General features: G+C 34.4%; 2 protein-coding genes across 7 annotated transcripts; one reads left to right on the top strand and one right to left on the bottom strand.

The window, feature by feature from the left end:
- The first annotated feature begins 2,406 nt into the window (after nt 1-2,406).
- On the top strand, nt 2,407-69,928 carry LOC126777612 (plectin). Of its 6 annotated transcripts, none has more exons than XM_050500684.1 (20): nt 2,410-3,075; nt 48,370-48,519; nt 48,899-48,995; nt 49,103-49,152; nt 51,422-51,589; nt 51,851-51,997; nt 53,057-53,802; nt 54,478-54,688; nt 55,237-55,389; nt 58,833-59,021; nt 59,434-59,573; nt 59,680-61,849; nt 62,697-62,963; nt 63,087-63,292; nt 63,391-63,454; nt 64,299-64,973; nt 65,359-65,519; nt 66,040-66,187; nt 66,601-66,723; nt 67,958-69,928. In XM_050500684.1, exons 1-20 carry the CDS (start codon nt 2,953-2,955, stop codon nt 67,985-67,987), a joined length of 6,018 nt encoding a protein of 2,005 aa, XP_050356641.1. In that variant the 5' UTR covers nt 2,410-2,952; the 3' UTR covers nt 67,988-69,928. The 6 variants fall into 6 exon arrangements, 5 of the variants coding, with proteins under 5 accessions (XP_050356644.1, XP_050356641.1, XP_050356642.1 ...); XM_050500685.1 differs by having other exon boundaries at nt 2,411-3,075; nt 49,097-49,152; nt 66,601-66,711; XM_050500683.1 differs by having other exon boundaries at nt 2,411-3,075; nt 49,097-49,152.
- A 33,941-nt stretch (nt 69,929-103,869) lies between these two features.
- LOC126777712 (YY1-associated factor 2) lies at nt 103,870-118,609 on the bottom strand. Its single transcript, XM_050500866.1, has 3 exons — nt 118,320-118,609; nt 110,951-111,120; nt 103,870-107,784 (listed from the first exon to the last, which is right to left on the bottom strand). The coding sequence occupies exons 1-3, from the start codon at nt 118,453-118,455 to the stop codon at nt 107,680-107,682; spliced, it is 411 nt and encodes a 136-aa protein (XP_050356823.1). The 5' UTR covers nt 118,456-118,609; the 3' UTR covers nt 103,870-107,679.
- Between the last annotated feature and the right edge of the window lie 3,287 nt (nt 118,610-121,896).

The raw sequence follows: 121,896 nt of genomic DNA, 5'->3' as shown, positions 1-121,896 counted from the left end.
GTGTCTTCAAATCCAGAGTAAATAGGTTTCTTATAGGCAAGCGTGCTATATCTTAGACCGTGTCGATGCTTAACATCAGGCAAGTCAACGGTCAAGCGCTGGCCTATTAATAGTAAAAAAAAAAAAAAATTAGCGCCATTTACAAATACTTACATCTAGCTTTGGAAACACGAGTCATGTTTGGAGGTAAAATCGATTTTTGTTAAAAGCTAAGAAATAATCCAAAACACATGAGTATTTAGCACAATGTTCCGTTGTTATCTTTTCCAATATTACGCATCCTTTACTGGATAAAAAATATACTACCGGATAAGAGTGATATGGAGCAAAATATGTGTAGGTTGAGTTTGATGCATTTGGTGTAGTTTAACAGGCATCGTATGACATGGTAACTTGTTATGTCAAGAGTGCCCAGGTGAAGTTGAAGAACTGAAAATATTATTAAGCGATGAGAACGGGAGACAAAGGATGATCATTTATTATTCCACCATAAATCTTATTTATTTTACTCTTCAATTACACTTAATGATATATGTAGTTGATTTTATGATAGTCCTATTGGTGCTTCAAATTGCAATAATTGCGAGGTACTCGTGATGACGCACTCAGCTCCAGCACCCTTTTAAGGTAATCAACCTGTCTGTTAATTATTTTAGACATTGTTTTTTTTTTCAAAAACATATCAATATTAGACATTTTCATATATTTATATAGGCTTACAAGGCTCCAGGGATGCTTTTGTGTTTGGTATCACGTATTTTTAAAAAGGCAAATGGGAATTTAGATAATATGCTCAACTTACCCCATAAAATTTAAAGAACTTTACCATTACATCGTCAATGAATGATCAACCATGGGACCTAAGGTGTCATTTGAGACTGCAACTACACAAGCTCACTCAACCCCCTAAACAAAGTTATTACAAAGTATTGATTTTTGCGGACGAGCAAATCGGCCACCTGATGGTAAGTGGTCAACAACGCCTGTATAGATTGGCATTGTAAGAAATGTTAACCATCGCTTACATCGCCAATGCGCAACCAAACTTGGGAACTGAGATGTTATGTCCCTTGTAATTACACTGACTCACTCACCCTTAACCCGGAACACAACAATACCAAGCGCTGCTATTTTGCGGTGGAATATCTGGTGAGTGGGTGGTATCTACCCAGACGAACTTGCACAAAGCCCTATCACCAGTAAATTGCCAGCATTAATAAGGCTGTACTTGGATAATACTAAAAAGCCGTTAGAATTTGAATATGGAATGAATTCCTTGAACCTCAACGTAAATTAATACGTGCTATTATTTAAATACTTGTCTCTTACTAATGATAATCATAATCTAACAATTATCATTAGAGCAATGTCAGTAATTATACAATTACATTGGTATATATTTGTTTACGACATCATGAAGTAAAAGTAAGAAGATTGGTCAGAATTTACAGTTAACTATATGCACTCTGACACCTTGATATATACTTGCCAATGTTCTACCAAACATAGGGAGTCATGTTAGGCTCTTCTGGTCTCCGTTTCCGTTTACACTGTAACAGAAAAATTAGGTATTGACAAACTCAATTATAATTAAAGTTATATTTCGTGTATAATAAATAAATTTTTGTATGTAAAAATAATAATTAATATATATTTTTTTATTATACGAATCCTATCGATATCATCACACCACTATTCCCGGTTGCAACCAGGCTGACCGACATACGACAACCTCAAAGATAGAGACGTAAATATGAACTTTTCACGCGCTAGAAAGAGACGAATGTTGTAAGTGGGTCATGGGATAAGAGGAACTTCAAGCAACGTTTCAGATGTAAAGCGCTTTAACCGCTGTATTTCATGAAAATGGGAGGCTGAAAACAGAGCGCTATAAATAGATAGCCTTTGAGGTATGACATAATTAATCGTTTTGGTTATGTTTTTGAATGACTGTAAAGCGCTGAGAAAAATTCGGTACTTGATTTTGATGGATGGTTATAAATTGTTATACTTTGCAGATTCCTAACGAACAGATTTAATTCCCAAAAATGTTGTCGTCGCTTTTTATAGAAAGAAAAATTAGGAAGTAAGTTTCGTATTTCCTTTTTTCTTTATCATACGATAAATATGAATATGAAAAGATGCAATAAAACAATATAGGTACCCCATAGAAATACCAATCCAGTTCTGTACTTAATAAATCGCATATAAAATGATAAGTGTACAGTTCTTAATAAAATTATAATGAGAGTTATATTAATAACTGAGAGAAGAAACAAGATTCTAAAAAAATCACAAAATCTATACGGTCAGACACACCTCTGCTCCAGTTTATTGTACCTACATTTATAGATCACACATCTATCGTCTAGCGTACGACAGATTCGAGCAGCGCTAAATCCGCTAAATTACCCGCCTATCGCGCATGCGTTCCCGGAGTACGATCGATGATCCGAGCGTCCCGTTCAGTGATCGCGCGCTCGTCACCCAGTCCAGTGCACAATGCGTTCGAATTGACGCGGGAAACACGCCAAACTGTATCTCCGCGAGTACGCCGGCGAGGAGGAGCGGCCGCCGTGCCGGGAGGAGTGGCGCCGGCAGGAGTGGTCGGGCACGCGGAGCCGCCTGCCGCAGGTGGACCGTAGCCCGTCCCGCCGGAGTCCGTACCTCGCGCGCGACGATGAGCCCTCCCCGGCCCCTGACGAGCGCGGCCGCTCCGCTTCGGCCGGGGCACATCATCGTGCACGACCGAGGCCCCTCCGGTACCAGTCGCTCGAACGCGACTACGACCGCTCCTACGCGCCGCCGCCGCCCCCCGAGGATGACTATTACCGTCGCGAACCACCCCCCCTCTTCCTCGGCGAGCTTCAGTCCCAAAACTCCGACCTTCAACGGGAGCTGGGCAACCTTAAGAAAGAATTGGAACTGACGAATCAGAAGCTGGGCTCCAGTATGCACAGCATAAAGACCTTTTGGAGCCCAGAGCTGAAGAAGGAGCGGGCGCTGAGGAAGGAAGAAAGCGCCAAGTACAGCCTTATTAATGACCAACTTAAGCTGCTCAACCAAGAAAATCAGGTCAGTAATTTTATATTCTAAATTGTCTTTTTATTGATTTTCATGATCCACATTTTGTCTATGAACATATATGTCTACTTCCTAGTATCCGTTTGTCAATGATATCTTTTTATACAATTTAAAAAATAAGAAACGTAATATCGATCGATTTAAAACTTAGTCTATTTTCTCATAAAAAACGGTAGTTGGACACATATTACAATACTTGGCAATAGAATGTTGGCCCAAAATCTTACATACTTAGCATGGATGAACACCACCCACAAAAAGTTACAATTTCATAGTATTTGTGAGCCATTTCTACGCCTGCCGCTCGCGCTGCGTCATACGCATGCTTGGAGAGAGGAGAGGAGTCTTTTTCATTGATGTTACGCTCATAGGTCAATGGGAGCTCTCGAGATGTGCCACTTATAAATCGTTCTTCACCGCTGCATTGATATAGAAACGAATGACAATATTCGACGAATTTTAAAGCTTTTTATTTTTTTAACAAAAAAAAAAACAAAAAATATTTGAATTTAATACTTATGAACATATAACTATGTTTTAAAATATATTATTCCAAATGACGTCAAAGAAAGAAAATTATATTAGAATTAATGTAGGTTATTATTGAAGTCTTACAATCGCTTTTCAATATTAGACAAGACAAACGCCATTAGTGTCCTTTTACAAAGAAAAATCGAAGAGGGTAATAAAAATATACAAACGATCGTAAAACCTCTTTGGTTTTAATGATACTATTAGTTTCAAATAACGGAGGTAAAGGTCCTCCGTAAATAAATTAAAAGTATTACGTAAGCTGGGAACAGATTAAAGAATTAGGTCACTTAGAATGGGCTTACAAGACTCGAGAATTTAATTGACATGCTCAAACGGCTGATGGATGTCACAATATTAATTTATGGAATAAATCCTTCTTTGCTATAAAAATGAATTAATAATTATAGTCAAGTAAACATGGATGATATAGGGCAACAATAAGTAGAAAAAAAGAAACCTTTTTTTCTTTTTCTTTCGTCGACTGCAAAATATTCTGCCAATCTCACATAAATAATAATGTATGTATGTATGTTTCAAATTTTAATTATGTTGAGAAAAACTGTGCTACATAAAAGTAAAAAATGACTACTTTTCTTCAAAATTAGAAATAATAATAATTACAAAATGCTTATTATAAGTTTTCTTTTTTTAATTTAATATTACTATTTTACTTCTATTTCATAGTAGTTAGTATATAAGTTATAAAATTCTGTAATTATACTATATTTGTAAATCATGTATTAAGCATTCAATTTTATTACAATAAACAGGAAATGCGCTTTACTCGAATACAAAAACACTAATTGGATTAAAATAATACACACACTTATGACTTTTGAATAATAACTGAAGTTCTTTACAAGTCTGCAAGTAACGAGTTACGAACAGATAACAGCAAAATGTAATACAAAAATCGAGAGAGGATAAAACTTTTTTATTATTTTTAACCTTTTGGAGTATCCTTTTTAACGATTGCAAGTGTTACTTCGTTATACAACGCGTATTCAAATTCAGACAGCATGAATTTGTTTATTAAATATATTTTTATAGTAGCTTATTTCTAGGTGAACTGCATTGTAAAAAATATATTTTGCAAGGGTTAGTTATAATGAAGATGAGAAAGAATACGTAAATGTGAGTAATATTGATTGTGTGGACATTTTTTTTCGAAATATGTTTTGTGTTCTATTTACAAAATATTCTGCCAAGATCCCGTAACACAAGATAAAAAAAGTTATATTTCTATCATACATTATATATAAATATTTAAACATATGTACGTTATAATAAAGAAAAACGCTGACAATTAGGTTTTTAAGGTGCTGGGTACCATTAAAAAGCTTAAGTTTTTTGTGATTACCATATTTTAAAAGACTTTTTTTTAATGAGGCCCGCGTTTCTGGAACTCGAGTTCACACGTATTTGCTTTAGTCTTAAGAAGGTCCTTACTTCCTTCAAATCTTCAAGTTTTTCAATTTCATACTTTGGTGTTTACTTTAGTTTTCAGGCAAAGCCATAAAGTATTAGCTGACTTTAGCGCAATGAAGTCAAAAGAGGTTTTATATAATATTTGAAGTCGGATTTTCTCCAAGGGATACAATATATTTATTATTAACATCACGTTTGCTATATTGTATCCTATAAATTTGTATATATAAAATTTGTCCTGATCGTGTGCCCTCATATAATATTCATTAGAAAAAAAGCATGCAAGCAGCAAGCAAGCACATTCCGAACCGGTGGCAGCGTTATATTAAAATTTTGCCTTGATTCGGTTACCTTGTTTTTTATTTAGCTTAAAATTATTACAGAATTTCTACAGAGAAATTAAAAAAAAACACCTAGATATCTCCCGTAGTTAATGATGAAGCCAGTTATGTATGTAGAAGATTTGGGTGGTAGGTAGATATATATGATCTTTGAAGCGAATCGAAGTGATATAATCAAACAATTCAACCTAACCGAGAACAGTTGAATGCGTTCAAACAATTGATTCCTATCATATAATCTTGCGTAACGCATCGACGGGCAAATCGTTTTAGATTTATTAATTACAAAGTAAAACAAACTTTTCTATAATCTTAATTAAATAAGTATTTAATTAAGATCAGCAAAAAATAGGTAAGCGATAAATGTATTCCAAATTTAAATATTAAATTGACATATTGTAAAATCACGATTAAAAAGTATTTATAAAAATTTCTAGAAAAATACATTGCAGTCTTAATAATTATATATAATTTCTTTATGCTGTATGAAACTAGCGATTTACACATGACTTCGTTCGTGTCATAATTTATAAATGCTAAGTAACAATTTCCGTAGATTTTTCTTCAAAAATGAAGGATTTTCATTCAAAGTTTCACCCCCTTTATCGCGAGCTTAGGGGTTAAATTTTCAATAATGTTTCCTTAATCCTACTGTGTAAAAGGAACAAGTATACAAATGTTCACGGTACCAGTACAATACAGTTTTGAGGTTAGTTAATTTTTATAATAAATTTGTATTGTCAGTTTTATACGCAAATAGATCTTGGCATATGTATCTTGTTATGATTTTATTTATATTTTTTATATCAAACTTCTATACTTAATGTTTATATGTACGTTACATACTTTGTTGGTCAGTTAATTTTATTAATGCAGCCAGCGATAAAATCGCTCAGCCCATGGTTTTCGTAGCGATAACTTCAACAGAGATAACAGCTTTGTTACATGTATTTTACATTTTAAAATTCAATCTTGAATAATAAAAACAATCTATGCCAAAAAATTCATTATGTAACTATTATTATTCATTTCTTTTCCTTGTTTTAATAATTTAAAGGAATTTAATTTGCTCCCAAACCATGAAAAATAGAATCATAATTTTAATTTTAATTTAAAAAGAACACATACGATATTTGAAATCATCTTCCTTTACTATGTTTTTTTTTAAACGTTCGTGAAAAAGCTCTGTCTAAGTTCTAAGCTGTCAATAATTACTCAGTCCAAGATAAAAACTACGTTTTTTAACGTCTAAAAATATTATATTATGTTTTCGAAAATAGGACATGTCGCTAAACCAAATATACATTGAATCGAAATTGCCAAAATTCTTTTATAAACATTGTCAACGTTCAACTGTCTGGTGTAATTAAAAAAAAATCATGGTGGTATAAGGATTAGTGAGTCAAAGTAATTAAAAGCATGTTAGAATTAATATGTTTCACCTTGTGAATGAAAGTTACATACTCCGTAGCAGGTTTAAACACTGTATTCCAAATTTAAACGGATAAATGATTGTCTGTCTGAATTTTAAATATAATCATTTTAAGAATATTTTATATCCATTGCCAAACAAAACTTCCATTTGAATATTTTTATACATTCGGAAATACACTTTGAAACTATTTGTAATAGTTTTCATACATGAAAAAGCTAAAATGATATAGTAGAATTTTAAAATTGTATATCCCTTTGACGGTACGAGTATCCGAACGTACTTTAATTACGTACTACGAACCTACGAATATTGATCACACAAATTCGTTGAATAAACTTAAAAACGTTTTACGCTAATGAATCAGTAAGCTGAAACGCCAGTACGTTGTATATTTTAATTAAAGTGGTACATGAAGATTAATATGAATAAAATATTGCATATAAATTTTTTAATGATTACTGTCGAATATTATGAGTATCTATCTATTTTAATAGAATAAATGCCTATGAATCTATTCGTTTGTGTAGATTACGATAATAAATGTAATTCTAAGCAAATTTTAATGTAATTTGGTATTATGATAGGTTTTCTTTTCAGGGTAAAATACTTTAAAAATCAAATTGTTGAGACAAAAATTGATGTTGTTTTTTATATTATTGTTGTTTAAATATTACCTGCACATGTGTAGTGATTAACAAAATTTTAATCAGATGTATGATACAGAAAAGAATACGTGATAAACAGACAAATTTTAATTTAGATATATAGAGGGAAAACATCGTGAGAAAATCTTGCCTGCCTCTCCTTGCCTCTGAAATTTTATAACGCGTATCAACCAAACTGCCCTGAAACAGCGTATTGCAATAAACTTAAAACAACCTTAAGAGAAGTTTGAAGATTTAAAACAAGCTGTTATTATCTCTATATAACATTGTTAGCATAATATTATGTCAAATTACATAATAATAACCTACCCATTATGTAGACGTCATTAGGCAAATATTTATGGCTATAAGTTTATATTACTATACGAATTCTACGCAAGCCGCGTCAAATTTTATTGTGGAAATACTTCTCGTATATTTGGTTATTTCAAATAGGCTATTAACACGTTTTCGAATATTTATGTGCAAAATGACGTTTATGATCGTGAGTATATATATATTTACGAGCTATTTATTAAGGACATGTGTCAAGATGTTCTCCCTTAGTGTCCTTAGTTGATTTAAATATTTCTTGCCAATTTCATTTTGGCAGAAGTTCAATAAGGTTGGCGATGGGCGTTAAATAATATTAAAGTTCCACGCTTGGCACGAAGCCTTGGAAGAATGTACTTGATGCCAATTTTAGTGATGTCTAGACAGAAGGCCTAGTTTCGAATCAAGATCTAGTTCCTTTTAGCAAAATGCCAAAATTACTTTTTTAATAGATTGCCCAATTGCCCTTTGATGAATTTCTTTCCAAAGGTTGGGTGATGGAGAATGATTTAACTATTAGAGTTATTTTTTTCTACAGTACCTTGAATATATTTTTAATAGTCGTACAATTTTGTAGTATAGGCTGTTGACTAATAGCAATTTCATAATATGCTTTTTGATTGTCATGTCGCTGAATTTTCATTTTCTTTTATAATTAATTTCGTACTCAGAGATGAAAGATAACATCGTAAGGTTCTCTTACGATGTTATCTTTCATCTCTGAGTACGAAATCTCTGAATCTCAAAAACATATGTCAGGTGATAATCAGCCTCGTGTGCATCAATAAACTCGCGTTGGAACAGGATGGTAGAATAATCTGCAAACTTTCTCCATAAATGGAGGGGCCAGCACAGCTATGGGATATTTACACTTGTACTTTATAACTATTAATTAAATGCTTCAAAAATACTCCATCCACATAAATAATTAATAATAATATCCTGGGACATTATTCACACACTGATCCCAAATTAAGCAGAGCTTGTACTATGGAAACCAGACAACTGATATACTACATATACTACTTTTCTTTTGTAAGTACATACTTATATAAATAATTACACCCAGGCTTTACTCATGCACACAAATGCCCGTCCTGGGAGGGAATCGAACCCACAACCTTCGGCGTGAAAGGTAAGTATCTACCAACCACGCCAACCGGCCCGTCAGATTGCATTTTAATCATAGATTAGCGATGATTAGTAAAACGTTTGAGTACCCATGAACCTTACAAATTTGTATAATGAATATTTCAATTCAGATTTTACCATTATGACCAACCATCCTCCCGTGAGTTCTTTGTTAATTCAGCTAACGGAACCGGATCATTACTGGAACTCCACTGAACTCATTGTGTCGACGGAATTCATTCGCAAACTCGGATTTAATGACACCTTTATAGGAAAAGGTTGACGCAGCTTTCAGGATTCAACTATTCACATGACACGTCGTGTGATTTTGAAATTCGAATGAAAAGAATTCAACTATGTTGCCATTTTTTTTTTATTTTAGCCTTAATATTGGAAATAGTTTCTAACAATAAAAAACCAATAATAAACAATATAATGATTAAATAAATGTATGTATTTAATCATTATATTTTTAAGTCGGGAAAGTGGCAAATTAGTCTTTTAGTATTTTACGATTTTTTTAACGGGTGAGCTACGAGGTTTACGATCAACAGAGGATATTGTTACTTATATACTATAATATAATATCTATAAACTGTACGATATTAAGAGGTACGATAGACATTTAGACATCGCAAAAAAATGTAATACATGATAACAGTGGTATAGTCGAATTTAGGCAACATATAAAAAACGACAGAGCACAATAAAGAGTTTTAAGTTAAGTAGATCATAGCGTAAAAGTTCTACATGCAAATTTACTTAAAAGACAGAGCCGGTAGGTTTGCTGCATTTATGCTATTTTTGCTCGAAAAAGTAAGTAAATTAAAGGGCTATAAATGTCCAAATGGCTAAGGAATCCTGCCCTGAGGAGAACTTATTACAACTGGTTTACAACTATTCCACCACCATGCTACAATGCATATCGATGGATACACATGTGACAGAGTGAAATAACACACATAACGGTTACCTTGCGATGTTATCCTTCCTTGCACGAGTTAAATTACAAACACAAATCACATGAACACACAAAGGTCCTTACCCTGGGCTTGAACCCGCAAATATCGGTTGTGATTTAAACGTTCTAACCACGGGACCATCTCGACGCGACTCTTCTCTATAGGTCATAAATTATTCTATCGCCAAATAGCAATCGTCTTTATTGCCGTGAGCCAGTTTAAAAGGTGAGCCACTTTAATTAGGGTAACGTAGCATCTTAGATAACTTTAACAGGGTACGTAATCGCTTATTTTGTAAATAAGAATTACATCTCGACGAGCCGGTTGGCGTGGTTGGTAGAACACTTGCCTTTCACGCCGAAGGTTGTGGGTTCGATTCCAACCCAGGACAGACATTTGTATGCATGAACATGTATGTTTGTCCTGAGTCTGGGTGTAATTATCTATATAAGTATGTATTTACAAAAAAAAAGTAGTATATGTAGTATATCAGTTGTCTGGTTTTTATAGCACAAACTTTGTACGAGCTTAATTTGGGATCAGATGGCCGTGTGTGAAAAATGTCCCAGGATATTATTATTATTATCTTATATACCCATCTTACTTTCTATTATAAATATATATAACCTTATTTATTATGATAATTTAATTCTGTTCCTCCGTCACCTTTCTACCACAGAACTGCGAGGCATCGTAAAGATCTGCACCCGTACGTAGTTGACGTATCTAAGACACGTACGAAACGATTTGCTTCCTCGTTTCTGATACGCACCGCTAACATCTGAAATACCCTCCCGACCTCCGTTTTCCCCACCACCTACAATACGGGTACCTTCAAGTCTAGAAGTGAATCTAGAAAATTCTTAGGGAGTGAATAGGCATCTTCTAGGCAAGCGCGCTCCATCCTAGACTGTATCATCACTTTCCATCAGGTGTGATAACAGTCAAGCGCTAGCTTATATATATTTATTTTAAAAAAAAGACTATTATTGTAACTATGTCGCAGATGAATATGACAATGAACTTGATCAATCTTTATGTATTTACACTTTATTTATTTTCAGTAACAAAACTACAGGTTTCCTATAAGATATTGCAAAAGCCTTTTTGTGAGGTTTCACCCTTTCACATTTAGCATTTATTACTTTAAAAGTATTTATTACTAATCATAAAAGTAAATAGTAAAAGTAAAGTAAAAAAAGCCAGATACTGTAAGTGTCTAAAGGGTAAGGTGTAGTCATTATCTGTAAAGGCTAGCCTAGCCGGTAATACTTAAAAATGCACGTTCCCACATTAGTACATGTTATCTAGGAAGAACAACTTAATTACAAATTAATAAATCAATTTTAATGAAACATGTATCAATTGTACGTAATGAGTCCTATTACGGCTGTCCAGTGAGAATTATTTAATAGAACGCCGGCGATCATTCCTTGTTGCATTTGTAGGCTTTCATTTATATTTTTTATGCAACACCATTTAACGGTCGATGGCTGGGCCTTTTATAAAACATAAAACTAGGTTATTGTTTTGACTTCGTTGCGTGTTATTAGAACAATTATTTCCAGTTGTATGTGAATTATTATAGATTTATTTTTAAATGATTATTACTCTTTTGAAAAGCTCTTTAAATAAATATATATTAAAGGAAAAAATAATAATGAAAAATGAGAAATAGCTTATTCACCGAAGATAGCGAGTTTATCCGCCAAGCGTAGTGGGGCTGCGTGGTAGTATAAACTCGTAAGAATTTTCTTTATAAAGAGAGAAATATTGTGCCCAATAGTGGGACATTAAAGGTATGTTATTGTTAGAGCTTATTTACGGATATTAAAATTGGAATGTAAAAAAATGTGAAAAGTTTTTCGGGAATTTTCGGCTCCGAGTTTTTGAATTTGAAATTCGGCCGTCGCTTCCGGAGATGAAAAGGTAACTTTTAACAAAAGCTAAATAAAAAAAAAAAGCGTTTAAAAATAAATCTCTTTACAAAATTAATATTGAAGAGTGCAGTGGAATCAAATTACAATCTGATTTAAATAATAATTTTAAATACAAGTTAAGCAGAGCAGAGATACAAGAGAAATTAAATTACAGAGAACAGTAATTTTCCCCCTCTATCATGTCTAATTACGGTAACTTAGTGCCTCTTCATTTGAGCAGCGTATACTATATACATAAGTATGTACATGCTTCGTCTTGTTAGATCATTACGTAGATAGAACAAGAACTTCTATTGGTTTTTTAAATTGAGATTCCTTTATAGAAGGAGCCTTATTATTTAATATTTAATTTATTGAAGGGTTTTACGCTCGATGAGAGTACATTTTCAAGGTCGTATTTGAACACCGCGTAAATATATAACGCAAATGGGTTGGGTGTCTTAATGCGTTCAAAAATAAATGTTACTTTCTATATAATTAAATTCGCGCTTTACCCGCGGCTTCGCTCACGCTAAAATTCTGAATTGCTAAATACCAATTTCTAGCTCTTCTTAAAAAATAACTTGATTTTCAAACAAACTTTCAAACCTTTATTTAAGTGTCAAATTAAAAAAAAATCTTCCATGGTACTGTATTGTTACACAGTAAGCTCGTATGCACATATATAGATAATGTCATTATTGTTACAGAAAATAACAATGAATCCATTATTCTTAAATACCACATAACTAGTTACTTTATTATAATACACAATTTAGTAATTTTAATTTTAGACTTATTTTTTTTTTAAATTAAATATGACTATAGTCGCCACTATGTGACTCGGGTACAATAAGATTTTCACTTGGCAGTTGCCTATACTTAATCTGTGGTTATCCACCATTACGGCTGTCAGTTTTGGCGCGTAGCCAGCATCAAGGCGTGACAGGTAGCGTTCGGAAGCCGCTCGTGATCGTAAAGCACCTGTTGATTGGCTTTTGCTAAATGTTTTGAATCACTAATGAGATATTGAGATTTGACGCCTTCTTTATTACATTACGCCTACGTTTAAAATAAATATCTGATGTGAAATCACAAAAATGTTTTTTTTTATTGTTACTTTATTTAAAAAATTATTACTTTTCTTATATGTCCAATGTTTAAAATTAAGAAACAGATTCCAAAAAACATTTATAAATTTTTCCAAGATCAAGGGAGCCTAGCTATCTACGCGGGACATATTATAGTGCACAATTGTGTGCGCAAATAAAAGTACTCTCTGTATTGCCTAACTCTCATAATTTAAGAAATGGCAAGTTTTACATAATTGGAAACAGCTCAGTTGCAAGTCCATGTGCTTTGCAATGGCTTTAATTGCTTAAACGACAGTGTACAGACACGTGACTCCGGGTTGCTACTGAGTGTTTTTTTTTCATAAAAACCCAATAACTTTCATTTCATTATTCAATTTCAACTCAGGCCCTCGGGATCTGCGGTCTTCAAAGCTAGCCACTAGACCAACGAGGCAGCCTTAGGCCTATAACTTGGCGGTAGGTAATATCTATAAATATTGCTGATTGATGGTAGAACATGTGATGAATGAGTGATAACTACCCAGACGGGCTTGTAGAAAACCCTACCACCAAATAAAATCTTGTTTAACTTAATTCAACAAAATGCCTGTTCCAATTTCAAAAATAAAACCCATTATTTATTCAACACATCAACCTATATTTATATGTTTAATGAAACCAACTCACTGTGAAGGGTCAGACCAAACCTTAGGGAGCACACGTACTATAGAAAATAAATTGCGTTCTCGTTTCAATTGTACCGTATCTTTTGGGATTACGTAAACTTTCCCAGTTGAATTCAACTTGTATCCAAAATAATATAGTTAGATTTGAATAAGAAATATATGTTTTATTCTATAGAGTTTATTTTGATTTGATAGTTGATATGTTAAAGTTATATATTATATATATTTTCGCTCGCTACTCCGCGCGCGCCTGATGACAGGATACAACGTGTATGCAAAACTGTATGTTGATCGGTTAAGTAGTTAAGATGTGAATGCGTAACAAATAAATAAACAAAATCATTCTCCTGCTTATAATATTAGTTAGAAAGGCAGACACCCTTGTCTCACGTAGGTACATTCGTTAGTCCAGCGTTCTACAGACTACAGGAATTAGGGGATAGATAGTGCTGATTTGCGCATCTTTGTCATTATCCGTGCAGTGACGGAGAAAGAATACATTTCACTGCCCCTCTCTTTCCCATGGGTGTCGTAAGAGGCGACTAAGGGATATCTGAGCGACCATCTGCTCATCTGGTGGTAGGATGCTAACATCCGCCTGGCTTGTTACCACCGTACGCATGGTGAGAATCTCGTGAAGTGGCTTGCAGCCGCGTTTCGAGGTCAGCCAGCGTACAGCCAGTGCCCGAGCGAGTATTGCCGCTATGGTTGTTGGTCCAGTGGAGACGGCTGTTGAACCAATGCCGGGGGAAACTGTATTGACCTGCCGGACAGGGAGACCTGAAGAAACGGCTGTTCCGCTGGCCGCCCGTGGCATAGTACAGGGGCCCGAGCGTGCCTAACCAGCTCGCGAGGCTGCCCCACCAGGCCACGCATAATCTCGGAGTGGACCGTCGTGCCGGTTGGTGACCGGAAGGTGGGGTCCCGGCGGCCACTTCCGGGGGGGTTCGGGGGCCCTTCCGTCCGGCGGATCAGTATATTTTCCCTTTTGGCAACCATTTGGGAAACACGCCTCCATAATTTGCCCACCCCTATCGTGGCAACACGTCGCTCGCTTCTGGTCTCTTTTCCTTATTTTCCGAAATGGTAGCGCATCTAAGAAATAACGGTCGTTCAGCGGTGCACACACCATACCCACGCTGTTTGAGGTCGAGTTCTCTAACACCCGAGGACTCCACGCTAACCTCAACGCTGTCCACCACCATCTCGAGACAGCACGGCCAGCAATGTTGTTTCTCACGGAGACGCAAATACTCCGCCCTGCCGACACCAGCTACCTTAACTATCCCGGCTACATGCTTGAAGAATCTTTCAAAGCGAAAGCCGGAGTATGCTTGTTCGTCAGGGCGGATGTTTGTTGTCACCGATTGCGCTGCTTGGAGGACCCCTCCTTCTCCATGTTGGTGGTACGTGTGGACCTGGTTCGTCAGAGTCGAGTCTACGTGTGCCTCTACAGATCCCACAATGGTGACTTGGAGACAAGCCGATTATTTGACCATCTTAGTCGGGTGGCAGATGCTGCGCAAGAGCAGTTTCCTAACGCGGAATTGGTGTTTTTGGGGGATTTTAATGCTCACCATGAATCATGGTTGAAATCCCTCAAAACTGACCATGCTGGAAGAACTGCTCATGCTTTTGCTCTCACACACGACTTGACCCAACTGGTTGATCAGCCCACCAGGATCCCAGACATTGATGGGCAAGCGCCTTCTCTACTGGATCTTCTGCTGACTTCTCACCCGGTGGAATATCAGGTTGTGGTTCAAGCTCCACTTGGTTCTTCGGATCACGGCCTTATATCTACCAAAGTGCCACAGGCCAAGCTGCCGCCATCAGCGGTATGCAAACGTCGCGTTTGGCACTATAAGTCGGCAGATTGGGACGGTATGCGCGACTATTATGCGTCAGTCCCTTGGAAGGAACGTTGCTTCAGTGGGAATGACCCGACAGCTAGTGCCGCTGCTGTTGCTGATGAGATCATGTTAGGAATGGAATACTACATTCCTAGCTCAAATCTCATCAGTAGGGGTATGCGTAACCGTTGGTTCACTCGTGAATGTGCCGACGCTGTATCATCTAAGCAGACGGCATATCGCGCGTGGATCAACGGCTGCGTTAGCAGGGCATCTAACATTGAATCACTGAAAGCAAACTACAATAAAAATTCCAAGTCCTGTAGGAAGCATACACGAGAGCGGATGCACAGCGCATTGTACAGATCGGTCATGACCTTATTTCGCATCCTAGGGGCTCCCGTAGCTTCTGGCGTCTGACCAAGTCTGTGCAAAACAATTTCTGCCAACCTTAGCTGCCACCGCTCAGAAATCCGGACGGATCGCTAGCTCACAGTCCGCAGGAGAAAGCCGACCTCCTGGCTAAACTCTTTGCCGACAACTCCGTGATCGATGATTGTAGTGCGCTGCCACCTACAATACCTTCATGTGGTCATACGATGCCTGACATCAAAATCAGGCAACGTGATGTGCGTGCGGAGCTGCAATCACTTGATATACGGAAAACTAGTGGTCCCGATGGAATACCAGCCATAGTGCTGAAGAAGTGCGCGGCGGAGCTGTCTCCTGTGTTAACGTGCCTGTTCCAACTTTCTCTCTCTTCGGGATGTGTGCCGGAGGCTTGGAGAAGAGCTAATGTGCAAGCGGTTCCCAAAAAAGGGGATCGGTCTGACCCGGCAAATTATCGACCTATAGCTATCACCTCAGTACTTTGTAAGGTGATGGAACGGATTCTAAACAACCAACTGATCCATTACCTAGAAGATCACTGTCTAATTAATGATCGTCAGTACGGGTTTCGACCAAAACGGTCCACAGGTGATCTCCTAGCGTACGTAACGCACCTCTGGGGTGAATCTATCGACAAGCACGGAGAATCGTTGGCTGTCAGCCTCGATATCTCCAAGGCTTTCGACAGGGTCTGGCACAGAAGTCTTCTCTCTAAGCTACCGGCATATGGTCTGCCTGCTCAGCTATGCACCTGGATTGCCAGCTTCCTACACAAGCGTAGCCTTCGTGTTTTAGTAGATGGTTGCGCTTCACAATTCTATGTAGTGAATGCTGGGGTCCCCCAGGGATCTGTGCTATCTCCCACACTCTTTCTTTTGCATATCAATGATATGCTCTCTCTTGGGAACATACATTGCTATGCAGATGATAGTACTGTGCATGGTGGATACCACGGACGCGCAGTGGCTGGGCGGGCGGAAACTGAGGAGAGGCGGGAGAATCTTGTCATTCAACTCGATAGGACGTTAGAGCTCATCGCCAAATGGGGTTCTGATAATCTTGTTGAGTTTAATGCCAAGAAAACACAGGTATGCGCTCTCACAGCGAAAAAGTCACCATTTTCCCCTCTTCCCTCCCTCTGTGGCACACCGCTGACGATACAAAGCAAAATCGCCATGCTGGGGATGGACGTTCGCTGCGACCTTAGTCCAAGGGATTACATCGAGGCTATTATAAAAACAGCTTCACAGAAACTCGGAGTTCTGAACAAGGTGCGGCGTTATTTCACGCCACAACAACTGTGCCTGTTATACAAAACACAGGTACGGTCTTGCGTTGAATATTGCTCGCACCTTTGGGATGGCTCCGCTAAGTACCTACTGGAGGCCTTGGACCGGTTGCAGCGACGTGCAGTTCGCATTATTGGCGACGTAAAGGTCACAAACACCCTTGAACCTTTACAATCGCGTCGCGAGATAGCCGCACTGAGCGCTTTCTATCGACTGTATCACGGCGAGTGCTCTGAGGAATTATTCTCTCTAATTCCTTCTTCCTCCTTCCTTCTTAAGTCCACGCGAGCTGGTTCTCGATGTCACTGCCTAACTGTGACATCAATTCCATCGCGACAAAGAAATTTGGCAACTCTTTTCTTTGTCGCACTACCAAAAAATGGAATTCCTTACCAGCTCACGTGTTCCCCTCCTCTTACAACCCGGGTTCCTTCAAACGAGGCGTGAAGAGGCATCTTGCAGGCCGGCAAGGCGGGGACGGCTAGTACAGAACATTCTTCCCGACTGTACTGGCCGTCGTCGCGTTTGGACTCTACTACCACTTACCATCAGTTGGAGTAGAGTCATTTGCCGTCCCGGCGCACATAAAAAAAAAAATCTATTAGTGCACTGTAATAACTGTATAGCTAGAATATAATATTCAGTAATATGACAGGGACTTCTATAGTAGAAACATTTTAGTAAACGATTTTTTTTATTGTATAGGTAGGCGGATGAGCATATGGGCCTCCAAGTGGTCACCAACGCTCATAGACATTGGCATTGTAAGAAATGTTAAACATGGCTTACATCGCCAATGCGCCACCAACCTTGGGAACTAAGATGTTATGTCCATTGTGCCTGTAATTACACTGGCTCACTCATCTTTCAAACCGGAACACAACAATACCAAGTACTGCTGTTTTGCGGTAGAATATCTGATGAGTGGGTGGTACCTACGCAGACGAGCTTGCACAAAGCCCTACCACCAGTAAATTAATCACTAAGTCAAATCAAGGTTTTTTATCTTCGAACGCGGTTATTATTAGGTTTAATATTGATAACGTTAACTCTACATCTTTCATCAGACTTCCATATTCTAATTATTTTAACATACATAAAATAATTGAATAACAGTGTTTATGCCTTATTTATATTGTTTAAGTATATGTTAAGTTTTATATCAATATTATTTAATACATATTATATACACGTATCTCCTGTTATTTAGACCAGTTTATTCAACGCTGACAGTTGACATAACAAGTCATGATATTCATAGTTTTTTTTTCTTTTTCTGGCGTGTATCAACTGTAAAAACTAGATCTCAACACGCAATCCACAATGCTCGTAAAAAGGATTCAAAGTCATCAAAGAGTATCTGTCAATGTTCTTGTTGCCAGATTAAAAATATAACTATAATTCGTAACATAATAATAATTTGTATCACATCTAATATAATATATTACAATCTGATTTAGTCTTACACTACGCTATTGAGCATAAACATTCTGCCAATGTCACTTACAAAGGAGATGACAATATTATATAGTTTTATCGCACTCAACCTACATTTGACATAACAGATGGTTTATTTTACATTATCTATATATATATATTCAAATGGATTGTCATTTAAATGACCGCCATTGTCGTCCAAGATGTTGATTTTAATAAATCAGTCAGTGCGCACGTCCGGCGCTGGCGCTGTCCTGAGAGCAAGAGACCAAGAGACCAAGTGTGTCACTCGACAAACGATCACACGCACTACTGACATACACCACCACATTTCCATACTTCCATAAGTCGGCTGCACAATAAAATAGGTACCCATCTTATATTTTCACAACTTGACGTCTGACAACCGACAACCCATAAGACATCAATCACGTTCTAATAAAATAAGTGACGTCGTAAATTAATTATCTATAACATATTTATATATATTTATCTTCTATACTAATAAATGAGACTTTTTCTACGCCTAATTGAACAACTGATAAACCAATATATGTATATAAAACTATTATTACAAGATACAGCTCATTTTTGGGAAGGATTCAGTACATAATATTATTGTATAATTAACTGCGTTTTGCAAATTCATACGCTTTAAATTTATATCATGGAATTGACAAGCATGATTTTCATGTTCTTGTTTCATTATTAAAACAATAATTCCTAGTTTTTCATTCGTTCATGTGAGCGGAACAGCTATTGAGTGAATACATTCCTCAAAGCAAATCCTTCACTATAACCTTATGAATTCCCAGAAACATTTTGATCTCATTCACTGAATGTTTCCAACTCAATGATTAATATATTAAACATATATTATTAAAATTATAGAGATACAAAAGGTTTTATAAGATATTATGATCAATCGCTTGCCCTTATCTTATTTCTGCTTTGGTACAATGTGTTTTATATAATACTATCAAAACCCGGTTTATATTCTGCTTGTGTTTATATATCAAATACAATGATAATCAGTCAAAGAATGTCGAAGTTTATTAATCTCAAACAGTATATACAAAAATCCATTATAATATATAAGACGTCAAGACGAGCCAGTTGGCGTGGTTGGTAGAACACTTGCCTTTCACGCCGAAGGTTGTGGGTTCAATTCCCACCCAGGACAGACATTTGTGTGCATGAACATGTCTGTTTGTCCTGAGTCTGGGTGTAATAACTACCTATATAAGTATGTATTTACAAAAGAAAAGTAGTATATGTAGTATATCAGTTGTCTGGTTTCCATAGCACAAGCTTTTTACAAGCTTAATTTGGGATCAGATGGCCGTGTGTGAAAAATGTCCCAGGATAGGTATTGGTAGATTTTTATGGCCGCCTGCCATAAAATCATGCCGTCTGCCACCGACCCTATTCCCAAATAGGGTCGGTGGCAGACGGCATGCTTTCGCTGGTGACTTGATCTCTCGACAACAAACGTGTTAAAATCCTAAGTGCTAATAGTAATCACGGGTATGCTAAACATAAAAAAACTCTTACTCGGCTCTTACGACACCCATACGTTGAGATAGGATGGCCATATCCTACACCGCCGCGACCGCGATATATAAACTTCATATATAAAACATAAATTTTTTATGTACGAAATATGTACTGAAATATAATGTTTGAGCTGTGAAATTCTCAGTCTTTTCTACGGAGATAAACTGCAAATCTCGTGGACGCCAATATTCCAGAGACAAAGTTATATATCCATTGACGAATACATTTTTTGTAGTAAATATATATATATATATATATATACATATAATAGGTATATAAGGTATACAAATACAAAGGTAACCAACGAAAGACTAATAATAATATTTTCAGAGGGTTCGATGTCGGTTTACTAATATTCGCAAGTCAACAGAAAAATATGTATTTTTTTAATTTCGATAAAAATCGTTTTTTCATTCATATGAAATTCTTCCTTCAGCTCCGTAGTTTCTTTAGTAGTCGCTCTTCTTTTTCTTATGTAGATGAGCAAATGGGCCATCTCGCGTTGAGTGGTCATTAGCGTAAAGTAATTCCTTACATTGTCAACAAAATATTATGTAGTAACGTAACATGTAATTCATTTGCTTGCATTCCATTGCTAAAATTTAATCAAAATCGATATAGTGATTTATCCGTGAAAGCGTAACAGACAGACAAAATTAATTTTGCCTTTTTATTATTAGTTATACATATCGATTACACGGATTCACTTATGGTAACACCATGAATACCATAGAATATTCAAAGACAAATCTTCTATCAATTAATCGTATATCAGATGGGCTTGCATGAAGACCTACCACCAAGTAAATATGTAAAAGTCACGCCTAAGTTAATATCTACAAATAATTCCGCAAAGAACTTGCACTAAATTCATGTCAGGAACTCATATCAACATGACATCGGACTAAGAAATTCTCTCACGACCAACGTCATGATTAACGAATCGCGTCGCTTAATATAAAATTTAATAAGTATGAGATGTGAATAAAGAGATTACAAAATATTAAACGTATAACCACATTTTATTAATAGAAATCATACAAAAATAACACAGTGATCCTATGTGGGCGTTAATCTAGAACAACAATTAAATTTTGATGTAATATTTCATCAACATCGTAATCCAATTATAAACAATAACAAACCCGAATATAAATAAGTACAGAAATTATTATTAAGCATTTCAATTAAGATTTAGGTTTATAAGAACAAGGAGAAGATGCGTCGAATTCTCTTCGGAACATTGTCGGTAACGTACATTCCAAATTATATTACGTGTCTAATTTTCCACCAATCCGCATTGAAGCAGCGTGATGGAATAAGCTCCATACCTTTTCCTCAAAAAGGGAGAGGAGGCCTTAGCCCAGCTGTGGGACATTTTCAGGGTGTTTCCGTACATTTTTTGGTAAATGTGGTGAGCAAAATCGGAAAATGTAGTCATGATTATGTTATAACGACTCATTTAGTAATAAAATAATATTCATCATAGTATTTCAACCAAGAACCTACGAAAGCGTTTTAAGCTACGCAGTAAACCATCGAGGATGTTGACTTTTATTTAATAATTTCCTTAAAAATATGCATTAAAATTGATTTGGTGTGTAGAAATTTTTATTCTCATTAGTAATAATTAAAATAGTATTTTAATTTAAGGGTGTCGAGAATTGTATGTTTTTTTAAAGTGATAATCCCCCGGTCAGCGGCTTAGAATCAAAAGGTTCGACTTTCAGCAAGCAATATATGACGAACGTACCAAAACAATCCAAACATTCCAATAAATTACAACAAATATATTTCTTTTTAATATAAATTGCAATTATAAATTGTACTACAATTGCATGTGATTATTTCAAAAATTCAAACAACTGTAGTTGTTTAGGGGTTACCTGGTAGGTATTGGTACTTGTCAGATAGTATAATTGGTCTCTCATTATAAATTACTGGTGGTAGGGCTTTGTGCAAGCCCGTCTGGGTAGGTACCACCCACTCATCAGATATTCTACTGCAAAACAGCAGTACTTGATATTGTTGTGTTCCGGTTTGAAGGGTGAGTGAGCCAGTGTAATTACAGGCACGAGGGACATAAAATCTTAGTTCCCAAGGTTGGTGGCGCATTGGCTGTAAGCGATGGTTGACATTTCTTACAATGCCAATGTCTAAGGGCGTTTACTTACCATCAGGTGGCCCATAGGCTCGTCCGCTTTCCTATTCTATAAAAAAAATAAAATTAAAAAAACTTATTTAGTACTTTCAAAAAAACATTGTTATAGCGCGATTTAAAATACATCTAACGCCTTCTGTTGATGAAAAGATAAATTAAATAATATTTGTCATAATGTAATTTGATCTTAAACAGTAGTAGTGTTAACTTTCATTTCGTAAAGAATGCTTAGGACTGAATTTGACTTATATATTTTATCTGCTTCTACGAGTACCAACTATATACATTATAATGTAATTTTGTGAATATAAATTACGGGAATAATTTAATGGATCTTAGCTACATTGGTCACGATAAAAGCTGACGAGTATTCGAGTTTACTTCCTGGTGAAATCGATAAAAACGGTATCTGTACTATTTTAAAACTCTATTCGTAAATTGAGGTCACAAGCTTAAAGCTATTTATAAATAAAATCTCACAGATATTTTAACATTTGCCATTTATAACGCTTAAGGTCTAAAATAAATTAAACATAAAATGTCAAAAAGGCGTGGAATCAATATTCATTGATTTTAAGGATTATCTGTACACTCAACTCAGTTGCGTTATGCAATATTGATTGCAAATATCATTACTTGTAAAATACATACGCATCAAAATAGCGTATCACCGAATGTCGTTTTTCAATTTGCCAGTGAGATACAAAATGAATTCTACAGAATCGCACTCCTTTATTTCTTACTAGTTCTTTCCGATAGAATTTAAATTTCGAACCGGTAACAGTTCTTAAAATTATTCAAAACTACATAACAGCCTATTTTTGATAATTAATATTGAGTAAATAATATATTACAAAGAAAATCAATGTATAACTCGGTTATCATTAAAAAAAAGCACGTCCGAACCCTCAAAGTGCTTGGTTTAATTGAATTGCTCTGTGTCTCGATGCGATGATATTACGTTCGCTTTTTTAGCTGGTACGGCATTTTGACTGTGGACTGGGATGTTAACTTTCGGTATGGGTTTTTTATTTTTAATCTACAAATAACCATTTTTTTATTGTTATCTCTTTTCGTTTTTAAGTCTGTTCAGAGAAAGGCGTCCTTATTTCTGTCTTTTAAATGTAAAACCGTTTTTGGATCACATTTTCGGTATATAAAGCTGTTATATAGTCAATGATTTTATCATAAACATATAAAGTCCTGTCTTGTGATCCTATGATTTTCCTGTCTTTGAGCCATGCGAATTGTCGCTGTGGCAGAAGTCATTCAAGAGGAGATTATTATTATTATAGCAAATTTGTTAATAAATATGACAATATAAACTTGACAATAAAACCTGATTTTAATGTTTTCAATCCCATGTGTGACAAAACTAGAAATTTGGCGTGGTGCCCACAACACACTGCATGCTCTCGAGGATAACAGAAATGAAAAATCCTCTGAACACATTAACGAAATCAATCTAATCTAGAATCAATAGTACAAGTGACATCATGACAAGTACTGTGACGTTAACTGGTATAAGTGTATACACATACGGTGAGTTATTACCGTCGTAACTTTTGATATGGATTTTGAATTTACTAGAATATCTGAAATAGGAATCACATTAAGTTATTCAATCTTTATCAACCTTAGTTCAGACCTCTATCCTTCTCCCACTGCCAAAGAGTCAACGAAAGAATTCTGTAGTGACAACAAGACCGTCAAGGGCCGTCACTATAGTATGCGCAAGTGTTCCCGTGACGTTCCACTATGTTGAAAGTTTTCAGTGGAATATCTGGCACTCGGAAAGGATTCCCATATAACCCCCAGTTACAGTGAAAGGGGTGCATACATTTATGCACCCCTTTCACTGTAACTGGGGGTTATATGGGAATACAGCGAGTAAGAAAGGAAATTATTGGTACGGGTAGCACCTACCATTTTAGATCTCATGGGTGGTGGCGTCATTAATGGTGTAAGGAGTTGTGTATACTAAAGCCAGTGCTTATGAACAAAGTTCACCAACACTAACCATCAGGAGCCCCATCTTCTCAGTTAAAGTAAAACTGTCGTCAACCTAAAAAATCATATTGACTATCGATGAGACGATATTCCAACATAACAACGATTAACGTTTTTATTGCCTTGTAATTCAAAGCATAATACATATGACCTTTAGTATCGACGTTGTTCGATCGATATATATATTATATTAAAACTGAAAGCGTGTCTGTAGAAACAAACTTATATGCGAACAATAAACATGTTGAACATATCATTGCTATGAAGGTTAAAACACACTCATACTAAAATTGATCATCTGTCAATAAAACGTTGTGACAGTTTTTTTTTCTTTGTTATCTATACTAATATTATAAAGAGGTAAAGTTTGTGAGGTTGTGATGTTGGATTTTGAAAATTATTTTATCAAGAGGCTATATATTAACACGAAAAATGAAAAGACTTTTTCGTGGTAGTCGGATGTCGTGGCCAACGCGACATTTGCGACGCGAAAATTAAATACTGATTTCTTATTGTCATGTCACTACGGTCACTCCATTTCACAATCGTTTATTATATACATAAATTACTATTACATATCATATATATATAAATCAATGAATTACAATGAAATATATTAATCTACATAAAGTCCATACGAACTTAGCACGTCCGATCAATAAACACTCTAAAACGAAGCGCTATCGAAGAATATCCAAATTAAATCCATGATTCATGCAAAAGCAATGCGATGTATAAATATAGTTGTCTATTAAGAACTTAGACTAAATATATTTTGATTCAAATAGTCCAGCTGATCGGACATGTCTGGCGTTTGGAACTGTAGTCGTTTATTTGGTCTGCCGTATATTATTATAAATAGCAATGTTTATTTGACTGCCTTATGTAGTGGCTAACTTTATGTTATTGGGTTTTTCTAGAATTTGAAAGTGCTTCATTGTTGTACTTGGGAATGTACGTAAATCCGTTGTTATTTTATTCCTCCTTTATCATTTATCATCGATCCATCAGACACCCGATAAGTCTCCACCCCTACGTCACTAACATCCTTAAAAGCGCTTTATTTTCTAATTTCTCATGCAAATAGCCAAGTTGTGGAGCGCTGTAGAACCTCTGGCTTCTATGTTTCCTTATCTTTATAAACAGGATACATTTACGATGACATCGAATATGCATCTTCTGGGCGCGTTTCAGCCCAAACTGTATCGACACGTATTAAGTTATTTTCTTATATTTTTCTTGTATTTTATTTTCTTATAGTATCACACTATAAGAAAATAAAATTCTAAATAAATACCAATACTTTCTGTGTCTTTTTGGATATCTATAGTATCTATCTTTTAGAGTTAACGATAGATCAAGGTGGTCTTTGTGCAAGACCGTCTGGGTAGGTTAGCAATACTTCGTATGATACGTTTTGGTTTGAAGGGTGAATGAGCCAATGCAAACAGGGTATTAGTTCCCAAGATTGGTGACAAATTGGCTATATAAGAAATGGTTAAAATTTCTTAGATCGCTAATTTCTATGGGCAGTTGGGGACTTACCATCGACATTTACCTTTATATTTTCCTGACGCCTACCAATAACATAAAAATTCTGAATTGACACTCGAAAAGTATCGGATATAATCGCTATCATGTCTTGTATAAAAAATATCGATTCCTTTAATATCGATGTTTCATACAAGATAATATTAATATCGATAAACGTTTGACATTACATGAGTTCTCGCTATCAATACTCAAGGTCGATACTTCGAGCAATAGGTACGCTATGCTATTTATAGCAACGTTTCATGTTTTCCTTAACCAGACATCACTGGCACAGTCAATTGGTTATTATGAAACTTTTACGGTAACAATAACTTTTTACGAGACTATAAAATAATTTTATATTGTAGCTATCGTCAGATAAAGTCTGCCTCTGTTAGTTACAGATTTAGCCTTCATATCCTGTTATCGACTTGGAAATATTGGAATACCGAGCATGCTCAATATTTTCGCAGTTCCCGATTTTAAAGTGCATAATGATTGCAATAACATATCAGCTGTTTGTCAGTATTTGACGTGTATTCTGTATCTATGCAGGCGGGATTACATAGAGCCTTATCCAGCCTGTTGATAAATTACAATTTTTAAAACATATTTTTAATTAATCAGTTATAAATATATATAATTATAATATTACTTGTATATCATTAATGAAATAGAGTAAATACTAAATTTATTGCCAAAATACTCCACACCGGTTGTAGAGCAAATTGCAATTTATCTTTTAAAATTAAGATTCAAAATCGCTTGTAAGATTTACATGAATAAAATATCATTTTGATTAAATATCATCATCATTCCCTATCATTCCTAGATTGAAACACCGATTAGCTTATGTTTGCGAGTGTTCTTACAAAACTTCCACAGTCCAATTCGCTTTATTAATAGTTATATTTGAAGATTCCTGTCCAAATACAGACAGAACGAGCTTAGCATTTAAATTAGGTACTTATTGTAAATTTCATTTCAGCTTTCGTCTCAACTGAGAACAAAATAACGTTGCTTCGTCCTATTCCTGATAAAATATCCCAAGTTTAAATTGGTTTACTTAGTGAAATATGAAATGAAGGATGAATAATTCTAAAATTAAAATTTATCATACATCCAACTAGCGTATCACCGTAAGGCAGTTGTCAATATATTACAAGTGATATACGAAGTGAATTCTTACAAAATAGCCAGGTGGTCAGTGGTCAGTGGTCATGGATTGCAAGTTGAATGATATATATAATAAAATTAACCATAAGTTACCATAAATAATAAAATCACTTATATCAATGATGTTTTATTGAAGATCCTTATCCAAGCGAAGAAGTTATTTTTTATATAGAATGATAATTTTTAGTTTTATAACAAAGTCCAACAAAGTAACGAATCTACACACACTCATGCGATTCAGGTCCTATCTTACAATTTTGTTTTTTACTACAACTTTTTTCTTTCGCAAGTTACAAATATTATAAAAAAATGTTAGTTTTAATCCAATGCAATTTCATACACGTTAAACATCGAAATGTCGACTTTAAAATTTAAGATAAAAAGAAGAATATCTTTATGTCCAATAATCTTGGTGACAGTTTCGCTGTTTTTGCGACATACAAAAATAAACAACTCACATTGATAAGTAATATCATATTTTTATATTCTTCTTAATAGAAATCGTAGGAAGGGATTGTTTATTTATTTATTTATTTATTTATTGGAAATAGTTACACCATCGACTTATCACTAACACATTCACTTAGCATTAGATACAGGGTATTAAATCTAGGTGAATAAATCATTACAGGTGTAAACAACATTGACCTTAAGATAAGACTATACTAACCTAATTATGTCTTAACTAAAAATTAAAAAAGATAAATAAATTATAGATAATTAAACAAAACATAAAATAAAATTTAAATACAACAACAAAAATCTAAAAGGGTTGAAATAATTAATTTATGAATAAAATGGTTTTAAAGTTATACTATGAGATCTTTACAGAGCTTCACAAAAGTTGGCTTGCTTTGGGCAAAGATGTCGATATTGCCGTTAGAAGAATATTCATTATAAGAATTAATTATTCTGTTGAGGGGTGCATGTTTACCTAAATTTGTTTTAAAAGCTGTAGTTCTAAAAGGTTTTTTTATTAGGTGTCTAGGAATTTTGCGGGGAACAACTAAATTGATTTGCTGAAGTAGTTCGGATGACATTATTTGACCATGGATCAGTTTGTGTAGGGTCAAAACATCGCTGATTTCACGGCGACTTTTAAGTGATATCATTTTAAAATGTTTTAGCCTATTGTTGTAGTCAGCGCGATAAGGACAACTAGTATCCTTGTATGCAAGAAAACGGGTAAAATTTTGTTGTATTCGCTCTAGTCTTTCGATATGAGTGTTATAAAAAGGGTTCCATATATTTGATGCATACTCTAAATTGGAACGTACAAGAGAATTATAAATGCAGAGCAATGAGCGAGTATTCTTAAAATCCTTGCATGTTCGTTTTACAAATCCTAACATTTTCCAAGCTTTTGATATTATTTTGTCTAGATGATTAATAAAATTTAAATTGCTATCGATAAGTACACCTAAGTCTCGAATTGAATTAACCTCGGATAAAGGATCGCCAGATATAGAGTATTTAGATAATATTGGTTTTCTGCGTCTTGTAAACTTTATATGAAGACATTTTTTAACATTTAATTCCATGTTATTTTTATTGCACCAGCTAGCGAGAGCGTCTATATCTGCTTGGAGAAGGTCAGAATCGGATAACGTTTTTATAGGTCTGTAGATTTTGAGATCGTCGGCGAATATTAAGCATTTGCTAAATTTAATGCTGTCTACTATATCATTATTAAAAACTAAAAAAAGAATTGGACCTAAATGGGATCCTTGGGGTACCCCGGATGTGGGAACAAATGCAAAAGATGAATAGCCGTGAGTAATCACCCGTTGAGATCGGTTGTTTAAGTAGGATACTAACCAATTCAGCAAATTACCATGGATTCCGTAATACATAAGCTTAGATTGTATGATTGTATGGCTAACTTTGTCGAATGCGCTCGTAAAATCCGTGTAAATAGCATCAATTTGAGTCTTGTGATCAACGTTTTCGGACAGGTCTATAACATAGTCTAATAAATTAGTCGATGTTGATTTATTTTGCATAAAACCATGTTGTTGTGTAGAGAGGATATTTTTGAAATATTTGGTTACAATTGGGCAAATGAGCTTTTCGAAAAGTTTTGGAATAACGCTTAAAATTGAGATAGGTCGATAGTTTTTGATATTACGCTTGTCGCCTTTTTTGTAAATAGGAACAACATTGGCAGCTTTCCATATTGTAGGAAATTTAGCAGATTCGAGTGATTTTGAAAAAAGGATTTTTAAAGGAAGTGTTAAGTACTTACTAGTCATTTTAATAAATAATGGGGGAATTCCATCAGGACCAGGTCCTTTGCTAATATCAACGGATTTTAAGATTTTAGATATTTCACGTTCGGTCAAAGAAATTTTACTTAAGCAAAATTGGGGAAAACAATCTGCTGGATATGATATACGACCTTGATCATGTGGGGAATAGACTGACGCAAACTGTGAAGCAAAAAGATTACAAATATCTTCTCCTGTATTTGCTGTCATATTATTGAGGAACATTTCTCTAGGAAGATTTAAGATTCACCACGATGATCCTTTACAAGAGACCAAAATTTCTTAGGATTTTTAAGAACCGATTCTTCTGTACTTAAGATATGCATACGATAACAAGAAGCTGTCAAAGACTCCATCCTATCATTGCTCAACTGAAGTTCTAATTGATCTCTAGGGTTTTTGTATAGTTTGTACCTTTTGAGAATTTTGTTGCGTTCAGCGATAAGTTTAATCAAGTTACGTGTAAACCAAGAAGGATATTTTAAATTACGAGGTTTTGTTTTGGGTACAGTAGATTGAATTATAATTTCCAGTAAGTCATAAAATTTTGCTACAGCCATATCGACATCTTTAAACGGAGATAGCTCCAATTCCCAATCAATTTGACATAACTTAGCATTAACTAAAGTATAGTCAGCTTTCCTAAAGTTATAAGACGCAAATTGTTTTCTAATAGTTGGTAAACGCTTATTTAATTTTAAATCGATATCTAAAGCAGGATGATGTAAATCAATTTTACTAAGAGGTTTAATACTTTCTTCTATGGAAATATCCTCACAGGTACTTAAAACTATTCTGTTATTGTGGTTTTTTAAATAATTAAATTGTGACAGGCTATTGAAAGACATAAAGTCTACGAAATTACGCCCAAGATTACAATTATAATTACAGGGTGTCAGTGCGAGAATATCAGAGGTATCTCGTTTCCAGTCTATGAACCCTAGGTTGAAATCCCCTAGAATTATAATATCACCGGCGTGAGATTGCATAACATGACTAATATTCTCTAACATCGGGTCCAATGAAGCACTTGTCACTGGAGGAGGAAGATAAAGCACACAAAATAAAATTTCTTTCGATTCTTGACCGTCACTTTTCACTGATACCCACAAGTCTTCCATAGAACTTTCAAAGTGATCAACACGTTTCGAACAAATATTTTTAGAGACAGCGAATAAAACGCCTCCTCCAGTTTTTCCAGAAGATGAAGTAGATGAACGATCTCTACGGTAAACATTGTATTTGTTGCTAAATAGTTCTTTATCGTGAACACTGTCATCCAACCAAGTCTCTGTTCCAATAATAATATCAAAACATGATGTCATTGAAGATAGTCTTATTTCTTTTGTTCTAGTTTTAAGTCCTCTAAAGTTTTGGTAATAGATCCTGAATTTTGAAGAGATATGGATACGGGCACTTTGCAGCGGTTTTATAGTTTACAAGTGATCAAGAGATTCGAAACATTTTATTTGTTTGGCAGGGGATTGGTCATTTTTGCGTACATAAATGCGACCATTACGAATCCAAGAGTATCGATATTCCTTATCCCGTGCAATTTTTCTAGTACGTGCGTGAAGAGCTTTAAAATGTGGCGACAAATGTTCGGAGACATATACTGGTGATTTGTTAGTACCGTAACCCAGGTGTTTAGTGTTAAGCTTATCTGTTTGATTTTTTTTATTGAACTTTGTTACGGCAGCTAGTATGACGTCCCTATGCTTAGTAGTCGGTAACTTAATAATAACCGCTCGTGGTTTAGGACTAGAGTCATCTAATTTTCGTACTCGAGTACAGGATAGAATATCCGAATCTTGTAAGGGTACTGAGACTACAGAGCATAACTGTTCGATAATAGAGTTTAAATTTTCGGATTTGTTCTCTGGTAAGCCATTAATCTCAATATTAGTTTCACGCGAATGTTGTTCAATCAAGTTGAGTCTGTTAGTATGATCGCTCACTTTACTATTAAGACTAATATTCTCCTTAGTGAGATTTTTAATTTTATTTTCTGAAGCTACGAGGTCTGATTTTAAGCAATCGTATTCTGCGCTTAAAAATTCTAAGCAATTTTTAAGATCACTTAAAGTCGCTAATTCACTTTTTAAATATGCAAATTCTTTCATTATCGTGGATTCAAGGGTCATTTTAAGAGATTTATCAATAGATGCCTGAATTTCAGATCGTATGCTTGAAAGTAGCGTGGGTTTTAGAATGTTTGAATTTGGAGATTCATTTAGATCTGATTCATCTTCGCCGTGAGAAGAAATATTGTTGTCGCTATCGGTAGTTTCAATAGTTTGTACACAGACTGGAGTGCCTTTTTTTTCTTTATTTTTACACTTAAAGCATTTCCATTTGTCCTTTGCATCCTTCTCCATAGAAATAAAACGCTGATGTGTCATTTTGGCACAGTCAATATCGTAAGCGTCCTTACATAAGAAACAGTTTAGATACTCTTTATTTGTTAATCTTTTTGAGCAATTAGCGCACGGTTTTAGTTTAGGTGGCATAATGATATTAACTTCTTGATAAGACTACCAATAACAATGAATGTATACTTGCAATAAATTGTGCTAATTATATATTAATTAATTTATTAATTATTCAATTCAATCAACAACAATAGTTTCTATTTTTCATTACAATATCTTCACGGCTTTCATACGGTCGTTGAACACAAGTCGGATAATAATATGAATGTTCTTATATTACCGATGTGCTGGCGAAGTTGATATGTCGCGGCCAGAAGGTCGTAAGCGCCGTGCAGACAGCGTCGCTTACGCGTTTCTTACAACGACGCGATGAAATGATGATAAGTCCGTTAATTGTTTAACTTTAAATTTGTTTTTTTTGTTTTTATAATATCAAACACTTCAATAACTTGTAAAACCACTACTTCACATTGATTAATGGGTCGTTACACAAATGATGATCTACTTTATAACTCAAAGAAACAAGTATTAACTATTAAATACTATTTTTTCAATTGGAGCAGTTACAGTTGTATCTGGTTAGTTGGCATCGTATATGTTCTGTTGTTAATACAAGAAGTATTGTGTAAGTGCCGTAGTCCATGGGCAGCCATTGTATTAGTGACTATTTACCATCAGGTAGCTAAATTATGTGTGTGAGTATTACTTTCGTAATGAATATAAATTTTGATTGTCATTTATCGTTATTATATGAGATAATGTTATTATAGCGTTATATATATTAATTTGTGAATGTATTAGTTGGAAGTGTGTACACTCCCGTGCCTTGGAAAGCACGTAAAGCCGTTGATCCTGCGCCTGAACTCTTTCCGGTCGTGTCGGATTGCCGTCCCATCGGATTATGAGAGTAAGGGAATAGAGAGTGCACCTGTGTTTGCGCACACACTTGTGCACTATAATATCTTCTGCGTAGTTGGCTAATCTCTTTTGAGTTTGGCCGCCATGGCCGAAATTGGTCTGGAAGACATTATTATTATTATATATTAATACGTTACATAACATTTGTTGAGTATTTAAATTAGATGGATTTAAATAAAGAAATATGAATAATGAAACGTTTGTTTAACAATTACTATATTGCCAGTGGAAAGTTTAATTATAAAAATAGGGTATGTTAGCGAGTTAGATGTGAAGAAAACGGTTTATAACAAACTTACTCAACATTCCTTCTGAGTTAACATACCCTATAAATATTTTAAGTTCTTTTCGAAATCAGTGCATATTATGTCTCAATGATAAAAAGTTTCAAGGCTTTCAACGTCTTCAAATCGTTATTTTCCTTCACATAAAAATCTTGGAAACAATCTTTTATACTTTACGTTTTATAGAACGAAAGGAGAATATGTCTAGACTATTTCTGGATTCCATTAGTTCTGAAATGTTCAGACGTTTTCCGAGTACTTTTCAACTGGTCTTAAGAATCCTTACTATCTAAAGTTTTAGCACAGATAGCGAACACCATTTTGACAGTTCAAAGCGGTGCACTGATTAAAAATCGAAGTTTTATATTAAATCATCCTTATTTACGTTAAATACATAATACATGTATTTATTTCTCCCCGAAAATTCAATGCTTTGATCTGCTTTATTCCGGTTTGAATGGTTTGATTAAGCTATTGTATTTAGAGATAAGGGATATACCATATTAGATACCCTGTTTATCAGCTCATTAACGGTGTATTAAGTTCATGCCCTCAGCCGTGCTTGTAACTTTGAGCGAAGATGATCCTCCACCAATTGATTAATACATGTGCCAATAACTACAATTGCCCAGCCTATATGGCAGATTCCAAGGTCCTGAGTTCAATCTCCTGGCTATTATATTAATAATAGCATATCTGAGTTAGGAAATTGATAATACTACCGTGCTTGGGATTCCATTAGATTATGAGAGCGATAGAATAGAGTGCACTGTTATATCTTGTACTCTGTTAACTGACTGTAATATATAATTGCCTATTCCTCAAGATATCAGTGGAGGAGACTATTTGTTTTTATCACTAACACAACATGGAAACATAGAAATAAGAAACATAAAAGATGGTTATATAAAACAGGCGGGTGCGTGAATGAGACATCTGATGGTAAATGGTCACTACTGTCCATGGACATCTATAAAAAGTATTAACCATCCCTTACATAGCCAATGAGCCACCAACCTTGGTAACTAAGATTTTGTGTACCTTGTGCCTGTAGTTACACTGGCTCACGTACCCTTCAAACCGGAAGACAACAATACCAAGTATTGCTGTTTGGCAGCAGAACATCTCATAGATAAGTATCACCTACCCTACTATTCTTTCAAGCCCGTCTGATCAATCTGCAATTTATTAATATTATATAAAAAAACATTACCCATTCATTATAATAACTAGTGCACCCGTATCCTTTATTTAAACCCTTTCATTTACATACACAATAAACGTTATATAACGTAATAATAACAGTCTCTCATGTAATAACGATAAAAGACAATCAAAATTTATATCCATTACGAATATTATACTCACACATATTTGCATCACCTACGCACACATCTGTTGCATTCATCTGAAAATGAAACTTGGTATATTATGAAAAAATTTTACCAACTAGCTCAGCTTTTGTCATTTTATACGTGCGTCCTATATACTAAATTAATGCTATATTTTATTAACTAGTATATATGTGGAGATGATGACCCAGTGTATAGAACATGTTGATTTTAAATAAAGATCGCTGGTTTAAGTCTGAGCAACCTTCTAACCTTAATCTTGCATGTTGTACAAATTCTGAATTGTGGTTTCGTGGAATACCTGCCAAATCCTTCTCCTCAATATGGAAAAAAGGGCTTCTTCCAGCTGCGAGCTGTCACTATTAACCGAAGTCAAATGTTAACGATTTTTATGCACCTTAAGATATTTTAATTCACTTTTCTTTATATAAGGCTCTAAAATACTTTTGATTCACTAAAACGAATATATAAGAAACAATGCTATTCTATAAATAAATTTATATCGGGTAAAATATATTTCTGAATAAACACATTCACATTTTCCATTTTAATTTAAACAATCATTACGCAACGAATATTTTCGCTTTTTTATATTGTAACCTATGTAGCATTCACCTGCTTATATGTATTCAAAACTGTTATATAAAAAGCGATAAGGGTGTGGTAGACGTCGCCAAATGATTGGTGTTCTGAGTTTAACCTGAATATAGACGAAAGAATATTTTAAGATTGAAAATCCATAACGAAATTAATGTTAAAAGATTTTCATTTAAAAAAATATAAAATCAAAAAAGGAACCATTCGTATTAGCTGTTACGTAGCAATATTAACACTAATAAAAAAATATTATGCAATCATTGTTATAATTAGTGTTTGTATTTCTAAAAGCATAATTTCTTTCATCAGTAACTATGTTTATGGCAGTCATCAAATAATACAGATAAAAAATTAAAGGCTCAGCTGAATGGCGGGCGTTGCGTAACCAGGCGTACTATTTTCGGTAGCGAACGAGGCGATCAATGAAACGGGTTCATGGCGCCATCTTGTGGGTGGATGTGCCAACTGACCTTTTTTTCTTTTTTAGTTATTCGACATTATTTTTATTGAAAGAGTAAATTTTGTTTGTTTTATATTATTTACTCACTGATATATATTTCTTAAATTGATGATGTTAAACTATATATAAATATTTTTATATAATTTAGTAATGGTGATCTACATTTTTAAATGGGCAATAAGAGTAAAAGTTGAAGATCGTATTTGAGTGCACTATTCCTAAATTTATATCACAGATAAAAAATAAAGGTAACACGTCATTCACAATATGTTATTAAGAAGTACATAACTAGTCCGCGTACTTGTTATATCTGAATACTGAACGTACTGTTCGCGTGAACCGTGTAATTATTCACGTATGAAAACTAACACGAAACTGTTGAGCGCATTCCAGTTTCCGTTCGCAAGAAAAAACCTTTTGCGCGGCAAAACTCTTGACGGGGTCAACGCCATTTTTCTGGCCGCCATGTTTCCTCCCTTGCTCCTCGTGTAAGTGCCCCATTCACGCTCTAACAACTCTTAACACTTCCAAACGTAGGTCGCATATATTTCGAGGCATAGGACATAAAGATTACGATTTCTATTAGGATTAGAGAATTTGGCAGCGAAGCGTACTTTTTTCGCCAACGCTTTCGTATTGAAAACAAGTGAGTTATTTTGTCAATACTTATTATATACCCATAAGCTTGTGAAGTGGGATTTCAACTGTTAGTTTATAAGCTTTTAATTCATTTTACCTGTTAGTGGTGTGTTACACCACAGTTAACTCATTGAGCTGATATTTCGCAAATTTTGTGGTGCTGTTGATAATTTATACATAGATTAAAAACAAAAAAAAATAACATAAATTATGGTAATCCGTTCTCCTTTATATAAGATTCACGATTTTAATTCATCAAGCCATAATATCAAAAGGCTTATCAGATTTATATCACAATCTACATAACAAAGTATTATTAAACTGAGTGACTTTATATACAGTCTATAAATATATTTTCAACATTATACATCACGCAAGATTTGTTGAATTGATAACGATTGCATTGAAATAAAATTGTGTAAAAAGCAAAACGAGTGCACAAACTAGGTCAGGTTTAGAAGCAATCTCACGCCTACTATAAACAGAATGAATATCTTGGAAACAATGGGATACTTTCATTCTTTCTGAGATAAAGATAACACAAAGAATACTTTGCAATTAAGCGTGGATGCCAAATAGTAATTTTTCATGAAGAATTACTTTAAATAAAAGTCTATTAATTCCGAATTCAAATGCCTGTATTTCATATACACTTACTTATGCGTAATGTAATTAAAAAGTACTACCGGCTTGGAAATGAAAATACCCTGACCTGAGAAAGGTCGGAGAAATAAAGTGTGTTTTTTTGTCTATCCGTCCTCCTTACTCCTATCCTAATTACAAACCATAATTGGCTGCTTAATAACAATATAAGGAATGATGTATATTTCTGAAATTGCGGATTTGTAAAGGCAGAAGTGAAAAGTTAATATCAGGTATTCTATTTGCTCCCCAGCATGCACACGAAATTTCATAGATTTTTTCAAATGTCGAATTCCTTGAATTTTTTTTTTCTATCTTGTATAAGCTGTAAAGGCATAACGTATAATAATATATCGCTAACGATGCGGAAGAATAAACACATGTTCTTTGCGTATACGATGAGCACTAACGTAGCATGAAATAATATTTTAATATTGAATCGTTCTGAATTTTATCAAAAGCATAAAACTTTGATGTGGCTTTAATTATATGTATATTTTGTTAATCCATATCACACACAATCACATTTGATGATATAAATTTCACTCAATTCCAAGTTCCAAATTTAAATATTTATGATATATATATGAGTTGGCAATTTTTTAGTTTTTTTTTTTTGTTTTAAATATACTATTCAATAAAAATTAACAATTAATTAACCAATAATGTATTCTACCTTGTTCTTTTTTCAAATTTTCAACAAGATTTTCAGTACATTTTGCAACCAAATTCTTCTTAGGTCCTATGGGTTTTACGGTGTACGCAGTGGTTGATACTTCTTGAAGAGTCAGTGTCTTATTATGGTCGGAAGGAACCATTTATCATCAGGTAGCTAATATGCTCGCGTGGCATCCAAAAAAATATAAACAAACGAGATCCTACTTATATGGCTTCCTTATATTAAAATCCAAATGTGCTATTTCGAAAGTATTTTACAGGCATTTAACATTTTTTTTCTTCATTTATTATACTTACCGTAACAGCCTGTGAATGTCCCACTGCTGCAATTCAATGCTCCCACTGCTGCAATTCAATGCTCCCACTGCTGCAATGCAATTCTGCCACATGTGTACTCCACACATGTGGCAGAATTTCAGTGAAATTAGACACATGCAGTTAAAACACGAGATGAATTATAATCACAAATTCAGCACATGAAAATTCAGTGGTGCTTGCCCGGATGTGAACCCACGAATGGATTAAGATTGATGATTAAGATTCACGCGTTCTTACCACTAAGCCATCTTGGCTAAGCATATTATACTTTGTAATATTTAATTTTATTATTATTTATTTAGTAAGTAAAACAAGGAGCCCGTAAAACTGACGGCTGAGCTTTTACATATAATCTAATATATAAAAATCTCGTGTCGTGATCGATTGACGAATATTTATACCGTATTGATTAAAAAATGCACCGAATAAAATCCTTATTTTACCCGTACGAAGTCGGGACGGGCTGCTAGTTATATATATTTCTAAAATGTTAATTAAATTACAGATAACATATTGAGATTTAATGATACAAATTATCTAATCTTACACATCTGTTAATGACGCTGAACGGCCGATTACTGAACGTCGCCCCTTAATCGTTCGAAGATAGCACGTATCGATTTTACGAATTTCGTCCTAAAATACGAACTGTAATCGGTCTACGTGTCAATTAAGCTTTAAATCAGATTCTAGACGCATAAGTAGCTACTATGAATTTATTTAAAAATAAATTAAATTCGAAAATGGAATGTGGTATTTTATTCCAGATTTTTATAAGAAAAAATAACTCAAGATACAATTAAAATATAATTTATATACTAATTTCTGATCCCTAGAAACCGTGTAATTATTCAGAAGATAAAATATCATATTAGGCTTAATACGAATATAACTTAAAAAAAGTATTTCTGAAAAATATTTTAATGTAAGAAACTTGTAGTTTAAACTTATACTGGTAGCATCCATTTTTATTTCTAGAATAATTTGTGACTTTCAGTAGTAACGAGATTTTTTTTGTAGTATAGGTAGGCGGACGAGCATATCGCCCACCTGATGGTAAGTGGTTACCAACACCCTTTAGACATTGGCATTGTAAGAAATATTAACCATCGCTTACATCACCAATGCGCCACCAACTTTAATACCACGGTTAATCCTATTTTACTAAAAAAAACTGTATTCCCTTTAAATAAAAGGGTTTCTAGACTAATCATATACTAATGAAAGTGGCAAGAAAAACAGTACTGTAAAACGGGGTGAATAGGGATAAAACTAGAAAAGTTTTTTTTTTATAATGTTTATTAATGAAGATATTGTAATTTAATGGCAACACTAATAAACTTAGTAGTTGCATACATTGGTCTTTTAATAAAACATCAACCAAACAAATTCTTTAATTAAATCAAATAACTATTACTGAGATCGATAGCCAGCGCCACTGGAAGCATAATTAATTTACTTCAAGGAGTTTTCTCGTTATTTCCAACCTCATTTCATATCAGTTCATCCCTCTTCGGGTTTTCACGATCCTTTCTAAGGAATAAAACAGAAATGTATTTATAATCTGTAATTGTATAGTTACTAATAAGGCTTATAAGATTATAGTGCGTCTGTCACGTGGAGGCTTCGTTCGGGACGTTAAAGTTAAAAAAAATGTGTCGTGTGCACGTATTTATTTGTCTATATTCATTCTCAATATATAATAATAATAATATCCTGGGACATTTTTCACAGACGGCCATCTGATCCCAAATTAAGCTTGTACAGAGCTTGTGCTATGGAAACCAGACAACTGATATACTACATATACTATTTTTCTTTTGTACTTATATAGATAATTACACCCAGACTCAGGACAAACAGACTTAGACATATATATAAATCTCTGAGTAATTTTGACAGGTATTAACTTATTGCTATCCCTTTTTATGTTTGGAAATTAAAAAGAATAAAAAATTTGGTTCAGAAAACTCCTTATAATAACAAATTAAGCACATGAAAATTCAGTGGTGCTTGCTCGGGTTTGAACCCACCATCGATTAAGATTCACGCGTTCTTACCACTGGGCGGCCATCACGGCTTTTGATGTGTGTATTCTTGAAATGTTATAATTATAATGGTCACTATCTGACTTTTCATTTGAGTACAAAAGAATTTGCTTGTTTTTTATTGTATGATAATTGTTGAAACTTGTGAACCAATCTTGTCTTATAGGAAAGATGTTTACTAAAAAATACAAAACAGCACACAATCCTGTTCGGGTTTCTGATCGGAAATAATATCAAACATTCAATCTCGAATCATCCTCGCATTCAAGGAAGGAAGGCCATCGTGGGATGGCCGGCTTGACTACCCGCGTCGAACGGGATCCCATCAAAATCTTACATGATTATTTATAGTAAAAACTTTTATACTGTAGATAGAATATAGAGTAAAGATTTTCATTTTTTTTATACTTGCAATTGCAAAAATTAGTTACTGCGATTTGTTTTGCGATTGTATTCAAACAATACACAATTATATATAAAAGAATGATCACTTTTCGTCTAATAGGAACATTAATTATATTTTTGTTATAAAAATTAAACCAATAAATTTAGTGTCTTATCATACACGTAACAGTTTGACCCGTGGTAGCTTTAAAGTTCTAACTTGGGGTTATCAGTGACATAATCGCCAAATGTCAATACTTTATAAATTACTAGTAGATATTAATATAAGTGCATCAAAAAATTCAAGAAATTCTTAAGCCGTACATAGTAGCTTTTATTCCGATTTAAAGTATTAGTAAGCTAAATGCAAAACTAGTTCTATTAAATCACTGAAGCAAGAAGCAAGCAAGCAAGCTTCAACTCTTCGACTACTTTTCTATACCTAACACCTGCAGCTCCCTCCCCTTCCCTAAGACGCGAAAGCCACGAATGAAAACTAGTAGTCTAAATATTAATGGAAGAGATCCCATTACCATGGGATCCTTAAAAACTGTCCTTCTGCAAGGACAGCTTCTTGAAGAAGCATACCATCTCCTACCGGTTCGTAGGAGATGGTATGCTTCTTGCAAGGACAGTTTTTAAGGATACAAGTGACTTCATACTAGGTGGCTGATTGCTTGGTTCGTCTTCCACAAAAGTCGTGTAATGTCTTCATCTTATTTTAAGGCTATCTCGTAATCCAAAACACCAAATTACATAGTTTGTTTGTTCGTCTTGTTCGTTTGCCTTTTGCAGTCTGTCGAATAGTTTGAATGTGATCTAAGAAGCATTCAAGACTTACTTCCGTAATAGCCTGTGAATCTCCCACTGCTGGGCTAAAAGCCTCCTCTCCTCTTTTTTTGACGAGAAGGTATATATATATACACGAACTAAGGAAGAAAGAAAATCAATAAAGCCTTAACAAGTATGATATTTTTTTGTATTATAAACTAATTTTTCAAATACTATTCTCACACACTATAAAGAAAATATCGATTATCGAAATTAAGGAAGTAAATTAGGACAAACGGAGGGTGAAAAGGTCATTTAGGCCATGGACTTAGTGAACGAGTAGAAACGGAATTTATATTTTAAAATAATTAGTCTGAAGTATAAATTTGTATATATTTATTTGTTTAATTTTTCTTTTAATAATTATGTTAGATTAAAAATAAATGTACTTTATTATAAATTAACTCTTACGGGAATTACTTATTATTTAAACTTATTCTAACATACGTACTGATTTTCATCAAATGAAACGCGCAATTAAAAACGGTTTCATTTGACAATGTAAGTATAAATGACTAATGTTCCTCTGAACGAATTGTTATGCGGTAACACTCAATAATCTCAAACTACCCACTTTCATAGAAAATAATAATTATAGTGTACAAGTGTATCCGAAAACACATGTGCAATTCCTATTCTCTCAAAATAGTAGTAAGCGTGTCCGATGAAACGACGGATAAGAGTCTGAAAGAGACCAGGTGCAGGACCAACGATTTTTTTTTTATTATTTATAATAGATAGGATTGGAGAATGACTCACTTGATACATTGGATGGTGCTGAAGAAATCTTAAACTTACTTACATCGCCAATGTGCCACCAACGTTTGAAACAGAAGCACGGAAGATGTTATGTCCCTTGTGTCTTTAATTACGCTGATTCATTCACCCATCAAACCAGAACACTATAGTAGAAAAAAATTAGCAAAGTATTGATATTTAGCGGTAAAATAAGTGATGAATACGTAACTACGCAGACGGGTTGGCACCAAATAAAAGCAATGGCTTAACGTGCTTAGCTACAACTTAATAATGTTAACCTATATATAAATTAGTTTTGAAAATATAATTATTATTTAGCATCGTGTTATGTACATTTTAAAAACAGTTATGTACTTCAGCGATATTAAAATAAAACCGCTATCGCTTTAGCACCGTCCCATACTTTCAGTATTCCGCTTCATACAAATATTTTTCATTGTTAGCTCCAATATTAGCGACACACGTTTCAGCTACAAAACATATTATATGTACATAATAGTAGCTATGTATATATGTGTGTGTGGTTTTGAAGATTACATTTACATTGCGAGAATGTGTGGTGTTTTATCATCACGTAACCGCTTAAAGTTTTTTCTTAAATAAACGTAGTAGCTATTTAATCCTCTTCAGTAGTAATAGTAATTTTAATGTTTTTTATACGGAACTCAAATGGACAAACGAGAAATGGTAAATATTTTTACCACTGCACCTAACCATGAATAATTTTAATATGTATCGCTCATTGCTTAACTGTAAGATTCTTTATTAGTATAACGATAATCTTTATACATTTTACTGGCGGTAGAGCTTTGTACAAGCTCATCTGGGTAGGTACCACCCACTCATCAGATTTTCTACCGCAAAGCAGCAGTTCTTGGTATTGTTGTATTTCGGTTTGAAGGGTGAGTGAGCCAGTGTAATTACAGGCACAAGGGACATAACATCTTAGTACCCAAGGTTGGTGGCGCATTGGTAAGCGATGGTTAACATTTCTTGGAATGCCAATGTCTATGGGCGATGGTGACCACTCCATCAGGTGGCCCATATGCTCGTCCGCATTCCTATTCTATGAAAATATAAAATGAATGAGTATACCTTACAATCTTGGGGCACCGAATTCTAAAAGAGATTGTTGCACACTAAAAACTCTGCTATTGACCCAGACGAGCTTGCACTAACCTTATCACTATATAATAATACGATGACTGCCTCGTTGGTCTATTGGCTAGATGTAATGCCGCAAATCTCGAAGACCTTGGTTGCAACTTGGTTCCAACTTGGCTGCGAAGATACTCAGTAGCAGTAGCCTGGAAGTTAAAAGTGTACACTACAGTGAGTGATAGTCACGCTTAACACGCGTGCGAAAACAACTATGTATACAAAATATTGTATTTTGTATACATAGTTGTAAGACCTCCGCACTTGTAAGACGATATACTTGCAAGATTGCAAAGTGGCCGAGATTTTGTGACACGAGGTTAGTAATTGCACGTAATCCTATAGCGGTGACATCATGGCGACGCGTGGGTGGTAAATTGACTATACTTCCATTTCGTGCATTGTTTTGTTAGTATTTGCCCATCCTATGTTTTAAATGTATTATTACGAACATTACTTTGATATTCTGATTTTTTCAATAGTTTTTTGAATGCAACTACAATTATATCTTATTATAGAATGGTCTTTTACACATAAATACTTTGTATACCTTTGTCCAGTAGACAGGGTTTGATGCTTACATATCTAGGTCAAGCCAATGAAGCAATAGTAGGGTAAAAAAGTAAAAGTAAAGTAACAGCCCGTAATTATCCCACAGCTGGGCTAAAATCTCTCGTACTTTAGAGGAGAAGGTATTCCACCACGCTGCTCTAATGCGGGTTGGTGGATACACATGACAGATTTACATTCGCCACATGCAGGATTCCTCACGGTGTTTTTCTTCTATGGCGACCATGAGATGAAATAGCCACATAAAAATTCAGTGGTCCTTGCCTGCGGACTCGGCATCCTTGGCTTAGATTCTTGTCTTCAAACAACTGAGGCATTACGGTTCTTATTAGGGTAATATAAGGTCGACGAGCCTGGTGGCATAGTTGGTGGATGTTTGCCTTTCTCGCCGAAGGTTGTGGGTTCGATTCCCACTCAGGACAGATATTTGCATGAACGTGTCTGGTTGTCCGGAGTCTGGGTGTCTTATTATCTATATAAGTATGTATTTGCAAAAGAAAAATAGTATATGTAGTATATTAGTTGTCTAGTTTCCATAGTACAAGTTCTGTACAAGCTTAATTTGGGATCAGATGACCGTGTGTGAAAAAATGTCCCAGGATATTATATTATTATTATTATATAGGATACAGGAATTATAAATTAAATCTATATACCTCCATACATTTACCTAAATTTATATATTTACCTACTTTATCTCAGTGGTATTTTTTAACTCTCATTTTATAAGTCTAACATATGGCCACCGGAATGCGGATTACTTTACACTTTAAAAAGAGAATCGGCAAGAAACTTTACAGATTATTCGTATATTGTCAAACATTTTTAGTTTCTCCATGCAAACTTCTGTGACGTGATTGTGTGAAACATGAAACCATTCATATTCAAGTACTAAAAATGAATCAGATTCTTAAACATCACAGAGTAGTCCGTTTTAGACGTTCGTCTTATATACGTTTTTATTCGACGATTTCGTATGTGGTTGTGACGAGTATTGTAACACACATATACGTATTCGAGCTCCTGTAAAAAATACCGATAGCAAAATATGCAGCGTTGTACACATACCTCAGTCAGGTTTTTAAACGGTCCCGAGGATACAGTGCGAACATAACCCCCAATAGCGATGGAGACGTGAATAACTTCTGTGCGAATGTGCACTCTTAACACAAATTGCCACATCTTTAGAGTCGTAAAATATGATATAAACGTCGAGCTAGACTTGAATATAAACGCGTTCAGTTCTGAGCAATACACGTCGGTAACACGATTTTCTTATAATATGAGAAATAAAATATATCACCGCCTGATACTTGAATCGAGAATTTTATACAACTTCAGAATAATGTATGGTGCACATCTGCGCGGTCATATGAAGAATCACTAGTAGAGCTTTAGCTACACCAGCGTGTTTAAGCGAATATCATGTATCTAGTAGTAATGTTATATTCACATTATTTATTTGCATTTCGTAATTACAAATTTTATTAAAATCAAAGTCATATCATGATTTTGACTTTGATTTTGAATTAATTGAAATAGCTGCAACAAGCACATTGATAATTCCCAAGATTGTACTCCTAATTCCGGATGTATACCGGGAAGAGCCGACAAGAAATTCACTAGGCACTTACTCCATCTCTCCGGTGATTAAATAACATAGAGGTACATATAGGTTGAAAATTGTTGCCGATTATATAAACTTTAAACAAACAAATGATCTTCAAAGCACATATGATGTACATACACATATTTACACCGCCAAACAGTTACTTAGTATTCTTGTGCCGAGATGGCCCAGTGGTAAGAACCCGTGAATTTTAAACGACGATCGCGGGTTCGAACCCTCTAAGCGCCACTGAATTTTCATGTGTTTAATTTGTGTTATAATTTATCTCGCGCTTGACGGTGAAGGAAAACATCGTGACGAAACCTACATGTGACAAATTTCATTGAAATTCTGCCACATGTATATTCTACAAACCCGCATTGGAGCAGCGTGGTGGAATAGGCTCCAAACCTTCTCCTTAAAAAGGGAGAGGAGGCCTTAGCCTAGCAGTGGGACATTAACAGGCTGTTGCTGTACTGTGTTCCGGTGACAGTGTAATTACAGAAGAGTCGTAACATCTTAGTTCCAAAGGGTGGTGGCGCATTGGCGACATTAAGGAATGGTTAATATTTCTTACAGCGCTAAAGTCTATGCGGTGGTGACCATCAGGCGACCCACTTGCCGGTTTGCCTAAATAACACAATAACAAAAGCCGCAGTTGATTTACTGGTTGTTTGTTACTCATTAATATATACTCGTATTGCCTTGAACTTAATTAATTATAAAACTAAAGTTCATATCTTCACCCATAGACTTGTACTGAAAGAAATATAAAACGTCACCGACGACAGAATCAAGGTCTTTTGTCATTACATTACACAGATTTTTTAACCCTTTAAACTGTCACACGGTAATACAACTATTGCTATTTAAAAGAAGAATTATTGTTGAATTTGTCGCACGCAGACTGACATGTTAAACGCTCGACCACCAATTAAAATCAGAGTTACCATTGTATCGTGTTTATTCAACGTATAAATAGTTTGAATGTTGAATTAATTTTATTATAATATAATACAATATTAACAGCATAATCGTGACGCGTTTGAAACATATTTACGTAAAATATTTTCGTTGACGTACAAGCCCTTGCGTTTAGTAACACGCGACATAAATTTAAAAAAGCTATAATTGAAATGAAACGAAAATACCACCCACGGAAGTACATTACAGGAATACTAAGTAAACCACAAAAGGCTTTAATAATGTTTATAGCGAATAACGTCCGTCACATAAAATTTCTAGCAATTTATGAAGTGGTCTCATTTCGGGCAATAATTATATTTATTGTGGAAGCAAGTCTCGTTCTTTCACTAAAACTAAAATTGTAAACTAAGTGATACTTCCCCGGATTTGAACCGCGATAAAGATCCACGTGTTGTTTCCACTAAACCATCTTATAAATACATTTAACACTTTTGTTGATAATGTTGTCTTTAGGTCTTAAAAATTGTTTGATCGATTCGAATGAAAATGCATATATATATATATATATATATATATATTATATATATATATATAAATTCGAAATGTAAACTGTCAGCCATTTTTATTAACACGTGCGAACTAAGCAACACCAAAACATTGCGGTGTACCGTACGCGGCCGCGCGCCGCCTCCTGGCTGCGGCACCGTGCCGTTATACGGTGACCGGTGCCGCACCGTAGACATGGGTCCACGCTCTTAATGGCATTGTTATAATAAAAGGTATTAGTTACTGTAGTGTACACAGATCTACAATAATGTATTAATTAGTATTTTATAATATGAATATACATATATTATCTGTGTATCTATTCATCTGTCATCTCGGATGACAGATATCGCGGAGCGCGGGAAAATAGAATATTATATTGGAATTGGCGCGAAGTGAAGACAGTGTATGTGCATAGGGAGCTGATATATAAATATGACTTACGACTTGAGTTAAAGTACGGTAAAAGGATGAACATTTCAGTAATACATAAACACACTCACTTTCATATTTATAATATTAGTTAGGATTCATTTTATTAATATGGTCTGTGATATATTTTTTTCTTTCCTTTATGCAAAGGCAAATAGTTATACAGACATGATTGTTTATTTTTCAAGTGAAAATATTATTATGTGTCTTACACAAGACTAGCACTTTCGCGTATTAGTGGTAAGAACGCGTGAATCTTAACCGATAAACGTGGGTTCAAACCCGGGCAAGCACCTCTGAATTTATGTTCTTAATTTCTGTTTATAATTCATATCATGCTTTTCGGTGAAGGAAATCTGCATGTGTCTAATTTCATCGAAATTCTGCCACATGTGTGTTCCACCAAACCGCATTGGAGCAGCATGGTGGAAGAAGCTCCAAACCTTCTCCTCAAAAAGGGAGAGGAGGCCTTAGCCCAGCAGTGGGACATTTACAGGCTGTTACTGTTAAACGTTCGTCCACCCTAGAGTCGTAGCGTGATGTTATAAAGACAACAATAAATCATTTTCATATCAGGCTAGTCTTGATATTAACAATCAAACTAAGAAATATGCTCTTCTACTGTAAATATTAGCTTAGATTAAGAGATTGTCTAAGTTCGATGAGTGCTAAATTATAGAGCTACGAAATGTTTATATATTGTCAAAGAATAAAAACATTCATTACGGTACGTGCATTAACCTCAATGATTACATCGTAGTGTACACAAGCTAGCAATAAATATCCACAAATATAATTCATCGAACTTCGTGGAATATGTGGTGCGGTAACGACAGCGCCATTTGCGCTTGAATTTTTTTGTATCGACCAACTTTGGTGCCAAATGCGAAATAAATTATAGCTCAGAAGTAACGATAGCGCCATATGACACCCTATGTCATATTCCAATGTTTCAACAATAACTCGAACCATATATATACATATATTATTCAGTAGTCCTCGAATAAATAGATAAGCTTTACGTTTTCCAGAAATATAATTGCCGAAGAAAATAAAATATTAAGTTCCTTTGTAAGAAATAGATGAATTGATGGAATTAAGTTATAATAAGTTGTAATGTATTAACAATTTTCAAGTTCGACTAGCTACCCGTCTCGTTTTAAGGGTTCAAATAATATGTTTTATTGAAGAACGAACATACATTTGATTTTTGTACCAGAAACACCAAAGACATTCATGACAATCGGCTGAATGGTTTAGGGACGCATAAAGGACAAACATAATAATAAACATTGATTTCCTCAAAATGAAGACACAACGACAATTATTTAGATATATATTAAAATACAAAAATAATCTAGTTATATATTATTGATAAGTAAAATAGCAAATAAATGCCTCATAACCGCGTGCTCTTAGGGGGCTTTGAGAAGCAATTGGAACAGATATAAAATCTATAGCACTACGGATATACAACTAAACCCCGATAACTTAAAACAATGTAATGAATTGATGATAATGTTTTCTATTTATTATTTTCAGAAACAAGCAATGCTTGTAAGGCAATTAGAAGAAGAACTCCGCCTTCGTATGCGCCAGCCCGCTCCTGAACTACAACAACAATTAGAGGCGCTTTACGCTGAAAACGAACACCTTCAGAGAGAGATAGCAATATTAAGAGATACTATTAAGGTAATGACAATTTTATATTTCCGAGGATGTTAGAAGATACAACCATCTGGAGTTCCGTTGTAAGAACAATATGACATAAACAGCAATACATTTAGGTCTACTATACAGCAAGAATTGGGTTTTCATATTACTCTTATTATTTACAGTATATCCGAAATTAATTTTGAAAGTCTAATATTCGTAAAAATATACAAAAATATGATATGACTTTATGCTTTTCATTCGTTATATATTAATCTTGAAACGAAACGAACAATTATTTTGTTAATAAAAAACTTTGATCCGAAATACTTTCTATTATTAAGATCTGCGAGAATCGTGAGCTAGTAACATACAAAGTTAAGTCACTTATATGGTTTAACTTTTAACTTTTCAATAGGAATTGGAATTGCGGATTGAGACTCAGAAGCAAACATTACAAGCGCGAGATGAAAGTATCAAGAAATTATTGGAAATGTTGCAAAACAAAGGAATGGGTACGTGGTTATGTTTTAATTTAGCAACGAAACACTTAGAAACTGATATTGTCCTCTAATAGTACATAACGATGAGGATACGTAACTGGGACTTTTTCCAGGTAAAGAAGAGGAAAGACAAATGTTCCAGCAAATGCAAGCAATGGCACAAAAGCAGGTGATTGTCGTTAAATTATTGAATGTCGTGTTGCATGCTTACCCAGAATAGACTTTTTTCGTTTGAATATTTATGTCGTTGGAAAATTTTCTATTCTGCGGCTATTATATATCCTACACCGTGTTACTTAGCCGTATGTTCTGCACGTCACTGCTTTCTCATGTTTATGTAACAGTTATTGTATTTCACATGGGCGTTTTGTTTTGTGATACCTTTATCAAACACTGTCTCTCGTAGAGTTGCTCTTGATAGTTTCATTTCATCCATTTGTCTCCGGCCGAATGTGACTGTCGCGTCGCTTGTATGTCGCGTCGAGTACATTGTGTACAATCGACCTGTTACTACTCTTTTTCTCTGGCTTCATTCGATTCTGATCAAACTTTCGCTTTCTCTTCACGGTCTCTATTACACTTCGAGCTTGTTCCCCCTGAGCACTTTTTCCATTCTTATCGATTCCTCCACCTTCACGTCGACCTTAACGGACGATAGAAAAATATCTAAAAATGAAACCCTCCGATTCGGCCTATACACAACAAAATTAAAAAAAGAGCGACACGAACACCGACTCACGACATTGCATGTTTAGCTCATTATGTCCCCGTCACATGAACCCTAGCGAAGACCGTCTCGTGTAAATTTCATTGGTTCAGTTTGAGCAATCATTAAAATTTGTGTACCGCCTTGACCTGGGGCTGCGCGGGCTCGGCGGGAGGGCGGGAGTATTAGCAGCGCAGCCCCAGGGAGGCGCGAGGCGAGTAGTCGGGTGGCGTGTAGCGGGCCGGGAGGCCGGGCCGGGCGGCGGCGCGGCTGACCGACTGGCGTGTGGCAGGAGCTCAAGGCGACGGCGGACACGCTGCGGGCGCTGCAGGCGCAGCTGGAGCGTGCGCTGGCTGCGGCTGGGCTGCCGGGCGGCTCCGCGGGCGCCACGCTCACCGCTGTGCTCGAGACCAAGGAGGCGCGCATCGCCACGCTGGAGCGGCAGGTCGCGCTGCTCGAGAGCGAGCTGGCCGCGCTCGGCTCCCCGCCGCCGCCCTCGCTCGCGCCCTCGCACGCCTCGCTATACGATAAGGCCGACCCTCCCTTCAAGCGACAAGTAAGTTTTCTGCTGAACGACGTGCGCATCACCAAGGACGGGCGCATGGTCGCGCCGCCGCGGCCGCGCCCCATGCCGCGAGCCCGCGCGCCCCGTCCCCACTATAGCGCCACCACGCTGTGACCGAGCCCCGCCGCGCGCCGACCGACGATCCCGTGTCAATTTATCGCTTTAAGACCGATCTTAGCCGAGTTGTCGACTCGAAATATTTTTGTGTAACTTGTTCATTGTTAGAGCTATTTTTAATTAAAATATAAGAGATTATATTCTTGAACAGTCGATTGATATTTTTGTTAAGTAGGGTTCTAGGTGCGATATTTTAGATATATAAAATTTATGGTTATCGAAACGTGTGAGATTACGTTAACACCAATTTGATGGTTTAGAGACTGTTAAATAAAGACTGTTGAGGTCGTATGCATCGAGCGAGTTCGGGTGCGTTTTTCTGAAATTCCTGATCTAATCATATTCCGCTTTCGGTGTTGATCGCAATTCATCGTCCAGTATATAGCTTTGGTCCCGTGCCACTCATCACTAGTGTAGCTCACACGACCCGGCCTCTTCATGTAGTCGCCATGTTCACAAGTCTCTGCCACAGTATCGGTAGATAAATGTATCACAACGTAGGCGCCCGTGCATCGTCGACATTTAATTCTATTAGATAATCACCGCTGGCAAACTTTCTACTTGTGCTCATTTAAGCTTCAATGTTCCATATGTTCTAATATTAGATAAATTGGAAAGTTTTCCAGCGTTTGATGTACGTTTTTATATATTTCATTCGATTTGATGAATTTTTGAATTTTGTCTAAGTGTGGATTATAAACGTGATATTGTGCATGTAAAAACATTTAAGGTATATAATATGTCTTCCATGGCACTAAGTTATATAATTGTTAGATGCTGAAAATATTTCTTTATTAACGATTACTACTAATGAGCTTGCGTCGCTTTATCATTGATACTAACATCAACTTAGCCCTTCTTTTGGATGGTCTTAACAGTTTTGAGAAGTAGATTAAATTTAACATCGATATCATTTCCGCCATCACTATTTTGCCTTTGTAGATAGATTTTATCTCGTTTCAATTCGTCTTATTTTCAATTCAATGACTAATCTTATGATTGAATTTATTTAATTCTATACAAAATTTCCTGTGGATGGTGGTTGAGCAGTTGGATGAGTTTCGTCTGGAGATACAAAGGCGGGACCAGGAGATCCTGGCCATGGCGGCAAAGATGAAAGCATTGGAGGAGCAGCATCAAGACTACCAGCGTCATATAGCCGTCCTTAAAGAATCGCTTTGCGCTAAAGAAGAGCATTACAGCATGTTGCAAACTGACGTAAGTTAAAAAATGATGCAAACACAGAAATGATTATTACAGTATGTATGCCAAGTATATGTCAACGTAAAATTGTGAGAGCAATTAGATTATAAGCTGTACAATAATTCGGTAACATATATAAGCACTCTTTGATTTTGATTGATTGGAAAACTCAAGAATTTTAACAATATCTTTGGAGTTTTTTTTATATACTAAGAATAACCATACAATATTTTCTATCCGATCTTCTGTCATTTTCTAATCAATTTCTTTAACTAGGTGGAAGAACTTAAAGCTCGTTTAGACGAAAAGAGTAGAATGGTAGAGAAGAAAACAGCAGCAGCCCTTGCAGCTGCTCATGAACTCGCAGAATTTAGAGATCACTCTGAGATCAAAGATAGAAAGATAAACGTGCTGCAACGAAAGGTAAATAGATGCTGTATGAGACTATGTAGATAATATTATATACAAAGCTGGACTAGTTCTAAGTACCGCTAGATTTATTAGAAACTAAACTTATTTTACTGTATATGGTGATTCAAATCTATTTTAAGTTTTGTTTAAATTTTTGGCTGTAAATATAATCGAATCAAAGATATACAGGCTTACTTATAATCGTTATTTAGTGGGTGATTAGTTAAACAATGCCGTGTCTTCTTCTTTCGTATGTCAAATCAATAATGACAAAAAGGGAGAAATAAGTGTTTAACTAATCTATTGCTAAACAAGCTTTCAAAGACAATAATTTTTTGGAACATTCCTATCACTAGTTTTTCTTTAGATACGATTTATGCTTAGGCCTACAAGGCACTGACCTGGGGGGTCCGACAACCCAGACATAAATAATATAATTTGCCTCTAACCACTTCGGAATGGGGTTGAGAGCTCTCCCTCTTAGTGCCTAGAGGCCTTGAAACTCTAAGTCCAGATCTAATTATATTAGAATCTAGAGATATTTCTTATTTAATTTGTAAAATATGTTTTGCTGTAATTTTATTGGATATATTCATTCCATTTTCAACAATGAAATCTCATTGCATATAACTCTAAAAAAGTAATTTTCACTAACGATACTACTCTAGTCTATTATGATAATATGTATAAGTTGCTATGTTTTTATTTTATAGAATTGTTATTTAGTTATATGTTTCTATATTTATATAATTAAATATATGCTACCAATTATATTTATGTTCGTTATTTGTTTGTGCAGTGTAATAAAAACCTTTAGCTGTACTTACATTTTATATTAGAAAATTGAATATTATTTTAGTTAAGTTTTTCTTTTTGTAATTATATTTAAAAAGTTTATTTATTTAACTTTTTATTTTTCGTTATAGTGCTAGTGTTTTTTATTATTTCAAAGGTATGTTTACTTTATGTTATTGTTATTATGCTTTAATTTATATTGTGTTGCTCTTGTTTTACTGGAAAAAATAATTAAATTATAGTTTTATAGTGATTACAAGAACGAATTAATTTTAGATTGAGAATCTTGAAGATCTTCTGAAAGAAAAAGATAATCAAGTAGACATGGCCAGAGCTAGACTCAATGCCATGCAAGCCCACCATTGCTCCTCCGAAGGCGCCCTTTCCTCCCTTGAAGAAGTCATTGGCGATAAAGAAAAGCAAATTCAACAACTTAGAGAACAGAGAGATAGAGCCGAACACGAGAAAAATGAAGAGAGAGAACTACATGAAAGAGAAATAGCTGATTACAAAATGAAACTTCACGCTCTCGAAAGTGAAGTGGAAAAACTAGGAGCTCGATTGGAAAGAGCTCAAGCAGAAAAAGACAGGCTTGAAGCTAAATTAGAAAGCTCTCAATCTGAGCTCGGAAAGTCAAAGGCTGAGTTAGACAAAGCTGCAAGTGAAGTTGGTCGATCTGGCGCTGATTGGGAAGCAGCGAAACAGCGCTTAGCTAGACTCGAACTTGAGAATGAACGCTTGAAGCATGAGTTAGAGCGATCCCAAACAACTTTCGGTAGAAGTACATTGACAACATCTCAGGAATTAGATCGAGTCCAAGAGAAAGCAGATAAAGTGTCGGCAGAATTGAGAAGGACTCAAGCAGAGCTAAGAGTCACACAAGCAGATGCAGAAAGAGCTAGATCCGAAGCTAGTGCGCTTCAAGATAAACTTGAAAAGTCACAGGGTGAAGTCTACCGCCTTAAAGCGAAACTTGAAAATGCACAAACCGAACAAGACAGTCTGAAGGAAGAATATGATCGGTAAATATATTGAAGTGTTTTAATCATTAACTTTGTTTGTTTCGAAATAATTTAATTGTATAACAATATTCATATCATACACCTTTATTTAATTTTACCTTTATTTGATTGGTTATGTGTGGCGTTATTTATGTATTTATAAAATAGACGGATGGTAAGTGGTCACTACCGTCCATAGATATTGGCACTTATATCGTCAATGCACCATCAACCTTGGGAAATAAGATGTTATGTTCCTTGTGCCTGTGGTTACACAGGCTTCAAGTATTACTGTTTGGCGAGATTCTACCAAAACATAGTTCAACTTTTCTATTTTGAATATATAATATTATTTAAGTAATTAGCATTATATAAATTATAAACTAACAATATACTTGTGTTTAATCATTAATTAATATCGTTTAAAAAGACTAATTTACATTAGATCGATTAAAGCATAAAGCAAATAAGTCAAGACTTAACGTCGGGCCCGGTCGTCTCAAACGGTATCACAACTTTTTTTGTCACACATTCCTTATGTAAAACGAATTTTTAACGATCGCACAATTTTTATATTTATTTCCATATATAGATTTATATATAAAAATTGTATTCTGATACTTCATTTTATAATTCCCTCTAAGTGTAGCTTTGAAAAATTCGTAAACTCACAACACTTATTTTATCTTCCTCTAGTGTCCAATCATCTGTCAGTCGTCTCCATTCCGAACGTGACAAGGCAACAGCAGAACTAGACAAGGCAAGAGAAGAACTAGAAAGAACTCAAGCTACTCTCGGCAAAGCGCAATTACAACAAGACAAGCTACAGGCGTCTCTTGATTCCGCACACTCAGAGATTGATAAACTTCAAGAAAAGTTGGACAAATCTGCTGTTGAAGTGAGAAAGGTATGTTGCAATTCTGCACTTAATATAAATAAGGTACTAATAAGTTATTTGTTATCTATAATATAATAGCGTCCCGACATCGTCGGTAAACAAGTTTTGTTTTTTTGTTTTTCTTCCTGGAATTCGATCCACACAACACACAAAAACCCATTCAACACACAATAAATCACTAAAATCGATCCAGCCGTTAAGAAGTTATGAACGTGTGTTTATGAGATTTTCTAATACACGAGAGACAAAAAATTAATATAAAGATAATAATGAAACAAACCACACACATTAGTAGAATTTTAAAAGTTAAATGAAAAGTCGCTTAAACCAGAAGAAATATTACATTTCAATCTTGCTTTAGTGTCAGCTCACGGTGGCATTATTATTATACTACCTATTTAAATGCTAATATTTTTTCAAGTTTAAGTAGTTGAACTTCCCTGTTACTTTAATTTACAAGGTTAAAATGATCATTAGCAATAAATATTATCCATTAAGCAACTGAGCGGCAGTCTGTTGTAGCGATTCAAATATTTAAAATTCTTATTCTTCAACAGTTGCAAGTGGATCGCGAAAAATCAGCATACGACTTCGAGTCCCTTCAGTCTCAACTCGACAAAGCCCTTGGTCAAGCCGCTAGACTGCAAAAAGAGAGAGACACTGCTCAACTAGATGCTGATCGGTTTAGAGACAAGCATGAGAAAGCACAGGTACGTTTATAACTAAAAAATTTTTTATATTTAATATTTTTTTTATAAAAAACGCAAAAATGTAGACTTCGTTAATGTCATCGGTCTGAAGTGAAAATCAAGTAACAGCCTGTAAATGACCCACTGCTAAGTCTCCTCTCCTTTTTGAGGAGAAGGTTTGGAGCTTTCACCACACTGCTCCAATTCGGGTTGGATATACGGCCGATTTTCTGAAATATTTTCCTTTACTTTATAAATACAAATATTTATAAGTCAAAAATCATACATACCTGTAGGTTTGTGATACTTTTATTAATGTGATATTTTTATTGATACAAAGTCTAAAAACATTTTACAATACTATACCTAGTATAAGTATAAATCTAATCGCTTCATTGTTACGTAGACGCCCATCCATTCCAAATTCATTATAAATTCAGATAGTTTTGTTTTTAAGTATTTTAATACTTTCACTTGATACAACAACCAATATGCGAACGTAGCTGCGGGCGAAAACTAGTATTATAAATGCGAAAGTGACTTTCTTTGTTAAGCTTTAACTTATTAACTGCTTAACCGATCATTATTAAACTTGACGTTGTCAGGGGTGCAAAAAAAGAGCAAACGGTACGTTACAGGTGCGCCCCACACTCTTTACATACGGGCGAAGCCGCGTACAGAAACTAGTTATTTAAATAAAGAATTTAAAATTTAAAGTTAAAGTACAATGCGAAAATTATTACTCATATTATATAATGCAAGGTTCGTATTCATTGAAATTTATTAAGCAAAGTTTATGTCGTTTGAATGACATATATCCCGTTTGAGAATTAATGATCCACAAATTTTCTATGGAGTCTCATAACATATTCAAGGACAATAGCAGGATCCTTGTAAAACTTGGCAACAACAACTGCTATATATCATTGCAATGGCTGTGTTACGTCATTCCGGACATATTAACCCAGACTGAAATGTCTAGACACAACGGCGCCATCTTTGTAAACGCTGCATGAATGGTCTTATTTTATCTGTATTCTTTTAAATAATGGGTTATAACCAAATATTATAATAAAGTCAGTTTTGATAACTTGCAAAAAGTAATGTTAATATTTTTGTTTATAATAATAATTTAATTTGTTGTTTTTTTTTTATTATATATATAAACAGCACATATTTAACATGTCAAACAAGAGTTAAATTTTCAAAAATCCTTCCTTAGTGCTGACCTACTATGAAAAATTGCAAATTTTAATGCTGCTAACCCCAGCAGTTAGGGCCGTCGTGGCGTTGATATGTCAATCAGTCAGTTATTCTTTTATATGGATTATTAATCTTAATAATTACACTTATATATTTAAATATTAATCGGGATGGTTACTACATTAAATTTTAATTTTATTACATTGCGTTAGGGTTAGAGGAGCGGATATTAGATAAAAAAGTGTGTCCATCCTTTTAGTTCAAGCTTCCTTCATAACAAATTTTTCCATAATCGGTTCAGTTGTTTAGCCTTGAAAGTATAAAAGACAGACAGAATTACTTTCGCATATATATTAGTATTGATAATGTTAAGAGCTTTAAATGAAATAACATATTCTAAAAAATAGCAATAATATTAAATAAGGATGACTTTTCAATCATTCTTGAAAATTGGATGAACACAATGAAGCCTCTTTCAGTGATAAAAATCCTAGGTCCTTTGTGATCCCATTTATCCAGTCCACAATCTATAACGCTGTAATCACTACCCAACTTCATACGATTGAAAGATTTTTATTATTATTTTTATTTAAAAAATCTTTGAACCCTGTCCAGCTAAAATATCATCAAAGCCATTTAGGAGTAAGTCGGCTTCGGTATAGATTTAACAAATTACGCACTGATCGTTGGAAAAATAAAGATAAGGCTAATGTCTTCTGTAATTAAACTAGAATTAATATTGACTCGCAATAAAGATCTTCGAGCCAATCGATTGCTTATTCTAAGTACTCCCTAACATTTAACAAACACGTACAACAATATTGATAATTTTATCAAATAACGTTTCAAGTGACAGACATCTTATTCTGCAAATATATTGTTATATAAAATATAATTCAAAAGTCAAAACTTAGTAGTTACTCCCTTTCATTGATAAAAAATTTAGTCACGTTTTTATTATTTTTTATTTTATTTGATTTACAGTATAGGTAGGCGGACGATGATATGGGCCACCTGATGGTAAGCGGTAAGCCCATAGACATTGGCATTGTAAGAAATGTTAACCATCGCTTAAATCACCAAGGCGCGGCCAACCTTGGGAACTGGATGTTATGTCCCTTGTGCCTGTAATTACACTGGCTCACTTACCCTTCAAACCGAAACACAACAATACCAAGTACTGCTGTTTTGCAGTAGAATATCTGATGAGTGGGTAGTACCTACCCAGACGAGCTTGCACAAAGCCCTACCAGTAAAGTCATAACACAATCAATTATCATAATCACGTGTAATAATAATATACAAACCAATGAGTTTTACGACGATTGCACCTTAGAATGAAACGATCGCCGCCAGGCTATTTCAAATAAAAAAATATTAATATGTTATTGTGTTTTGCCTATGATTGTAAAATATGACATATAAAAAAAACCGCCAAGTTTCTTTTGCCGGTTCTTCTCAGCTCTGAGTTGTTTATTACGTTACTTAGGAAAAATTGTATTGAAATATTAAAATATCTTTACCGAAAGCCAATCAAAAAAAATATATATATCGTAACATTTTATTCGAAAAAGCTTAAAAAAGCCGAGATGGCCCAGTGGTTAGAACGCGTGAATCTTATCCGATGATCGTGGGTTCAAACCCGGGCAAGCACCACTGTATTTTCATGTGCTTAATTTGTGATTATAATTCATCTCGTGCTTAACGGTGAAGGAAAACATCGTGAGGAAACCTGCATGTGTCTCATTTCATTGAAATTCTGCCACATGTGTATTCTACCAACCCGCATTGGAGCAGCGTGGTGGAATAAGCTCCACAACCTTCTCCTCAAAAGGGAGAGGAGGCCTTAGCCCAGCAGTGGGACATTAACAGGCTGTTACTATAAGACAAAATGTTTATTTCTTAAAAAAGTAATTTATAACCATGACTGTAAATACATTTTCGCGTAACACATCCCATGAAATTAGAGACTGTTAATATTTATCAAATCCGATCCGCCATATACAATAAATCGACCGTAAGCTTTCATCTCATTTATGTTAAACGTTTAAATTAAAGTCCGATGTGAACTTTGTGTCTAAGATCAAGATACCGACCGTTCGGAAATGAGATTTTCAAGGTTGCTTGAAGCAATATCGTTGTTTTGAACATTTTTAACGAGATTAAATAAATACATTAATTAGATTTATAACTAAAAGTACAAAGACTGATCACATATAACGTATCTGAGCTACTATAATTTAATCTTCTGTCTCTTGCAGGCTCTCGTAAGTCGTGTTCAGAAAGAAAGAGATGCAGCACTAGCTGAAGGTGCAAGTTGCCGCGAGCGTGCCGAGGCTGCGGCTGCAGCAGCTAATAGAGCAGCTAGAGATAGGGACAGTGCTGCAACTGAATTAGATGTACTCAGAGAAAGATGGGAAAAGGCACATCAACAACACCAGAAATTAACGGTTAGTGTTTAGGAATACGTATTAAACAACAACTTTGACTTTGACTGGCCGGTTGGCGTGGTTGGTAGATACTTACCTTTCACACCGAAGGTTGTGGCTTCGATTCCCACCCAGGACAGACATTTCTGTGCATGAACGTGTCTGTTTGTCATGAGTCTGGGTGTAATTATCTATATAAGTATGTATTTACAAAAAAAAAGTAGTATATGTAGTTAATCATTTGTCTGGTTTCCATAGTACGAGCTCTGCTTAGTTTGATATCTGATGGCCGTGTGTGAATAATGTTATTATTATTATTTAAACTTGTGCAATGTGCCGGATAATATGACTAATTTAAATGAATATAACCATAAAAATGAATAATTATTAAGAGTTATTTTCTAACTGTTGTTAATGACAATCATTGTTTTAGATGGAAAGAGACGATGCCCTGACAGAATTAGAAATACTGAAGGAGAAACTTGATAAGGCCCTATACTCTACACAAAAGACCATTGAAGAGAAAGAAATTGCGCACAAAGAATACGAAAAAATGCTTGAAAAGTATGATAGGTACATTCGTTTAAATGTCGTCGTGTGTTGGTGGCGATTCATGATAGAAATTCTAAAAATTAATTTAAGTATTGAATGGTTCTAATGAATGTTTTATTTATTTCAGATCCCAGAATGAAATCTACCGTCTTCAAAACAAGATAGACATCCTTGAAGCCGACAAAGATCGCCTTGAGTTGGAATTGGAGAAAAATGTTCATTTATCAACCAAATCTAGGGAGGACGCAAGGAAGATGCAAGACGAACTTGCTAGATTACAGGAAATGTATGACAGGGCTTCATTACAACTTGGAAGAACTAAAGAACAAGAAGAGAAAGCTAAAGAAGATATGGACAGACTAAGTGTTGATATTGAAATGGTACGAGAACGTTACGAAAAGGGCCAAATAGAGCTACGAAGATTACAAGCTGAAAAAGAAAAACTGATAGCTGATAGCGAACGTTTGCAATTCGAATATGACCGAGCAATGACTCAGTGTGGCAAAGCTCAAGCGTCGAATGAAAAAACTCAAGAGGAAATGGCAAGAGTACAATTAGAGCTTGAAAAAATGTACGACAAACATGACAAAGCATCTTCAGAATTAAGAAGAGTTCAGGCAGAATTAGATAAAGTTAAAAACGATGCAAGTGGAGCAAGGGAGGAAGCCGAAAGATATGCAGCACGATATGGAAAATATCATGATACTAAAGAAGAACATGAAAGAACTAAGCTGGAGATGGAACGTCTACGCACACGACTAGAGAAGACAAATCTAGAATTGGAGCGAGCGCGGAAGGCTGAGGAAGAAGTAACCCGTCTACGCTCGGAGCTCGAACGCGTCGAAGGCCTCCGAGGTAAATACCAATTCGAACAGGATAAATGGAGTACAGAAATAAATAGACTTCAGTCTGAGCTTGACAAAACACGTGAACGCTACGAGACGTCACAGACTGAAATTCAACGACTGCAAAGTGAAAAGGAACAAGCTGAAACTAAATTCCATGAGTTAAATATACAGCTTGAACTTTCTAAAAGTGAGGTAGCTAAGTTAAGTACAGCGATGGAAAAACAACGTACTGACCTTGAACGGGCTCATATTGAGTGTGAGAAATTTAGAGATCGGTGTGAGAAATTAAAATTGCGTTCAGAACAGTTGGATAAAGATAATGAAAGACTCAAAGGTGAGTTGCAACAGATCGAAAGGATGAAATTACAAGCTGTCGCTGGCGACAAAGCAAGAACTGAAGACCGGCTAGAAATCGAACGTCTTCGTGACAAGTTGGAAAAGGCTATTCAAGCTAGAGATGCTACAGAAATGGAAGCAGGTCGCTTAGCTAAGGAACTTGAAAAATCACAGATGCATTTAGCTAAATATCAAGAGACCAATGAAACAACTCGCGTAGAATATGACAGAATGACTAATGAGTTAGGTAGAATGCACGAGCGTTTGGAGCGCACAATTCTTGAAATGCGTCAAATCGAACAAGAAAGAGATGCACTTAGAGTTGAGATACAAAATACTAGACGTAATGTTGAACAGCAACAGAGAACTCTAGATCATAGAACGCAAGAAACTTTAGTGAAATTGCAACAAGAATTAGCGCAATCGGTAAGAGACCGAGAAAAAATGGCATCCATTTTAGAACAAAGGGATAAACAAGCAGATGCAATTGAAAAACAAATAGTTAAACTAGAGGCAGACACAAAGCAATTGACTATCGAACGTGATCAGTTAGTAGCACAGTTAGAGAAATCTCAGGACATGTTAGTAAATTTCCAGAGAGAGCTAAATTCATCGGAAACAGAGCTTCAGAAGCAGCGTGAAGAAGTACGAAGATTAAAAGAGGAACAAAGAAAAATAGCGCAAGACTCAGAACGAGGCGCAAAATCTGTCATTGAAAACAGAGATAGAGAGATTGCGAAGCTTCAACAACAAGTTCAGTCTGTTTCCAAAGAAAAAGACGCTTTCAGGCAAAGAGCAGAAAGAGCAGAAAAAGATGCACAGAGAGTTGGTGAAATTGAGAAATGGAAGGCTGTTGTCGAACAAGAAAAAACTAAAGCCATTGCAGCAGAAAAAGCGTTGTCAGAATGTCAACAGCGCTTACAATCTTTGGAGAAACAATTCCAGGCGCAACATCATCAATTGCAGCAGCTTCAAGCTCGAGGACCGTCCGACGTGCGTGAAGTTCAAAAGCAACTTGAAGCAGCTCAAGCAGAGTCGCGGTCCCTTGCCGTGGAGAGGGAGCGTTGCCAGTCGCAGCTCGAGATGCTCGTTCAGGAATTGGAAAAGAGCCAGGTCAGTTGGAGGATAGCCCGAGCACGAGCGGTTGTCGGGACGGCAATGCGTGGTTAAATCGAGTTTGAAACAAATACTAACTTGGACATATAAACTGAGAAATATAATATCATTAAGTATATCAAACTCGATTGAACTTTAATCGACTCGCGTGCGTTGTCTGCTTAAATCATTGCACCGGTGTTATGGAGTAGATGTTTTGATTTCGATGTTCATACGTTTAATTTTTATTTGGGATCATCATCGCCGGTTGTCATGTACATAACTGTTGTATAGTAGCATGCCTCCCACGGCCCGCAGGGCATCCTCCAACCCCTCATTATAATTATTCGTATTTATTTTATTAGTTCCATCATCGCAACGTTTTTGGACGACAATTTCATGAGAATGTACAAAATCATATTCGAAAATGCACCAGACATTGCAAATCACTTGAGCACTCCGTCCACACACAACCCTCACTAAGTGTTGTTGTGTAAAATATTCGGTGCAAATAAATGCATTAAAGCTTTAAATGATTACGTGGTTGTTATATTTTCTTGTCTTTTTCAGCTGTATCTGCTATTCAACTCTGTACTTGTTCATGATCATGTATATTAAAAATTGTCGAATAAATTATTTTGTGATTGAATTTGCTGCTGTGAGTGATTATATTTTGCCAAGTTTATGTAAAAATTTCGCTTCTGTCATGTAAAAGTTTCGCTTTACAAACTATATTTTAAAACTGAAATAATTGCAAAATCTAGCTTAAAAATTACTTGATGCTGCTGTTTACTTCTTTATGATCCTCCTTGAATGAAATAACATTTTGTGTCATTTCTTAACATTAAAATTTTGTCGACGACAGCTCGATCTCCGAGAAGCGAACAAGAAACTCCAAGCAGCTGGCAATCAGAACGCCAAAGCTGGGGAAGATACCGCTCAAGCTAGAAAACAACTGCAAGAAGAATTTAAGAAGTTAGAAGACGCGAGAAAACAATTTGAAGAGAATAGAAGAATGGTTGAAAATAAACGAAAAGACGTGGAGGAGAAGGAGAAATCACTGACGGAATTAGATCGACAGTTAAAGAAACGGAAAGAGCAAATGGACCAAATGGAAGCATCTTTGAGGAAGGTAATTTAAGAATTAAGAAATGTGATAAACAACTCATAATGTTTATATTAAAGAAATGACATTACTAGCGAGTTACAAGTGCTAGTGTATGTGCATGATCACTAAATCAATGCAATATTTCAGGCTGGCGGCAGCGCGGCAGCAGTTACAGATATGAATCGCAAACTAGGTGAGACACAGAAGGAAGCTGATCAACTGAAGCAGCAGCTGAAGACCAGCGAGGAAGAGTCGAAGCGACTTGCAGCGGAGACGGAGCGGCTGCTGCAGCTGGTGCAGATGTCGCAGGAGGAACAGGCTCAGAAGGAGAAGCAGATAATGGATTTGCAACAGTAAAATTTGAATCATTTTTATTTATATTTAATCAAACAAATAGACTATACGCAACTATTTTTTTCATTACAATAAATTTTATTAACAAAAATTTCAGATCTGTGCGAAACCTTCAAGCCAAACTGAAAAGTCAGCAACAAGCACAAGCACAAAGAGAAGAGGTTATTTCATATTTACTTACAAATATTCTAATATTTAAAGAGATCATTTTGTATTTAACTATACTAATTATCAGCCAAGTAAGACGTATTGACATGTCTTATCATTTAGCATTAATACACTAATTACTTTTTTCATGCTGCATTTCAGGCCGGGCCCGCTGGCTTCCTCAAAAGCTTTTTCTAAGTTAGTTCTTCTCACCAAGACTGTCGTTTGTTTATTTTCTCTTTCCGTTAAGCCGTTTACTTTAACTGAATCATTAACAATTCCGTGAGCGACCACTCCAGATTCCACGTCTTTTGTTAATAAAATTATATCACTAAGCTTTACAATTGCAATTCGTATTAAGTAATGTTATTAAAATTTGTATTGAATATTATAATGAAGTGTTCAGATAATAATAAAGTATCATCTCTTGTTGATAACCAGAAAAGAAAACCATATATACAGGTTTTTGAATTCAGTTCATTGTAACCAGCACACAACTTTACTAAGGTAATTAGTTTAGCGATATTTTTTAAGTGACGTTTAATGAAAAAAAAAATTGAATAATCGTGTTCAGCGGGAATTATTTTTTAAGTATAAATAAAATAATAACAATTGTAACACTGTTAAGTATTCAAGTACATTAGTAGAAGAGTAAGTTGTCCACTAGTCGATGTTACCAGCTTTCAATCTTGTTATGCAATATATCAATTGACTATGAATAAAAGAAAATCTATGTTGACCTTTCTCGAGTTATTTTTGAGTTTATATTGTTGAAATTTTGTTAAAAGTAAAGGTATTTCGTTTTTTATACTTTTTTTTATTTTTATTTTTTTTTTTCATCTTTCACCCCTTACGTAGGAAATAACGCGAGCGAGACAGAGCGAAATCGCAGCTATCAGTGACTTAACAAACACATTGAAAGAAAGAGATAAGCTTAAAACTAAGCTGGAAGAATGTAGGATGAGAGTTATAGATTTAGAAATAGAACTTAATGAATCTTCGCTTATACTATCCGAAATACTTAAAATATCAGACAGCCAAGAGCTTAATAGCATAAAGAAAAGCAAAAGTTTTTTCGAATTACAAAAAAGCGGTAAGGTAGTGGATAGGCTAGACAAGGGTACGCTAAGCAGGAGCTACAACGACTTGATGAATATAAATAGAGACGATAATATTCAAACGAATATATATAAACTGACGAGAAAGATAGCCAACCTGACGAAAGAAATCGAAGTAAAAAATGCGAAAATTATTGAACAACAAAGATGTATATCAATTTTAGAAGATGCATTGAGAGAAAATAATAATATAACGGAATTCGAACAACTATTGGCCGTAGTCAGAAGCAAAGACGAGAGAATAAATGAGTTAGAACAGATACTAAACAAACGACCAGGTGCAATGTGTACCGTGTATAACGACAAACGGATATTGGAATTAGAAGACGCTCTTAAAGAATCATTTTTGATAGCAGCGGAGAGAGAAAAGGTTTTCTATGAAGAAGAACAGAAGAGAATCGAAACATTGCAGAAGGTAATTAACAGTTTGTTCAAATTAAAACGTCGTTAGTTGGACTAACGGTAAAATTCATAGTCGTAAAAAAAAACTAATTATTTAATAATAAATCAATATAATTGGCTCTGCACAAAACTTTGTGCAAGCCTGCACGTCGTTCAGTTCCGCTACCGCCAAATAGCAGTAATTAGTATTGTTGTAACTTAGTTACCAAGGTTAGTGGCGCATTGTTGATTTCTATGGGCGACGATGAACACTTACCACCAGGGACAATATCCCGGTCCACATACCCATATTATAAAACAAAATACCAAAATATTTCTCATGTCGTCACTTATTTCAATTGTTGATTTATTTCTAGTAAAAATAATATCTTCTAATATATAAATTTAACTCATTTCAGATGAAGAAGATGGAGCAACGAGTCCTATCGTTACAGAATGCTTCGATAATGAATTGTGAAACGTGTTCGACGGTGCTGAGGAGGCTGAAGCGACTTGAAGAAACTTATCAACGTTGCCGAGCGAAGAGGCAAGCAATATTGCGGCATTTATCCTATGTTATGTAAGTACTGCTTAGAATTTATTGTAATTATAATATACTTATTTTTACCCTTCTTTGAACTTCTTTGAAGTTTATGCTTGCTTCACAGCAAATTTCAAACAGGCAGACTCAGTTACCTTTTCATTTATATATTGGTATAGACTTTTCGATCAATTAATATCTGTCAGTAATGAGTGATTATTATCAAATTTAAATTAAGATTAATAGGCTTATATGAACAAAGATCCATCCAGAATTGAATTCGACTCATGCAAGCTGCAACCTGCTCAAGCGATATATTGCTTTTCTACTAAGCACCGGAAAAATAGATTTACATTATTTCTTAGTCGGCGATAGCCATCATGCGGATAAATGAATCCAATAATTGAATAATTACTCTAACAATTAAGAATAATTTTCACCTCTTTAATAGAGATTACATTAAATTATTTCCCCATTTTTTGTAAAATATATTAATTTGTTCTTTTACAAGTGACTAAGAGACTGTTCGGCAAGTTTAAATATTATTCTTTAATTTTAGACAAGACTTATTGGAGGGAGCAATCAGTGAAAAGGACTCTCAAATAGCCGAGCTTGAAGTGAAAGGTGTCCTTCATGAAAATGAGACAAAAGCATGCGATGTACTTAAGGACGAAAAAGAAAAACTGCTCAATAGACTTAAGATTGAGGTATAAATAAAATTAATATAATATAAATACGACGTGCCATATATAACAAAGCTATACATATAAAAAAATAATAATGGAAAAGTCAAGAAATGTCATCTGACAATATATATTTTAGTCATTGGTTGACATTTAACAATGTAAAGAGTTTGTACCTACGCTGTGTGTCGACGTTCAATATTAGTAAAAGCAGAAAACATTTAATTATATTTGATGAAAGATACTTTGACTAAAATCTTTTAAAACCACTAAATTGTCCATGGTCTAATCCCAATATCCTTAATTAGATAGTATTCGCCACACTCCGTGTGACAATTATCACGGAAATTAGCGTAATTACTTAAATAAATAAACCAAAAGACAAATACTTACAATAACGCAATAATAACGTAGTATGATGATGTAACCCATTACAGAATGAACGAATAGTGGAGTTTGAAAGAGAATCGAGCGAGCCAGAACAAGATGAAGGTACTCAACCAGTGTTGACGCTCGCTGACGACCTCATAGCCGCCTGCGAAGATAATGTAATAGTTTGGGTATCGTTTACAAAGAACGTATTGAGAATGGGAGTGTTTCATAAATTCATTCCATTCATTCTCAAATGACTACTGTATGAGCGAATGAGCGTCGTTTAAAATAATATGTGAAATATTATTTCCATTCATTCATTTAGATATTTATTAGAAAAATTTAATTAATACATCATTTCATATCATTAATATAAGGAGTGTGATTTCTAAACTACCTTTGTTGATTTTGTTTTTGTACTTACAATGTTTTTATCTGAATTAAAATTTAAAAAATGCTCAAAATCACATTTAGTTAACGCATTCTCTCACTTTATTCGAATTTAATCAATGCCGAATCGCTATGATAATAAATTGATAGTTAAAATGAACAATAACCACCGATTCGGACAAGAAAATACCCAGATCTGAGAAACGCGATAAAAGAAAATTCCGACATACGTAAACACAAAGACCTCGTATGTGTTTTTTGCGGAATTTATTTCCAGAAATATTTAAATGCTATATTTGGATATATATTTATAGAACAGTAGCAGAAGCTTACAATAATTTACTTTTCAGCCCGAAGTGGCCTAATGTTATTTTTTCAGCTTCTTCTTTTTTATGTTATAGGTAGGTGGACGGGCAAATGGGCTATTTGATGGTTAGTGGTCACTTGTGGTGTGGTACTATAGACATTGGCAATGTACAAAATATTGACCATTTCTAACATTGCCAACGCTCCACCAACCTTGGGAACTAAGATGTTATGTCCCTTGTGCCTGTATCCGAAAAGCAATCATACTAATTGCTGTTTAACGGTAGAATATCTGATGAGTGGATGGTATCTACCCAGACGGGCTTGCGCAAAGCCCTATCACCAAGTATAAATATTATATATTTTGACGAAACTATACTAAATACTTTTCTCTAATATTTAAATGTGTCAATAAATATATGAGGTAGTATAATCTTGTAAAATGTTTCGAACAAAAATTGAATTAATTATGATTGTCGCGATTGTTGATTGCAAGAACGTACTCGAATAAAATCGAATATTTTGAATATGATATTGATAGATTAAAATAATATAACTCTAATATTTACATTGAATTTATCTTCGAAACTGAAATATTGTTGTTATTATTCAAATATATTAGAAGCAAGTACTTAAAAATCCTTTAAAAAGGTGATATATAAATCAATTATATACTTTTAAACTAGAAATAATATTTAAAAAATTATAAATATACGTTTTTTGCAGGGAGAGGACATACCAGCAACTATACTGTGACGTCACAAAGCTAAGTCTTATCGTAAATATGTTGTGGCCTAGCATCCATCGCACCTCACCATCACGCTACCTTACCATCATTGCTTATCACTCCAGCCTTACCGCCCAAAAACAAAAAAAAAAACCCGCTTGCCATTTCTGAACGCGTTCAAAAATCGCGCCCTACGACCTAAGAGGTTTTGTAAATAAAGATTTTTTTTTTTAATTTTTTTATAATTATCATTTCAAGGTCTCCAATTTGACGTACCTACGTAAGTGTATATTTTTTAAACAGTTTCGATTGATATGGAACCAAATTATTCATATACCTATTTTATTATCTATAGTTAACCAATTGTTAATGAAAAAAAATGTATACCTATAGAGCAATAATTTAAACTTCTAGAAGAAATTCACACTCAGTGTCTATTTTTATCTTAATACTAGTCAAATTTATCAACGTTTTACTGCTATATATTATTTAACCTACATTGTTAAAGGATTATTGCTTTAATATATATAAATATATAAGTTATTGTTTTATTGGGTAATATGGTATAACCTATGCTCACTTCCTTCCATGATAATTACCTAATTGTTACCTAATTCTGAACTTTAATATTTAGACTCAAGCCCTATGTTAACACGATTGATTCAGCTACAAAGCTTAGCTAAATTATCTAGAAATCACGTTTATGTTTAGTATCGAATTATTAAATTGCAAATAATTAATTAGTACGTTTGAATAGATTTTTGTAATACTTTTACATATCAAGCACAAAGTATAATGAAGCCTCCGAAACAAACAGACGGCATATCATTAATTTACAATTAGCTTCATATAGGAAATGCTATTGGTGTTAAGTACGCCTGTACAATGTCAACATAAGCACTGCCTTACATTCTAAGGATTAATTGACGTTTTCATTATAATATAAATCGAGCGAACGTTTGCAAGAACCGAAAAGACATCCGCTCTCGTTGACTGGTCGCGTCGAAGTGATGTTTTTTGCGGTACATCAAAGCAATCTATCTCCGTTTCGGCAGTTAAAATTTAAAACTACAGTATTTTATAAATGTATCGTGAGCTTTTTATAAACGTATTTACAACTGTGTCACACTGTTAATGTATTACATTTGTGGTGCAATATCGGCATATTAAAAAATCCAATTTGTGAACGATTTCAATACAACTGAATAATTTAGCCTAATCATATTTGACTCCTAATAATGTATAATTAATTTTTGATTGCTGTTTTAGGCAAAGCTTTAATGCCACGATCCGTATTTCATGAATTGGATTTTATTTGCCGATTCTTAATAAAACATCGAGTGATCTCAAAATTCGCTGTTTTAATATTTGTAAGGACTATGGCCACTTTCAAAGAAAAACGCCATTATCGTAATTCTGTTTTTGACGTATAGTTTTTTTTTTTAATAATTAACTTTGTATAATTTCACATGTATTATGTCCGGTTATCAGTTTTGGGTCCAAAATGGCCATTGTCCTTTAGCGGTTAAGCTGTCAATTTAACTTCGACATTTGCGATTGTGTTTATGAGTGGATTGTGAAAAAAAAATGATTTTTGGAGTTGGCAAACCGGCTTTTTATACTCGATACATGTCGCTGAACGTAGTATGTATTTATGGTAGGTTGGGCATAGACAAGCTGCAATGTTCCGTTGATATTCGAAATTCAAATTTGTTAAAAGTTCGATATCTGTTCATTTATCTGTTTTGATCAAGGACAGAACTTTGCAGCTTAATTTTTGTATCGAATCAAAGTGTGTAGAGATTGTACGATCACAATAATTATGGTATTATATAATATTAGTTACTTGTTACATATTATTATAATGATATTAAGCCGTGGGTCGCTGTTTCCCACGTTGTATTGACGAAACTATGCTAAAAATATAAGAATACATGTTCTTTGAAAATATAATATCTTCATATAATACATTTCCGTGTTTTTATGTACAACCTCTCCCTAATGTTATGAATCTATTCTCTCTTTAAAATAAATTAAAATTAACATTAGTAAAATGCATGTTTCTTATATAAAATCATATTAATTAATGCTTACATTACATTCAATTTTAAAATATTACAATGTAACAAAGACAAGAACCTAACACTGTGAATATACAACAAAATTATGAAAGTTTTTATTTTTATTAATTTAACAAATATTTTCTTCAAGTACAAAAAATATGTAATACAATATAATAATATTGTAAGCCTTTAATATGTAAATCGGCTATATACATTTTTATGTACAGCGCCATCTATTGTTTACTAGTGAAACTTCTATAATTAATGATATGAAGTAGCTTCACACAGTAAATTCTACTTGTCCATAGATGGCGTTATAATCGAACAATTACGTTTTATTCTTACTGATTTAAAAATGAAAGGTTTGCGATATGCATATTTGAAAGGTTTTATTCAAACTCCTGCTTACATATTTGATATTTATAAAATATTTTATTTTTTTGGTGATAACATTAAAAATATAACTGACGTAGCTCAACGTGATTTAAATGTTATTAGCGAATGGTTTCTGTCTAATTTATTAACTATTAATACCAAAAAGACATCATATATGATCTTCGCGCCTAAAAATAAAAATATACCAAATCATGACCAACTAACAATTTTTAACGAACCTATAAATAAAACTGATCATGAAAAATATTTAGGTCTTATAATGGATAGCAAGTTAACCTGGCAATACCACATTGATCATCTTAAAAATAAAATATCCCCTTTGATAGGAGCACTACGTAAAATTTCCTTATGTATACCTAATAAAATTCGTCCTATTATTTATAATTCTTTAGTAAAACCTCATATAGAATATCTTATTGAAATATGGGGAACTGCTGCGAAGTCTAACATAAAGCCATTACAAACTTTACAAAATAAAATTATTAAAGTTCTTCATATATATGACGCCATCCGCTGAATTATACAAAAAAACAAAATTTCTTAATATAAATCAATTATACACTTTAAAAACCTGCATGTTGATTAGAAAAATAATAACAAATAAAACACATTCACAATTACACTTTCATAAAAAAACACATACACACTAGAAAACGTAATAAACTAAAACTTCCAAAAACCAGAACCAACTATGGAAAGAAAAACATTTTATTTGAAGGAGTTCAAATTTATGATAAATTATCAGACTTAATCATTAATAGCAAGAGTTTTCCTATATTCAAAAAACGTGTAATGGAATATGTGCAAAATAATTTATAAGTTAATGTAACCCCTACCTAAACATGTTTGTGTAATATAACTACCCGTAACATTTTATCTCACTGTATATAATTCATAAGGCAGACTTTTAAATGTACCCTCAGGCAAAATTATTGTAATTTCTTATTATAAGTGAACTTTTGTGTTCTTTATGAGAAATAAATGTCTTTAAACCGAACTGTGTCCTTCTTGAGGTTCAAGCTTGCTTCTTATCTACTAAATTTCATCAAAATCGGTTCAGCGGTTTTCCAAGGTACGAGACTACAACACAACTGAAGCTATAATGTCTACTGAGAATCCAGACAGCTATTGAGAATTACTTGACTGATAAACTAATCAACTTTCAACTGTTCCAACAAGACTTCGGGATTTACATTTACAGCCCTCACCGCTGGGTGGAGGAGGTTTCATATTTTTTTTAACCCGTACGTGTCTCCTCACAATGTTTTCATTTACTGCCGGGCTCGATAGACTATAATCACATATAATAATGATAATAATAAAATAACTTTATTCACCAAAAAGAACCAAAGACAAAATTAAGGTACAAAACCATAAAAAAAGAGCTAACAACGTGATACTAAAATTATGCATACCAAATGACGAACTCTGCATCACACTAGGCTTGAAACCTATAAACTACCCCTATTATAAGATTAGCTTATCTACTTACTATTCTCAGCTCGTTCTGAAACTACTACCATTTTTTTAATTAAGATAAAATATTTAAATTAAAAAAAAATACTACATACAATACACTACTACACTTAAAATATACAACTAATCTATAATAAACTTAAAATAAGATTCAAAAATATATTAGCTCAATATTGCAAATAAAAAAAAACTAGGCTCCATATAGAATGCCATGCTCAATTAAATTCGAAAAAAATTTTTTTTTAATAAACCGCCAAATCGAAATACTTCGTACTTCGTTCACATTCAGCATTACGCAGCTGTTATGTACGGTCAGTAAAAACGTTAATGTTAATTTTATCTTCAAATAATAATTCCTGTTCAATAACTTCACAATCATTAACGCTCTCATAGAAAACCGAGGGTATTTTTTTTAGAATTTTTAATTAAATCCGAAAGTATTTATGATATGTAACTATAATTTATGTAATAGACTGGAATACTTGAGTTAACGCGTATATCGAATTCAGTTTTCAGATTGCTATTCAGTCGATATTACGTGTATTCATTTCATTAAAGTTATAATTATTATAAATGTGTTACTTATATGATACTCAACTCAATATTTATAAGCAGATGGTTGAAAATATTATTTAAAATATAAACTAATTATTTAATCTATAGCTTCACTGGTGGTAGGGCTTCGTGCAAGCTCGTCTGGGTAGGTACCACCCACTCATCAGATATTCTACCGCAAAACAGCAATACTTGATATTGTTGTGTTCCGGTTTGAAGGGTGAGTGAGCCAGTGTAACAATGCGCCACAAACCTTGCTAACTAACGATAATCATAAGATGATATGTCTCTTGTGCTTGTAATTACACTGGCTTTTAACCAAACCAGCACAACAACAACAATATTGGGGGTTGGTCACCACCACCACCAACTTTGATTATCACTTTTAATATTCATTCATAAAAATCGTACATCTGTTTCATATTCCGATCAGAGAATATCTTCAAACACAGATGCACTTTACTCTCATAATCCAATAGGACAAGCCGACACGCCCGGAATGAGTTCAGGTGCAGGACCAACGGCTTTACGTGCTTTCCGAGGCACGGGACTGTACACACTGTCAACTTCCAGACCCCAGGCTGCTACTGAAAATCTTCGACAGAAAAACCCAATAACTTTTTTATTAGTCGGACAATATAATTAAATAAGTATATTATAAAGGTTATATACTTATCTTTATATACTTTCGTGTATTGTAATAATACTATGGTATAAATAAATAGTTACTTTCGGTTAGAATTTTTTTCGTTCCTAGTACCGAGCGAGTTCACCGGAAGTGACGCCGGATACAGGTGCGTGTGTTCCGCTCCGCGACAATATTATAATGAAACCGGTTGTGTATGATTTTGTTAACTTTTACTTATTATGGATAGAGGTTTTACTGTTCATTATTTCTGTTTTTTTTTTTTTAATCAGATGCTAGACCAAGGTGTTAGGAATGTGTCAATTCATTAAAAATTAGGCACATCATATATGGTTTTATCTGTTCTCTATCTATCCATATCGGGTATCTTCGCCCTGGCTTCCACCCGGAAGTGTTCCGGGTGGAAGCCAGGGCGAGTGGAAGCCGTCCAGGATCCTGGGGATCAGCAAGCCTTGTGACAGTGTAGGCGATTCGTTCCCATTTTAACCTAACCAACCAACCCCAAAACAAAACCCAAAGTTATGGTAGATGATTGTCATTTTCCCCTGAAACGAATTTCGGTCAAGGTGTATTCCCAATCGAGACTTGCCAACCAACACATAAGATTTAATAGTATTCCGTCCAAAAACATGTCCTTACTCTAACCTAACCTAACCTAACTTTCATAATTGTCTATGCTTTTATAGTCCAAAACAGATAATAAATTAATTTAGCTATGGCGCTTTCACACTTTCATAGTGTTACCGAATATTTGGCGATGAGAGACCGAATATACTTTTCGTTGCAATTCTAGTTTTTTTTTTTTCATGAAATTAATAACTTTCATATGTCTGACCTGAGACTTCAACCTCGGACCTCATGAACTGCAGCCGGTCAACATGGAAACAGACAAAACACTCCAAGCGAATGAGAAAATTTAGAAAGAAATTTGCAAAAGGAAGTCCGTTCGTGAAATATACTTGACTTTATACTTTTATTGTACACCATAAAGAAAAAAAAATAAAGAACATGGATACAGCCTAAATAAAAGTAGTATACAATTTTGGCGACCTTATCGCTACATAGCGATCTCTTCCAGACAACACGTTGGTTGTCTGGAAGTGTAAGTGATAACTCATAGGCTATGAGGTAGGTGGTGGCGTAATAATAAATAAATAAAATATATTGCAATATTATTTACTTTAATATTTAGTTATATTAAAGTTGGTGAAATGAATGAAAGTTGGTAAGGTTGGTGTTATGTCCCTCGTGCATGTTACACTGGCTCACTCTGTCGTTTTGCGGTAGAATATATGAGTTTAATATATTACTATATACAGTAACAGTAACAGCCTGTTAATGTCCCACTGCTGGGCTAAGGCCTCCTCTCCCTTTTGAGGAGAAGGTTGTGGAGCTTATTCCACCACGCTGCTCCAATGCGGGTTGGTAGAATACACATGTGGCAGAATTTCAATGAAATTTGACACATGCAGGTTTCCTCACGATGTTTTCCATCACCGTTAAGCACGAGATGAATTTAATCACAAATTAAGCACATGAAAATACAATGGTGCTAGCCCGGGTTTGAACCCACGATCATCGGATAAGATTCACGCGTTCTCACCACTGGGCCATCTCGGCTTTTATATTACTATATAATAACAAAAAAAGATATATAAGCTGTTTGTGTACACAAATTAAACTTATATGATTTTTTTCTTTGTAAGACACACTTATTTTGATTGAAATATTTTTTATAAAGCTTCATTCTTCATAGTGTAAAACGGGTACATTGGAACAAAAAACAAACAAAAATATCTTATATATCTAAAGATCGAACATATAATTTGTAACAATGCTTTATATGCATTTAATTTTCTAAAAAAAACATTATATGCTAACGAAATTGGAACTTATGTTCTTATATATAAGGTCTACAATAGCGTTACATAAACATTTGTTAGTTAGGGCGACCATAATCATAATATTGATTTGTTTATAATATAATAATATTATCAAAAACCAACTCAAACGACAAACAGCTTTTGACAACGTAATTGCTGGTGGTAGGGCTTTGTGCAAGCTCGTCTGGGTAGGTACCACCCACTCACCAGATATTCTACCGCAAATTGCAGTACTTGGTATTCCGGTTTGAAGGGTAAGTGAGCCAGTGTAACTATAGGCATAAGGGACATAACATCTTAGTACCCAAGGTTGGTGGCGCATTGGTGATGTAAGCGATGGTTAACATTTCTTACAATGCTCATGTCTATCGGTGTTGGTAACCATTTACCATCAGGCGGCCCATATGCTCGTCCACCTACTGGCTGGCACTGGCTCACTCACCCTTCAAACCGGGACACAAAAATACCAAGTACTGCTGTTTTGCGATTGAATATCTGATGAGTGGGTGGTACCTACCCAGCTTGCACAAAGCTCTACCGCCAGTAAATATAAATAATAATATAAAAAAATAGTATAAAAAATATTCTCTTCCTTAGGGTTCAAGCTTGATACAAAAAATTTCATCAAAATCGGTTCAGTGGTGTAGCCAAGCATAACAGATAGAATTACTAACGCGTTTTCAATCGATGTCCTGATAGAATATATTTATGGTCACCGTCGTTGCAAGCAAAAGACTAAACCTTTAATCATGCAATTCAGTTAAATTTACGAGAGCTCAAAATGAACGTAAATAAAAATTACTATAATCTCTTTTTAATCCGGTTCAGTGATTTTCGTTGATGTTGTCGCGTTTGATACTTTAATATATGATACTAGCTTTTACCCCTCCGCTACGTTAAGCATAGATTTAAGTTTTTTTTTTTATTAATTGTGCGAAGAAGACACACAGACAATAAAAAAAAATAAAAAATATATGTATAAATTTAAAAAAACAATTAATATTAATTACGACGCAAACCCGAGTGGTCGGCGTTGTTAAAAAGTAACGAAGGCTTGTGCCTACGCGCCGTCCACGATCGTCGCAGCGGGCAGTGATTTTTTGACTCGTATTACCCTCCACAAGTTATATACTTCCATCGCCCTTAATATAATTGTTTCTCTCGTATATGTTAATTATAGTTAATGCTAATGTTAATAATTAACGTGATTGAATTTATATGTATATTAGTGTTCTCCTGACTGTATTGTGTCGTGAAATATATGTGAGCGTCTGAATTAATTAGTGACTTATTTCGTTCGGTAATAGCCGTTCAACACATAGTTAAGTGTTGCAGTTGCATTTGAACTGCCATCACAACCAAAATTGTAAATAAATAAAACATATCGTTTTATATTCCAGGGCATATATTCCGAACACAATAGCTGGTCAATTATACTAACAAATTGTCACTTTATCGAAGCGTGATCGTTGCCGTTTTTCCGTTTTCCTATTCTTTAATTTAATTATTGACTGTTGCCATAAAAGTTAACAATTACGTTTGATTTTGACATAACGGTATATATTAAAATATTATCGGTTAAATTCCGATTCGAATAAATACAGATGATTCAACGTTGGATCGGAATTGAATCGGGAACGTATCGTAATCGTTATAAATTAGTAGAATTCGTCCCTAATCTTAAACTATTATATAATAATAATAACAATAACATCCTAGGACATTTTTCACACATAGCCATCTGATCCCATATTAAGCTTGTACAGAGCTTGTACTATGGAAACCAGACAACTGATATACTACATATACTATTTTTTCTTTTATAAATACATACTTATATAGACAATTACACCCAGACACAGGACAAACAGACATGTTCATGCACACAAATATCTGTCCTGGGTGGGAATCGAACCCACAACCTTCGGCGTGAAAGGCAAGCATCCACCAACCACGCCAACCAGCTCGTCTAGTATATATCTTTGTGATATCTCAATTTACAACATTTTGAAACGATATTATCATTTTTTTTTTTTATTTACCAAACAATAACAATATTATCTCATTATACACTAGAATTTTCTAAGACGGATTGTAACAATTATACTTAACTTTAAATAACATCATAAAATTCTACAGTTATATAAATATATTTAAAATATTTAGAAGAGCTTGGACACTGTCATATGTGCTTAGCATATTTTTAGAGAATCAAATTTGAATTGAATGGAAACTGATCTTGTATTCTGTTTAATCATAATATGCAATGTATTACATAAAATGAAAACATTTAACAATCATAATTTACAAATATAATCAATGCAAAAGTTTTTTTATACGACCACACTCGGCGGCTGGACGAATCTTATAAATTTAGGTACATATAAGCGTTGATTTTGTCACGGAAACAATTTCAAATTTAAAACCCTGTGACGTAACATATGACTTTTAAATAATTGCGAAAAACATACATTACATTAACTTGCATTTGTGTAAATAAATAATAATAACGTCCTCCAGACTCGAGAGAGATTAGCCAACGCAAGAGATATTATAGTGCACAAGTGTGTGCACAAACACAGGTGCACTCTCTATTCCATAACTCTCATAATCCGATGGGACGGCAATCCGACGCGACCGGAAAGAGTTCAGGCGCAGGACCAACGGCTTCACGTGCTTTTCGAGGCACGGGAGTGTACACACTTCCAACTTCCAGACTCCGTTCTGCTACTGAGAATTTTCTGACAGACTTACATCGAGCCACTAGACCAACGAGGCAGTGTACATAATATTGTGTAAATAACAGCTTTTAAAGAACCTTGCTAAAATCGTGCAAGCGAAAACGCAATAATATTTATATTTCTACGGTCATGGGTATCAAATTCGATGTCCTTAACACGAATACACAACAAATCCTGTGATTCCGTCCGCCCGAGGCGTCCACCTATTACAGTAATTATTCACATACATAAAATAGCATTTAGACCGATATGTCTAGAGTTTTTGTCCGTCTGTGTGTGATGAATTAGAGGTTAAATGTTTGTCTGTGTATGATTTTCGTATTAACGTTCCCATATTCTCGAGACATGGGTTTTTAAATACCACAAATTGGGTCAAGTTATATAAAAATATGATTTCTCGTGTTGCTGAAATAGATGCTTAGAGAATTTTAACGGTTGCGCCGGTGTTGGTAACGACACGTGTGCTAGAATATTTCCATGTTTGGTGGTAGGGCTTATGGCCATCATATTTTACCGCCAAACAGTTTTAGTTTATTATTTTCTGGTTTCCAAAGTCGGTGTGGTGAATAACGATGTAAGGGAGCGACGGTGACCACTTACCATCAGGTGGCCTAAATGTCAGACTACCTATTTTATTATTATATCTGAACAAAGCGATCCTCATAATGTTCTTCTTCAAATCTACCCGCATGGTGACATGAAAGCTCATAATCATCCGGATTTGAACTAGCGATCTCTTATGTTCTATCCACTGGGCTATATCAACTTTTTACTATGTAATATATAAGAGGTGACGTCATCGCATCGTGTGTCGGACATTTTGTATGGACGTTATATCTTATCATAGTGCATGTGTGTGTCGCAGCATCATTATACGTGTGTGTGCGTTAATGCAAGTTATGACGCTTCACACTGTATACGACTGAAACGTAACTTTGTTCATAACCGCAGAACAACTTTATTAACCTATATATTCCTTTATAATAATTATAAATTTGTAATTTTGTATAATTGTATGTTTTTTTTTATACTATCACGTTAAGTGGTAGCTGCAGTTGATTTTACTACAAGAATTTCCAGGTTCGAATCTCTCTTCCAATCCGTAAGTAACAAGCCAATGATAACTTCTGAATTCTCCTAAATATTTTAAGCATACATTACTGCTAATTACTCATGATGTTATTTCAAAATAAAGTACCTTTTGTTATAATTAGTGTTAGAAAATAATTACTATATAAAATTGTTAAAACGCTTATTGGTACATGAGTAAAAAAAGAATTACGACTCGTAGACAATCCAGTCCGTTAGCATGACTCATCATAATTATCCTGGGACATTATTCATACACGGCCATCTGATCCCAAACTAAGCAGAGCTCGTACTATGGAAATCAGACAACTGATATACTACATATACTTTTGTAAATACATACTTATATAGATAATTACACCCAGACTCAGGACAAACAGACATTTTCATGCACACAAATGTATGTCGTGTGGGAATCGAACCCACAACCTTCGGCGTGAAAGGCAAGTATCTACCAACCACGCCAACCGGTCAAGACTAATCATAAGTCATAAGATTAAATAAAAATTCTGAAATAAATACCTTAGTGCTTATTTATTATGTATCAATCTGAATACGCTCTAACAAAAAGTACTGTTCGAAAATATATATATATATTAGAACAGGTACAGCGAGCAGAATGGTCATATCGAGGTTATTTTCATACTAATGTGACCCTTAATCTATTGACTTTAGAGTAGATAATCGCTTGTAATAATAATAGCAACGCGGTCGTGTGGTCGTCACGAATGGACGTTGGCCGTTTTATTATAGGGCGAATGATTAATCTTAAACTTTTGTTTATAATTAAATTAAAACAAAATACTTTTTTGTAATTAATTTATTTAAAAACCAATCAATGTATGAAAGCTTATATATTATTTTATACTAGTGTTCAAAGTTAGGTAGGGGGATGTTGGTGTTGGGGGAAAAGGTTAGGGGGGTTCACAGTACTCTGGGAACCCTCCTTAGAAAATGGAGGCCGCATAGGCGGGCCGGCCGTCAGAGCGTCACGGTAGCATGCGAAAGCGATCCCGTGGCGTTCCACGTTAAGACGGAAAAGGTACCGCTGGTTTTTTAGTGGGTAGTCCGACGTTCGGGGCGCACTCGGCGCCTTGGACACCGGTGACCCCACATATCCCTCCACTGTTCCCGTGGGGGAAACGCGTAAATCATTTTACCAGTGTAAAAAAAATGGAAGAAAAGGTTGTGATAAAAAAACTTCCTATGTCCTGTATAGTGGCTTAAGTTTCATACCAAATTTCATCAAAATCGGTTCAGTGGTTCCGTTAAGCGTAACAGACTTTTGCTTTCGCATTTATACTATTTGATATATTTAGCTTGATAAAGTAATACATAACATAACTTGATAGTTCCATTAAGTTACAATTAAATACATCCTAGAATTAAGAATATCCAGGTGGTTACATGGTGGACTTTAATATGGTTGAGACATGTAATGTACGTAATGTGACATGTATATAAAAAGCCGAGATGGCCTAGTGGTTAGAACGCGTGAATCTTAACCGATGATCGTGGGTTCAAACCTGGGCAAGCACCACTGATTATCATGTGCTTAATTTGTGTTTATATTTCATCTCGTGCTTGACGGTGAAGGAAAACATCGTGAGGAAACCTGCATGCGTCTAATTTCATTAAAATTACGCCACATGTGCATTCTACCAATCCGCATTGGAGCAGCGCGGTGGAATAAGCTCCAAACCTTCTCCTCAAAAAGGGAGAGGAAGCTTTAGCCCAACAGTGGGACATTAACAGGCTGTTACTGTATGTAATGTACAAGGATGATATGTCATCATCATCATCATCATATCAGCCGGAAGACGTCCCCTGCTGGACATAGGCCTCCCCCAAGGATTACCACGTTGGCTGGTCTTGCGCTGCCAGCATCCAACGTGCCATGTGGTGACGGCGATGAATATCACCACCCAATCTTATCCCGTGGGGGGCTTAGAAGTCGACCCGAGGGAATAAACACCAGAGAACGGGCAGCAGCGTCTCTCTGAGTACTATGACCAACTTACTGCGATCGCCAACCCGTCTGCCAAGCGTGGCGATTATGGCATATGGAGGATATACAATGATCATATGTTAAGAGAGAAAATTCATTAAAAAAAAATGTGCGCGTCAAGGTAATCGACGATTGATGTGGAAACATGTGAGCTCGTGTACCCACCTCACACATTAACGCACACAATAACAAATCTTACGCTGACGTCATCTGACACTCGAAATCTTACGCTTAGTCGTCTGACGCTCGAAGTCACAGTTGTTTACACATCAAAAAAATATGGTTTATCTTAAAATTAATAAAACCTTACACAATAGCGTTGAGTTTTAAATAACATACATTTATTTATTATTACGATTTTTTTTAGCCTTTTGCCGTCCACTGCTGGACGAAAGCCTCTCCCATAGAACGCCAACCATCTCGATCTTGGGCAGTCCACAGTCGGTCCACCTTGCCACATGTATTTATTTACCCGCCTATATTATTAAGATAAATATTGTCTTTATTATACGTAAAACTTATTTTAACTGTGTACCTAGCAACTCTGTAACTAACTTCACGTCATACGCGTGATATCCTTTACTTTGACGAGCGCGTCCTTCAACCTCGAGGTTGCTAGGCAGGCAACCTTGGCTATGAATCTTGGCATTGTATTATTTATTTTTACCGTTGCTATATATATTAAGTACGACTGATGATATTCTGCCGCCAAGCAGTAATAGTTAGTATTGTTTGAAGGGTCAGTGAACCGGTGTAACTACAGGCACAAGAGACTTCGTCTTAGTTCCCAAGGTTGGTGGTGCATTGACAATATCAGGAGTGGTTGACATTTCTTACAGCGCTATTGTTTTTAGGCCGTGGTCTAATCATCAGGCGGCCCACATGCTAGTCTGCCTACAAGAAAAAAAAAACGTGTGCAAGAAGGTGTATTATTAAGATATTCAATGCTTAATTATGTATAATAAAACTTTTATTTAAAGTTAGTATATATATAAAGTTAGTATATATACATTTATTAAAGTTAGTACTAACTTTTATTTCATTATAGAATCTAACAAATCCTCCACCCACCGTAAACCTTTTTCCCCACCACCTACAATATGGATACCTTCAAGTCTAGAGTGAATAGGCATCTTCTAGGCAAGCGCGCTCCATTTTAGACTGTATCTTCATTTTCCATCAGGTGTAACAGTCAAGCGCTAGCCTATACATTAAAAAAAATCACCTTTTTATATAGTTTAAAAGTTACATGTATAATGTATTAATTTTGTATATATAAACAATAGGACTTTTATGTCAAAAGACTAACGTATTTTTTATTAAAAAAAAAATAAAAAAAAATAATGATCAATGATCAAAATCACACGTCCCGGTAGCATAGTATCACGCACGCGCAGAGTCCTAGACTACCTGAGTAAATTAAATACTATTCTATACTAGTCTAGATACGGGCTTTGCCTATATATATATATGTATATTCCATTTTTAAATTCGTATCTTTAATTTAATTTTTTGTTCGTGCTGTTTTTTGTTTTTTTTTTTATGTTCTATTTTTAAATTGAATATTTAATATTAATTATTTTTGTTTCTTATTTCTTTCTTAAGAATATCTGAATGTAGCTTATATGTACATATATAAATATTTATTAACAGTAACACTAACAGCCTGTTAATGTCCCACCGCTGGGCTAAGACCTCCTCTCTCTTTTGAGGAGAAGGTTTGGAGCTTATTCCACCACGCTGCTCCAATGCTCCAAAGGTAGAATACACATGTGGCATAATTTCAATGAAATTAGACACATGCAGGTTTCCTCAGGATGTTTTCTTTCACCGTCAAGCACGAGATGAATTATGATCACAAATTAGGCACATGAAAATTCAGCGGTGCTTGCCCGGGTTTGAACCCACGATGATAGGTTGAGATTCACGCGTTCTTACCACTGGGCCATCTCGGCTTTTTTTTACCATACCATATCTATGTAAATGCTGATTTCGAAAATATAGAAAACGTATTTCTACCATTCAGATCATGAGAAATATTTGTACAGCCTAAAATTGTACAAATTTTATCGGGATGGATCGAACCCACGACCGTCATTGCAGAAATAAGCTCAATAACGTAACTCTTATCATTTAGCTTAAAGAACTAATTAATAGTCGATCGAAATATATTCTTATCGCGCTGTAGCGTCCATTTTCAAATACTGCTTTTTTATATCTTTATTACAGGGCTGGAAAAAAAGCGCTTTATCGAAATACAAAATTAATTTGTTCGATAAAATACATAATTCTATTTTTGAAATTTAAATAAGAAACAAAAATAATTAACATTAAATATTCAATTTAAAAATGGAACATAAAAAAAAAACAGCACGAACAAAAAATTAAATTAAAGATACGAATTTAAAAATGGAATCATGTGAAAACGCAATCGATATTACCTTTTTCGTCCCAGCATTCCTAGGTCCGAGACGGTAAAAACTATACCTACTTAACTGTATTTATACTGTACAGGGCCGTACGAAAGTTACTGTTATCTTGGCATATCCTCTCTAGGCAGCGTCTATAAAGTATACAGTTTATTATCTCTGCCTTTACGAACAACGAAATACGCTACTTCATGTGCGCGCCTCTCCCCCCTCACTGCTATTGTTACAAAGTTCCCATAAAGTATCATATTAGAGGCCGACAATAATTCTACCTCTAGCTTCCATTTCCAACGTATATCACACGATAAATATAAAGTTATATATCTATAGAATTATATAAGATTATAAAGCGAAAAAAATGCGATTTTTCGATATATATAAAGAGATATTTTATATAAAAATGTTTGAGAAATACAACATTGTTAAATAAATTCCTTATCTCTCTGGGAGCTATTTTAAATGCGCTACTTTATGGGCGCGCGCGTCCATGTTGAATGGTATTTAGCTGGAGCGAGTAGGACGAGAATAAACTCAATACTTACTGTGTCTCTGAGCAACCCTTCGTCTTATTCCCCGTCCTTGTCTTACGCGACGGTCGGCTGCGCTCCTCTATAAAAAGCTATAGTTTCACTTGGCAATGGATTATAAAATATGTATGCGAAGTTATACGGAATTGATAATTGAGCTTTTCAAATTAATATATATATTTTTTTTATATTATAATGCATTCTAAAACGTAAACAATTATATATTGTTAATGTATAATATACTATTTTTTTGTCTTCGGCTTACATTTAGCCATGTATATTTACATTAAAAAGTTTGACTCGATGTTTTTTTGACGTGTGTATACAATACAGTAATATTCAATATTTATAGATTTAACATAAAACAAAGTTATATAAAAACCTAAAAGCCATTTCACGCGATATATCTCCCACTACATACTACAGCCGCAGCCTTAAGCCCGTCCCGCTGCGCCTACGTAGTTATAGCGCGAATGTACTTTTGCCCACTTTGAAATATGGCGCTCGACGGGCAGAGAGACGCAACTCGTATGACGAAAACGTTTGAATTATTGTGTTCTTAAAAAAAATTGAAACAATTTAAATAAAGAATTAGTCTGACTATTGAAATTAATTCGCTAATTATTACGTTTGTAAAATTCTCAGCATGCATTTTAATTTACACTAGAATTTAAATAAAATTACGGAATCGTTTAATGATCGCAGCCATTTTGTTGTAATTTAAAAAAATGCTCATATAGGTAGTAAGATAGCATAGATATACCATAGACAAAACGCTTTCGAAGTGAAATGTCTCTATTTTTTGTGTCTCGGTTTTTCTATTTCAATTCATTTATATTTAAATTAATTTTCCAAATACGACTATGAGTTTGATAAGCCATTCTATTGCTTACCTTATTAGTACCTTGGTTCTTAACGGGTTTTTTTAAGTAATGACTATGAATTTTAAAACAATTCATCACGTATTATAAATATGTTATACGTACGTTTGTAGCAATGCTTATTCTTTTATATCGATTTAATTATGTATATATATATAAGTTTTTTGTGTATCTTATAATAATATATAAATACTACTTACATTGACTTTTTTCATAAACAATTTTATTTAAAAAAACATTAAAATTAAATTTCCAAAATCGCAGATCGTCAGTTCTTCCCGTAGCGGGTGACGGGCTGTCTAGAAGCGGGCGCTTTTTTTACATCGAGAGCCCATCCGAGGAGGAAAACAAAAAAGCAGGATTTATATATTTTTTTTATTATTTTATTTATTCCCTTTTATTTCTGTATTTTATTTTCGTTAAATTTTTGCATATCGCCCTACCCTGTTATTGTTTCTACGTCGCATTTTCGCGCTCTTTCGCCATTTTGTTAAACTGTCAACTGTCATTCTTGGAGCGCAAAAATGGCGCGGTGTGTGGCAAAGGATACATCGGACAGCCCGAAGCAAGGAGGTCGTTTATAAAAATTCTAAAGAAGCTATTTTGATAGGGACCACCGGCGTTCGCTCGAGTACCTTTAGGATATTAAACGAGGTTTTTTATTTCAATTTAAGTGAGTATGTTTAGCTTCTACGGAATGAGGAGATATGTTTTAAGTTCTTTTTGTTTGTGTAATTTATTAATTATCTGTTAACCAAAATCTAAATTAACTTATAAACTTAACTAAACTACTTTCCAAAAATATTTAATTCCTTAGATTTTGATTTATATTTTACTTTATAATTTTTTTTTTAATTTAATTAATTATCATAAAGACAAAATTTTGTTTTCATTACAGATTATAAACAAAAATGGTAGCGTGGAATTAATATTAAATATTTAAGCAGTTATTGGTTTATTAACAATGCAGATTATAAACATTATATATAGTAAGCCATAAACAATGTTATGTAGCATTATAGACTCTATTTCCTGTAAATATAACATTTTCATCTAGCGTTCTTTTATCGCGATTTAATAAATAAGTACAGTATGTAATAAGCCAAGATGGCCCAGTGTTAAGAACGCGTGAATCTTAACCGATGAACGTAGGTTCAAACCCGGGCAAGCACCTATGAATTTTCATGTGCTTAATTTCTGTTTATAATTCATCTCGTGCTTTTCGATGAATGAAAACATCGTGAGGAAACCTGCATGTGTCTAATTTCACCGAAATTCTGCCACATGTGTATTCCACCAACTTTGCATTGGAGCAGCGTGGTGGAATAAGCTCCTAACCTTCTCCTCAAAAACGGAGAGGAGGCCTTAGCCCAGCAGTGGGACATTTACAGGCTGTTACTGTCTGTAATATACCAAGACTTGCATCCACGTTTAAATGTCAAATAATGTTAATATTATGCATGTATTTCAGTTGGGCTATTCTGTAAGAACAAACTCGAGACTCGTCGCAGAAAACGGTCGTGAAATGTCAGAAAGTGACGTGCGACGTTGACAATAATATTTATAACATTGCAAGAATACACGCGTCAAAATAGTACCTATACCATCGTAAGTCGGTTGTCAATATTTCATGGGTGAGTAATGAAGTGATAGAATAGCAATTCACGTGTGGAAATTGAATATGCCAAATTAAGTGAGATACTGAGGTATGAGTTTTTATTATCAAATCTACACAATCGGATGTTATGCTGTAAATGAACAAACTTCCTAGTAGGTACCGAATAAGCGTGTCTTTGCTAGCATGTGGATTCGCTGCTAGTATAAATAAAAAACAAACCATATTCGAAATTCAAATTTCAAATTTCGATTAGTTATTTTTTTTTTTACAAAAATAACATAATATAAATACTATACATATACAGATAAGCATTCAATTCGTAATACAAACAAGCCCGCAGCCATAATACAGAGCTTGTAAACAAATATACAAAAGGGTCTATGTATACGGTGTATATAATGTTCAATGCCCGAGATTATTTGCCTTCATTGTTTTAGTTTAAAATTATTATAACGTTTAATTAAATCAAATGAATATGAAAATCAATCAATTGTAATATTTGAACGTTATTAAATTTACAGAAGCGTAATGATAACTTTATAATTTACTGTATTTTACTTTAATCTATTGATGAAATAGGCAGCCTGGCGAAAGGGCCACTCAAATGAGTCATCAATGCCCATAGATATTCCATAAGAAATATTAATCATATAATACATCGCCAATGCGCGACCAACTGACTTAAGATGTTTTATCCCTTGTGCCTGTAGTTACACTGGCTCACTCACCCTTCAAACCGGAACACAACAATACCAATTACTACTGTTTTGCGGTAGAATATCTGATGAGTGGGTGGTACCTACCCACGGCCTTACAAACTGCTACCATTAAATGAAGAAGTAAGAATTTGAGTAGCTATTTTTATAGTACCTATAAAATATTTCGAGTTGCATGTCCTTTCAGTATATGTAAATATAAAGTTCAGACATACAGAGTTGCAGTGCTGTTCTCGAATAACTAACATAATAAAAATAATAATATCCTGTGACGTTATTCACAAACGGCCATCTGATCCCAAATTGCAGCAGAGCAGTGCAAGCAGAGCTTTCCATAGAAACCAGACCACTGATATACTACATATACTATTTTTTTTTTTTGAAAATACATACTTATATAGATAATTACACCCAGACTCAGGACAAACAGACATATTCATGCACACAAATATCTGTCCTGGGTGGAAATGGTACCCACGCCAACCGAGTCGTTAGAATATAAATAAAATAACTGACATCGTATCTCAATCGTGAAATGTCGAAAAGCGTCTCACTGTGATACGCTATTTTAATTCGTGTGTCCTACAAATGTTATAACAATTCGAGTCAATGTCGCATATCTTTCTAACATAACACGATAACAGTAAGCTTCGAGTTTGCATCGATAATAGTAATTCGAATGTATTATTGATAACAATGTTAAGAACCACAGAAGGACCTACAATCCCGCAGCGTCTGCATTTTTAATAATTCAATTTCAAGCTTCCTTGAGGCAGATAGCTAAGCACTACCCTGCGTATATTTTATACAAATAAGCGATACAAAAGCGATTTGTATTGATATAAACTATTAAGCCTTAATATTATGAAACATGAGCGAGTCATTTAACTCCTTAATCTATTGCAATAAGGGTGAAACTTCTGTAAAGTACTTAATACCTTTCAAAAGCATTCCATTATCGGCTTCTAATTTATTAATATTTGTCTTATGTGCTGTCTATTACACGGAAATATAACAGAAGCTTTTAATTTTCCAATTCCACACTGTTCCAGATTTTCATGACAAAAAATCTCAATCATTTTAAAAATCAAATTATATTTTAACAAAATACTATGTTACCTCTAAAATAATAATGTTCGTTCTATGAAATTGATATTTTAATTAAGTAGTTTTATATAATATCCCAATATTAAATTTGTTTTATAATTATATTAATTCAAAGACATTATTTTTCACATCCGATACGATACATTATGTCTTAATAAATATTTATTTATCTTTTTTTAAAATAAATTACCTGAAATATTAACTAACAATGATATCACGCAGTCATTAACCGTTGAGATTATTCTGTCCATATGTATCCCGTCCCGGGATACGAAGCGAAACCTCAGGCAACTACTAGAGTTCTAAATACAATTACTATCATGAACCTTTTTTTTTTAATAATTAGGTAAATACATTGGCAGTTAATAAGTATATTATATAACGGACCCTAAAACCTAAACATCACCTGTGAATCAGCGATCATTATCTGCGGTGCCCGACACGGAATCGAACACACTGCCACGGTGTAATTACACGAAATTTCACGTATCTTGAAATCGACCTTAAAATCGTTGTTTTAATATTTCAAGACCAGTATAACTTGATCTATTGAATTTTAAACAATTTTTAGTTGATTTCTTTGAGATTTTTGTATGCATATTATGTAATTTTATATATAACTACCGGAAATATATGCCAAAACTGTAGTTAAGATTAGACTGGATTTCGCAAACATCTTTTAAATTATTTATTTATATACAATTATTATATAATTCCTGTATTTTCTTCTTATATATGTTATGTACAATTAAAAAATATATCATGTACATTGAAAACAGATAAATAATCATATGAATATACCAATAAATTAAAACTGCAGTTACATAAATTGTATTTCATATAATAAATACTTAAATACATAAATAACTAAATACACAAATATTGTTTAATTCTTAATCGTTTTGCATGAAATATGTCTAAAGCTCGATGCTATAATATTTGAATAACAGAAATAATTTAACCCCACGGTTCAATTTCAACTGGTCTCAACGTGGCGTGTTAAGATCGCTCGATAAGGACATATTATAAATTGCCTGTCTGCTTGTCTGTCACAGAACACGCGATGCAAAAAACTTCGTACGGAGGTAAAATATTGTGAATTTTACCATTACATTACATAGATGCGGTATTTTTTTATATATTGTTCTGTAATATGTACTTAAACGAGATGGCCCAGTGGTAAGAACGCTTGAATCTTAACCGACGAACGTGGGTTCTAACCGATGAACCCGGGCAAGCACCTCTGAATTTTCATGTGCTTAATTTCTGTTTATAATTCATCCCGTGCTTTTCGGTGAAGGAAAACATCGTGAGGAAATCTGCATGTGTCTAATTTCACTGAAATTCTGCCACACGTGTATTCCACCAACCCGCACTGGAGCAGTACGGTAAAATAAGCTCCAAACCTTCTCCTCAAAAAGGGAGAGGAGGCCTTAGCCCAGCAGTGGGAAATTTACAGGCTGTTACTTACTTAAACTCACATTTGTATAGCATATATACATTAATTTATTGAGTACCATTTTGTAACATTTCTTTTTTTTAAATTTAATTTAGTCATTATGTAATCAAGTGTATCTGCTTGATATGGTATGGTATGTATTGATATGTCTCCTATGAATTGAAAGTGTACACATATTTTAAAAACAATATTCCACGATGAAACGTACTCGTAAGTGTGTATCCTTTGTTGGAGATCCTAAATAAATAAATAAATATTCATTATATACTTAAACAGACTTTCATAACAATTAATTATTCGCTCATGTAGGATATACAAAATTTTATCGTAAATAATTAAATAATTTTATGTAACATTTTATTTAATAGTAGTTACTGTTTCTAAATTTATATAAATCATGATAGATTTCGTCGTTTTATAAATAAACCATCAGCCTTGGATATCGTTGCAATAATTTCCAGCGGCAGCATCAGAGCCAAATTCGTTTCAAGAACAAAACCTGTGTCACAAAGCACACAGTATCAAGTTATATTAATGTTTAGTTAAATTTAAAATATTTATTACTTATTTACTTACTTATATTTATTAATTTACATATAATATTTGCCTTTTGAATTCGTCATAGAGGGTTCATTATTTATTTATTAAAAACCGTAGATTACCAGTGCGAAGAGAGACACATATAGACACAACGCTCATACATTATATCTCTTACAATTAATATCATAAATTATGCTACACTAAAAAATTCAATAAATAAATGCCTCATCTATTTCTTCGCGCGCCCATCACACGTCCTTGTACTCGATAATTTTAATTCTTATCCAATGAACGGGAATACCGGGTAGTGTTAGTTACAGCTTTTTATATACCTATTATATAGTCATTGCCTCGTTTGTCTATTGGCTAGCTTAAATGGTTCCAGATAGATTTCGCGGATCCGGTTCTCGGGTCGGGCACATGTTGATGTCGTCCTGACCGATTTCGTCCACGGTTACCAATCTTAAGGGAGAAAAATTGCGCAGGATATATCATATTGTACAAGTGTGTGCGCAAACACAGATTCACTCTCTATTCTCTTATAATCCAATAGAACGGCAATCCAACACGACCGAAAGAATTCAGGCGCAGAACCAACGGTTTTACGTGCTTTCCGAGGAACGTGTGTACACACTTCCATCTTCCAGACTCCAGGCTGCTACTGAGAAATAATGCTAACAGAAAACCCAATACCTTTTATTGAAAACAGGCCCTCGGGAACTGCCTTTATCTAGCCACAAGACCAACTAGGCAGTCAAAATAAACGTCATTATTTTTCTGTCAAGGAATTGTCCAGAAATTCTCTAATTAAATCTAAAGATTTTTCAAAATAAACATTGTTTTACTCTCGTGCCTTAGTCCTGTACTCTATACGGTCGTGTCTCACTGCCATCCCATTTGAATATGAGGGTAGGGAATAGAGCATCAGAATTGTGTTATATGATTTATCTGCGACATAATATTATTCTAGAACTTTCTGTCATTATTGATTTGTCATTATTAAAAGAAGACGCAGCATTGTTTAGCTAATCACTCATTGAACAACGATTATATGTAACACAGATTATGTATAACAATATACAATACGCTATGAAAACTCTTTTGTACCTTCAAACTGGTTTTCTAGACTATTCATGATGAATTTAATACTAGTAACTTGTATAACATCATTATTTTCTTTGTTAAATTCTTTTTGTAACTCCATAATAGATTTAGTTTTGCGATGTTAATATTATAAGGTAATAGAACAAAGACTTCTATAGAAGCTGTATTTATATGCTTTAAAAAAAACTCACCTTAAATTGGGCCTGATGGCAAGCAACTTATATCGTTGCTTTTAAAATCAAATCGCCAAACGTGCTGTTGGTGTATCTTTTTCATTGGTTTGATTTAAGTTGTTTTTTTGTTTTGGTTGGTTTCTTCAGGCAGGCAGTGTAAGAAACTAAGCTTTCATCTTCAACTCTACCAACTGTTCACCGTCACTGCACCACCAATTATGAGATCGAAGGTGTTATATTTAGAGTATTTTATTCCACTGGACATTTATCTTACAGATGATATGATAAATGAGCAGTGGAATCAATTTTCGAACACTAAACAATAGTACATAGTATTATTGTTTTGTGTTTGAATAAAATTATCGATTTCGGTTCCAAAACGCTGCACAAGTTCAACCAATATTTCGACTATTAGGTAGATTTATATTGGACAAGAAAACCGAAGGTCTCATCGTCAGCCTGAAGTCCTACTGCTTTAAATTACTGATGATTAATTTAACTGCGTTTTTACATTCTCTTACTGGTGGTAGGGCTTTGTGAAAGCTCGTCTGGGTAGGTACCACCCACTCATCAGATATTCTACCGCAAAACAGCAATACTTGATATTGTTGTGTTCCGGTTTGAAGGGTGAGTGAGCCAGTGTAATTACAGCCACAAGGAACATAAAATCTTAGTTCCCAAGGTTGGTGGCGCATTGGCTATAAGCGATGGTTGACATTTCTTACAATGCCAATGTCTAAGGGCGTTTGGTGACCACTTACCATCTGGTGGCCCATATGCTCGTCCACCTTACTATTCTATATAAAAAAAATACTAAACTTCTCTCATCAAAATTGTCTGTGGGAGATATAAGCGATAGGTCAGCCTTTGAGCACGTAATACGGTGCGTTGCATGCGTTATACATTTTTTGCTCTGTAACTCTAATGTGCTTTGGTGCTTTACATAAACAATAAAGTGTAATTAAATAAATAAACGAGTATAGACTTGAATTTATTTTTTATTAATAGAAGTATACAGAGTATAATAAACTGCTTATAAATAAATATATATACCATCTCGATTAATGAATTGATATTAGGAATATTTTGAGTAACTGTTTTTGATTGTATTATAATTTTATACATAGTTTTCATTTTTTCTCTCTATCTTTCTCTTTTTTCTTATTAAATTTGTGTTTTTTTTTATAATTTTACTTATGTTTTGAAAATAATAATAATAATATATAATGTTTTAATTTAATATTGGTAACTATTGTTCGTTAATTGTTATTATTATTATTTTATTTAACTTAATTATACAGTTTGTTTTCAAAATAAACAAAAAATCTAAATAATATTTAGATTTTACCAGAAATATAGCCATATGTGCACTTCTGTACACATTGCAAGCACATTTCGGCAAAATTCCCATCAATTTTTTGTACAGTTTTTTATCTAGAATAATACGGATACTATAATGAAGACTTAATCAGCTGTTCATTGCGCAATTACGCGTGAGAAGAAATTAATTTCCTGCCAATATGTTTGAAGTCAAAAAATGTAAAGCGAAAGAACAGTTCACGAATATATATATACACACATAAGCAAGTGCATACATATATGGTTAAAAGTACATAGACAACCTTCTACAAAAAAAAAAAACTAACTTTTACGTATTTGAATTGTGATAACTTGCATTTTCAAAAATAGAACCGATCACATTTATCATGAAAAATTAACGATTGCGTGTTTAAATTTTAACTCGGGCAAGCACCGCCGTTTTCATGTGCTTAATTCGTGTTTATAATTTAACACGTAGCTATACGAAGAGAAATTTGACGTAGTGGAAAATGTTGGCGGGATATTAACAGTCCTTTACCTTAATGCTGTAACAATAAATAAAAAATAAAAAAATATTTTTTTTATTTGTAACACACGCAAGGCCTTTGCAGTGTTACACGTTTACCATTTCCATTACGTTATATTTCAATCACGTAGATGTTATAACTAAGTATAAATGAGTATTAGTAATTATAACTATGGGTCTAGAACGATTAGGTACACAATATAGGCGGGCGATGTTTAATACGTGGAGCGTACCCCACGCGGCCATTTTTCATTCTGCTCATTATTGCAACCCTTTGCGAATCCACCCCTGTAGGGTCAGCAGAAAAATAATATTGTCATTTTCACATAAGTATAATCATTAATATTGTTGTTTTGTTGATGCAAATTACATATAGAAAATTTGTTTATGTTTATATATAATAAAAATATTTTTTTGCCTCTATACGATGAGGTACAAAAACGATGTTCGATTTATATACGGTGATCGACAAAAAAACTATATCGGTTCTTACGTCACAGTTTTAATGGGATAACTAAACCGAAAAATGGTGACGTCAGGCATACGAGCAAGCTTAAAAGTTCGTAATAGTTTTGACCTTTCAATGTAATATATATATTCAATGTTGACACTAAGAAATGGGTGAAAAGCAGGCGAATAATGATAATTATTTATATTCTGTCAAGCTATTCTGAAAGAACAAACTCGAAACTCACTGCATAATAATAATAATAATGTCCTCCAGACCGTTTTCGGCTACGGCGGTTAATCTCAAGAGAGATTAGCCAACTACGCAGAAGATATTAAAGTGCACAAGTGTGTGCGCAAACACAGGTGCACTCTCTATTCCCTAACTCTCATAATCCGATGGGACGGCAATCTGACACGACCGGAAAGAGTTCAGGCGCAGGATCAACGGCTTTATGTGTTTTCCGAAGCACGGGAGTGTACACACTTCCAACTTCCGAGTCCGAAAGCGATATGCGATATTGACTAAAATAATTATAACATTTAAAGGACACAAGCATCAAAATAGCATATCACCGTAAGTCGGCTTTTAACATTTCACTGGTGAGAATAATAGTGAGTTTGAATAAAATATTTTTATCTTTTAATAACATCTTAAATCATATACAAAAAATTGAAATTATACACTAATGTGTATAATTGATATCATTTTAATATATTTGATTTAAAAAAAAAACTACAAAATAAAATAAAATATATTAAAAATGTTATTATTCTGCGTTCAGTACAAGCGGTTTCCCCGCCGCGGGGGCCCGCAGGCATTTTTCATTCCGACTTGATTAAATCCTCCGTATTAATATACGGAACCTGAATATTGCACCATTGTCGACGTTGTTGCAAACATTGCACACGACGCTTAGAATATTAGCTTGTACGTCAGGCTTTTGCATCTCATTTTTGATTACGTCATGCATGTAGGCTGAAGTGCGTCTTGTGACTTCGCTGCTCTGCTTCTTAAAGCTGTCACCAATTATTTCTCAATGTTATATTATCGTGCATTGTTTCACGTAAATTAAGTTTTACAAAAAAATTATACGATAAGGATATTCATTTTTTTTTTCCGTTCATGTAATAATTACAGATAAAATTGTCAATTCCAATATGAAAACTTCGAACTAAATTAAGATCAAAACTCACTACTAGCCACTATACCAAAGAGGCGGTCGATAAAATTAATAATAGTAATGATAAATACAGTGTAACGTCACCATTTGTAGATGTGACTTTGGTTTAAGGGCCCGTGTTACAAGTCATCGCTCTTTCTTTTCATCATCATAATAAAGTTTCGTATTCGCACGGGTCAAATAAGAGTTTAAAAGTAACAGTCAACAAATGTCCCACTGCTGAGCTAAATCCTTCTCTCTTTTTTGAGGAACAAATGTAGACCTACAAATTTTCTGCTCCAATTAGGGGGGGGAGGGGGGTTTACGTAGCAGATTTTCGTCCACCACATGCAGATTTCCTCACGATTTTACCGCCGCCGCCTTCACCGCCGAGCACGAGATGATTTAATTATAAGCACCAATAAAGCACATAAAAATTCAGTGGTTGCCCGAGTTTGAGGTCGGAATTATCGGTTAAGATCATCATCATCATCTTTTGAATAACCTGATGTAAACAAATATCCATTATTTATCTATATTATTCAATATATATTTTTGACTGACTTGACTGACTTTGAATTATAGTATTTGCGCACACACTTGTGCACTATAATATCTCCTGCGCATTTGGCTAATCTCTCTTCAGATTGGACGCTGTGGCTGAAATCGGTCCGGCGGACATTATTATTACATTTTTGAAACCTAGTTTGTTTAATGTAGTTAATAAGTCACCTGAAGTCTTAGGTATGAATCCTCGATCGGAATCCGGAGAAAGTTCTAGAATTTTTCTGTCATGAACTTCTGGCTGTTGAGAAGTCTGTCTAAGAAGAAGAACAGGAGCAACTTGGGGTGAGGAATTGATTACACTTCCGTGACTCTAAAAGCAAGTGAAGCCGTTGATTCTCACTTTGATTTATCCGGTCGTGTTGTATTACAATTACATAGCATTATGAAAGTGACGAACTAGAATGGCACCTGTGTTTGCGCACGCACACCTGCAATATATCTCCATCGGCTATGACTTTAATGTAACCCGCCCTAGATATTGAGATAATATTATTATATAAAAAGGATAGTTTCTAAAAACATACTCGTCAAAGTATAATAAATTAAAACTAAAAAAATATTGAGTAATATCCGCAGTCGATCCCATTTAATCTATTTCCAAGAAAAAAATGTTACCATTGCAAAAAAAACTGAATATAATTAATCTTCGGACATGAAAATAATATTTAAAAAAAAAAAACTAAAATACAGTGTGAATAAATTTAAATATGAAAGTAATTCACATTAATATGTCCAAACAGAAATAAATATGTCACCAAGTCGTACATCACACGGCATCGGACGTTTTGAAAAATATACAAACGTCATAGAAGCTTTTTAAGCTATATAATTTATTCCGAAATTTATTATAGCATTTATCTTATTTTACCTTTAATATCCTACAACAATAGAATTTTCAACATTACATATATATATATCGCTTCAAAATATAAACTTGAAAAAAAATTAGAATACAGATTATTAATTTATTTTAACTATCGAAATAAAAACTAATGTGTTCTTAAGAACATCTGACAATAATGTTTATAATACTTCAGCTGTTAAAAATGCTAATATTATCACAATAACACTGGCTCACTCACCGTAATACATATGTTAATCATAATTAGACTCACCTTTATACCGGACGAGTGACGCGTTTTCTACTGGATGACCTAAGAATCACTGTCCTCAGAAGATCAAAATGACAAAACGAATGACAATTTTGGTATTAGATATTTGATTTTATTAAATCACAAACAATGAAAACACATCACAAGCTTACATTACACTCGTGATATGTGCTTCCTCAATTATAGGCAACCAAATTCATCTTATATAACTAAGTAAATGGTAATATTATTAATAATAAAATTCAAATTTTAAATATTACCAGTTAAAAATAATAATTATAAAAAAAACTAAAACCAACAAAGGTTTTTACTCCACGTAAGCGCAAAAGCTTCTCCTCAAAAAAGGAGGAGCGGCCTTAGCCCAGCAGTGGGTACAGGTTACTTTAATTTTTTTTTACTTGAGAATGGCCGACGTGGCTGAAATCCGCCTGAACATCATCAACTTTATGTTCAAACCGACACAGGGACGATGGAAATAATTACTCATTTGTTTGTCGCACTTCCAAAAAATGTAATTCCTTACCAGCTCACGTGTTCCCCTCCTCTTACAACCCGGGTTCCTTCAAACGAGGCGTGAAGAGGCATCTTGCGGGCCGACAAGGTGAAGGCGACTAGTGCAGAACATTCTTTTCGACTGTACTCGGCCGTCGTCGCGTTAGGACTCTACTACCACTTACCATCAGGTGGAGTAGAGTCATTTGCCATCCCGGCAAATATAAAAAAAAAAAATAATAATAGTTTTCTTTAAAAACCATCACATCAGATAAGAAAGTAAATGTGAACGATAATAAATGCTATAGTGTAAAACTGTGATGCAAATGCTAAAAAAATCAAGATATTATATAAAACTATAAATAAAAATGACGTGAACACCGCGTTGACAATAAATCTGAGATACTTCTAATATTTAAAAAAAACATTTATAAAAGCAGAATGAAAAATAGCGTTTAAGAAATATGGCGCATGAAAGTGTTGAAAATATTAATGTTATATTTCTTTTTGTGGTTTCCATTGAAAACATGTATCAAATAAAAGGCTGACGAAGGCGGAGTTCTACTGTCTCCTCTCCGTGGAAGAGGGTTTGGCGTTTATCCACCACGCTAGTCCAGTGTTGTTTGATTATAAGCCCACACTTATGTGACAGAATCACACTGAGGAGATGTATTTCCTGATAATGCTTTCAGCAGCAGGTGACAACTCGGTAAAGGATGTCAAAAATGAACGACGAGTTTGCAGATGCACTTCGTTATTGATCCATCAATACACGAACATCTAATTGCTTTCTGAAGTAGAATTTTTGTGCATCTTTTAATGTTTCGATTTTTATTTTATTTTATGATTCAGATGAATTATAATTCATTTGTAATTATAATTCATCTCGTGCTTTACGGTGAAGGAAAACATTGGAGGAAACCTGCATGTGTCTAATTTCACTGAAATTCTGCCACATGTGTATTCCACCAACCCGCAGCAGTGGAGCAGCGTGGTGGAATAAGCTCCATACCTTCTCCATAAGGGAGAGGAGGCCTTAGTCAAGCAGTGGGACATTCACAAGTTACGGGATGAATTATTGTAAGGATATAAGTAGAAGCGACTTCATTTGCTTAATTGTTTGTAAGATTTTCTTTGTTATTTTTCTTTACCAAAAAAAATAAGATATATATAGTCATTCGAACTCAACATATATGCGTCATCACCTAAAAATGTTATGTAACCGAAATGTTATTTACGGTGTCATATAAACGAATCATATTCACACATTATTGGTTGTAAAGTTGACTAAAAATATGCAACGATGAAAACATACGGAAAGGTATAGCTCGTTTGTATCGAATTGGTAATTTAATGTCATTACTGATGTGAAAGTCTGTGTTGCCGCGCAATTTTCTATATTTAATTATACTATTAACCCCTGGAATTTTAACAGCATTTTTTTTTATTATGGTTAGTTGAATACTGATTTTGGTTTTCGTAAAATATCTCAATATTTTTTGGAAGTACGAAACAAAATGTCATATTCCGTGGTAAAGATATATTAATAATAAAGAAAAAAGTTTAGGTTAAAAGGATGGGAAATTTTATCCTCTACAAAAAAGGTCTCTACTTTTTTTAACGTAAAACTCATCAGTTCCGAGATATTTGTAAAAGACGTTTTTCAGGACGGCGGCTAACGCTCGCGGTCTGAGATGACAAAAACTCGGTTTTATACTAACGGGGTATCCTCTAAGAAAATCCAATCGAAACATCGAGTAGCGCGATTTTATGGAAAGCGAAAGTCTAAAAATTTTGGTCTATTATTCGACCACCTTGTTGCAGTGGTAAGAACGCGTGAATCTTAACCGATGATCAATCAATGTGGGTTCAAGCCCGGGCAAGCACCACTGACTTTTCATGTGCTTAATTTATAATTATAATTCATCTCGTGCTTTACGGTGAAGGAAAACATCGTGAGGAAACCTGCATGTGTCTAATTTCACTGAAATTCTGCCACATGTGTATTCCACCAACCCGCACTGGAGCAGCGTGGTGGAATAAGCTCCAAACCTTCTCCTCAAAAAAAGGGAGAGGAGGCCTTAGCCCAGCAGTGGGACATTTACAGGCTGTTACTGTACTGTACTGTTGTTGCTCGAGCTGATATAGCTATACTATATTGTTAGAACGCCGAAGCTTACGTTCTCAAGGAAAGCATAGACTTTAATACCCTGGAACCCTTAGCCCAGCAGTGGGACATTTCATGGTTGCTACTTTCATTTAACTTTTAGTATGAGATAAGATATTGGTAATATTACCAAGCAGGCATTGCTGGTGATCCTCACTACGCCGGCGTGAAGTCCTAAAGTTATTTACGAACCAGTTACCTGCGTCCTCGATGCCGCGCATAAAGTTAAAGTGTAATTTGAAACTTTTACGATATATCAAATTATTATATCGAATCTTTGTATATATAAAAAGTTGTACCCGATATATATATTACGATTAATGAAATGAAAATGAAATTTAAGTGACCCTAATGTTGGTACACACCAACAATCAAAACTAAAACATTTTTACGGTTTAATAGCCGATTATTATTTTTTATAGTATAGGTAGGCGGACGAGCATATGGGCCACATGATGGTAAGTGGTCACCAATGCCCATAGACATTGGCTTTGTAAGAAATTTTAACTATTGCTTACATCGTCAATGCGCCACCAACCTTCGGAACTAAGATGTTGTGTCCCTTGTGCCTGTCAATACACTGGTTCACACACCCTTCAAACCGGAACACAACAATACCAAGTACTGCTGTTTTGCGGTAGAATATCTGATGAGTGGGTGGTACCTACCCAGACGAGCTTGCACAAAGCCCTACCACCAGTGGTGATGATGATGTTGATGTCCCCCTCTATTCCCTAACTATTGTTATCCGGTTGAGCTGGAAATCCGATACGACTAATAAGAGCTCATATGCAGGACAAGCGGAATTACCTATCAACTTTACGAGGCATGGAAATATGACATAGTGGTCTGATTCCCTAACTCTAATCTTTTACTGAGATTTCCAGTATAGAATATTCAAAAAAAAATTTTTTTGGTCTGTCCGATTCGAACCTGGAACCTCGGGATCTGCATGAGTTACCTAAACTTGTGGTATTTTTTTTAAATATCCTGTGACGCTATTCACACACGGCCATCTGATCAAAAATTAAGCAGAGCTTTCCATAGAAACCAGACAAGTTATATCCTACATATACTACTTTTCTTTTGTAATTACACCCAGATTGAGGACAAACAGACATGTTCATGCACATAAATGTCTGTCCTGGGTGGGAATCGAACCCACAACCTTCGGCGTGAAAGACAAGTATCGACCAACCACGCCAACCGACCCGTCTGTTAATTTACATTTGTCATAAACGCTCCTTAAATAATTAAATAATTTTGCATAATTAGTACCTTTTTAAATGATGTTATAAAACTTTTAGTATAATTTTGTTTTGAATCAATCCCAGGACTTTTCCCACGATTAAAAAAATTCATGTGATTATTTCACTCACGCATGTCTAAGTACGGTTATTATTAAAGACTCGTCCCCGACTATCGGACTCATCTCGTGCTCGGTAGCTATATATAGCTTACAATCTGATGCACTCGCAGATTCCGTCCCGCGGTTGAAGTAAAGCTAACCGATATCAAAGAACGCCGCCGCTCGTGAACGTCTCACGACCAGTAGAAGCTGTACGAATATTTTTTCATGATTACCAAGTTCTATTTCTAGCTCAGCCTAAGCCCTGTAATATTGTCACAATAAAAGTCAAAATCTATTTTCAATATAGAAGCGTTACACTTACTTATTTTCATAAATCAGTTCGGAAATAAACACCTCAGACCTGAGAAGAACCGGCGAAAGAAAGTCAGCGAGTTATTTTATCTTATATTTTACAGTTATATATATTGTCTTGTTTATTTAACTATCCACAATTTACGTGTTCATTATGACAGAGTTATCAAGCTTAGATACTAAACGTAGCCTTGTGATGTTCTTTATGCTGATCAAAGATATTAAGATGAACCATAGACAATTTATTTACTTCAAATGATATATTCCTAACAAATACCTACAATTTACGTGTTCATTATAACAGCTAGCCGGCATCGACCCTACAGGTAACCTTGTGACGTTCTAATCAAAGATATTAAGATGAACCATAGACAATTTATTTCTTTTTAATGACTACATATTCCTAACAAACACGGAGTTACGAGATCGTTGCATGGATAATATTTGTTAACTTTAAAGTCGGTTAAGCTCATTAATACAATACTCATCTAGTTCAGTGAACATCCGTTCAAGGGATGTAAGATATTATAGCCCTTATGCTTTTAATTATACTGAGTCACTTACCTAGACTCAAACCAGACGTTATTTATTCGAGAATTGCAGAGTTAACATACTTTACCGTAGAATAATTTAAGGGTGTGTGGCACAAAGGGTTTAAACAAAGCTCTACAAGGTACAATCAGAGATAAACAGATCCTACGATTAACCCATTATCAATGTCATACATATATAAATACACATTCGACAAATAGTAACTCGTTGGAAGAATTATATAAGTTATTATATATTTAAGCGTTTTCACTGGAAACATACCTAACATCGCATATATGTAACATGGCGTAGAGCTATTTGTGTTTTCATTTTAATCTTTTCCTGTGTGTATAATTAATATAAATTAAACCGCATTTCAAGCATAAAGGACTATTTAAATATTTCCTTCTAATATAAGTACAATTATTACATAATATTTACTTATATATTACCACATGCTCAATTATCTTGGCATGTAACTATGACGTTACGTAATGGAATCTTGCAATTCTATCGTGAAACATCCGATTGTTCTGGTGTTTGAATTATTTGCAATTTTGCACACTTTTTTTGTAAAAATGATAAATACTTGAACGTGTTTTTATTCTATTTACAATTATTAATGATAAAGTTTCATTCACTATTTAATATATTGAATACAAAAACTGCAAATTTTGTTTTTTTTTTTTATATATAAACAAAATATATTTGAAGAGCCGGTTGACGTGGTTGATACTTGCCTTTGACCCTTTAGGTTGTGGGTTCGATTCGCACTCAGGACAGACATTTGTGTGCATAAACAAACATGTTGTTTGTCCTGAGTCTGGGTGTAATTATCTATCCGTAACAGCCTGTGAATGTCCCACTGCTGGGCTAAAGGCCTCCTCTCCTCTTTTTGAGGAGAAGGTTTGGAGCTTATTCCACCACGCTGCTCCAATGCGGGTTGGTAGAACTCACATGTGGCAGAATTTCAGTGAAATTAGACACATGCAGGTTTCCTCACGATGTTTTCCTTCACCGTAAAGCACGAGATGAATTATAATCACAAATTAAGCACATGAAAATTCAGTGGTGCTTGCCCGGGTTTGAACCCACGATCATCGGTTAAGATTCACGCGTTCTTACCACAGGGCCATCTCGGCTTCTATTATTAATTATCTTCTATTATTAATTCTATTATGAATTATCTATGTAAGTACGTATTTACAAAAGAAAAGTAGTCTATGTAGTATATCAGTTGTCTAGTTTCCATAGCACAAGCTCTGCTTAGTTTGGGATAAAATGGTCGTCTGTGAATAATATCCCAGGATATTATTATTTATAAGGTAAGCTTGGTTCAAATCAAGTTAAGCCCCCACTTAGTTTCACTTGCCTAATTTGTTCACTCGTCCATGCTATGAATGGCAACATCGTGGAGATGCTACATGGTGTCAGGTGGTTGACCACCAAACATCACGTGGCCCATTTGCTAGTCCACCAGCGCCATGTCTAAGACATAAAATACATTAAAAAAAAGAAACAACTGGTGGAATAAGCTCCAAGTCTATTCCGGAAGAAGCAGAGGAGTCTAGCCCAGGAGGCTTTTGTCGACAGTTCCGAATTGTTACCTGTACATACATATACATGATATACATACCTTTACGTCGTGAGGTGTCATAATTTATAATATATTAGGAATTTATAATATAATATGTCCCAAGTCATGTTATCATATAACAAATTTAATTACATCTTCTGAAACGCATTACTCGTCACTCGGAACTATTAATATAAGGTACAGGAAACAGGTTTAATAAAAATATCCATATTTTTTTATTTCACTTTATTCAATTTTTATCAAGATTCCCAGGAAGTAATATGGTTTCTAGAAATTAATCCGAAAAAATCATTCATAACCATGATCAACGTCTACATCAGCGTTTAAAAAAAAAAAAAAGACGCGCTAATTTAAAACCGCCATTTTGTTGGTGGACAGAAAAGTAAAGTAATTAATTCATTATTGGCGCGACTTTTGATTTGTTGAATGAAATTATTGTTATTTGGATTTTTAAGAAGAATTGCTGAGCAATGCCTACTTAATAGTATAATAATTTATATAAAATTAAATCCACATTAAAAATCAATTAGACATAACAAAAACAATTAATTAAAATAACTTTATCATTGTTTTGTTTAAGTATATAATTCGATCACTGTTTTATATTAATATTATTATTTAATTAACAAAAGCATATAAATTTGTCAAATCTCGTGAATACCTGGCAGTCATGCCATTTTTTTTTTTCGTTTTGAACGGTGACCGCTTAAAGCTCTGGGAAGTTATTAATCCACGATTTGCAGCCCAGCGATTGTATACCTAGGCCTACAAGTCACCGGCCTAGGTTCCCTACCAGTTTTACTCTAACCGCTTCGGAACCTCGGGCCTCAAATGTCACCGTGCATAGGCCTAACTCCGTGCCAGACAGTTTGGAAAACAACGATAAAAATATCGGGATAAATAAAAAAAAACAAATTAGTTTCCACATTCTTTATATACAATACAGTACATCGATATTGGTCTTAAAAATAATTAACATTTAGCGCTATATTTACAAATTAATTTAACATTTAGCTGAAATGTAAATTTTATGTAAACACCAAAAAAACCATGTGAGAAAAAACTTCAAAAGAATTATGTCCAACGACCTTTGAGTTAAATAAGAATAAAAAAAAAGAAAAATAATTAACATTTAAGGTTCGACTCTTTTATCGTTTTATGTCACATGATTACAAAACTATCATATTTGTCACAATTTAAACATGTATTTTCGTTATAAATTAAAATTGTTTTTACATGAAATTATTAAAATAACAAAATTCAGTCTATTAAAATGAAAGGCATCAGTCAACATAACGATAGTTATGAATTATTCGCTTAGAACAATTCTAATATATTTTACCTAAGGCCCCTCACACACTTGCCAACATAAACACGTAAACAAGCGCTAAAATGTATTTTCATTATCTCATTTCTATAACATCCGTAGTTTTCATATTAAAAAAAAAAAGTGTTTATGTTGACATTAAGACGTACAATTATATACACAGTAATACTCACACTTACGAATACCGGTTTGCAAGTACAGTCAATTCGTTTTAACGTAGGCAATTTTCTTTAAAAAAATATTTATTATTATTATTGAATTTATTACTTTTGCTTTTTTTTTTAGTTTTAGACAGTACTTTACAGTAAATTATATTATAATATTTATTTGCATTACAGATTATATAATAAATAAATAAAACCTTACAAATAAACAGCATTATTTATAAAAATACGAAATAAATTATAATATAGTCGAGAAAAATAAATTAAGTTGCGCTCTGACTTACGTTATATTTTTTATATATCGAGATATTACTGTATATATATATATAAAAAAAAAACAATTGTAACATTAACTACGAATAATTTTCCATTCGCTACAAAATTCCTAATAATTTTAATACATTACAAACGCTTATTATTTCGTATTAAAAATTGGTGTTCAACTATTTCACTATTTAGTTATATGTTAGTAATTATGTCAAAACTTAGCCTTGAATTCATACGCAATTAAAAAGTAAAAAAAAAAATTAAAAAAACGTCACGACATGTCAAACTAGGGATCACAAAAAAATCTGTGCTATGAAGTGACATCGTCGATATAATCTGGTAGTCCGTAGTCCATTACGGCTATTCTATAAGAACAGACTCGAAACTCACCTCGGAAAACGCTCGTGAAATGTCACAAAGTAATATTATCAGAATAATTATTACATATACACACGCAAAATAGTATATCATCGTAATTCGGTCGTCAACATTTTACGAGTGAGTTCTTACAGAATCGCACTACTGTTGATACAGCTAAGCCTTTAAGTTAAGAATCTAATTGAATTCCATTATGTAAAATAAAAAATAAAACTACACTATCACATTTTAAAATAAATGACTGTTTATTGACTGATTGACATATAAACGCAAAGTCCAAAACGACAAAGGTTAGCTAGCACTAAGGAAGATTTTATGAAAGTGTATCCCTGGAGTAGCAAAATTCTACGTTTTGGTAGAAAAAGCTATGGCAATGAGTAAATACTCATTCTGTGTTACAAAACGCCGAAAGATTTGATTTGAGAGAAGATAAACAGAATTGCATGCACAGTTGCACACACACACACATACACAAGCAACCCAATTTTATATTCTTTCTAGATACAGCACGAATAATTTACTACATCGATATTATACATTTATTTAATATAAACAATAATTCTGGCGTCGTTATGCATAATTACTAACATAAGCATACATGGGTTTTCTAAATTCGTTACTAAGGGAACCGTATAAAAATACTGCATCGTCTTCGCAAAATATACATTTTACAAATATTTATTCATGAAATAATATATTACAGAATGACGTCTAGCGTTTTTTACATCGTTCAGAAACTATTAAAAACAAAAAACACGAAAACCACACACGATAACAAAATGGCGACATTTCGATTAGCGAACGTCTAAAAAACAAATTATTACTAGAACATTCTATCGCACCGTCATCGAATGTTTTTTTGTGATATTTTCAAATTAATCCTACACGAAAAACTTAAAGCTAGAATAAATACTTATTTAACGCTTCGAACACAATATAATCTAGTGTTTTGGCTCAAAATATGTTCTACCCTCAAACAAACAAAAAAATATATATACAAGAAAACATAGATACAATTTGTGATAAAAAACGCCGCGTTCGACGAATTATGTTCGAATCTTGTCGATTGTTGAAACGTTATCGTTGATAATATGTGGTATAATTGACCTGGCACTCAAGACCGCAGACTGCTTTACCAAAAATAATCGCCTGACATTGGTTACATATTTTCATACAAACGTTATGTATAATCATGTTACAACCCGATAGCGATAGATGGCGCTATTCAATATGTCACATTTCTGAATCGCGCTGTCAAGTTATTCGCTATTGTGTATATATAGTGTGGAACAATAATTACAGTGACCAAATATATATATATTTTTGTATTTATGAAGTGGTTTCCGTTTTTCACTCGCATGTTGTGTTTACTTTAAATTAATCTCTACACTTAGATAATAAGTTTGTATTAATTTTTGCTTTAAATATTCGTGTAAGTGATTGTAAGTAAACCTAATAAATAAAATATTCGCAGTCTGCATAATTCGGTACCTCAAGTAGAACGTATTTATCGAAGACCGGAAATCCATCTATTGTAATTTCTCCGTATAACATTAAAAAAAAAAACCATCATATTGTAAATACTGCAATATTACGTTTCTCGAGTTGAAAATCACAAAAATTGTGATCGCTATGTAGATTTAAACGATCAAAAAACTTCATCAGCTCTGGTCCTTTTTGGTTCTATTGTCGTTAGCAAATATTTGTGCGTGTAACGTGACATTTTAGTATGTAAATTCATATAACTGCTATAACATTTCGAAAACTTTTATCACCTGAATCCTGTTACGAAAATAGCAATGTACAGATCCCGTCGATAAAATTTTGTAAAAAGTCTTCAATTGTATGGACACGTAGCGCATTAAATAGACAAAGGTTTTTATTACAATAATCTGTACTAGTCCTTCAAACGATTTCTATTTACATTTCTTACTCTTCGGCAGTGCCAAGCTGGTCTCTTCTTATTATACAAACATTCTTGAAAACTAAGACCAGAAACTTAATACCCATCATGCATCTTTATCCATTTTATTTAAACTAAGGGGGAAATCGGTATCTACGTAGAGGATGGGATTAGTTTCAAAGAATGATATATAAAATGGCCACAAAATCAAACATCAATAAATACATAGATATAAATTAATTTCAAAGCAATTACATGGCAGCTTTTTTATTTTTATTATTAAAATTTAGATATTAATAAAAGAATAAATACTACGAATCAAAAGTTAAACTACACTAAGAATACACACTATAAAGGTAATAGTTGTCAATAAGTTGGGATGAAAAAATGTGATCTTTAATGACCTATAAACAACTTTTTTTTAAAAAAATACCAATCTGATTAGAACATAATATTATTTTAAATCCGGAATACAGATTTCGATTGAAGTACTTTCGAAAATTCGAGATCAAATTTAATTTAGAATCACACGTTATATTTCAAATTCGAAATTACGTTCGAAATTTGAATAAACGAGACATAAATTCGTCATCTGATTCCATACAAGTCGAGACCAATTGGTCTTCCGTCAAGTCAGCTGACAAAGTGATACTAATAAAGTATAAAAAGGTCATCAATGAAAGTAATCAAGGTCGCGCTTCGTTCGAAGATTCGACATCACTGGAACTGCTCGATACTGACTTCTTAGGTTTATACTCTGTTATAACAACTGTCACGCCGCTTACAGTTACCTGATGGACAATAGATTATATATGAGCAAAAAAATGTCACATGCTCTATGTTTAAAAAAAAAAGCGAAAATTCTAAATTCGAACAAATTATTATTTGTTATTACACTCTCAACAAATATTCAACGGAATATTTAAATATAATAAGATATTCAAAATTAGAAATACCGCACACTTGGGATAATAAAGTCGAACTATACAACGTCCATAGACAATAAAGGCTTCTATTAATCTATTTCCGACTATTTCATAGTTTGATTTTCAACTTATAAACATGCTTAGCTCCAATAATATCCACCGCTTGCAAAAGCGTCTATACAATATTATGATTATCAATTGCAATAATATGCCGGTAGGTAGAAGAAAATTCGAATCGAGTTGTAATTTCAATTACAGTAACAGCCTGTTAATGTCCCACTGCTGGGCTAAGGCCTCCTGTCCTTTTTGAGGAGAAGGTTTGGAGATTATTCCTTGTTTATTGTTTGAAATTTATTATTTCTGAATAATTTCTGAGAGGACTAGACAAAGTGATTACGACGATTGTCTTAATTATTCAAAACGATACTACAATTGCTGATCACGTGATATATAAATGGAAGGTATACATTTATAAAATCATACTTTTGGCTTTTTCTAAAAACAATATTGACAATTTCTCAGCGGCTTTATTTAGATCCGTTGACTTCAGATTCTTATTTCTCCACTTATTTTCATTGCATTCATCTCCGTTCTGATATTCTACTACCCTCATTGCTTTAAGACAAGTTAAGAAGATATTGCATAACATTGAACTATCATTATGTACCAAGTTAATTACCTCTACAAATACCCACACACACTTTTAACAAAAGCTTCCCCTTACAAGCTTTTAAGCTAAACAAACTGAACGAACTAAGTTTTGATTCGGAATGCAATTAATAAAAATAAAAATTCGCACAACCTTTTTTATATTCATATGTATATATTATATATTTATGCAAAACATTATAAAATTTAAATTAACCGATGATCGTGGGTTCAAACCCGGGCAAGCACCACTGAATTTTCATGTGCTTAATTTGTGATTATAATTCATCTCGTGCTCTACGGTGAAGGAAACCTGCATGTGTCTAATTTCACTGAAATTCTGCCACATGTGAATTCTACCAGCCCGCATTGGAGCAGCGTGGTGGAATAAGCTCCAAACCTCCTCAAAAAGAGGAGAGGAGGCCTTTAGCCCAGCAGTGGGACATTCACAGGCTGTTACGGTTACGGTATTATAAAATTAATATTTTTCCGTTCATTACACAAACATTGTAAAAACTTTGCATTTCAAGGACTAATGTTTATATAGTTACGCAGGTGGAAAAACAGCTGTGGCGACTTGGTTCGAAAGTATAATGTGATCATTAAAATTCAAAGATTTTTATACGTCATCAGTTCGTACATCTCCATTTATGTTAAAATATGCGTATGTTACCATTTTTATCTCGACCTAAACTATTTTATCGTGGCGTATCATTTACTACATCTTTTGTGATCATGTAACTGTTACTATCGTCACTTTCAATTTAGTGCAGTTTTTTTTTTTTTTTTTAATAGATAGAAGGCGGACGAACGTATGGGCCACCTGATGGTAAGTGATCACCAATGCACCATCAACCTTGGGAACTAAGATGTCATGTCCCTTGTGCCTGTAATTACACTGGCTCACTCACCCTTCAAACCGGAACGCAACAATACCAAGTATTGCTGTTTTGCGGTAGAATGTCTGTTGCGTGGGTGGTACCTACCCGTCACGGTAGCATGTAAAAGCGATCCCGTGGCGCTCCTCGTTAAGAAGGAAAGGGTACCGATGGTTTTTTAGTAGGTATTCCGATTTTCGGGGCGCACTCGGCGCCTTGAACACCGGCGAGCCCCACATACCCCGCCCCACTGTTCCCGTGGGGGAAACGCGTAATGCGTTTTTCCAACGTTATAAAAAAAAGGGTGGTACCTACCCAAATGAGCTTGCACGAAGCCCTACCACCAGTATTTCATTATATATGCTATGAAACCCCACTCGGTATTATTGGTATTTAGTTGCTATAGCGAAAATATTCGATATTGCAGCATTAAATTTATATACATGTTACAAAAATTCAATAAATTTACCTTAGATGAATGATAAAATTTTTAAGACAAGTATATAATATGCATATAAAAATCCGGCCAATGGGAGAATGCCTTTTTGAAACGGAACGAAGGTGACTTCGCCCTTAGACACTGATACTGCAAGAAGAATATAAAGGCCACTCAATGCATCATCGTGCTGACGTCACTGAAACCAGCCACTTAAAGATCGCTTTGATGGAATATTGATCTTGTCGCTTGGTTTTTTTTTGACTACTCTCAAGCAGAAGTTCTTGAAGATTTCGCAACTATGTCGACTTATATTGATAGTCACATAAGAAATCAATTGTAAAAAAAAAAAACAATTTTTTAAAAATTTAAATGAAAACGATTTTTTTTTAAATAGTGATTAGTAATAATAAATCCTATTATTAACATTTTAAAAGCGAGTTTGCTTGTTACGTTTTCATATCTTAATCTTTGTTCTCATGTTGTCAGATGTACAGTAAGGATGAAGGGGCTAACACCTCCCCCACACGCGGTCGAAGCCGCGAATGGATACTAGTTTATCATCAGTGGCCCAAAGTGATGACTTTTATAGAAACAGTGTTTTCTGGTAGCGTCAAATCATCATATTTTCTGACTGCTGTTCTAGTTTCAGGGATATAATATGCCGTCAATCAAAGGATTTAGGATGTACCCCATTCACTTTTTAAAGCAAAGCCATATAAAGCGTTGATTTTGGTTGGAAATAGAGCTTTAGGCAAGCCCGTAGATAGGTACCCACTCATCAAAAATTCTACCGTCCAGTAATACATAGTACTTAGCCAGTGTAACGAAAATCACGAGGTACATAACACCTTAGCTCCCAGGGTTGGTGGCGCATGACGATGATACTTTTATTATTACTTACAGTGCCGGTGGTAACTTACCAACAGGTAGCCCATTTGCCAATCGGCCTATCTATTTTAAATTTAAAAAAAATGTGGTCGGTAACTTCCCAGAGGTATGTTACAGGAAGACCTATCACTAGTTTACGTATTAAGGTATGATTTATAAACGAAAACTTCACCCATACCTCTCTAGTTTGCGCGGAACTTCTATCCACGTTATTGAGTCGTGGCTGGCGTCGTTTCTTTTTGAGTGAATTGGCGGACCGCGGTCGTTTCTGCGAGCTGGTGGGGGCCGTGCCGGCCGCCTGCGCAGCGACCAACGCCGGGTTGATACGAGGTTTACGGGTTGATGTTCCTATATAACATTAAATATTATACATTATTTTTAAGACCGAAAGAGCCGAGATGGCCCAGTGGTAAGAACGCGTGAATCTAAACCGATGATCGTGGGTTCAAAGCCGGGCAAGCACCACTGAATTTTCCTGTGCTTAATACCGAATACGTGGTACATGGATTTTGTTTTTGGGCTAGTCGACTGAGTTATCGTGTATTATTGAACTCTTCGTTTGTGTACTTTGTGTACTTCATACCCAATGAAGGTATATATTGTGTAATATTATAAAATCTATATGTGCCAGATGATATTCTTAGATATGTGTGAATACAATTTTATATCGAACTGAACATCTAAACAGGAGCATCCACCAGGACCCTTACACTATGATACTTGAATGACTACTTGATTGTTTTTTTATTGTTATTACGGACTGCAAGTGGGCCACCTGATGGTGAATAGTCACCACCGTCTATAGACATTGGTAATGCAAGAAAAATATAAACCATCCCTTACATCTCCAATGCGTCACCCCCCTTGGGAACTAAGATGTTCATCCCGTCGATTCAAACCCGAACACAATCATATTACGTATTACTGCTTGGCGGTAGAATATATAATGAGTGGGTGTTACATATCGTATTTTAATTCTTATACAAAAGGAGTTCGATTATTCCATTAGTTTTTATTTAAAAGTAGCGTTGAAAAAAATGTTTAAAATTAAACCTTTAGGCTTCGCAATTTAAGAAATAAAAACAAGTTTATCACCTTAATATTGTTTGTTAGTATATAAGGATTCACGAAGAAACTTCTAATCCAATTGAAAATTAGCCTTCGTAACCTGATAGCGTATTGTTATAAGACGCAGACTATTATAGAATTTTTATATGGTATGCGTTTTATAACAAAAAGTAATGTTACTTTGAGCGTAAATATCCGTTACATAATAAATTGGTTCGAACTTCAAAATTTTGGAGTAATAAAGCACATAAAAACTCAACGGTTCTTCCCCGGATTGCAACACGGGATCTTCGACATTCAAATGTAATTAAATTAAATACAAACGAATATCTTAATTCTAAAATAGAACACAAATATACAGAGCGGTAATTTACATATAATATACACAATACCAAAATTCTCACAGTACAAAACTACTCTCGTCTCCGCCTCGGGCCTCGCTGTGCCTCACAATTCAATTTCCCTGCTTCTATATTCCAACACGACACAATTTCGCCATTACCACGCTTCCTCCTCTTAAAACCGACTACATTAGACTATCGACAATAGTTGTAAAAGGTTTTTAGTATCGAATATATATAATGTTTGAATACAGTTTGTCGGTTAATCTTATACGTATGTTAAAGATGATATTTGTTTTATATTAAAAAAGTCGTTCTACTTTTTAATTGTACATAATTTAGACGTATAATATAAACAGATAACTAAAAGGCTTATTGCTAGCTTATATATCTGGTGAGTTTTTTTTTTTTTTATAGAATAGGAAGGCGGACGAGCATATGGGCCACCTGATGGTAAGTGGTCACCAACGCTCTTAGACATTGGCATTGTAAGAAATGTCAACCATCGCTTACATATCCAATGCACCACTAACCTTGGGAACTAAGATTTTATGTCCCTTGTGCCTGTAATTACACTGGCTCACTCACCCTTCAAACCGGAACACAACAATATCAAGTATTGCTGTTTTGCGGTAGAATATCTGATGAGTGGGTGGTACCTACCCAGACGAGCTTGCACAAAGCCCTACCACCAGTAAAATCAACCGCCATACAGGAACATGGTATTTTTAAAACAATCGCGACACGATCATTGCAAGTAGTCACTATAACGTCATACGATTATTTAATAGTTGTCGTCATACTTTTAACGAATAACTAGGACTTTTCAATCTCTATTGATAACAATTGAACAGCAGCAGGAGATGTAAAGATGGCCCTGTGGTAAGAACGCGTGAATCTTAACCGATGATCGTTGGTTCAAACCCGGGCAAGCACCACTGAATTTTCATGTGCTTAATTTGTGATTATAATTCATCTCGTGCTTTACGGTGAAGGAAAACATCGTGAGGAAACCTGCATGTGTCTAATTTCACTGAAGTTCTGCCACATGTGAATTCTACCAACCCGCATTGGAGCAGCGTGGTGGAATAAGCTCCAAACCTTCTCCTCAATAAGAGGAGAGGAGGCCTTTAGCCCAGCAGTGGGACATTCACAGGCTGTTACGGTACGGTTACGGTAGGAGATGTAAAGACAAATAAAGAGATTCGTCATTGAATTGTCATGATATCATTGGTCGATCAAAATCGAATAAAAAAAAAAACTCGAATGATCTATGTATACACATTATGAATTCTCAAAAAAAATGGCGTTTTATAAGTCGGCAAGTTATCGGTAAGTAAAATTTAAATTGATATTAGTAAAGTGAGATTGTATTGTATTATAAATAATGATATTATTCATCAAGAACTGTTCAAAGTGTATACATGATATAGGAGAACCATTAGCAAATCGCATGGAATATGTATCTCAATCTAAGGTTTGTTCATATTTATTCCTTCCAATAGGATATACGTCATATATCACACGCATCACTCAGATGACTGAACTCACTCAAACTCTGCAATGAGAACCTATCAACCCTTAGACTGTATTACATGTATTATTTTATCACTATGCGGGCTTGTTTGTTTATGTATGTGACGGTTTAAAGGTGTTAATGCGAGTGTACGCTTAAAAATGGGTATGTATTTTATATTTTATAAATAATAATAATAATTGTCGTTTTAATACTATCCCATATCTATAATAGTCCACGTATAAGCTATCATATACCAGAAAAAAATGTTAATATCCAAACGAACAAATAATAAAGATTGAATCTGATTGAAATTTAAAAAAAAAACCTCGAAATGCCTTCTACCATATATCACATCTGCTTATATATATTTAAATTTAATTATAAAACAAAATAAACTGATTTCTAAATAATATAAAACATTATTTAATTATAATATCAGTAGCCTGGACTTACACTATTATTTCGATTGCAAACTCCTTTGTAGCTATAATAATTTTGTTCAACTTTCCGTTACCTAGTGTTAGACTGAAAATCGATTCACGATGTTAAAGCGTGCGCAAGTCACGCTCGCGCTTGGCCGTATTTTAAATATAGATTAAATGGTAAATAAGTTGAAGTTGTTTTTTATTCGATTGAAGCGAATACTATGATTTTCATTTGAACTTACTGTTTATATTGAGATGAGAAAATGATTTTAAAATGCATTATTAGATGACGTTATAAACGAATTAATTAATCCGAGACGACAAAGTGGTAAGAACGCGTGAATCTTAACCGATGATCGTGGGTTCAAACCCGAACGAGCACCACTGAATTTTCATGTGCTTAATTTGTGATTATAATTCATGTCGAGCTTGACGTTGAAGGAAAACATCGTTTGGAAACCTACATGTGTCTAATTTCATTGAAATTCTGCCGCTTGGTGGAATAGGGTCCGTTCACACAGACCGGCTCGGAGAGCATCGGCCTGCTTTTTTCTTTTCACACAGACCGGGTCGTATACGCTTGGAATTGGCCGGAGCGGAGCCGCCAACTATTTCACATCGACCGGCTGGAAGAGATCTGAAAGCGGGTGCGAGCGAGAAAGAGCACGCAAGCGGAGCCGGTCGGCTCCTTTTATTACTTCACACGAAGCGCGTTCAGGCATTTTTAATGACAAAAAAGGTGCAAATGCAAAAATAAACTTTACTACAATCACTCAAAACACTGTTTCCAACGTGATAAAAATCTGCTCTCCTCTCCGAGCCGGTCTGTGTGAACGGACCCATAAGCTCCAAACCTTCTCCTCAAAAGCGGGAGGAGGCCTTAGCCCAGCAGTCTGACATTATCAGGCTGTTACTGTAATATAATTTACGAAAGTTACCCTGTTTGTCTATCTGTTGTGCTTTTACGGCTAAACTACTGGACCAATTTCGATGAAAATTGGTAAGAATAAACCCCGATGAAGGACTTACTCTTTTAAAATTATAAATGCGAAAGTGAGATCGTTTGTTATGCTTTCACATTTAAACACTCAACGGCTCGTCATAAGTTTTGCATACGTGAGATTGGATACCTGAATCCTGTCCAACCCCCTGTGTACAGTACACTAACCGAAACTGCTTGTTATATATGTGTAAGCTCTCAAATAAATAGCAAAAAAAACTGTATACTACAAGTTCGATTCTATTTATTTACAACGGATTATTTTAAGACAATTTATGAAATAGTTAACGAAACATTGTGGAAACTCGATTTGATTTTCTAAGTAATAAATAATCCCTAAAATTTGACTGCCTCGTTGGTCTAGTGGCTACATGTAAGGCCGCAGACCCGGAGGGCCGGAGTTCAAATGCCAAGTCACGCCAGTAAAACGTCATTGAGTTTTTCTGTCGAAAATTCTCAGTAGTAGTCCGGAGTCTGAAAGTTGAAAGTGTGTACACCCACTCCCGTGCCTCAGAAAGCACGTAAATCCGTTGGTCCTGCGCCTGAACTCTTTCCGGTCGTGTCGGATTGCCGTCCCATCCGATTATGAGAGTTAGGGAATAGAGAGTGCACCTGTGTTTGCGCACACACTTGTGCACTATAATATCTCCTGCGTAGTTGGCTAATCTCTCTTGATATTGGCCGCCGGGGCCGAAATCGGTCTGGGGAACATTATTATTATTATTATTATTATTCTATAGGTATATGTATACAGATTTTGTAACATTGATGTTCAACGAACTACGGAAGAGGCATTACGAATGCATACACAAACAGAACAGAGCTCTCTATTCTTCTTGATCGAGGACTACCACGGTCGTTCGAGTATAGCACGAAACAGTGATGTTAGACGTACCATCTTGTTGGTATTTGTATCAACTTTTAACAAAGTTAAAGATAAAGACTTTTTGACATCGCTCATGAATGTTTTTAGAACAGAATTTTAGGCATTCTTATCATTATTTTTAATTTCTAAATTGAAACCACTACCAACTTCCTAATAAGCAACTAAGTTTTTTTTAGAAAAAAATCCATGCATTTCTTTTACTAGCCCACCTCGGGGTCTGCTTTCTAAGAAGTCGACATTCACTCATAATAGGCATTTTTCTAGACAGCGTAAATGGTGCCTGTGAATGTGCCAAAATGAAGTTAAAAATATATAAATATATTTTTAATACATGAAGAACAAACCGCAAGTGGTTGTGGCACCATCTGTTCACAATTTTATAGCGATACACATTTAAATGATGAGTATGATGACTTCCTTACAGGTTTCGGCCACGGCAGCCACTCTTGAAAGACTAGCCAACTTCGACGGAAAACATCAATGTCATTTTATAGGTCCGGCCTGGGGTTTCAACGTAGGACCTTGGGATCAGCGGTCTTATAGTTACTAGACCTACGACGCAGTCATTATATGTATATGCACCGATATATATAATGTCCTCCAGACCAATTTCGGCCACGGCGACCAATCTCAAAAGAGATTAGCCAACTACGCAGGAGATATGGTGCACTCTCTACTACTACTACTCACTACGCAGGTGCACTCTCTATTCCTTTACTCTCATAATCGGATGGGACAGCAATCCGACACGATTGGAAAGTGTTCAGGCGCAGGACCAACGGCTTTACGTGCTTTCTGAGGCACGGGAGTGTACACACTTCCAACTTCCAGAGTTCGGGCTGCTACTGAGAATTTTCTTACAGAAAAACCCAATAACTTTTTTACTGGCCCGACCTGAGAATTGAACCCAGGATCTCCGGATCTGCGACCTTACATCAAGGCACTAGACCAACGAGGCAGTCATCGATATATATAATACCGAATACGCTGCATCTGCATATGTCTGTACGTCGATTGCAAACAGACGGAACTACGTAAATGAATTAAGATTTTGCAAGCAAATATTTCTTTTACCAAACAATCGGCCGATTATTCTTATTCGATAAAAGCCAAATACATATAAGGAAGCTTCGTACCATATTTTTGATTTTATAGACTAGACTTTTTGAAAACGTACCTTAGTAAAAAAAACAAACGAATTAATTTATATATTTTATTATTATTCTTCATATCTTTACCTAAATTCAGTTTATTTTGTCGTTTTAAATTACAAACTTATATAGTCGAATTTTTTCACAAATAAAACTTTCAAAAAATAAACTTTCTCAAAAATGTATAATTTTAAAGTTAATCTTGTGATAATATTTTTCTTTATTTGATATATTATTTGATTATTGCATTTTTTTTACAAAATTTCAATTTGTAAATTAGCTAAAGGCAATAATATCAATTGCTATCGAATTGCTATAACACAAACATTACATCTTGGTTTGTCATACCCACAATATTTTAAGTGAAGCGTTTAATTTATTTGTGGTTCTTTATTTTTGTAATATTTAAGTATGTTAATCTTCTTTTCTCAAATATTTAAAGTGAATTGTATTATTTTTATGAGAAATAAATTCTTAAACCGTAATATACAGGTATATTAAAATTATAAATAGGCATACAATATACAGTGCATGATAAAAGGTCAACGGTTTTTATACCAACAATTTAAAAAGACCTCACTTTACATTGAACCGGGTTATAGTAACGGTAATTGATCGTGATAGGGTTATATGCGACGGTGGCGCCTGACCGTGGGATACTTTAGTATCAATTTTAATAGGAAATTTGTTTACGTTCGTAACAGGATGAATATTGTTTTAACAATATTCCAATTATACATTTAGATGTATGATCATAATGCAATAACTTACGAACAATGTTATTAAGTACATTATATTTTATGTCAAAAATACATAAAAATGATGTAATTCTTAAGTAAAATTTGTTATATGAATTTAAATAGTGAATTATTATACCTAATACTTTCTAAGGAGAATGTTGACCGAAGCGTTTCTCTTGTGTGACCAATGTTAGCTTTCACCCAATCAATACTTGCCATTGTACCTTTTTAAGGTTATGCATAATTTATACGGCAGTCGAGTTAATGCAATGCAAATTCGTTTCGCCGTAATAATTAACTTTGCAAATTATGAAAATTACTTTTAACCAACAATCCACGTCTCAAGAAAATTTATTTAGGAATTATTTTGTATAATGTGGTTTTGGATACTTGGGCGTAAAATTAACTTCTAATTACCTTTTCTAACGTCGCACATTGAGCATTTAAAAGCTTCAGCGTTATTCCTGTATGTACACACGCTGCAATCCCAATAATTTTCTTCGAGAGCTTTGGATGGCCTCTTGCCTCTCCGAATAGCATTTTTCTTGTCCATTTTAACGCTCACTTAAACCTAAATTATATGACTCACACGTTAATCATGATATTTTAGAATAGGCACGAGTTTTTTTATCGCACATTAGTAAAATATATTTTCTAAGAATCATTATTTATGTTTTACTGTGCACGAAACGTACACCACGATTCGCCATGACAGATCGGCGATGTTCGTCGGTAAAACAGAGCTGGCGCCACTTGCTATAACCGTTTTACCGACAACTAACACAGATAATAGTAGGATTCTTATAGTAATACGATTTATTAAAAATCATTATGTACAATGGACTTACTGACTTATTTAATACTACAAGTTACAACTAATAATGAGGTGATTGTTAGTAAGGTTAAATAAATCAAAATATAAAATTCTATAAATAAAAACAATATATAGGAATACTAAAACAAAGCTTTCAATAATTTTGATTGAATGATAAAAGTATATTTATACTTAATATTTAACTATGTTTATGAAATATGATTAGATTTTTATATTATAACCAACATTACTTTATGATAGCTGGAACCATGTTATAAGGCTTTTTTTATGTTATACTGAATCACAAAATGTGTGTTATATATTATTTGCTTATACTACATGAAATGTTACGGTATGTTAGGAGAAAAAAAAAAAAATAAGATATTTTTCTAATTAATATTTTTTGATAAGACACCATTTACATACACAGGTACCTGATAATGTAGACATATAAAAAAAACTATTTTCTTCTAGAAAATTGTGACAGAAATAATAGTAATAAAATAATAGTACATAAATTATAATTTACATTTTGGTCGTAAGTTAAATACAATATAAATAAATATCACGCGCCCAGTATAATTACACTGTAATAACATGTAATAAAGTTTATTGTTTGACAGTCCGACACTCCATGGTCGATCTAGATTATAGAAGGTCATTTATGGCAAAAAAAAAATGCAAAAATAGGTACCTATAATAGTAAATTAAAACGAGTATAATCTGTAACAGTTCCACTAATTTAGTATTGATAATAGAATTATATATCATTCGAAAGCTCACGATCGTTTTTGTAAATATAATCCAAAGGGTAGCAGGAACATGAAGTAACATAATCATTTGTTTTAATCCTAGACAGCAGACGAAACCATATATTTAAGGAATTCTTTGAATGTTTGCGTTACGCGCTGCTATGTTGGTTTTGTACTGTGCGTCTAGTTTTTACGGATATACCTAGGTATTTATCGCATACCTACGCACGAAGAACCGGATCTGCTTACACTCATTATACTTTTAAATTGGAAATGTACTTACTGAAATCACACACACAGATTATTAAACTAGAAGTAAAAACTTCTAGTAGTAATTAAACTAGAAGTAAAAACTTCTAGTTTAATAATATGTGTACAATAAACTATACTGTATTCCGTCTTAAGTGAAGCTTTTCATAAAACGTTAGCCGACAAAAAAGGTTTCGTAAGCTGCACTTCATACGACCGTTCTCAGAAATGCTAACCTTTTTTTCTGAACGTTCTGTCAGTTTCTACCTGCGTTAAGATTTTCGACCTAATACTACTTCGGATTTAAGCGTTTATAAAAATCTCTTTTGGGTTTTATTAAGTTATATTAATATCTTTATATATTATTCAGATGACGTAAGAATGTAGCAAAAATCACAAAAAAAAGTAAGATACATAATTATACATTACGCAAGTTTATTACCGTAACAAACGGGTTAAAAATAATAACACACTGTCATAAAAAAAAACCATAAACCATAAAGGCGAATTAAAAAACTGTACATGGCCTTGATTAATCAAATTAAAAACTAAAAATTCGACTCAAGGTATTATTAATCTTGCTTGTTATTGTTGGTGGACTTTGTGCCCTGGCCCCTAAGTACAGTAACCTATTCTGATGGACCAATGTCTGTCATGCTTATACCCTTTTTTTGCCTCTGGAAAAACGCTTTACGCGTTTCCCCGCGGGAACAGTGGGGTGTATATGGGGCTCGCCGATGTCCAAGGCGCCGAGTGCGCCCTGAACATCGGAATACCCACTAAAAAACCAGCGGTGCTCTTTCCGTCTTAACGTGGAGCGCGAGAGGATCGCTTTCGCATGCTATGCTTTCCAATCGGAGTAGGAATAAAGGTAAGATTACATTTACAAAGGTTTACCTTATATTTACAAATTGCATGCGATTTTCTTATTGTTCTGCTGTATTATGCACTACAAAATTATAATGCAACACTATTCCACTTACTTAATCACATTAATTTAACTTTCGAAGTGTCGATTACAACTACAGGGACATTGAAAACATCCATAGTGAATACCATAGATAATTCAAGATCTCGACCAATGATATTGCGTCAATTGATATCGACGTCAAAGTATTTGGGTTTATTCCTGTTGTGGTTGGAATAAAAACGAACCCGATGATTATTACGTAATATAAATAAAAGCATAAAGGTTTCTTTATTATCTGTATTAATCGTGACAAGTTCATCGGCTATTCGTACACAGACTACAAAAGTGTACAGTGAAATCAATTTAGAGACGTTTTGGCGTTTTCAGTAGTGTACCGTCAGCAGATAAATAAATACTCTTTTTATTGTTACTGGTAGGTTAGGTTCTTATATTATACGTATTTTTAATAAATCACGTATCTTAATGATAATTCGTTCTGATATTGTGTCGCAGGCCTTTACCCTGAAATGACTTTTCCTCTTGAAAAGATATTTCCTCTTGAATAGATCAACAAACATTTCTTGATTCCTCTACAGTTATGGCATTAAATTTTCCTCAGCTCATCATAGCGTTCATAATCATTGTGTCATTATTTTCTGACGTAATTTTCGCCGTATATTTTATCATGAACTAATTAGTAGAAAAATAATAATAGATAAAATGGAACTTCTAACGCGAAGCAAATAGAAGCTGGCGCAAACTGGAGCAGAATTCTACTAATCTATAACGATTACGATACATTTCCGATTCAATTCCAATCGAACTTTGACTATTCTATATTCATTCGGATCGGAACCGAACGGATAATATGATGTTAACATATACCGTTATGTAGACATAACGATTATGATTTTGAAATAAAACTTAATTGTTAAATGTTATACGAGTAGTGGATAATTGAATTAAAGAATAGGAAAACGGATAAACGGCAAAGATCAACTTTCGCCGGGCGAAAGCGCCCTCCAGCCAGGTGAACCGATGACATTATGAAGGTGGCGGGCACCAACTGGTTGCGGAAGGCGGAGGACAGGGAGCTTTGGCGCACCTTGGGAGAGGCCTTCGTTCAGCAGTGGACAATGATTGGCTGTTGATGATGACAAATTGTTAGTAGAATTGGCTCCCTGGTTCATTTCGGTTTTAGTCATTATTTATTACACTACTACATTATTTATTACGACGGCAGCGCGGGGCCATCCCGGCTGCCGTCCT

Source organism: Nymphalis io, chromosome 23, assembly GCF_905147045.1.
Source record: "Nymphalis io chromosome 23, ilAglIoxx1.1, whole genome shotgun sequence".
Classification (NCBI taxonomy): Eukaryota; Metazoa; Arthropoda; class Insecta; order Lepidoptera; family Nymphalidae; genus Nymphalis; species Nymphalis io.
Note: the sequence above shows the minus strand (reverse complement) of the source record. Positions and strands in the feature narration are given on the sequence as shown.

Coding starts and splice junctions, on each gene's coding strand:
- LOC126777612 (XM_050500683.1), top strand. CDS start 2,953: ATGCACAGCATAAAGACCTTTTGGAGCCCAGAGCTGAAGAAGGAGCGG. Junction 48,520..48,898: donor TATTAAGAGATACTATTAAG/GTAATGACAATT, acceptor ACTTTTCAATAG/GAATTGGAATTGCGGATTGA. Junction 61,850..62,696: donor AGGAATTGGAAAAGAGCCAG/GTCAGTTGGAGG, acceptor TGTCGACGACAG/CTCGATCTCCGAGAAGCGAA.
- LOC126777712 (XM_050500866.1), bottom strand. CDS start 118,455: ATGGACAAGAAAAATGCTATTCGGAGAGGCAAGAGGCCATCCAAAGCT. Junction 111,121..118,319: donor AATGTGCGACGTTAGAAAAG/GTAATTAGAAGT, acceptor AATGTTATATAG/GAACATCAACCCGTAAACCT. Junction 107,785..110,950: donor GTTCCGCGCAAACTAGAGAG/GTATGGGTGAAG, acceptor ATTGTCCATCAG/GTAACTGTAAGCGGCGTGAC.